Source organism: Rhinopithecus roxellana, chromosome 12 (genome assembly GCF_007565055.1).
Source record: "Rhinopithecus roxellana isolate Shanxi Qingling chromosome 12, ASM756505v1, whole genome shotgun sequence".
Lineage (NCBI taxonomy): Eukaryota > Metazoa > Chordata > Mammalia > Primates > Cercopithecidae > Rhinopithecus > Rhinopithecus roxellana.
In genome coordinates this window covers 24,433,613-24,570,911 of record NC_044560.1, presented here as the reverse complement: position 1 = coordinate 24,570,911, position 137,299 = coordinate 24,433,613, and the positions used below count along the sequence as shown (strand labels likewise).

Below are 137,299 nucleotides of genomic sequence, written 5' to 3'. Positions count from 1 at the left end.
CCAGCCTGGGCGGCAGAGCAAGACTCCGTCTCAAAAAAAAAAAAAAAAAAAAAAAAAAAAGAATCCGCCTCCTCCTCCCTTCCCTCCCTCTGGGAAAACACAAGGGCTGCCCTCCATGGTCTGGTTGTCAGTGAGGGACACTGGGCTGGACCCAGACACTAGAATAAATTATTTGGGGAATACATGGGGTTTGATGAGGGGCAAGGGGAGTCCGTGGGGGCGGGGCAGCCATGGTCAGGGCGGATCGTGGTCCAAGGCCAGCCCCCACTGCTGCAGGGCCTCAGCCCCCATTCTCACGTCCTGTGTCCTTGTCACGATCCCAAAGTGCAGGAGCCCCCATTTGGTCATCTCTAAAATGGGATCATGTCGCTCTGCCTCCCAGGCTATTGGGAGGTGACTGGCGGACACTCCCACAGGTGGCTGACACACAGCAGGGTTCACGGGGGCACTGGGCAAACCTGGGGCTCCCCCAGATTGCTGTGGGCAGGAAGGAGCTGTCCCGGGCTCAGAGCAGCCCTGAGGGGCTTTCCAGCAGGGGCCAGGGGAGAAGCCAGAGGGGCAGGGCCCCAGCCCGGGGAGCCCCAAGCTCCCTGCCCATGTCCTGAGCAGAGGCCTCTAATCTCAGGGGCTGCAGTCGACCAAGCCGTGGGCCAGAAACTCAGGCAGAAATTGCAGGGCCAGTGCCTTTATTAAAGCTCCACGGAGGGGCAGCTCCAAGGCTTGCACGCCACAGTTGGCCGCCATTGCCCAAATGACACACCGCATACCCCCCAGTGCCGCCACAGCCCCAAACCTGGGGCAGTCAGCACAGGACCATGCTCTTCCATTGCGCAGCGTTCACCCACCCCACCACCACTTCAGCATAAACCGTGGAGTCCTTTCCCAAGCTGAAGAGAGCCGCGGTACAGCTGCAGGGCCTGCCTGGGGAGGCGCTACCCAGGCCCTCCCCACACACCTGCCCCTCCCCACCTCCCGCTGCCTCCAACCGCCTTCCTAACAACACCCCTCCTCCAATACGTAGACTGGCCGCTCCGTCCATGGGAGGGGCTGCTCAGCCCCCGCCCCACCCTGGCGCTGGGCACCAAGCAGGAGGGGAACGGAAACCCCTCTGGTTCTCTGGGAGATGAGGGGTCTGGCAAAGTGGCCATCAAGGCGTCCACTGGTCCCCTGTAGGCAGGGTTGCTGGGCGCTGCTCCTGGGCAGAGGCCGAGGTCTCTCCGGCCCGTCGCTCTTCATTCATCGTGGTCTGAGGCTCCCCAGTACTCGCTGCAGGGGGAGGCCGGAAGGCTTCCCGGAGGCGGCGCGCCAGGCCTTCCCTGAGGTCCACCCGCGGCGCTCTCGGAGGCCTGGGCTGCGGAGTGAGGCGGCTGGTGAGGCCTGCGAGGCGGGAGGCCGGTGGGACGCGCGTCCTGCCCAGCGCAGGCGACAGACACCCCTGCCGCCACCCCCGCCAGGCTCGCCGGGGACGTTTCCTGCTCTGTCCCCAGCTGGGGGCTGGGCTGGCACCGCAGGAACTTCTCGGACAGCAGGGAAAGCAGAAAGGTGGCAAGGAGCGCCCTAACCCCTGCCCGGCCCCGCACGAGCGCCTTGCGCTGCCGCCGCGCTCCTCACTCTGGAGCACCGGCCTCACCGAGCGCGCGGAGCGGAGGACGGCCGGGAGGCGGCGGCGGCGGCGGCGCAGGTGGTGGAGGCGCCTTTATGGGCGCCAGGCGGTGGTACACGCTTTCCCACGCCCGGCAGCCAATTGGCGGCCGGGGCCGGAAGACGCATGGCCCCCGCCCCCTAGCTCCGGGTTGGGCTGGGATAGGGACGCGCCCCGTCTCCAACCCGCCTCCAGCAGCCGGGTGTGGGCAGGCGTGGCCGGGGGACACGTGGGGCCTGACCCGGAGGAGGCGCCTGCCCCTAAGTCCCTCCCTCAAACCTGCTCCCTCCCTGTTCCCAGCTTTCCGGCCACCTGACCTGTCCTCCGTCTGACAGTCTTCCCGCCTGGCCAGGAGCAGCCCCAGCCCAGGCGTCTGCCCAGGCTTGGCCCCCTTAGGGGTGAGGACAGAGGCCGCAGAAGCAGCTCCAGCTGTGGAAGCAACAGGGAGACAGAAAGGCCAGGGAAGAGGCTGAGCAGCAGTCACTGCACAGGGAGGCCAGCGGCCACCTCCCCCAGGAAGCCCCCTGACTCCTCCTCCCTCCCCTGGGCTGGCTCTCATATTAAAAGGTCATCCCGGTGGCTCAAGCCTGTAATCCCAGCACTTTGGGAGGCCGAGCCGGGCGGATCAGGAGGTCAGGAGATGGAGACCATCCTGGCTAACACCGTGAAACCCCGTCTCTACAAAAAAAAAAAAATACAAAAAACTAGCCGGGCGAGGTGGCGGGCGCCTGTAGTCCCAGCTACTCGGGAGGCTGAGGCAGGAGAATGGTGTGAACCCGGGAGGCAGAGCTTGCAGTGAGCTGAGATCCGGCCACTGCACTCCAGCCTGGGTGACAGAGCGAGACTCCATCTCAAAAAAAAAAAGGTCATCCTTGGAGGTGCTCTGGGCAGTTGATTCCGGGGAGCAGCCCCCATCCCAGCTTCTCCAAACCTGGTATTTGTTAACCAGCCGCCCTCAGGGTCTTTCCATCAGCCTTGGGAGGCGGCAGTGCTGTCCCAACCTCAGATGAGGAGACAGGTCCAGGGAGGAGGCCTTGCCCAGCTCACTGCCCCACCACGTCCCTCTCCTGCCCCCTGCACTGAGTGACAGGGTGGGCTGCTGAGTGGGCAAAAGGATGGATGCAAAGGGTGTGAGAGCCATGCAGGCCAGACTTGGAAGCAAGGAAGGTGCCAGCCCCAGGGACTCACGGCCAGAGTGTGGGGGCGAGTGATGGGTGGTCTGACGGTGGAGGCACAACGTCAGGCACGGCAGTGGGTGCCTGCAGGGCCCTCCTAAGCCATCCTTTACCCAGGCACCCATGATAAATGACGGGCCCAGGAAGGGTGCCAATCTCAGGCCAAAAGAGAGGGGGTGGCAGCTGGCCTGGGTGGTTGCACAAGACTGCCCCTACGCCCCCAGCCCTGCAGACCTCCCACCCCCATGGCCAGCAGGGAAGTGCCTCCCCGTCACGAAAGTCCTGCTGGGGGTGGCCAGGTAGGCTGTGGCTGCCTCTCTGCCAGCCCCGCCTGCCTGAGGCCATGAATGGCCGGGAGCCTTTTGTGGGTGAGCAGCTGGCTGCCGGCCTTTTCTGTGGGGCTGTGGGAAAGTCCTCAGGCCAGCGTCTCACAGCCTCTCAAAGCCCGGATTATCTCCGGGTCTGCAGGACACCCTCTCAAGGACGCCCCCAGCATGGCTGGGGGCAGGGGCGCCTCTGCAGAGGCCCTGTCTGCTGAGCTCTGGCCCCAGAAGTCTCTTGGCCAGGAAGGGTCTCCTGAGTGGAAAAACCCCTCGGACACCTGGCTCCATGCCCCCTACCCCATCCGACTGCCCAGACTCAGAAATGCTCACCACGCCAGGCAGGCTGTCCTGGAGCCCTGGTCCACTGTTGTCCTGGCCTCTGGCCCTCTGGGGGAGGATGTGCTCAGCAGAAGAGCTTGCTGGGGGCTGCCAGTCCCCCGCCGACCCCAGGCCACGTGGCTGCACCCACAGCTGGGCAGACCCAAGCCAGGTCCAGGGCTGAGATCAGACTTGGAGATGCTCAGGGCTGAAGGCCTCAAGGCAACTGCTCACTTACTCAGCACCTACTGCATACAGGCCATACCTACTGCATACAGGCCAGGCAGAAGCTGCTCAGAGTCCTGAGAGGGGGGCAGGACCACAGCTGCCCCATCCCCACCGAGCAGGGGTGGGCCCAGCTCTAAGCGTAGCTGCCGGCGGCCAGCTGGCCTTTGCCTGACCCCCAGCCAGCTCCCAGGAAGCCTGGAACATGGGCAGGGGTCGCCCACCCAGGAAACTGAATGAAGAAGGTGAGCAGAAGCAGAGCCTGGCAGTGCCTGGGGTGGGAGTCTGCCTGCTGAGGCCACTGTGCATGCCTCATCCACTCTCCGTCCTCAGCACAGGCCTTGGGTGGGACCGTTATCAGCTCCATTGCACAGTGAGGAAACAGCCCCAGAGGGCCCACCCACTGAGGGGCACTCCCTGGATTTGAACCCTGTGCCCACAGCTCTCCCCACTGGGCCGTGTGCACATAGCCTGCATCAGGGGTAGGGCAGGGAGGCAGGTGCCTGCCTTGGTACCCTCCTGGCACCTAGTGCCATGCCAGGACCAGAGCGTGCAGGGGACAGCCAGGAGGCTGTGGGAACTGGAAGGTTCTGAACATGCCAGATGTGTGCGGTTTCCAGCGCGGTTGCTCAGGGAGCCTCGGCTGCTTCCTGGGCCTCAAAGGCAGCCTGGAGGGGGCCCTGCCGCCCGCTGGGACGACTGCTCCCCAGATGGCCTCTGAGGCCCGAGCTCAGCACACAAAGCCCAGGCAGCCCGTGGCGAATGAGTTTGTTGCCGCGCACGCGCCTTTTGTGCAGGATGAATGTCTGCGGAGGGGGGTGGGGTGTGGGAACCCACCCAGAGCGGGCTCCAGCCCAAATGCCCCTCCAGGCAGGGGAGGTAGGCGGATGCCTGGGGCAGCACACAGACTCGGTGCCAGCCCCAAGCCCTGACACAGGCAACCAGTGCCGGGCTCCCCTCCCTCCCCCACACCTCACGTAGGAGCCACAGGTGAGGGAGGGCTGAGGGTGGCTCCAGGACAGGGGAGCTGCTGATGGGACTGGAGCCCAGTGGGCTGAGGGCTGCTGAGCAGGAGACTGGACACAGCCCCAGGGGCTCCAGGGGCTGGGTCGGGAGGTTGGGGGGAAGCAAGACCTTCTGGAACCTGCCCTGGACACCTTCAAGTCCAGAGCGTGGCTGCCCTCCAGAAGCCAGAGGCTCCCCTGGTTGAAGCCAGGATGCATCTCAGTCCGGGGGTGGGGACAAGAGGCTGAAGGTCTCTGCCAGACCTGGGGGTCAACCAGAGGATGAAGCCCAGACTCCCAGAGCCCCTCCCATTCCTCTCCCCCACCGCGGGACCAGCAGAACTCTCAGCCCTGTACCCAGCACGCAGAGGCCACTTAATGAAAAAGGGTGTTTCCTGCCCTGCTGGGCTGGCAGCCTGACCTCTCCTCTGCCTAAGCTGGCCAGACCTTCCCCTCCCTTCCCTCCATCTGTGACAGTGGTGCTGTGTCCACTGTGCTGCAGCAGGTCCCGGGAGGCCCCCATCCGTGGCTGTTGGGGTGCCCCAGGCCTGGGTCCTCCCTGCTGGTCACTGCCGAGGGTCCCAACGCTGGGCTGGAAGCCCCTGCCTGAGACAGCTGGCCCACCATAATGGGGGTGGTAGGGGGGATGGGAGGCCCACTCGGCACCACACCCCAAAGAGAGTGCTGATAAAGGCCAGCATCCCCTGTAAGAGTTAGGGTAGGGGTTGGGGGCATGTCAAGGGAAGGGCTGGGATCCAAGGCTCAGAGAGAAATGATCACTGGGGCCTGGGACCCAAGCCCACATCTGTGATCTCCCTGGCCCCCACATGCGGATGACAGAGGCTGATAGACGGAGGGTCCCCCCACCCTGGCCAGTGCTTACAGAGCTAGGGCACCAGATGGGGGGGTGCTGGCACAGGGGCAGTGCAACAAGGCCAGGGCCACAGTAAGGGCCAAGCATCTGCAGGCCAGTGGGACAAGAGAATGGACTTCTAGACCCAGAGTCCCAGAGCTGCTGGCCCCCACCCAGGGCTTCCTAGGTAACTGACAACCAGCAGCCCCCTCCCACCCCCCACCACCCCCGGCGGTGTGGCCCAGACTCCAGCCCCCAACAGGGCCTAATCTGCTTCAGGAGCAAGCAAGCTGCCATCCCACAAAGCCTCCAGCACTGCCCCAGGCTGCTGCTCCCCCTGGACTCTGCTCTCCGCAGAAGGCATATTGACCCCACTCTGTGTCTGTTTGGGGAGCCCCAAAGATCAACCAGGCCACCCCCTCAATAACCAGATGGGGAAAAAGGCAAAAAGGCAGCCCACGACCCCAGCGAGTTATGTGGAGCTGCCAGTCTAGCCGGGAGGGGAGCTGGGACGCTTTTCGGTACAAAGTGGGTCTTTCCCAGCAGTGGAAGAGCAGATCCGCGTGCATGCTCTGTGGCAGGGACCCGAGGAAGTGCTTGTGGCCAGCGTGAGGGCCAGATGAGCAAAGCAGGTGCCCGACCTGGGTGGGTGAGGCTGCCCACCTGCCCTAGCCCAGGGTTCTCTCCAGACTCGGCCTCCACCTGGCAGCATGGGCCCTCGGTTTCCATGGGCCTCAGTTTGCCTCCCTGTCCAATGGGCACAATGATGAAGCCTCAGGATGGTGTGGCCACACCCGAGTGCACACTCACTCAGTCCCCTCCTGAGGCTCCCACATCAGCCCCAGAAGTGAGAGAAATGGGGCACACCCCCGGGGGCAGTGAGGACAGCGATTGTGGAAGGCTCTGCCTGGTACAGGTGGTCCTTCACTGCGGGTGGGGCCAGTGCTTATGAAGAGAGCCAAGCAGTCATCACTGCAGGCCACGTGGCCAGGCGTCTGTCCTCCCACGCCACTGGTGTTGCACCAGGAGGTGGCCCTCCTGGACAGCAGCGGGTGTGGTGCCCGGCTGTGTCTCTGTACAATGTTATTTATGGATGCCGGCTGTGTCTCTGTACAATGTTATGTATGGATGCCGGCTGTGTCTCTGTACAGTGTTATGTATGGATGCCGGCTGTGTCTCTGTGCAGTGTTATGTATGGATGCCGGCTGTGCCTCTGTGCAGTGTTATGTATGGATGCCGGCTGTGCCTCTGTGCAGTGTTATGTATGGATGCCGGCTGTGCCTCTGTGCAGTGTTAGGTATGGATGCCGGCTGTGCCTCTGTGCAGTGTTAGGTATGGATGCCGGCTGTGCCTCTGTGCAGTGTTAGGTATGGATGCCGGCGGTGCCTCTGTGCAGTGTTAGGTATGGATGCCGGCGGTGCCTCTGTGCAGTGTTAGGTATGGATGCCGGCGGTGCCTCTGTGCAGTGTTAGGTATGGATGCCGGCGGTGCCTCTGTGCAGTGTTAGGTATGGATGCCGGCGGTGCCTCTGTGCAGTGTTAGGTATGGATGCCGGCGGTGCCTCTGTGCAGTGTTAGGTATGGATGCCGGCGGTGTCTCTGTGCAGTGTTAGGTATGGATGCCGGCGGTGTCTCTGTGCAGTGTTAGGTATGGATGCCGGCGGTGTCTCTGTGCAGTGTTAGGTATGGATGCCGGCGGTGTCTCTGTGCAGTGTTAGGTATGGATGCCGGCGGTGTCTCTGTGCAGTGTTAGGTATGGATGCCGGCGGTGTCTCTGTGCAGTGTTAGGTATGGATGCCGGCTGTGTCTCTGTGCAGTGTTATGTATGGATGCCGGCTGTGTCTCTGTGCAGTGTTATGTATGGATGCCGGCTGTGTCTCTGTGCAGTGTTATGTATGGATGCCGGCTGTGTCTCTGTGCAGTGTTATGTATGGATGCCGGCTGTGCCTCTGTGCAGTGTTATGTATGGATGCCGGCTGTGCCTCTGTGCAGTGTTATGTATGGATGCCGGCGGTGCCTCTGTGCAGTGTTATGTATGGATGCCGGCGGTGCCTCTGTGCAGTGTTAGGTATGGATGCCGGCGGTGCCTCTGTGCAGTGTTAGGTATGGATGCCGGCGGTGCCTCTGTGCAGTGTTAGGTATGGATGCCGGCGGTGCCTCTGTGCAGTGTTAGGTATGGATGCCGGCGGTGCCTCTGTGCAGTGTTAGGTATGGATGCCGGCGGTGCCTCTGTGCAGTGTTAGGTATGGATGCCGGCGGTGCCTCTGTGCAGTGTTAGGTATGGATGCCGGCGGTGCCTCTGTGCAGTGTTAGGTATGGATGCCGGCGGTGTCTCTGTGCAGTGTTAGGTATGGATGCCGGCGGTGTCTCTGTGCAGTGTTAGGTATGGATGCCGGCGGTGTCTCTGTGCAGTGTTAGGTATGGATGCCGGCGGTGTCTCTGTGCAGTGTTAGGTATGGATGCCGGCGGTGTCTCTGTGCAGTGTTAGGTATGGATGCCGGCGGTGTCTCTGTGCAGTGTTAGGTATGGATGCCGGCGGTGTCTCTGTGCAGTGTTAGGTATGGATGCCGGCTGTGTCTCTGTGCAGTGTTAGGTATGGATGCCGGCTGTGTCTCTGTGCAGTGTTATGTATGGATGCCGGCTGTGTCTCTGTGCAGTGTTATGTATGGATGCCGGCTGTGTCTCTGTGCAGTGTTATGTATGGATGCCGGCTGTGTCTCTGTGCAGTGTTATGTATGGATGCCGGCTGTGTCTCTGTACAGTGTTATGTATGGATGCCGGCTGTGCCTCTGTACAGTGTTATGTATGGATGCCGGCTGTGTCTCTGTACAGTGTTATGTATGGATGCCGGCTGTGCCTCTGTACAGTGTTATGTATGGATGCCGGCTGTGTCTCTGTGCAGTGTTATGTATGGATGCCGGCTGTGTCTCTGTGCAGTGTTATGTATGGATGCCGGCTGTGCCTCTGTGCAGTGTTATGTATGGATGCCGGCTGTGCCTCTGTACAGTGTTATGTATGGATGCCGGCGGTGTCTCTGTGCAGTGTTATGTATGGATGCCGGCTGTGTCTCTGTGCAGTGTTATGTATGGATGCCGGCTGTGTCTCTGTGCAGTGTTATGTATGGATGCCGGCTGTGTCTCTGTGCAGTGTTATGTATGGATGCCGGCTGTGCCTCTGTGCAGTGTTATGTATGGATGCCGGCTGTGTCTCTGTACAGTGTTATGTATGGATGCCGGCTGTGCCTCTGTACAGTGTTATGTATGGATGCCGGCTGTGCCTCTGTACAGTGTTATGTATGGATGCCGGCTGTGTCTCTGTACAGTGTTATGTATGGATGCCGGCTGTGCCTCTGTACAGTGTTATGTATGGATGCCGGCTGTGTCTCTGTACAGTGTTATGTATGGATGCCGGCTGTGCCTCTGTACAGTGTTATGTATGGATGCCGGCTGTGCCTCTGTACAGTGTTATGTATGGATGCCGGCTGTGTCTCTGTACAGTGTTATGTATGGATGCCGGCTGTGCCTCTGTACAGTGTTATGTATGGATGCCGGCTGTGCCTCTGTACAGTGTTATGTATGGATGCCGGCTGTGTCTCTGTACAGTGTTATGTATGGATGCCGGCTGTGTCTCTGTACAGTGTTATGTATGGATGCCGGCTGTGCCTCTGTACAGTGTTATGTATGGATGCCGGCTGTGTCTCTGTACAGTGTTATGTATGGATGCCGGCTGTGCCTCTGTACAGTGTTATGTATGGATGCCGGCTGTGTCTCTGTACAGTGTTATGTATGGATGCCGGCTGTGCCTCTGTGCAGTGTTATGTATGGATGCCGGCTGTGCCTCTGTGCAGTGTTATGTATGGATGCCGGCTGTGCCTCTGTGCAGTGTTATGTATGGATGCCGGCTGTGCCTCTGTGCAGTGTTATGTATGGATGCCGGCTGTGCCTCTGTACAGTGTTATGTATGGATGCCGGCTGTGTCTCTGTGCAGTGTTATGTATGGATGCCGGCTGTGCCTCTGTGCAGTGTTATGTATGGATGCCGGCTGTGTCTCTGTGCAGTGTTATGTATGGATGCCGGCTGTGTCTCTGTACAGTGTTATGTATGGATGCCGGCTGTGCCTCTGTACAGTGTTATGTATGGATGCCGGCTGTGTCTCTGTGCAGTGTTATGTATGGATGCCGGCTGTGTCTCTGTGCAGTGTTATGTATGGATGCCGGCTGTGCCTCTGTGCAGTGTTATGTATGGATGCCGGCTGTGTCTCTGTACAGTGTTATGTATGGATGCCGGCTGTGCCTCTGTGCAGTGTTATGTATGGATGCCGGCTGTGTCTCTGTGCAGTGTTATGTATGGATGCCGGCTGTGTCTCTGTGCAGTGTTATGTATGGATGCCGGCTGTGCCTCTGTGCAGTGTTATGTATGGATGCCGGCTGTGCCTCTGTACAGTGTTATGTATGGATGCCGGCTGTGCCTCTGTGCAGTGTTATGTATGGATGCCGGCTGTGCCTCTGTGCAGTGTTATGTATGGATGCCGGCTGTGCCTCTGTGCAGTGTTATGTATGGATGCCGGCTGTGTCTCTGTACAGTGTTATGTATGGATGCCGGCTGTGCCTCTGTGCAGTGTTATGTATGGATGCTGAAACTTGAATTTCATCTTTTTCACATGTAGTGAAATATCCTTCTCTATTCATTTGTTTCAGCCGGCGCAGAGACCCGCTGACCTATAATCCCAGCGAGTCAGGAGGCCAAGACAGGAGGATCGCTTGAGCTCTGGAGTTCAAGACCAGCCTGGGCAACATAGGGAGACCCTGTCTCAAAAAAAAAAAAAAATTTAGAAACACTCTTGGGTGGGGGTGGGGGGTGGTACAAAATCAGTGAGAGGCCCCGACGCTCACTCCTTTTCTAAAAACTTTACAAATATTAACACGTCTGATCCTCCCAAAACCTAGTGAGGGGGCCTATCACTGTCTCCATTTAACAGATGAGGAAACTGAGGCACGGGTAGGGTTAAGTGCCCTGCCCGAGGTCCCACAGCTAGGGGACACCCTGGGAGTCCTCCCCGCTCCGGCCTCCCCAGCCTCTAAGAACCAGGGATTTGGGGGCTGGGGACGAGCCTCCTGAGCGTTTCCTCAGCCCCTAAATCCAGAGCCCTCCGGACCCGGGCGAGCTGGGACGCAGCCCTCCCCAGCCCTCCCCAGCCCTCCCCAGCCCTCCGATGCGCGGGTTTCCGAGCCCCTCCCTCCGCGGGGCTGTGGGTTCGCGCTCGCCGGCAGTTCCCACACTGCGCGGGCGGGCGGCGAGGGAAGCGTGCCTGGGCCCCCCCGCGGCATTAGTGCCGGGGTCTGACTCTGAATGAATGAGGGCGGCGGCGGGGGGCGCGGGGGGGCAACTCCCAAAAGACCATCTGGCTCCGCGTTATAATAGAGCAATAAAGGGCTTGTCTGCCTTTCAGAGGTTGGGAACGAGCTGCTCTCTGACACCGCGGGGTTTTTAACCAGCTTGGGACGGCGACCCGGCCCTGCCCCGGGGCGCACGGGGGGTGGGGGGAGACAGGCAGGGCGGGGCGCGCGGCCACGTGGGCCCGGGCGGCCCCTAATCCCCGCGCCCGTGAGACCGAGGGCCGCGGGCTTTCCCACCGCCCACCCCTGCGCGCCGGGGGAGCCCACCCTGCAGGTGTCCCCATGGCCTCCACAGCAGCCTGGCTTTACACTAGGGAAACCGAGGCCCAGAAGGCTGGGCAGGGGGAGCCTGAGGTTGTGCCCGTGCCCTCTGGGGTGTGGACTCCAGCGCCTTGGAGAAGGTGGGGCCTGGAATGGTGCACAAAGCTGGGGTCTCAAGCCTGGCCTGGGACTTGGGAAGGCTGCAGTCTGTCCGGGGTGCCCTCATGGGCTACAGGAGCCCCCTCGGCTTCAGGAACACACCCCATCTCTACAGATGCCCAGGTGCCCTAGGAGCAGCTGGTGTACCCTGCCCAGGGGTGTGGGCTACTGTCTGGGCCCCAGCGGCCTGTCAGGTGTCAGCCCCACGAGAATGGGGTCCTAGAGAACCCAGGCCCAAGCCAGGGCACCAAAGGGCTTCAGCTCAGTGGGCCTGGTGCACCCCCAATTCTCCAGCAAGGGCCTTTCCCCCCAAGGTTCTTGGGCCAGGGAGCCCAGCCACAGGTCCCGGTGGACAGATGGAGCCTTACCTTAGTCAGATGAGAAAAGGAACCCTGGGCCCAGCACACTCACCAGGCTCTCACCACAGCCTGGAGAGGAACCCTCACCGCCCCCACTCTTTCCTGAGTAAACTGGAATTCAAAGTTGAGCAGCTGGCAGGGAGAAGGATCTGCGTCCCTGAACCACTTAATCTGAGTCTGTGGGTTTGAGACCCGCAGCCTCCACAGAGAGTCAGACCCTAGCCAAGATGGGCCTTGGAAGTGGTACCTCCACGGGCCAGCCCAGCCCACCCGTAGTGCTCTCACACAAGGCTTTAGGCCTGCCTTCCCTGTTCAGACCCCACAGGTCCCCGTGTCTTGGGCCAGGTTGGTGTGAGATCAGGAGGTGGGTAGAGGGCCCTGCCCCCTGACTTGGTGCCCCTGGCCAGGTGCGGTGTGCCGTGCAGGGACTGGGACACCTGTTTGGGCCCATAGGCCAAATTTCAGGTGAGAATCAGACAACAGGTGACCTGCCCCAGCACAGAGACTCCTTCTGGGCTGGGGCTACCTGGGTGTGGAGGGGGTGGGCGCCACTCTGCAGTGCCCCAGCTCTTTCCCAGCCATCTTCAGGGTTTGTCTCACCTCCAGCAACCTGGAGCCAGGCCTCCTGAGGCCAAGATGAGCCTTGGCAGGGAAAGCCCATTTTACAGACCCATAAGCTGAGGCTCAGAGAGGAGTGGGGTGTGTCCAACAGTCTCTGAGTGAGAAAGACAAGCGCGGAGCCCAGCCTTGGCCTGGACCTGCCGCTTCCACCAAGCCACTCAGTGCCTGCCCCGGGGCCTCTCGGAAGGAAACACACTCCTGGGGGACCCCTGCAGGTTCAAGCTGCTCCCAGACTCTGCACCCCAGCTCTGCACCCCAGCACACCACTGAAATGCCGCAGGAGACTGGGCAGTCTGTCTCCACAGGCACAGGAAGAGCAGACCTGAGGAACAGTGGGACCCTGCTGCAGGGCCTGGCCCGCTGGCAGAACCATTCCACACAGCCACTGTCCTGGGCATTGTCAGTGGCTGTCAGTGGTGCCGCTGGAGATGACAAGCAGGTCTGGAAGGCACCCAGCTCACAGCAGGGGATGTGGAGGCCCCACAAAGGTGGTTTAAGCAGGTGTCTGTGTTCCCAGCCTCAATAACCCAGAGCCTGGGGAGTTGCTGCAGAGTAGGAAGTGAGAGGCTGACCCCCGTGAGGGCCCCAGGAGCACACCTAGACAGGCCGGTCCCCTCACTTTGTGAAGCCTCAGTTTCCTCATCTGTACAATGAACTTGATCATCATAATCCAAAATCACAGAGTTGCTGTGCAGATGCGAAGCCCTTCTGGGCTCTGCACATGGGATGCTCATTTGGAGGTCAGACTGCAGAGGCTGCGAGCCCTGTCCCACCATAACCCAGCTTCTCAGCTGAGTCTCTTGCCGGTTGTGACACCCCTGGGTGCTGCCAACAGGTGTTACTCAAGGCAGACTCTCTAACCCGCTTGGGATGCTTAGGCCCCCAGGTAGAATTCAGGCCCAAGGGGTGATTGGGAAGGGGGGTCTGATGTCCTGACCTCAGCAAATGGGAGTGCTTCACATCCAGGGGAGGCGCCACATACTGGGGGGCTCAGCACACAGCAGCGGCTCAGCACACAGAGGACGATCTGCACACAAGAAGGGCTCTGCACATAAGAGGTAACGACACACAGGCGTGCTTTCTACACAGTGAGGGCTCTGCACACAGGAGATGCTCTGCACACAGGAGGGGTTCTGCACACAGGAGATGCTCTGCACACAGGAGGGGTTCTGCACACAGGAGATGCTCTGCACACAGGAGGGGCTCTGCACACAGGAGATGCTCTGCACACAGAGGGGACTGCACACAGGAGGGACTCTGCATACAGGAAGGGCTCTGTACACAGAGGGGACTCTGCACTCAGGAGCGGCTCTGCACACAGGAGGGACTCTGCGCACAGGAGGGATTCTGCATACAGAGGAAACTGCACACAGGAGGGACTCTGCGCACAGGAGGGATTCTGCATACAGAGGAAACTCTGCACACAGGAGGGACTCTGCGCACAGGAGGGATTCTGCATACAGAGGAAACTCTGCACACAGGAGGGACTCTGCGCACAGGAGGGATTCTGCATACAGAGGAAACTCTGCACACAGGAGGGACTCTGCGCACAGGAGGGATTCTGCATACAGAGGAAACTCTGCACACAGGAGGGACTCTGCGCACAGGAGGGATTCTGCATACAGAGGAAACTCTGCACACAGGAGGGGACTCTGCGCACAGGAGGGATTCTGCATACAGAGGAAACTCTGCACACAGGAGGGGACTCTGCACACAGGAAGGGCTCTGTACACAGAGGGGACTCTGCACTCAGGAGCGGCTCTGCGCACAGGAGGGACTCTGCGCACAGAAGGGACTCTGCGCACAGGAGGGACTCTGCACACAGGAGGGACTCTGCGCACAGGAGGGACTCTGCGCACAGGAGGGACTCTGCGCACAGGAGGGACTCTGCGCACAGGAGGGATTCTGCGCACAGGAGGGACTCTGCGTACAGGAGGGATTCTGCGCACAGGAGGGGCTCAGGAACTGCTATTTACTTTAGCACAGTGTGAACAGGGAGACCTATCCAGCCTCCACCTTGGATGATGACAGAGCTCTCAGCCCACCCTCTGACCAAGGTCACTCCATGTCAGGGGTGCAGAGACAGGCCCAGCAGCTCCCAAGGACATTAGACCCCCCTTCCCCAATCACCCCTTGGGCCTGGATTCTACCCTGGGGCTTGAGCATCCCAAGCGGGTTACAGAGTCTGCCTCAAGTAACACCTCTCGACACCACCCAGGGGTGTCACAGCCGGTGGGGGAGACCCAACTGAGAAGCCAGGCTGTGGTGGGACAGGGCTGGCAGCATCTGCAGCCTGACCTCCACCCCAGGAGAAGGCGCTGGCCCCTGCCCACCTTTCCTTGGGCCTCGGCTTCCCCACTGGACTCTGCACGCCCTGACCCCCCTCCTGGGTCTGAGCGGCACACAGCAGCACCTCCTGTGGGAAGCCAGTGTCACCCTGGGGAGGAGTGGCTGATCCTAAGCACTGAGGGCCGCACCCTGAGCTCTGTCCCTTCTTGGTTCTGCCGCCAACTGACTGGCAGCATGCCCCTCGCCAAGACCCGCCCCCGGGTGTGGTGGGGGGAGCATGACCGTGAGATGTGGGCAAGTTACTTTGCCCCTCACCACCTCTGTCCCTCACCTGCAGATAGGGATGCACTTACCTGCCTCGGAGGGCTGCCAGGGCCCTGGCTGAGCACGGTTCCTGCTGGGCAGGGCAGGGTGGGGGCACTCCTGTCAGAGTTTTTCCCCACAGTCACCCCAGGGCCCAGGGCTCACGTGGCACAGAGCAGTGCTCGGCCAATGCGGGCACTCTGGGAGTGAGGGCAGTGGGGCAGGGTGGGGACGGGTGGCCCAGCTGAGGACATCTGAGCAGGCGTGAGCATTCCTGGGCACATGCACACAGATGCATGCATAGACACACATGGGCACACACGCACACCCACACCGGTACACACAGACACATGGGCACACACACACACAAGTACACAAGTGCACACACTGGTACACAGACACACACACTTGTACAGACACATGGGCACACACACACGTACACAAGGACACACGTTGGTACACAAACACATGGGCGCACACACACTGGGACACACAGGCACATGCACACACACATGTACACACAGACATGGGCACAAACACCCACAGGGACGCAACACATGAACACAAGTGCACACACACACTGGTACACACATACAGGCACACACAGACATACACATGCACAGGTGCACTCACACAGGTGTATACACAGGAGCCTCCTGGGACGGGCGCGGTGGCTCACACCTGTAATCCCAGCATTTTGGGAGGCTTAGGCGGGTGGATCACCTAGGGTCAGGAGTTCAAGACCAGCCTGGCCAACATGATGAAACCCTGTCTCTACTAAAAGTACAAAATTAGCTGAGTGTGGTGGCACATGCCTGTAATCCCAGCTACTCAGGAGGCTGAGGCAGGAGAATTGCTTGAACTCAGTAGGCAGAGCTTACAGTGAGCCCAGATCATACCACTGCACTCTAGCCTGGGCAACAAGAGTGAGACTGTCTCAAAAAAACAAACTAAAAAAAAAAAAAAAAAAAAAACAGGAGCCTCCTTCCAGACTTGGAGACGTGTGTCCTGATCACCTGGTCTCTCCTGCCCCAAGCTGGTGTCCCTGTAGTGCCTTCTGCCTGGAAGGTGCTTCCCAGAACTCCTCACCCAGAACTCCTCAACCAGAACTTGCCAACACCCTCCTCAGTTACCGTCCCCTCTGGAAGCCCCTCTTGGTCACCCACTTTCCCCTTCGTCCTCATCTCAGGGATTCTTTCTCGCCCTTCTGAAGATGCAACGACTTCCTCCCAGGGACCCCTGCAGGAACCTATGCGGGTGGATGCACGTATGTGTCTGTGTGTGTGCGTGTCTCTGTGTGTCTGTGTGTTCGTGTCTGTGTGTGCGTGTCTGTGTGTGCGTGTCTGTGTGTGCGTGTGTGCGTGTCTCTGTGTGTGTCTGTGCGTGTGTCTGTGTGTGTGTGCGCATGCGCATGTCTGTGTGTGTGCGTCTGTGTGGATGCGTGTCTGTGTGTGCGTGTCCGTCTGTGTGTGCGTGTCTGTGTGGATGCGCGTCTGTGTGTGCGTGTCTGTGTGTGCGTGTGTGCGTGTCTGTGTGGATGCGTGTCTGTGTGTGCGTGTCTCTGTGTGTGCGTGTGTGCGTGTCTGTGTGTGTGTGTGTCTGTGTGTGTGCGCACGCGCATGTCTGTGTGTGTGCGTGTCTGTGTGGATGCGCGTCTGTGTGTGCGTGTCTCTGTGTGTGCGTGTGTGCGTGTCTGTGTGTGTGTCTGTGTGTGTGTCTGTGTGTGTGCGCACGCGCATGTCTGTGTGTGTGCGTGTCTGTGTGGATGCGCGTCTGTGTGTGCGTGTCTGTGTCTGTGTGTATGCGTGTCTGTGTGGATGCGCGTCTGTGTGTGCGTGTCTGTGTGTGCAGTGTGTGCATGTCTGTGTGGATGCGCGTCTGTGTGTGCGTGTCTCTGTGTGTGCGTGTCTCTGTGTGTGCGTGTGTCTCTATGTGGGGGAGCCCTTTCAAAAACTGCACAAGTAATAAACGCTCATTCAAGAAAACACAGACATGAAAAATTAACCAAATCTATGCCCCCAAAACCGTGTTGGCTCTGCTGAGGGCATGTTGCTGCCCGATTCTGCCCCTAGTGTCAGGCGGGCTCCAGCCCAGCTGCTGTGCCTGGCTTCACCACAGGTCCATGCCGGGCCCAGTCTGCACCCCCAAGGCATCTCAACAGGTAAGAGTGTCCCCCACCCCCAGTGCAGGAGCCGAGCCTCAGTCCCTGCTCAGCGTGTGTGCCCAAGCACCTGCCGACCAAGGAAAGAGAAGCTGCCCACCGATGGGGGATGGCTGTGGGGAGGAGCTGGAACCAGCTCCATTTCTGTACCCAGGTCTTTGGTCCAGTTCTTCATTTAGGAGGGGAGGGGTGCAAGGAACTGACGCCACAGGGAGGCCACTCCTGGCCTAGCAGAGGGACCAGGGCGTGGAAAGGGCCGAGGACTTCCTCTTGGCCTCATGGTGGTGCCACCACCCCCACAGAGCACCCCCAAACATGAGAGCCAAGCGGAGCCGTGCAGCCGGCAGTTCCCACACTCTGTGCTCCTGGCAGCCTTCCCTGGCGACAAAGGGCATCGCGCGTGCCTCGCTGGCCGCCTTCATGCTGCAGCCTCCCTTTGTCCGCGCGTCCGTGCAGGCCACCCGCCATCTGGAGCTCCAGCTCCCAGCGCTGATCGGATCGATGCGCTGCTCTGCCAACGCCAGAGGGTGGAGGGCTGCAGGGAGCGGGGGAGGCCACACCATCCCTCAATAATGCCCCCTCCCCGCCAGAGGGCTCCGTGCATGTGAGCGCCCCAGACTCCCTTCCCCAGCTCCACACACCCCTCCCTTCCCACCACCCCACCTCCCTCAGCTCCTCAGGAAGAAGAGGGGGCGCACCACTGCAGGTTCCCGTCTCACATCAGACCCTCACCAGTTGTGCGGTGTGAGCACCTCTCTGCGCTGCAGACTCGGTGTAAACAGAAAATAACCCGTGCTTACCTCCCGGCTTCGTAGTCAAGTCTAAACTGGCAAGCACACGTGAGGTGCATAATAAATACTCGAGTGTTGACTCCTCCTGTTAGCTGACCCAGAATACATGTGACCTTGGGCACGTCACTTAACCTCTGTGACGCTCTCGCCCCCAGCCCCCCAGCGGTAGAGTGAGCAAAGGACGTGCAGGAAGTCAGATTTCCACATTCCATACCTGCCCGGTGCTTCACAGGTAGATGCTCAGCGCCTGGGACTCTTTCTCCCTCCCCTGCTGCAGCTTCTGCCTGGAGCCTCAAAGAGAGATCTCAACCCCCTCCCAGCCACTCCTCCTCCTGTGAACAGGTGTCCTCCCTGGCTGCGGGTGGAGACTCGGAGTCACACCTGGTCCAGCTGCATCTGTTCACACCTGGGGAAACAAGCCGTGTGCCTCCTTGCAGCAGATGGACTGGCTGCTGATGGAGGGGGGTGGCCTGGCCCCAGGGCCACCGTGTGTGGATGGGCCCAGGGCAATGGCAGGCAGTGCCGGCCACCGTTCAGGCAGGGGTCCTGGATGTGGGGGAGGCCACTGTCTCTGAAATCCGGAATAGGGCCATCTCCCTGAACTCGCTTCTCAGGCAGCAGGGCGTTTTGCAGACTTCAAGTAGAGTTTCCACCCAGAGGCCCCCAAGCAAGGGCTTCAGGGGCTGGAAGAGGGAAAAGCTGGGAGCTATAGTTACCCCAACCCTCCTTCCCCAGGTCAGCCTGGCTCCTGGATCCCGCCAGCCTGCCTGCTCCCCACACCCCAAACTGGAAACCCTTGGGGACAGGAACACCAGGTTGGGGGTGCCCGGCATCACACCTAGCTCCTCTGCTGGAGGCAGGAGTATGGCCATAAGGAGGCGGGGCCTGAGAGGGATTGGGAGCTATGACTGCCTGGGTGGGGAGGGGGCAGCAGAAGGGAGTTCATGGTTCTTCTCCAAAAAAGATCCTCCTCCTTGTTTTCTCCAATTGTGGCTATATATATATATATAACATAAAACAACCATCTTAGCCAGTTTTCAATGTAGAGTTCCGGGCCACGAAGAGTATTCGTGATGTTGTGCCACTGTCACCACCATCCACCTCCAGAAAATGTCCATCTCCCAAGCCGAACCTCTGTCCCCAGGAACGAAGGTTCTGCCTAATCCCTCCCCAGCCCCTGGCACCCACCATTCCACTTTCTGTCTGTGAATCTGACGACTCTAGGGGCCTCGTACTATGCCGTCACCTGGGATGGACCCTTTTGTGACTGCTTTATGTCACGGAGCACAGTGTCCTCAAGGTGCAGGCCTGCTGTGGCCTGCGTCACAAGCTCCTTCTCTTCTGAGGCTGAAGAACGGTCCACTATGTGGATGGATCACATTTGTCTGTTCACGGACACTGGGGCGGGGCCGCCTCTTGGGTTAGGGAACCGCGCTGCTCTGAAGACAGGGCCTAATATCTCCCTGAGGTCCTGCTTTCCATTCTCTAGTGCATGGACCTAGAAGAGGAGCTGCTGGGTCCTATGGTTGCCCTGTGCTTCATGTCTTGGAGAACTGCCAGGCTGTTTTCTAATGTCTGCGCTGTTTGACCTTCCCAGCTTCACGTTCTGCTTTGGAGCTGGGAGCAAATGCCCCTGGAGCTTCCCACCGCCCCCCAGCCCCACGGGTCCCTCCTCTCCAAGGAGCTCTTCACTTTACTGTCAGCCCTGAAGGGGAGTGGTGCTGGGCGTGTGGATTATTTAGAAACGGGGCATGGTTCTAGACGCACGCATTCTAACTTACTCATGCCCAACTTGTAGGTTTTGCCTGAAGGCCCCCAGCAAAGTGCCCTGCCTCAACAGCTGCTGAGCTGCAGAGGGGAAGAGGGAGTCCTTGTTTCGTGGGGACAGAGGTTAAGCCTGGGGAGAAGGACATTTTCTGGAGATGGACAGTGGTGATGGTGGCACAGCATCGTGAATTGAGGCAGCAAAGTGCCCTGCCTCGATGGTTGTGTGTGTGGAGGCGTGAGGAGTATTACCAACTCTAGATGTACCAACCCCACCCCAACTATCAAGCCCCTCAGACTTACTGAGCCCTCCAGGGTGGGGGGCTCAGACAGGTCCAGGCAGGACAAACTCCCTCCCTCCTCAAAGGCCGGCTAGGGAAAGAACTCCCCCACCACACACTGAACTGCTAGAGGCAGCCAAGGTGGAGGCTCCCAGCCCCCAACCCTCCACAGCGCTGCTACGTGGCAGAGCCTGCCAGCCTAGAGCAGCCTCCAGCCCTCCCTCCTCCAGCCCCCTCCGCAGCCCACCGTGGATGGTGTGAGCCGGGAGCCTAGTGAGTTTCCCACACTTTGGCCCCATTCACAGTGTTAAACGGCCCACAAAGGCCAGGCGTGTGCCTCGGAGGCCGCCAGAGCCGCCATCTGGCCCGAACTCAGGGAGGGAACCAGCCTTTCATCCGGCCAGGATTCAACACCATTCATTTCATATTTCCCACAACTGAAAATTGGATCAAAGCTGCTCCAGTCCAGGGGGAGGGAGGAGGAGGCGGGAGGCAGCAGCCCCCACACGGCCCACCCACCACCCTCACCGCCGGCAGGCCGCCGTCCTGGCCCACTGCGGGTGGGCAGGCCGTGGGGGTGAGGGGGATTGGACCACATCTCCCGGCGGCACGTGTCTCCTGTGGGCCAAAGAGCTGGTTCAGGGGAAGGGACCAGGACACAAGCCCCAGCCACCTGCCTCTCCAAAGCCTGTGGGAACAGGGCCTGGCCTGGGTGCCACCCCCATATCTGGGCACAGGCCAGGATCCTCGCTGCCAGCAGCCGGGTGGTCAAGGCACATGTGGCTCAGGTTCTGTTTCCTGCCGGCAGAGGTGGTGGCCAGGGCCTGCTTGGGCTGGAGCCACCTGCCCATGCTCCTGCATCCCCTAGCCCCTGGCTGAGCACCTCCTTGGTGTGGGCACTGGACCAGCAGGGTGTAGGTCATGGGCACACAGGTGACTACCTCATCCTGCCCTCCCCATCCCCAGTCCAACCCCAGGGAGCCCATAGCCAGGCAACGGACATGCCACAATGTCACTGCCGCCAGTATGAACCCCACTTTGGCTGCAAAATGGCTCCACTGAACACTACCAGATCCCCTGTGTAGCTAGGAGTCCACCACTCATAGCCAGTGCCAGCCGCCATCAGTGCCCAGAGCTGTGGGAGCCATGGCATGAGCGTGTGGCCTGGACACCCCCACACAGGTTTGCTCTCCTGCACCCATCAAGGGCCAGAGCGTTGTGGTGGGACCCCACCGGCTCAGAGAAGAGCCCCCAGCTCGGGGTGCAACAGTCCCAGCCCCCAGTGTCACCGCCTCCCTCTGACAGGCTGGGACATGAGTCCCCTTCAAGGGAGGTGTTGTGGGAGTCCCGAGGGGGTATGACAGTGAATAGGGGTTCCCTTCCTGCCACCTCCAAAGTCACCTGATGTTTCTGCCTGGGAGCCTCCCAGCCTAACTCTTCACAATGGCGTCCAGCTGGCCTGTGGGAGGGCCACCCTGCACTGGCTTGAAGTCCTGCCTTCCCCTGCTGTCTCAGCACTGTCCTGGTTGCCCCCTGGACCATCCATCCTTGTGCTGAGGGCCTCCTGGAGCTAGGCCCACCAAGTGGGTCACTCAGAGCCGGGGGTCACTGCCAAGAGCCTCAGGGGAAGGCTCCTCATTGGACCCTGCCAGCTGGCCAGGGAACCCCACTCCTGGATTCAGACTCTGCCTAACCAGCCCTGATGCCAGCCCCAGCTCTGGGGGCTGAGGCCCTTCCGCTAGGACCTGGCAGGGTCCCAACCTGTCCCTAGGAGGCAGCCCAGGCCCCGAATCCTCTCCTAGTCTCTGCTGCAGAGCATCAGAGGAACTGTGGCCACAGGCTAGGGGGTGGGGGTCTCCCAAGGGACCCTCCCCTAAGGACCCAGGGTGGGATTCATTGCCCCAAAGTGGCTGCGGGCACTCGGCTCAGTTGGCCAGGTACCCGGGTTATTAGCTCATCCCGTGGACTGGTGGGGGGGAGGGGAGTCTAGGGCTGGCATGGCCTCTGATCCTCAAGTCTGCCACCTGGCACCCACTCCCCTCCCACTGGCAAAATGCAGGATGAAAGCAAGCCCTACAAGTGCCCTGGCTGCCAGAGGGATGAGGTGGGGCTGTGGCATGCAGGAACAGTGGCCACAGCAAGTATGTCAAGAGCCGAGGCCTCCCAAGCTGCGTGGACACCGAGGTCAGATCCCTGGCCAGATAGGGCTGGGGAGAGGCCCCTGAGGGACATCTGCCAGCTCGTGGAGCAGCCCCACTGCTGCTGTGGATTACAGTGCTCCTGGGAGGACAGGGTGCAGGAAGCGGAAAGAGCTGCCGGGTGCCGGGCTCCACGTGGAGCACAGGCCCCAGCTTCGTGGAGCTGCCGGGAGCCCAGCCAGGAAGGCGTGAGGCCCATTTTCTAGGTCTGGAGATGTCAGGAGTCCCAGGTGACAGTCAGGGGACTTGTAACATAGGCACGTAGGGCTGATCCTAAGAGCGTAGACCCCTTTGTCCCCCTCCCCTGGAAGGGCAGCAGGTCCCAGTCAGGGAAGACGCCCATCCCCCAGGAAGCCGTGGCACTTGTTCATTCTACAGCTTTTCCCTTATCTGTGCCTGCGGCCTCTGCCAGCCAGCAGTGGGGAGCCGCTGGGGAGAGGCAGGGGACGGGAGGGGAGCTGAGGGGAGGGCGGGAGAGGGGCCTCCTTCCTGCCCCCCTCCCGCTTGGCGGCCTGGGAAAAGGCAGCATATTGAGGCGCAGGGCTGCCGGCATCAGGCCCCGGGATGCTAATGAGGGCGAGCGCGTTCCCACAGCCCGGACATTGTGCCGCGCGGCCCACCTGCTCCTTGGGGAGCGCCCATTGTGCCCGCGCCAATTCACAGGCAATTTAGCGTGCGCTAATGGGCCGGCGCCTTTGTGCGGCCCGCGCAGCCATTGGCCGCGGAGTGTGGGAACGGCGGCGGCGCCCGGGCCCCAGGCGCCAGGCCCTCGCCCGCGCCTATATAGGGCGCCGGCGCGCGGGGCCGGTGTCCGCTCCAGCCCGGGACGCGCTTGGCCCTGCCCGCGCCCGCTCGCTTAGTCTTGCCCGGCCTCCCCGCGTTGCCTCCTCGCCTGTTCCGCGCCAGGCATGGCCCCCAGCACCGTGGCCGTAGAGCTGCTAAGCCCTAAAGAGAAAAACCGAGTAAGTACCAGGCTCGCCCAGCGCGCTGTCCCTGCGGCGTCTGGTCCCCGGGTGTCTCCGCGCCGGGCCGGGCCAGCCTGACCCCCCTCCTCCCGCAGCTGCGGAAGCCAGTGGTGGAGAAGATGCGTCGCGACCGCATCAACAGCAGCATCGAGCAGCTGAAGCTGCTGCTGGAGCAGGAGTTCGCGCGGCACCAGCCCAACTCCAAGCTGGAGAAGGCCGACATCCTGGAGATGGCTGTCAGCTACCTGAAGCACAGCAAAGGTGAGCGCACCCGGCCCCCCGGGCTCCGAGTTCCCACCGCGCCCCGGCTCCCCGCGCCCCGCCGTCCGCTCACCGCCGCCGCGTCTCCCCGCAGCCTTCGTCGCCGCCGCCGGCCCCAAGAGCCTGCACCAGGACTACAGCGAAGGCTACTCGTGGTGCCTGCAGGAGGCCGTGCAGTTCCTGACGCTCCACGCCGCCAGCGACACGCAGATGAAGCTGCTGTACCACTTCCAGCGGCCCCCGGCCGCGCCCGCCGCGCCCGCCAAGGAGCCCAAGACGCCGGGCGCCGCGACCCCACCCGCGCTCTCCGCCAAGGCCGCCGCCGCCGCCGCCGCCGCGCGCCAGCCCGCCTGCGGCCTCTGGCGGCCCTGGTGACCCGGCGGGACCTGAGGGCGCGCGGCCCCTCCCGAGGACCAGAGGGCGAGCCTGCTCCTCTCGCCTGTAGGGAAGCGCCTTCCCGCCGTCGTCCGCCCAGGGCTTGGACGCGTCCTTCTCCGGAAGGCTCCAGCCCCAGGCTGGCCGGCCTGCAGGAGCCCCATTCTCAGAGAATGTGTGTGCAGAGTCCCTGCCGTTTTAGGACAATCAGGGCCCATCTTCTGCCAAGTGTCTGACCCCATGGGGTTGTTCTGTGTTTGCATTTAAGCAAGTGACTTCTGGGAAGTCCCCGGCCGCCCGGGGTTCTATGATATTTGTAGTGCCGGGTTCGCACGCCGGTGCCCCCAGCCTGTAGAGGACTTTCTTCAGGGCCCGTAGCTGCTGGGCGCACCCCTGGCAGGCGGGCTGTGCCGCGGGCACATTTGCCTTTTGTGAAGGCCGAACTTGAGCTGTATCCTCATAGGAAGCAGTGATCACCCCGGACGGGCGCCCAGGACCCTGCCGGCTGTGGCCAAAAGGCTCCGAGTGTGCCTGGTGGTCTGGCTGGAGCTCACACTGGGCTGTCTGGGGAGGGTGGGTGCCTCCACTATGATCCTTAAAGGATTCCTCTGTGTGGGTGGATGCGTGTGGGCACGACTTTGTACTCAGAAATTGAACTCTCGGTCACGTGGAAACCAGGGGACTGCTCTGAAGCCGCTAATAAAATCTGACTGTTCAGCCCCCCCCCCCACCCTCCGCCCATGGTCTATCTTCTGCTGTGCCTCACACCTTTCCTTGGCAGCCACGGGGTGGGTCTGCAGGGGGTGAAGGTGAATGGGCAGGGCCATGGTAGCAGTTAAGCAGGGAGGGACCCCTGCCAGTGGCCCCCTGGACCCAGGAAGAAGGGTGGGGTCCTTGCTCCTGAAGAACAGCGGGAGGGAGGGAGGAAGGGAGGGAAAGCAGGTGAGGAGCAGGGGCAGGGGAAGGTGGGCTGGGGGGTGGACGTGGTCAGAGCCCTGGGTGGGTCTCCCTCCCAGGCCTTTCACTAGCTCCCGGAAGGTAGGGGTGAGGCAAGATGACAATGCAGGACCTTAGGCTCTGTTCACTGAGAGGGGACCCAGGGCCACAGCCCACAGTAGACCTCTCGCTACAGTCAAAGGGGGCTTGACAGGGCCAAACAGGAGAAAACATTTGCCCCTAGTTGCTGCCGCACTCCCACGGCCTGCAGCGCCAGTCCTGGCATGGGCTCCAGGGACACCTGCCCACTGGCCACTGTGACAGAGGGGAATCCGGCAGTCCTGGCAGGAGCCTGCGCGGGGCCATCCCTTGCCTCAGAAAGGGCATGTATTTTTAGGCAGGCCACAGGGTGTTGGCTGAGTCTGCAAGAACTGAGGCCACCAGCTCCCAGGGGACAAAATCCATCCAGCAAGGATTGGGCCGGAGTGGGCCGCATTCCCATCCCCGCTAAGTGGCAGCCACGGGTGTGGGCCTGCCCTGCCTGCTCCTTCCTGCTCAGCCCTTCTCACCCCGCTCAGCCTTCAGCCCCTTTCTGGCTACTCCGCAGGCAATGTCTAGACAGGGTCCCCCCCGCCAGGCCAACCCAGTGTCTGCCAGTGGCCTCCTGAAGTCCCTACCAAGCCGCCAGGAATGGTGGGCAGAGCACAAGGAGGGCCCCCATTCGCCTGCATTTTTCCCGCATGTTCAGTGGGTACACAGGTGGGCGCCCCCCGTGGAGGGCACCTCCTGCCAGGCTGGCCCATGGCACACCATGCTGCCAGGGGTCTGAGCTGCCAGAGGTCTGAGCTGCCTGGGGTGTGCTCCACTCTTCCACTCAGGCCTCCCTGGGGCAGGCTCCGCGTCCAGAGCCACACAGCCACAGCCTTGGAAGACACAGGCAAGGATGCCTCCTCTCCAAAGCCTTGCCCCGTGCACACAGATGCATTATCCCTGGAGTTTGTGCTGCCCCCCAGGCCTGTGCTCCCAGGAGCCCTGCCAGGCAGCTGGTGGCATTCTCCACGTGCAGATAGAGGCTGAGGGCCAGAGACGTGCAGTAATGACCCCGGGTTACCCGGGAGGGGCTGATCTGTCTGCTTCCAACACTGGACTCTTTCCCAAGGTGCCCAGAGACTCTAGAGAAGATGCATCTCTTCATGCCAGCAGGGCTTCCGAGCCACTCGCCCTGGAATCCTGGCCTGCCCCACCTACACCCCTCTCCTGGCTCCAGCTGCTTCCGAGGCTTGTTCCTGCAGCCTCCCAGGCACCTGTCTCGCCCACAGGCAGCCTGCCTGGCTTCCCCCGACCACAGCACTTTCCACAGATCGCCATTACAGCACACATCTTCCCTACCCGCAGGTGCTATGCCAGGCTGGGCTCCTCCCAGGCGGGGCACGGTTCCCTGCTCCTCTAGTTTGCATGGGACTTTTAACATTGAAAATCCCACGCCCCTGGGAAGCCAGGATTGAGTCACCCTAGCAAAGACCGCATCACATTCGCCCTGGTGTGCAAGGCCAAGCTTACAGCAGGCACTCGCTGAAGGGCAGGGCTCTCTGACGGTCTGCAGACCCACGTGCCACCTTAGAAGCAGGTGGGCGGCCTCCGAGGCCTCCCTCAGCAAGGCTCAGAGCATCTGAGCTAAACCTGTGGATAGCGCGGTAAAAGAACATCAGATGTTCTGCGCTGATGTGCGATCTCTGGAGGATAACCGCCCGCCTGCCCGCCGCCCCAGGCCTCTCGGACCCCTGTCCAGGACTGGGCCTAGTCAGCGGCCGAGACTTCAGAGGCCGGGGGGCGGGCCCGGCGCCTCATTAACATAATCTATGCGAGGGGCGTTTAGTAGTCAAATATATGCGCATATATCTCCATGGCTGATGAGCTGGCCGGGCACTTTCAAAATGGCGGAGTGTGGAGCAAGCGGCAGCGGGAGCAGCGGGGACAGCCTGGACAAGAGCATCACGCTGCCCCCCGACGAGATCTTCCGCAACCTGGAGAATGCCAAGCGCTTCGCCATCGACATAGGTAGCCGCGGGCCGGGAGCTGGGTGCGGACGGCGGGGGCGGGCGGGGCGCCGGAGGTGGGCCGGCGAGCGGGGGCGGCGGGAAGGACGAAGGGCGGGGGCGCGGGCCTCGCGCACAGCCTCACGGGCCTTGTAGTCCGCGGACCGCCGCGCACAGCCTCACGGGCCTTGTAGTCCGCGGTGGCGCCGATACGCAGGCTCGGGGCGACGGCCGCACTACAGCTCCCGGCAGGCGCCGCAGGGACCAGAGCGGGGCCTGCCGGGCCTGGTAGTTCGCGCGGTCGTCCTGGGAGGCTGGGGTCCGGGGTCCAGCGTTACCCGCCGCGAGGTGGGAGGGTTGGCGGCCAGCCTGGCCCTGGAGCAGACGGAATTTTATGTCTTTGGCCGCATGGGCACCTGGGCGCCCCGGCTCCGCCGCTTGGCCGGTGGCTGGCCTGAGAATTGGGGTCCTTAGTTCTGGTCTAGATGAGGACGAGCTCGGCAGGAAGCCCTTGGCAGAGTGGCCCCGAAAAGGCCGCGTGTTCCCGAGGCCTGGGCAGCCGTGGCCCGCGGGCCGGACAGTCCGTGCATAGGCCCCGCTCTCTGGAGGGTGGACACCGGGCGTGAGTTCAGGCGGCTGTGGACGTAGGTCCTGGGAACTCTTGCCTCTGGTTTAAAAGTCACCCGTGCCTTCCGTGGCCTTCAAGGCGGCCTACATTTCTGCTCTGGCCTCTCCAGGGTCCGCTGCAGACCCTCCTGCCTGATGGCAGTGCTCTTAGTAATGACGGCTGGCCAGGCTCTGTTCTAGACCCTTTTCCCACGCTCCTGACTTCCTGGACACCTCCCAGCCAGCCACCTCCAGAGGAGGAAAGCAAATTACTCCCATTTCCTAGATGAGGATATTAAGACCCAGAAAGGTGAACTAATTTGCCCAGGGTCATCCGGCTAGAAAGTGGCAGAACCAGGATTTGAACCTGCCACTCCCTGTTCTCCTACTCTTCCCCTGTTTCAGACATGAGGGCTTCCTGGGGGCAGCTTCACCAGGAAAAACCCCCTTGAATAGCCAGTGCCGCTTCACATATCTCTCCCTCTTAGCACACGTTTCTGCTGTAGGCTGAGTCCGCTTATGTGTGAATCCCACAAAGGCGGGGGTGTGTTTTGTAGCCCCAGCCCCAAAAGGATGCCCGACCTGTCTTTGCCGCCCGGTAAATACTGGGATGAATGGGCCTGCCGCTGTGCTGACTGCTTCCCACCTCCCTGGAAAAGTTGGGACTCAGACCCAAGCCATTCCCTCTGAACTGTATGCTCCTGGTGCATCCAGCATGTTTGCTGCTGTGGTGTCCTTGGGGTCGTTGGTGTCACCATCTCTGTGAGATGCCCAGCCAGGGAAGGGTGTCCTCTAGGGAAGTGGGGGCATGAGAATGGAAGCAGCTGTAGGTCCTGGCTCCTACCTTGCAGTGAGCTTATGAGAGGCAGTGCGTCTTAGGGGGTGTGGCCTGGTGCCAGGTATGAGGATGTATGAGTAGCATCTTTAGGGAACCCTGATAGGACTTGGAACCGCCTGGCTATTGGGCTGCAGGTGCTGAGCTTGCAGCCCCAGCCTAGGGGATGGTCTACTGCAGGCCTCGCCAGAGGCTCCCCAGCCTTCTGAGACCTTCGGGCTCGGCAGAGCGTGTGCTCTGAAAGGTTCTGCTGCCTTCACACTGGGGGATTCTGTTACTGGGAACAAGTCGGGATTAAATATTTGTGAAATGCAATTGCAGTTGACCTGCATAAGTCACCTGGGGAATGGCCAGGAGAACAGGGCTCACCATGGATGTTCTGTGTGGCCACCAGAGGCCAGGGAAACCGCAGAGCTGGAACCATCCAGGAAGGGCTGTCGCAGCCCTGGAGGGCCCTGGAGCACCAGCCTCTTCTCCGGGCTGAGCCCAGGGGGTTTCTTGGTAGAAGGACACTCTAAGAGGTCTGTTTAGTGCTGGTATTTATCTCCTCTCTTCAGAGTTCCTCCCTGTGTCTGGATCCTGTGTCTCTGGTTCTTAGGAGGACCTATTGACTGACGCTGAGAGAAGACCTTTTGTTTGTTACTCCTGACTGAGCTGCTAGGAGGCCACGGCTGAGGGTGGGGTGTCTTCAACCCAGGAACCCTCAAAGACAATGTGCTTGTCAACAGTATTGTTTTTTGTTGTTGTGTGTTTTTTTTTTTTTTTTTTGAGACGGAGCCTTCTCGCTCTGTCGCCCAGGCTGGAGTGCAGCGGCCGGATCTCAGCTCGCTGCAAGCTCCGCCTCCCGGGTTCATGCCATTCTGCCTCAGCCTCCCGAGTAGCTGGGACTACAGGCGCCCGCCACCTCACCTGGCCAGTTTTTTGTATTTTTTAGTAGGGACGGGGTTTCACCGTGTTAGCCAGGATGGTCTTGATCTCCTGACCTCGTGATCCGCCCGTCTCGGCCTCCCAAAGTGCTGGGATTACAGGCTTGAGCCACTGCGCCCAGCCAACAGTATTGTTTAAAAGCAGGCTTCTCCCATTTCCTCTTCCCTTGCCCATGTTTCCCGATCCAGGAAAGCTCACCTGCCCTGGGTTTTGGCAAGCTGTTTTCCCCTCGACGGGACGCTGATATCTGCTGAGCAGATTCACCTCTTTGAAAGCAGCAGGGACATTGTGTTTCTCAAAACATACCTGCAGCTTTGATCTGATTTTAGGTTTCTGTGGGCCGTGGAGAGGGTTTCTCAGAGGCATGTGGGACAGGAAGGGGCCACAGTGCCATGGTGTCTGCTGGGCTGTCCTGCCCTCCATTGGTGCCCAAAGAGGAAAGACAGGACCAGAGAGAGTGGAAGAAGGGATGGGGGCCTGTGGGACAGGGAGAACTAGAAGACCTTGGCTCAGGTGTGAAGAGCACAGGTGACCAAACCTCTGGAAAGCCCCCTTCCCCACCAGCCAGGCGATGCTGTTGGCCTCGGAGCGGAGCGCAGGCAGCCTGGGGAGCCCAGGGGGCAAGCCTGTCACTGCCTTGCCAGGCGGTGTGTTGTGATTCCAAGGGGCCCCTGAGCTCAGCCCGGAAGGATCCCCGCCCACAGGCTCCCTCTGCTCCAACAGACCTCCTGCTCTGGGTGCCCTCCTTGCGCCTCAGGCCCCCTTTTGTTCCCCCCCGGGTGTGGGGAGTAGGAAGACGGAACACTGGCTTTGCTAGGCTTCTCAGTGCAGGGGAGGGAGGATGCGTACCTTGCAGAAGCCAACCCACCCCCACCGCAGTCCCAACCCCAGTACATCCTGTTTGGGCGTGTATGTAACACAAAGAACCCAGGTCCTGAAATTGGATTTCTGTGACCTGAGAGTTTGTTTATAGTGACTTTTGATGAGTCTCTTAAAATAGATCTTCATCCTCTTGCATCATCTGTCGTTTTAGAAAACGGTTTATTTGCCGAGGGGAGTCGACAACATGGTGTGTTTTAGTGAGACTCTCCAGGCCTGGCCAGGTCTGGGGGTGGGGGAGGGATAAGGAGGCTTAAAGCCACAGGCCAGGGGATCGGATTGAACCTGTGACGCATCCACTGGACTGTACGCCGGCCGTCGGGAAGCCCACGCTCACCGCCAGGCAGGCAGTGCCGTGAGGCGGCTGCTGTGGGGCCTGGCCACGATGGGTTTTGTTACAGGAACGACACTGGCTGTTTCCTTGGGGTTTCCAGATCTCTTTACCGACGAGTGTTTGTTCTCCACCTTACAGTATTTTGTCAAAACACAACCATTTGAACATAGCTTTAGCCTCCTTACTCTCGTGATGCGGGATTTTTGCCTCTTTTTTTCAGGCCCCGTAAAAAGTGTACTCTGTTCAGTCGCTGTACACCACACAGTGAACTTAAAGTCACACGCTTTGTTTCTTTTTCTATTTGTCATTCATGGAGCTTCAAATCTATGAACACACCTGTAGCCTCAAAAATGTCCTTTTTTTTTTTTTTAAACTTAGAAGAATTTATCCTTGAAAAGGCCTTTCCAAGAATCTTTTCACCTTTCCCTGAAACATGGTTCAGGTGCGTAAAGCCCCTTCCAGCCTTTGATCACAGCATCATCCTGGGAGCCGCAGGGCTTCTCTGGAACCGCAGAGAGACTTTGGCCCACGGGGAAAGAGACTTTGGTGGCCTCTGACTTCTTCTGGCTACTTTTGGGGCTGGGGCTGCATTTTCTGCCCAGAGCCTCTAAAGAGTAGCTAGCGGCACTGTTTGCCTCTCCAGGGTAGGGGAGCTGCTCAGGCCGGGTTACTGCCCTAGCCTGTGAAAAGAGCCTCCTTTGTGTCAAGGGTGTACTTCTGAAAACGCCTGGATTTGTCAGCTTTTCGCTTTGGGTCATTAGCAAGATCACTTGAAACTGAATTTTCTTAAAGCAATGAGGATAACCAAGGTTACCCAAAGCAAGACAGCTCTCCCTTTCGTCTGCAGGACTTGGTGCCGTGGGGAAGTGGGACCTCTTGAACTCAGTTTGGCCAGGGAGCTGAGGAGGAGCAGAATTTGGAAAAGAAAAGTGTAGATTTGATTGTTCATTTTCCCGTCCTCTCTTTTGCGCCCACAGGGTTTTTAAGTTCCAGTAGCCCCAAACCCCTCATCCACAGAGATTTTAGTCTCCAAGACACCCAGAGAGCGTGGGGGATGGACCCCAGCCCCGCGCTGTCCTGGTCCTGAATTCTGCCGGGTGTATGTCTCCCCTGCAGGCGGGTCGTTAACCAAGCTGGCCTACTATTCAACGGTACAGCACAAAGTCGCCAAGGTGCGGTCTTTCGACCACTCGGGAAAGGTGAGCCTGCGCTGTAACCTCCCGGGGCGGGACAGCCGCTCCTCTGTCATCTTGAACCTGGCCCTTGTCACTCAAGTCACCCCTCTGCTGCTGCAGACCTCGGCTTCCATGTCCTAGGAGTTTCTAGCATGGACAGCCTCCCCTGCCTTCCACCATGTCCCTTTAAGACCCTTTTCAGGAACCTGTGCCCACCCGTGCTCCCGCTGGGGGAGGCTTCTGCTCCTGCTGGGTGGCCCTGAGGTCGCCACGGTCCTGGGCTCCTCCCTCTTGCCCAGGATTCTGCCTCAGAGCCCTGCCTGGTTGAAGGCTGGTGTGAACGGCCCGCTCCACTAGGGCAGGGTGTGCCTGGCCCAGCCCAGCACGGTGCCCCACACTCATGCGGCCTCCCCTGCTCTGTTTTCCAGGACACAGAACGTGACCACGAGCCACCCTACGAGATCTCAGTTCAAGAAGAGATCACTGCTCGACTGCACTTCATTAAGTTTGAGAATACCTACATCGAAGCCTGCCTGGACTTCATCAAAGACCATCTCGTCAACACAGAGACCAAGGTCATCCAGGCGACCGGGGGCGGGGCCTACAAGTTCAAGGACCTCATCGAAGAGAAGCTGCGGCTGAAGTGAGTGGGGACCTCGAGGGCGAGGAAGGAACATGTGGCTGCCCCTGAGTCCCTGGTGCTCGTGCGTCCGATCATGCGTTGGATTGTTCACGGGCCCGGCTGCCCCTCTGGGCCGGGCAGGCCTGCGTGCTGCACCCGTCTGTGGCCTGTACTCTTTTTTTTTTTTTTTTTTTGAGACGGAGTCTCGCTCTGTCGCCCAGGCTGGAGTGCAGTGGCTGGATCTCAGCTCACTGCAAGCTCCGCCTCCCGGGTTCACGCCATTCTCCTGCCTCAGCTTCCCGAGTAGCTGGGACTACAGGTGCCGCCACCTCACCCGGCTAATTTTCTGTATTTTTAGTAGAGACGGGGTTTCACCGTGTTAGCCAGGATGGTCTCGATCTCCTGACCTTGTGATCCGCCCGTCTCGGCCTCCCAAAGTGCTGGGATTACAGGCTTGAGCCACCGCACCCGGCCTGTCGCCTGTACTCTTTAAGGGGTTGGCACTTTCTTTTCAGAGTCGACAAGGAGGACGTGATGACATGCCTGATTAAGGGGTGCAACTTCGTGCTCAAGAACATCCCCCACGAGGCCTTCGTGTACCAGAAGGATTCCGACCCTGAGTTCCGGTTCCAGACCAACCACCCCCACATTTTCCCCTATCTTCTTGTCAATATTGGCTCTGGAGTCTCCATTGTGAAGGTGAGACCCGGCTTCGTGAATGAATGAGTGGATGGTTCAGCCACAGTTTGTTAAGCTGTGTGCAGGAGTAGGAGCCAGGACTGGGCACGTGGACGGGGCCCAGTGGGTGGGGGGGCAAAGCCATGAGCTCAGAGCCGCTGTGGGAGGGGCATCAGCGCCCCCAGGCTCGGCCATCAAGAGAGTCTGCCCACGGGCGGGGGGGCGGGGCTCGCCCCAGTGCAGCACACGGTGCGGGGATGGCGGGGGGGGGGGGGTGGGCGACCTGTGTGGCTGAGGGCCTGCCGTGCACGCACCTGCCCTGGCTCTGCTGCAGGTGGAGACGGAGGACAGGTTCGAGTGGGTCGGCGGCAGCTCCATCGGAGGCGGCACCTTCTGGGGGCTCGGGGCTCTGCTCACCAAAACGAAGGTATGCGGCGGCTGCCAGAGGCCCTCCAGGGTCTGCAGAGATGTCTGCTTCCTGTCCTCCGGAGGCCTGTGGCTGGGAGGTGCAAAAGCTGCTTCCGGGCCTCCCTCCTGACGCGCTTCGGCGGGTCTCTGGCCTCTGCGGCTCGACTCTGCGCCCTGAAGGACGGGCGTCCCAGCAGCCAGAGCTGCTCCTGACTGGGTGGCCTGAGGTCCCGATTGCTGCCTCCTGCCTTTGGTCCCGCATGACGAGGGCCCATTCACCCCCTGCCACGCGTGCCTCCTCCCGTGGGCTTGGTTTCTGGGGCCGTGGGGATATTCCAGCAGCTCGCAGTGCCTCACCCGCCCCCTCGCCGTGTCCCGCAGAAGTTTGACGAACTCCTGCACCTGGCCTCGAGGGGCCAGCACAGCAACGTGGACATGCTGGTGCGGGACGTCTACGGTGGTGCCCACCAGACACTTGGGCTGAGCGGGAACCTCATCGCCAGCAGCTTCGGGAAGTCAGCCACCGCCGACCAAGGTGCCGGCCCTGGCCTCTGCCGCCAGAAAGAAGGGGGTGGGGACACTTGGGGTCTTGGGGACAGGAGCTTCCCCCACTGTTAACTTTCCCACACCCGCTCCCTGGAGAGTCGGGGTCTTGGGTGTCAGCCCTGCAACCTCTTCCTGCCAAGTCACCATGGCGCAGGCCGAGTGCTCAGAAGGTTGGCGAATAAACACCGTGGTCTTGGTTTTAGAGGAAGAAACAGTTCCTCTGAGTTAGGAAAAGCGGTTCGGTTTTTTTTCTCCTTGAAAACAAAGCCTAATCTGTCCAGGAATGATTCACGCATCACACACAGCCTCCCACGCTCGGGCTCTGGTTCCCCGACTCATCTCTCTCCCCCGCTCCCCTCCCGTGCTCGGACTCAGGTTCCCCCACTCAGCTCTCTCTCCCCTCCCCTCCAGCGCTCGGGCTCTGGTTCCCCCACTCAACTCTGTCTCCCCTCCCCTTCCACGCATCATACGCAGCCTCCCACGCATCATACGCAGCCGCCCACGCTGGGGCTCTGATTCCCCCACTCAGCTCTCTCTCCCCTCCCCTCCCACGCTCGGGCTCCAGTTCCCCCACTCAGCTCTCTCTCCCACTCCGTTCCCGCGCTAGGGCTCCGGTTCCCCCACTCAGCTCTCTCTCGCCTCCCCTCCTACGCATCATACATAGCCTCCCACGCTGGGGCTCCGGTTCCCCCACTCAGCTCTCTCTCCCCTCCCCTCCCACTCAGCTCTCTCTCCCCTTCCGCTCCCGCTCGCTGTCACACCAGGCACTTGCTGTGCTTGGACGCGCGCGCTTTTCCTTCCCTTCTCCAGAGTTCTCCAAGGAAGACATGGCCAAGAGCCTGCTGCACATGATCAGCAACGACATCGGGCAGCTGGCCTGTCTCCACGCGCGGCTGCACAGCCTGGACCGCGTGTACTTCGGAGGCTTCTTCATCCGGGGCCACCCCGTGACCATGCGCACCATCACCTACAGCATCAACTTCTTCTCCAAGGTACCAGGCGCGCCCGCCCCAGCCTCTAACGCAGACCCCCAGGGTTTCAAAATCAGAGTCATGCTGGTCAGACACCGCAGCAGCCCCAGGGAGGTTGAGAGGCCGCGGGGCCGAGAAGCCCAGCACCCCTCTCTTCTGGCTGGTTCTGGGGAGCCTACATTTTGTGGCACCGTGGCCGCCTGAGTCTGAGCAAATCACCAGTGATGAGCATTCTAGAGAGTTCTGGGGGAGTCTGCCGATCTGCACTGGGGTCAGGGTGCCCGTGCCCCTGCAGAGGCGTGCCCACCCGCGTCCCTGACGCAGAGACTTGTGGGCTAGGGACTCGCCGCATGGGAGAAGCTATCTCACCCTTAGCTTTCTTCAAACAGCAGCCCACCTCTGGCGCCTGGCGCGATTTCACTGGCAAGTATGCCGTGGATGCCTCTTGGAGGGTTTGGGCTGCGCAGTGCGAGGCCCGCCCGTGTTGAGTTGGTTTGCGGAGGCATCGGGTGTTGTGTGGGGCCGACAGCAGCACGTGTGCTTTGGCCATGGCAGGGGGAAGTGCAAGCGCTGTTTCTGAGGCACGAAGGCTACCTGGGAGCCATCGGAGCGTTCCTGAAAGGAGCCGAGCAGGACAGTGAGTCGCAGTGCTGGTGCCCCTGAGCAGCGTTGGGCCTCAGCTGTGGTCTGGGCCTGTGCTCTGGGCCAGAGCGGCCCAGGGTGGAGGTGGGGTGGGGAGCGTGAGTACTCCCAAAGTGACAGCAGCAGGCATGTCTGACGTTTTAACAATTTAGTTAATCGGTTTTTATACCCTTTCCTCCTCCACTCTCTTGCTTTTGAATCAAGGGCAAAGTTAACACAGGTGACCTGGCTCTCTGCTTTCCAGATCCCAACCAGTACAGCTGGGGAGAGAACTATGCAGGCAGCTCCGGGTTGATGAGCACGTCACCGGAGCTCGGCCCAGCACAGCGGGCACGGAGTGGCACCGTGAGTAGCGGGCTCTGGCCGTCCTGGGCCCCGAGGGAGCGACCTGTGCCGCGCTCCCCTCTCCTGTCCCTGAGAGAAGCCTCTTGTGGCTGTCGCGGCTGAAAGGCGCCTCTACCTGTGGCGAATCCTTCCAAGGACCTGGGCAATAACTAGAGGCGGGAGGAGGACACTGTGGCTTGCTTTCCTCTCTCTCTTGTTGGGTGCTCTCGTGTTTTGGAAACATTCAGCAGGAATTACGGAGTCTGTGATCCGGCCTTCTTGTTTGCAGAGAGATTGCTAAAGTTCAGGGGTGATGGGGGCCTCCCCCACACCAGGGGGCCTCTCCACACCGGGGGGCCTTCCCCACACCAGGGGGCCCATCCACTTTGCAGCTGAAACCTGAAAGCTCAGGAGCCACCCAGGGTCCTGCCCTAGGACTGCGCACTCTGGCTGACGGTCTCTGCCGGTTATTGTCGGTCTCTGTCGGTGACGGTCTCTGTCAGTGACGGTCTCTGTAGGTGTCGGTCTCTGTCAGTGTCGGTCTCTGTTGGTCTCTGTAGGTGTCGGTCTCTGTCGGTGTCGGTCTCTGTTGGTCTCTGTCGGTGTCGGTCTCTGTCAGTGTCGGTCTCTGTTGGTCTCTGTAGATGTCGGTCTCTGTCGGTGTCGGTCTCTGTTGGTCTCTGTAGGTGTCGGTCTCTGTCGGTGTCGGTCTCTGTTGGTCTCTGTCAGTGTCGGTCTCTGTCGGTGTCGGTCTCTGTTGGTCTCTGTCAGTGTCGGTCTCTGTTGGTCTCTGTCAGTGATGGTCTCTGTTGGTCTCTGTCAGTGACGGTCTCTGTTGGTCTCTGTAGGTGTCGGTCTCTGTCAGTGTCGGTCTCTGTTGGTCTCTGTAGGTGTCGGTCTCTGTCGGTGTCGGTCTCTGTTGGTCTCTGTAGGTGTCGGTCTCTGTCGGTGTCGGTCTCTGTTGGTCTCTGTAGGTGTCGGTCTCTGTCGGTGTCGGTCTCTGTTGGTCTCTGTCAGTGTCGGTCTCTGTCGGTGTCGGTCTCTTTTGGTCTCTGTCGGTGTCGGTCTCTGTTGGTCTCTGTCAGTGACGGTCTCTGTTGGTCTCTGTCAGTGACGGTCTCTGTTGGTCTCTGTCAGTGACGGTCTCTGTTGGTCTCTGTAGGTGACGGTCTCTGTCGGTGTCGGTCTCTGTCGGTGACGGTCTCTGTCGGGCGTCTGCTCTCCTCGGCGTGTCCAGGCTCATTCCTCGGATGCCCGGTGGATTTGCCCTGGCCCGAGCTGGGTGGCACTGGCGGGCTGGGAGATGCACCCATGTCTGCCGAGTTAGAGCTGCTTCGGAAGGGTTCCCCGCCAGGACCTGTGTCAGCCACACGGAATGCCCCCAGCACAGCCCCACGTGGCGGAAACCGCCCCCGTGTCACGGGCTGTCAGGGTCCTCGACCGTGTCTCCCCGGGGGGCTCGTGCCTTCTGTAGCTGTGAACAGTTACCCACGGTCTCGTACAAAGCTAGTCGGACCCCTCAGGACAGGCCACTGGCATTGTTGGCAGGAAGTTGCTTGTCATTTGTAGACACGGGGTTCCTCACAAATCCGTGTCAGTATTTTCAAGACCGCGCCGGGTTGAGTTCTGGCTTCTCAGAAGGGCACCTCCCTTTTGTGTGGGTCCTGCGGTTCACCCTGGGCCACGGCCCTGCACAGATGCGCCACACTGCCCACAGCCCTGGCCTGCCTTTCCCTCCGCCCATACTAGGCCCGGGGCCTGGCAGAGCCCCAGCCTCTTGCTTTTGCCCTGGTGTTGGGCAGAGGGGCTTGGTGTCTCCCAGCCTCCGTTTCTGCCACGTGTGTATAATTTGCCAAATGTCCTGTACTGTAACCTGGAGTGACTGCACGGGCGGCCACAGCGCCTCGGGGGCCCCGTTCAGGAGGCGCTTGTTACCTGTTTGGTGCCCACCAGCGGCACAGCCCTGCCAGGCAGGAGTGCCCCACCTTACTGAGGATCAAACTGATGTGTGGAGAGATGGAGTCGTTTCTTTGAGTTTATATTCTCCAAAAAAGGCAAAGCAAAGATTTGAACCCGTTTGTCAGGATAGAAGGAGCCTGCGACCCGGCAAGGTGGCACCGGGCAGTCCCGGCTGTGGTCCGTGGTAGTTAACGTGGGGCTCCTGCCGCCTTCTGCGCTGGCTTTGGGAAGTCACTGGCTTTTTCCTTGTGGAGCGTCTGCCTGGCGTGGGCCTCCCACCTGGAAGGCATCCCCCTTGCTGTGAAGTTCCTTGCCTAGAGGTCCCTGCCCACCCGGAGGCTGCTTCTCTAGCCCCAGCAGTTGCCGGCAGGGGTGCCCTGGTGGAGAAGGGCAGAGGGCCGGCATGTGACCTGTGGGGTAGTCACCGGAGGGTGGGAAGAGGCGGCCAGCTGCACAGTTCCCCCGACAGCCCCTCTGGTCGCAGAGCAGCGGCTGCTGCAGTTCGCGTGCAGAGAACTGAGTACTGGTGTGTGCGTTGGCTCAGCTCAGTTCAGTTCCTCCTGGAATAAGGTAGAAGGAGCCAGCAGGGCCCATGAGCACGCCTGTGCCGGGTATAGGTGGCCCCGGGGTGCCCTGGGCCCATAGTGGCCTGGCCTTGCCATAGCCCTTCGTGGAGAAAGGAAGGTGCATGGGGGCTGCCTGCCTGGCGCGGGGTGGAGCACTGCCCGGCGCTTAGTGAGGACAGCACCCCAAACCTCTGTGTGCAGACGTGGCCACCTGGAGGACCAGAGGTGGGAACAGCGTGACTGCAGGGGTGACGGGGAGGAGGTGAAACTGTAGGGGTGACAGGGAGGGGTGATTGCAGGGAGGTGGTGATGGGGAGAGGGATGGTGGGGGAGGGGTGATGGTAGGGTGACTGCAGCAGTGATTGGGGAGGGATGGCTGCAGCGGGGAGGTGATGGGGGCAGGAGGCGTGTGGTGAGCAGACGCAACCCCAGTGTCAAACCAGGGGGTAAGTCAAGGTATCCGGCTCAGGCCGCTGGGCAGCTGTGGGGGCCCGGTGGGGGTCTTCTCTGTGGCCCAGAGGCATGGCGGAAGAAGGCGTTACATCTCCTCCTTTATTAGAGTGGAAGATTCTGAGCGTGGCTTAGGTTATTCTGAACTGGGGTGACGTTTCCACCCTGCCACTGCCTGTCTTCCAGTTTGACTTGCTGGAAATGGACCGGCTGGAGAGGCCACTGGTCAGCCTGCCACTCCTCCTGGACCCGCCCTCCTATGTGCCCGACACGGTGGACCTCACTGACGACGCTCTGGCCCGAAAATACTGGCTCACCTGCTTCGAGGAGGCCCTGGACGGGGTGAGGACTCTGGGTACCGATTAGAGGATTCCGAGGCCGCGGCCTGGGTTAACCTTCCAAGGCTCCCGGGGGCAAAGACAAGGTGGCGAAGTGGGACAGGCCAGTATTTTCCAGAAACCCCTTCATCTACGTCTGAGTGTGAGAGGGGTGATTTCTGTTTCTCAGGCAAAAATATCGCTCTTGGTCACTTGGTGGGTCAGTTAGGACGTGACGTCATCGAGGCACGTTTCTTCTCAGGGCAGCCAGTACTTTTGTTAGCTATTACATTTCTTCAGAAAACAATTTAGTAGACTTTTCTGCTCTTTGGAAGTGTGCCTGAGGTGCAGGAGGCCCTGCGGGACTCTGACTCTGAGGTGGGGTGAGGCTCAGCCCCAACAAGCTCCCACTGAGGCCACCTGGGGGCTCCTGCGTCCCACCTCCAAGGCCGGGGTGGTCCTGTGGAGCACATGCCAGGCCCTGGGCCATGCTGTCTCTCGGGAGCTCAGCTCGCGGCCAGGGAGCCCCAGTAGCAACATGCATTCTTCCTGAGGCCCTCGGAGAGGCCGGGTGCTGCCGGGGTTTGTCCTGAGGGAAGAGTCGCAGCCCTGCCCGGACCCAGAGTGAGCTCTGGGCATCCAGAGCCCCGTGTCCCCGGCACAGGGTGGGGCTGGAGTCCAAGGACATGGGTCTCAGCCTCGGATTTCCTGAGTGGTGGGGGGCAAGGGTCACTCCTGCTCCTGCCTCCCAGGGCAGCTGGGAGGGGCGGATGGCAAAGGGAAGCCTCAGGGGACCGTGAACTGTCACCGCCAGCCTTTCCTGTTCCAGTAGGAGCTGCCCTGACCACAGCCCAGGCAGCCCCCACCCTGCCCCACGTCCCGCACAGCAGGCCCTAACCCTGCCCTGGGCAGCCCCCTACAGCGAGCTCCTACCCTGCCCCAAGCAGCCCCCGACAGCCGGCTCCCACCCTGCTCTAGGCCCCTTTCAGCCGCCCCAACCCTGCCCTGGGCAGCCCCCCACGGCCAGCCCCCACCCTGCCTCAGGCCCCCTATAGCTGTCCCCAACCATGCCCTGGGCACCCCCCAACAGCCAGCCCCCACTCTGCCCAGAGCCCCCGCTGTCACATGGGGAATTCCCAAGCAGCAGGGCCATGCTTGGCTGACCCCCTCCTGTCGCTGGCAGGTAGTGAAGCGCGCAGTGGCGAGCCAGCCAGACTCCGTGGATGCAGCTGAGAGGGCGGAGAAGTTCCGGCAGAAGTACTGGAACAAGCTTCAGACCCTGAGACAGCAGCCCTTGTAAGTGCCCAGCATCCTGGTGCGTGACTGCCTCTTCTGCCCAGAGGGCCCCTGCACCTCTGAGAAAGTGGCTGCGATGCTGGCATTCGGACCCCAGCTGGCTGGGGGTGGGGGTGGGCCCCGGTGGCACAGTCCCCCCGGGCCCCGCCTCACGCGGCGTTTGCACTGCCGGGCTCCCGGGGGCGTTTGCACTGCCAGGCTCCCGGGGACATCCGTGGCGCGGCCCAGGATGTGCAGATGGGCGGGTGTTTGGCCTGCCCTGCTCAGCGCCCTCTGCCATGTCTGTCCCCAGCGCCTATGGGACCCTGACCGTGCGCAGCCTGCTGGACACCAGGGAGCACTGTCTGAACGAGTTCAACTTCCCGGACCCCTACTCCAAAGTAAGTGCAGTGTGCCCTGGCCTTCCGCTCGCTCCTGTCCCCGTCCCGCTGGCGCTGTGGGTCCTGTCTCTCTCCCGCTGACTTGGGGCGTCCTGTCCTCTCTGAGGCCATGCAGGTTTGGTAGCGGCCCCACCTCCGGCACTGGCACCACCCTAGCCAGGGTCTCTGTTGGCAGCATCTGCTGAGGAGCTGTGTTACCCCCACAGATGCTGGTGCCAGTTAGGGGTGGGGACCGCTGTGACTGGAGAAGAGGGGTGTGAGCCCCCGTTTGGGTATGTGTTCCTGAGAGACACAGGCTGCCTGCTTGCAGGAGCCAAGGGCCTCCCAGCTTCTGCAAGGGTGGGCGATTGTGGTTGGGGACTGCCTGCCTGCCTCTCATGGGGCACCCTTGCTGCCTCCTAGGAGGCTGGGCAGTGACCAGAGACCTTTTACCCCGGCGATGCGCAGGCCACGGGAGCCCTCTGAGATGGGCCTTTCTGGGCGTCCATCTTACTTCCCAGGTCTGGCGGCCAGAGCCCTCCTTGGCCCCTTCTGCCAGGAGGCAGCGGGCAGCAGCGGAGGCATGGACTTCTCCCACCCCTTCTGGGAATGGCCAGCGCCACGCCTCCCCCACCCCCTCACACGCCAAGCCTTGTGACAGGGAAAGTCTGGGTGTGGAGGGTTTTGAGGCCAGGGCTGTGGCTACCTGTGGGGGCCTTGTCCTCCAACCGCGTCCTCCCCTTCACCCACTGCTGTCACGTGGGGGCTGAAGCTGTCCTGGGCCTCATCTTCAGAGCCCCGTGCAGCTGCACACTGGCTGCTGTCCCGGGGCCGATAGGCTTGTGCCTGGTGGGCTTCCGGTTGGGCCTGAGTCTGTGCTCCTGAGGGGTGTGGTGTGGAACAGGCTGGGCCTGGCAGGTGTCCGGGATGGTGCCCTGCCGAGGGCCTGTAGAGACGCGGCCTGACGGAAAGCCAGGAGCAGCCCTGTGGGCTGAGGCGGTCTCCACTCAGGCCTGGCGTCTGGCATTTTCCACAGGTGAAGCAGCGGGAGAATGGCGTGGCACTGAGGTGCTTCCCCGGGGTCGTGCGCTCCCTGGACACGCTGGGCTGGGAGGAGCGGCAGCTGGCGCTGGTGAAAGGCCTCCTGGCGGGGAACGTCTTCGACTGGGGGGCCAAAGCCGTGTCTGAGTAGGTGTCTGCGGGCTCGGGGCAGGCTCTGCAGCCTGCAGGTCCTTGTCCTGCCCCAGGCTTGCGTGCAAGGAGGTGGAGCGGGTCCCTCCGGGGTTGTGTGGCACTTGGTGGCTCGGTGGCTCAGGGCTTTGGGGCCCAGGGTGTGCACATGGCAGCAGCCCCAGGGGCTGTGCAGGGCCCAGCGCCCTTGTCTGTCCCCTCAGGCTCTGAGGATGCCCCTTCCTTAAGCACAGGTGCTGAGGAGCCCTAGGGCTGTGGCTCCCGAAATACGGGGCTGACGTTTTCTGTTGTCAGAATCCAAATTCATGTTTCCTACGTGTGGTAGGAATTAAACATTTCTGCTGTGATGATCAAAGGGTGCTTTGCAAAGGAGTTCCCTAGTCTGGCCTGTGGGAAAGGCAGGTGTCTAAAGCCCGGGGCTCTGAATCTTGAAAACGAACCATTCCCACCGTAATTTACCTTCACTCCTGAAGAAGCTGCTTCCAGTCTCTGAGCCTCCCCAGGCGGCCACACCGTGTCTTGTGGTCCCTGCTTGTTTTACATGTGGGGCTGGAGGGAGATGCCTGGGTTCCCGGCCCTCCCTGGGTTCCCGGCCCTCCCTGGGTTCCACTCGTGTCTCTAGACATAGACAAGAATGCTGCCCCCAGCCGTGGCTGCCCTTCTGGGACACAGGTCCCTCCCGCAGCCTGTCGGGAGCATTGGAGGGTCCTGACCCATGGGCTTGGCCTTGTGGCTGGGGGCTCCCACACCGCCTGCGTGGGCACCGAGCACGGGGACAGACTGCAGCTGCCAGTCACCGGGGGCTCCCACACCGCCTGCGTGGGGGCCGAGCACGGGGACAGACTGCAGCTGCCAGTCACTGATGGGCTTCCCTGGTCCCGTGGCTCCGAGTCCACCTTAACAAACAGCCTGCGCTCTCTCAAACCTTTGCTCGGTGGCACTCTGAGCCTTCTGCTGATCACCGCGTATCAAGAACGCTGCATCTGTTCTGCCTGGGAGCGATTGGGGTCTTCACGTTGAGCCGCTGCCTCTGTCCCGCCTGGGAGGGATTTGGGGTCTTCACGTTGAGCCGCTGCCTCTGTCCCGCCTGGGAGGGATTTGGGGTCTTCACGTTGAGCAGCTGCCTCTGTCCCGCCTGGGAGCGATTGGGGTCTTCACGTTGAGCCGGTGCCTCTGTCCCGCCTGGGAGGGATTTGGGGTCTTCACGTTGAGCAGCTGCCTCTGTCCCGCCTGGGAGCGATTGGGGTCTTCACGTTGAGCCGCTGCCTCTGTCCCGCCTGGGAGGGATTTGGGGTCTTCACGTTGAGCAGCTGCCTCTGTCCCGCCTGGGAGCGATTGGGGTCTTCACGTTGAGCCGCTGCCTCTGTCCCGCCTGGGAGGGATTTGGGGTCTTCACGTTGAGCAGTCTGGCCGAAGGTTTTCGTTCTGTTTTTTCTTGACTTTCTTTTCTCCTCTTGTGTGCAGCGTCCTTGAATCCGACCCCTGCTTTGGGTTTGAAGAAGCAAAGAGGAAGTTACAAGGTGCGGATGGCCAAGTAACCCGCGTCTTGTGCTGGGGCCTTGCCTGGGCGTTCTCTGCAACAGCGAAAGCAGTCGCGGTCAGGGCCCAGGCACCTCCCCTGCTCGAGGCTGTTAGCCAGGCTCAGGGGCGGGGAGAACTTGCTTCCTGGAGAGACGAACACCTGAAGACACGTCTCCCTAAGCCCTGACCTGGAGCACTGAGCTGACCGTGTGTCCCTCCCTCTCTCTCAGAAAGACCCTGGCTTGTGGACTCCTACAGCGAGTGGCTTCAGAGATTAAAGGTATGTGGAGGGGTTTCCCGCCTCTGCCCCTGGGGACACAGTGTGGGGCCCAGGGGGCGGGTGGTCACTGGAGGGAGGTAGGCACGGGCTGCCTCCGGAGGCCCTCCCCTCCTGTTAGAGTCACAGTCCTGCGAGCCGAGGGCCTCAGCATCCCCTGCTCCATACTTGCCCTCCTGTCATGACCACTTCTTAGGTCACCTGCTCTAGGCACAAAGCCTTGCCAGAAGAGACAGTCACTGGCCCCTGCAGGCTGATCCATCCCTGGCACCTCTGGGGCCCTGAAGTCCTGGTCTCAGCCCCTGCAGGGGAGCCCATCCCCAGTGCTTCTGCGGCCCTGAAGCCCCCAGTCTCGGCCCCTGCAGGGCAGCGGGGCGGGTGGCAGGGGTGGGGTCTGACTCGCTTGGATGCATCTGTTCCCAACTGAACGTCCTGGTTTTGTCTTACAGGGGCCCCCTCATAAATGTGCCTTAATTTTCGCAGATAACAGTGGAATAGACATCATTTTGGGAGTCTTCCCCTTTGTCAGGGAGCTACTCCTTAGAGGGACGGAGGTGAGTGGCGAGGTGGTGGGTGGGGCCCTTCCCCTGGGCTTCTCTGCTCTTGGTGGGGTTGGCGCCGCCCTGGGCCTCTGGCGGTGGTCGGGCTCCTCCGGACGCAGCAGGTAGGTGCAGGTGGCAGCGTGTGGGAGGTGGCCCAGAGCCCTCATATGCTGGGGTGGAGGCTCCCAGCCCCCCGGGCTCAGGCTGAGGGTCCATGTGCTGAAGCCCAGGGCTGATGCTAGGCTTCTGGAAGGGTGATCCCAGCAAGGAGGCTTTGGGACTGTGACTTCATGCCGATTGGAGACAGGCAGGTCCCAAGGGCAGGCTGTGAACTTGGCTCTGCCCCTCAGCTTGGTTCCCTCCCAGGGGCCACAGAGTGGCAAGGTCAGACAAGGTCCCTGCTCCTCAGCAGCAGGTGGCTGGCCAGGCCCGCTGGGCACAGCACCCTCACCCAGGCCTGCTGGGCACAGCACCCTCACCCAGGCCCACTGGGCACAGCACCCTCACCCAGGCCAGCCACTCGAAGGCTGGGGTGCACACAGGCACCACGCTGGGCCAGCACAGGTTCCTAAAGAGCCTGGGCCCTCCTCCTGCAGGTCATCCTGGCGTGCAACTCAGGCCCCGCCCTGAACGACGTGACCCACAGTGAGTCTCTGATCGTGGCAGAGCGCATCGCAGGCATGGACCCTGTCGTGCAGTGAGTGTTGGCAGGTGGTGCTGGGGGGCCTTGATCGGGAGGGACACCAGCTGGGCAGAGTGGGCCACGAGGATTGTCTCTGAACTGGGAGCTCCCGGGGGCTACCCTCCTGGGGGCGCTGACCACCTTGTGTCTGGCAGCTCCGCGCTCCGGGAAGAGAGGCTGCTGCTGGTGCAGACGGGCTCCAGCTCCCCGTGCCTCGACCTCAGGTAACCCCGCACCCTGCACCTGCTCTCTCCTCCTGGGCTCCATGCCCTCTGTGCCGTGCACCTGCACCCAGGCGCACGCGGGACACCGACCTCAGGACAGGCCCTTAGGGCCTCTCCTGACCCCAGGCCTGGACTGACCTCAGGAGGCGACAGAGATGCCATCCCCCAAGGTGGCCTGGAGAGAGTGAACGGATTCAGGGTCTGAGGTGGCTACACCTGGGCTGGGTTGGGGAACTTGGGGCAGGAGGGGCTGATGTCCCTGTGGCCACTCAGCTGAGGCTGAGGGCGATCTGGGCAGCTGCCCGGTGTCTGTCACCTCCGCATCCCGCAGAGACAGCAGGCTCTGCTTCTGTGCTTCTGGAGGTCCTTAGTCGATTGTATGTGGTGCTCTCTGTCCTGTTGATTGCAGAGAAAGGAACCCCTTAAGTGAGCGGGTTCTGAGTGCTGGGGCCACTGGTCGTCTCTGCTTGGTGGGATTCTCCAGTGCTGGCTTCATCTGTGCTCCAGTCCCCCCTCACCAACAGGGAGGGCGTGAAAATGACAAGGAGTCAGTCCCTAGAGTTTGAGGGAGATCTCGGGCAGTTTCCAGGCTGCAGCTGCTCTGGCCCTGCAGGAGCTGCTGCTCTGAGGAGGCCCGGGCTGAGGCTGGGTTTGGAGGCCCCCACAGCAGGGAATTGAGGGGTGGAGGTTTCGGCCTTCACGTTGGTCGCTGCACTGTATGGGAAGTGGGGTCTGGGGTCTGCTCGTCCAGTCTCTCTTTCTTCCTCCCCAAAGCCGCCTGGATAAGGGGCTGGCCGCACTGGTGCGGGAGCGTGGCGCGGACCTGGTGGTCATCGAGGGCATGGGCCGTGCTGTCCACACCAACTACCACGCGGCCCTGTGCTGTGAGAGCCTCAAGCTGGCCGTCATCAAGAACGCATGGCTGGCCGAGCGGCTGGGCGGCCGACTCTTCAGCGTCATCTTCAAGTATGAGGTCCCGGCCGAGTGAGCCACCGCGGCCGCCGGATGGTTCCGCTTGTCACTTGTCAGGAATGTGATTTTGCCACCACAGGGAAACTGCGTTCAAATCAACGTATTTATATCGTACTACTGTGACACGGCACATACGCCCCAGCCCGCACAGATGCGTGTGCTCGAGAGGCGAGACGCAGCTTTGTCCTGGGAGACATCCGTATTGGAATCTATTTAACTGCTAAAGAACCTTTTATATATATGTATAAATAGAGAGATCTATACAGGTATGTCTGACGGGACGCAGCGCCCTGGGCATGCACCAAATAGAGTTTTTAAAAGAGGCCGGAGCCGCCTGTGCTGTTTTATTTTGGAGCAGGAGCCTCTCCCGACTCTTCCTGTGTGGGGAGCCCCGAGCGGGAGCCCTTCCCTGCACTGCTTCTAGACCTCGTGGGCACCGAGTGCCAGCTGCCCCACAGACCCGGGCCCCTGTGTCTCTCACTGCTCCCTCTGGGCCAGAAGAGCTGCCTGCGTCCCTCCAGTGCCCTCCCGCTGCGCCTGCAGGACGTGTGGGTGCTGAGCAGCACTCCTGACTCAAGTGCCTGGGAAAGGAGCCCTCGGCATCGATCGCCCTCAAGGGTTCTCAGGCAGCCAGGCGCTGACGCGGACCCTGCTAGGAACTGTGCGGACCGTGTGGGTTTTGTTGCTATGGCCTTGGGATCAGGCTCCCCGGGTCCCTGTTCTGTGGCTAGGGTGGGCATGGCTGGGGGGAGCTGGCAGCAGGGAGGCCTGCTGGTCCTGGCCCCTGGGAGCTCCAAGGCGCCTGGGGGTCCCTCCCGTCTCAGCCCAGGTGTGGGATTGAGACCACACAGCCTTGTGTAGAGGACAGGAGGGCGCAGAGCTTGCAGAGGCCCTGCTGAGGTGGGCTGGCTGCAGGCCCCGGCTTTGACTTCATGTGGCGGGAACTGTTCCTGGTGCTGAGCTGCTGGGCAGGCCCTGAGCAGGCTGAGCTGCTACCTTGCCTCCCCACTAGGGTCCCCCAGATCTGGAAGCTTCACTGAGACCCCCAAGCACAGGCTGTCCTAGGCCAAGGAGGTGGGGTGGCATGGACCACCTTCCAGACAGCTTTGCTTGGTGGTCTGGAACCTGCAGAGGCTAAGACCCCTGCCTCATGGAGACCTGGCCTGCCCAGAGGTGCCCAGTGGCCACTTCTGGACCCCAAGGTGGTGTCTCTTCATGGCCTACCCTTGGAGTCTGCGTGGAGCCTGAGGCCCAGCCCTCATGCAGCAGCCACCAAGGCAGCTCCTGTCCTGTCCTGAGGTTGACTGTCCACCTGGCTCCAGCTTCTCCCTCCTGTGGGTCCCCAGGGCAGAGGCCCAGCCTCCAGGATCCCATCGGCCCTCACCACTTTCCGGCCGTCTCCTCAGGCCCTTCTCTCTGATGGGGAAGCCCTCCCAGCCTGCATCTCTGGCCTTCCCTGGCACTCCTCAGCCCCTCCAGCTCTTACTACCGTCCTGGCCCCTCCTCACTGGTGGCGGATGGCAGCAGTGGCCTGGCTGCTTTGGGCACCCAGGTATGTGACTGCCCGGCCTGACGTCCACAGAACTTGGCCCCAGGGTTGGAGAGTCCATCTGTGCTGGGGGACGCACCCACTGCAGAGGTTTGGTCAGAGCCTGGCCTAGACAGGATCCCCAGGAGGAGGTGGGGGATGCACAGAGGCCTGGGAGGACAGAGCCAGGACAAGGACGCCAGGGCCCAGCCCAGGCTAGTGAGCCCTGCACACCCCCTGCTGGTCTGCCTGTGGCCCTGGCCTCAGCTCCCCTCCTGCACAAGAAGCCACCCAGCCTATGAGCCAGGCACCCTGTTCCTGCGGGTAACCCTAGCCTCTGTGAACCCAGCCCTTCCCCAGCCGGAGCAGGAGGGCTCTGGCCCCAGACTCTCAGCCCCTCCTTGACTCCTGCAGACCCCCAGCTGGCTCCTCAAGCCCTGCTCTGCCCACGGCACCACTCGGGCTCACTGGGAGGCCTCGGTCATCAGGCTGCTGTCAATGTCACCGCCACGGGCTCTGAGAGTCCACTGTCCCAGAACTGAGACTCCTCAGGCTCAGGTGCCGCCCTGGGCCCCAGGCAACCAGCTCACCACACCCCTGCTCAGTGGGGCCACAGCTGCCCACACGCAAACGTCCCAGGGCTCGAGGATGACGACGTCTTGCCAGGCTCTCAGGGGCCTGCTGGGGCTCAGGGGAGGGTAGCACCAGTGGCCCCTCTGCCTGGCTGAGTTGGGGAAGTGATGACAGCGGTTCCTGTGGCCGCCCATGATCCCTGCCAGTGCAGGAACATGATGAGGGCAGAGCAACCCCCTAGAACTTCCCCAGCACCTCAGGATTCTGGCCTCTGAACCTCATGCCCACCTTCCCAAGGGCCCTGCCTAGGTGCAACGCAGCCAGGGATGAGACGGAACACCCCGACGGCAGCACTCATCCGGGTGGTGGGCTGGGCAGGCCCCTTGGGCAGCAGCAGGTGGTAGACTCACTCCCACTGTTGGGGCAGCAGAGGACGGGCTGCAGCACAGGCTTCTAGAGGCCCAAGCAGCGCCCCAGCTTCTCCAGGGTAGGGGCCTTTCTGGTACCACCATCCTCCAAGGCTGCAGGCAGAGCAGCCCCCATGGGTCGGGGGGCCTGTGGCCTGGGGTTAGGGTCTGCGCCCTGAGCAGCAGGCTTTGCAGCCCCTGCTGGGAGCCCATCCAGCTCAGCCCTCTGAGGACGGGCCAGGTCTTTTCTTGGGGTGTCCTTTGGGCCTGGCACAGGCTCTGACGGACACCTGGTGAGTGGCACAGGAGGCTGAGCGAGCAGGAAGCCCGTGCGTGCTGGTGAGCACATTTATTGGAACCACGTTTGGGAGTTTCCAGAGGCTTAGGCCTGGTGCAGAGGGCAGCATGGTCGGAGCAAGGCAGATGCAGCCTTCAGGGCGAGGCCCAGATAGCATCCTGAGCAGCCCTGGTGCCTCACAAGCACCCCAGCCTGTGCCGTGGCCAGGCCAGCTGCATCTCCCAGGGCAGGCTCAGGACAGGTGTGCACAGATGCACACCACACACACCCGGGGCAAAAAGCCAGGTAAAAATGGAAAGGGATTTGGTATCATTTTAATGTTGTATTAGTTTTGCTTCTAAAAATTTAAATATTTCTGTATGGATCGATCCTAAAACACCGGAAAAACTGCCTGGCGGGGCCAGCCTCGAACCCCTCCTGTGGGCCCCAGGCCGGCAGCTTGAGCCTTTCCTCCCCGGGAGCAGGGGCAGGAGGGAGGCAGGGGCCGAGGGGACACAGGGCAGCCAGGGACACAGTTTTGGGGGCCTGGCTGCCCTGTTTCCTGAGCAAACACAACACGCCCACCCCTGTCCTGGGCCTCCACAGCCGCCCAGGTTCCCACCACTGAGAAGGTCAGAGGCGGAGCAGGACCAGGTTTTCAGCGACCGCGGATGCTGACCCAGGGGCTCCCTTGGAGGGTGCTGGCACATCCACACTGCCCTCATGGCCCACGGAGCAGGCTCCCTCGGGGGTGCCCCGCTCCTCCTCTGGGGGTCCCTGCCGGCCCAGGTCCTGCAGTCTCTGCTGCCGCTCCTGGGCCTGACGGGCCCGACTGGCAATGGCACGCACACGGCTCTGGCTGCGGGAGGAGGAGCGCCGCAGAAAACCGGGGCCCCCCGCCACCTCCTCCCCAGCCGGGCCCAGGCTGGTGGGTGACGTGATGTCTCCCGCCTGCTGGAAGACTGTGAGCCAGCGCAGCTGCTCTGTCAGGGCATCCCGTCTCACCCCCGGCCCCGACACCTGCCGTGTCCCTCCCGGGAGGCCCAGGCTGTGGCTCAGGCTGCGGGAGCCGCCCTCAAAGCTAGGGGCAAAGTCATCAGCAGTGAGGTCCCCCAGGCTCTTGGACTTGGCAGCCACAGGGCAGTCCTGCAGGCCCACCAGGGAGAGGCAGCCCCAGGGCGGCCGGAGTGGGAGGCCAGGCATCCGTGGGGCCAGGGGCCTGGGCCGCAGTGCCTCAGGCGTGGGAGGTTGCTGGCCCGCAGCCCGCAGGTTGGGGTTGGATTTGCTCTTGGTCACAGGTGGCAGGTCTGGGCGGGCAGCTGAAGCTGAGTGGGGCCTGGGGGGCAGGCGTCCCACGTGGGCTCCGGGGAGGCTTTCACGGCTGCGGCCCAGGCCCAGGCTGGGCAGGGAGAGGTCAATGACAGTGTCGCTGGACGACATGCTGGAGGAGGAGGAAACGCTGTCTCGGTGGCCACATGGCTCCAGCCGCTGCCACAGCCGGTCACTGCCAGTGGCATCGAAGTACACGGCAGGGGCTGGAAAGGGACCAGCCAGGGGCCGCCATCCTCCCAGGGGCTCTGTGGGCACCTGCCCCTCACTCTTCACCCTTCTAATCACGGGCAGGTGGCCTGGGGTCCGGGGCTGGCTCCTGCCGTCCGACTGGCTGCCGGGGGCCCCCTCGTAGGCCCCGCCGGGACGCTTGCCATTGCACGGCCGAGGCCTGCTGTCTTGGTGTTCCTCAGTGTCCTCTGGGGGGCTTGCCACATTGGCTCCGGGTCCTGTGGGGTATGGGGGCCGTTCCTGAGAAGAGCTGGTGGGGACGGCCGCTGGTGGTGTGGGGCCAGGGCCTGGGGCGGGCTCCTCGGCAATGGTTTCCAGGCTGCACGGTGGAGGGAGCGGCCGCTGCGTGGAGAGGGGGCGGGTGTCTGTGGGGAGGTAGGGGAGCGAGAGAGAGAGAGCCAGAGGAAGCAGAAGAGAGAAAGAGAGGAAGACAGGGAGAGAGGTGGAGAAGAGTTGGATCAGGGCGGTGTCCCCAATACCCTGTGCCGAGGGTCGCCGGGCCCAGCTCCCACCCCGAGGCATCCCCCAGGCGCGGCACACTCAGTGTCCCCACCCTGCTGCTGGTGAGGCCCAGTCTATGCCCTGTGCCACACATGGGGCCCTCCTGGGGCTGGGACAGCACAGGACACCAGGGCTGGGCCCCGTTACCTGTCACTCGCCGCTCTCAGTTCCTAACTATGGAGGCAGCGTGGGTGGGGGCAGAAAGGAAAGCTCGGTCAGGGGGGTCTGGAGGGGCAGGGTGGTGTGGGGTGGGCTCCGTGTATGTCCCTCCCTCCAGGCTAAGGAGACACCCTCCTAGTGGGGTGCTTCAGCCCAAAGCAGCGAAGCCCCAGGGCCCAGGGAATCCACTCCCCACAGCACTCGGCAAACTCCAGGTGTCCCAGGGGCGCAGGAGACACCCAGCAGCTACACTACCGGACCACATCAGACTTCCCAGGAGGGACCCCTGGAGCCTGCCCTGGAGGGAGGTGGGAATGGGATGGGACGTGGCCCCCAGTCCCAGGAAGGGCTTCAGTCACCAGCCGCCCGGGAGGTGAGTTTGAGGAAGTGCCCAGTCAGGGCCACGCTCCTGGCCCCGGACCCTCAGCAAGAGCAGCTGGTTCTTTCCAGCCTGTCGGGCCTCAAACCAGCTCCACCCCAAGTCCCAGGGCCTCAAGGTCAGACAGGAGGGCTGGGGCTACTGGCCATAGGCAAGCCAAGGGAGCAGAGTGCCACGGAGACAGTGCCACGGAGACAGAGCCACGAGAACACGAGACTATGCCGTCTACACAGAAGCAGCAGCAGGTGACCCAGGCCCAGCCATGCCAGGGGCATGCGGGAGGACCACGCAGGGCAGGAGGGGCTTACCGGTGGAGAACATGGGGGATTTACTCCTGATCTCCTCCAGCTTTTGAGCAAACAAGGCACTCATCTCTCCCTGCAGGGCCCCCGGTTGCCTGCAGGCACCCTCAGGCCAGTGGGGGGACCTTTCAGGGATGCCCGGGCTGTCTGGGCTGCTGGAGTCCGAGGACACGGAGCCGCTACCGCCTGGACCCTGCCTCCAGGCCCCGGGACCCTTGGGGGCCTCTCTGCTTCTCCCTGCGATAGCTTGAGGGTCCAGGCCGCAGCAGGGGGCCCCCAGTGAGTCAGCCCGGGCCCAGGGCTGCTGGCGAATGGCTGCCTGCCTGCTCGCAAGCCCCGGGCTGGGCGGCCGCTCCCTCTGCAGGCCCTCGGTGTTCACGCCAGTGCAGGATCCCACCACACACTTCATGCATGTGGCAGCCATCCCAGCAGCCCCGGGGCCGTCCAGGGCACGTGGGAGCTGCACTCGCACAGGGCTCTTCTCTGTCACTGCAGCTGGTGCCTTACCTCGGGGGCTGCCGCTGCCGGGCCCCTCCTGGGCTGGGGCTTCCAGAGCAGGTCTGGGGCTGGGGGGCACCATGTCGTCTGCCACCCCCTTGGAGCCTGTGTCCTGAGTGCCCAGGACCAGCTCCTGGAAGCCCTTGCGGCCCGGCTTCTGGCTCTTGGTTGGGGCGCTGGCTGTGCGCCGCAGGAGCCTCTGGCTAACGGAGGGCCGGGCCAGGGGCCGCCCAGCAGCATGACTGTCCAGTGAGCCGGGCTTTGGGCCTCGGAGGAAGAGGCCTTTTAGGCCCAGAGCCTGCTTGACCTGCAAGAGAAGGAGCCTGCATAGCTGTTGCCAGGGGTCCCAGCCCAGCTACAGCTGCACCCCCAGGGCCAGCTCTCCAGACCGTGCCACAGACGTGCCGTGCATGTCTCAGTCCAAGGGGCCGGGCCACCTCTGGCTGGGGGCGTGTGGACACACCTGGGCCTTCAGGAGCAGGGTCCCTAGGGCACTTCTGCCCGGGACAGTGGCTGCTACAGATCTAAGTACAGATGGCCCACCCCACCCTCCTGGGCAGGTGGGGCCTGTGAGGGGCATGGAGAGAAGGTCCTTCCCTCCGGAGGAAAGACCTCCAGTCCCAGCCTGGCCCACCACAGCCTGCACCTGCTCAGAGACCCGCAGCCCCATCGCTGGCAGGGGACACTGGTGTGGCACTCCCTGGTTGCGTGTGCCCCACCGACAGGCAGGAGTATCTGGTCTACAGCAGGAGTAACCAGGTGCAGTGGGAGGCCTGCTCGCCCAGCCCGTCCTGCTCACTCTCATGGTGACACTCCTGCCCTGGGAAGTACCACCTCTTCCAGGAAGCCTTCCTGAGTTCCCCCAGGCAGCCTTTTCTGGTCTTGCCCTGCCCTCTGCTCATGTGAACCCCCAAGGCCCACAACTGGCTTGCTGACCCCTGAACCCTGCCAAGATGGGCTCAGGCTCCTGGCCCACCAGTACCTGGCCACAGCCAATCTTCCCGGACAGCTAGGTCCAGGAGGTCCCTGCCTGAGCAGAACAGCTGCTGAGAGGGAGGCAGCTGCATCTCCAGGGTGCAGAGGCCAGAGGGGCCCTCACATGCCAGATGCCCCCGAGACTGGCAGCACCCACTGTGCCCCCATGACGTGCCGTGCTTGTGCACAGAGCGGCCCAGGCCCAACAGGTGGGTCACCTCCCTGCAGGCGCGCCTCTGGCAGATGCGTTCAGATGGCCAGCACTTGGATCAGCTTCCTGATCCAAGATTCCAAATCCACGCATTTGGTCACAGTGACTGGGAAGCCATTTAGAAGCAGATCCGGGATTCCAGCTCGGAGCACCAGCCTCAGGGGTGCCCTCATCCCAGGCACTGGGCATGGTTGGCAAGGACAGGGAAGGAGCGGGAGGGGAACTCAGAACCAGCAGCCTGAGGGTCCGAGATGGGAGCAGGAGAGAGAAGGAGGGGGATAGGAGGGGCACAGTGGGGGCTCCAGTGGGCTCCCCACCAGGGAAGGGGCTGAGGGAGGGGAGGGAGGATTGAGGGAGAGGAAGAGAGGGGAGGCCAGTGAGAAGGCGGCCACCCAGCTGAACCCTGGATCTGCCTCATAAATGCCACTCTGGCTGGGGATGGCCAGGGCCCCCAGAGCCATGTCATGATCCATGTCACAAGAGCGACAGTCCCCAAATGCTACCAGGAATCACGGATGCTAATGGGGCATGGCCTGGGCATGCAGGAGTGGCGGGCCGCACTGTCCCGCGCACCGGGTACCTTCAAGGCTCCTAACAGAGCTGGGCTTCTAAAGGTAGAGACTGAGGCCATAGAGAAGCCGACTGCAAGACCAAAGAGACAGAGGGAGCAGGTGAGGCGGCCACAGCAGCGGCGTGGGGAGCCCTGCGGCCTGGGGGACGAGGAACAGATGAGTGGATAGACGGCAGAGGCCGGATGGCACTTCTGGGCCCAAGAGCATGGCAGCAGAGTCAGCACTGGGCTTGGGCAGGCCCCTCATGCTGTGTGGGCAGGGTCCTCTGAGGGCCAACTGCAACCAGCAGGACCCAGAGGGCACTGGGCCTCAGCTGAGAACCAGGGCAGCCAGCTCTGCAGGGCGGCAGGGCCGGCACCAGGACCCCTTCCTGCGGAAGCCGAGGCCGCACCCTGACCTGGGGCAGAGGACAGACATGCTGGGTGTGGAGTGACAGGAAAACCCGGGCAGCTGCCTTCCATGTGACAGCAGGAAGTAGAGGGGTAGGGGGTGAGAGAGGGGAGGGGGCACCACTCAGTCCCTGCTGAGAAGCCAGATGGCAGCACTGTGGGGGTGGAGCCTGCGAGGCCGGTGGGGCAAGGCCCAGAGCACTCGGGACCCGCCCTGCCAGAGATGCCCACAGCCAGCCCTGGGGTCAGAGGTGGGTAGTGGTGGCTCAGGATCCAGACCCCCACAGCACCCCCTCTTGCAGGTAGAGGAGCAGAGGCCCAGGGAGGGGACCCTAGGCCTCACTGCCTGAGTTCAGGACCCAGCCCTGGGGACACATGGGGGTGCATAGGACAAGGGGCTGGTGCAGGCCCCTCCCCATGATGGCTGGTGGCAGGGGGTGACACTCACCTTACCGCTGATGTCGCTGACAGCCACGTGCACAAAGATGGAGGCCTCTTCCATCCCCTCCAGGTACACGTGCCTGTAGCCTGGAGCAGTGTGAGTCAGCAGGGTCATGAGGTCACAGCCTCCTGAGGCCTCCACCTGCTCTGGCCCCGACTCTACTCAAAGGTCCCAAGACCCCAAATACAGCCGACAAACCCAGGCCTGGGACCTCTGCCTCCCGTGGGCCCAGCACTTCCCCCACCTCCTCCAGGAAGCCCACTGGCATTGCACCAGCCTGCAGGGACCTCTTCCTGGGGGTGGCACCTCCCCCACAGACCATGCCCCCCCTGACCCGCAGGTCCCCAGGCTGGCTCTTGTCCTGTCCTCAGCCCTCTTCCTGGGGGTGACCTCTCCTGCACAGGCTGTGTCCCCATCTGACCCACAGAGCCCCAGGCCACCTCTCCTCCTGTCCTCAGCTCCTGTCTCTGGTGCCAGGTGCAGGCCCACCCACACAGGCACTGACTCACAGGGGAAAGAGTGCCTGCCCTACCCGGGGCCCTCGGCCAGTGTGGGGGCCACCGTGTCCACACCTGCCCACCTGGCATCATGCTGCTGAAGGCCAGCGTCCTCTGGCCAATGAAGTCACGCCCGATGGGGTCATGGTCCCAGACGAGGAAGCGGACCAGTGCGATCTCCGGCATGTGCACTGTGAACACCAGGGTCTCCTCCCAGGTGGGGTTGAACCCTGGGGAAGCAGCGCCAGGAGGAATGTCCCGTGGGCAGGGCCCGGCCCACACCACTCCGGCCTGGAGCCCCCCGGCCCGCACCACTCCGGCCTGGGGCCCCCCGGCCCGCACCACTCCGGCCTGGGGCCCCCCGGCCCCGCACCACTCCGGCCTGGGGCCCCCCGGCCCGCACCACTCCGGCCTGGGGCCCCCGGCCCGCACCACTCCGGCCTGGGGTCCCCCGGCCCGTACCACTCCGGCCTGGAGCCCCCTGGCCCGCACCACTCCGGCCTGGAGCCCCAGCCCAGCACTACTCCCAATGCCGCTCCCGGTGCTGCTTCCGGGACTGCCCACCTAGAGGGGAGCGGCATCCAGGACTGTCACCGAGGGAGGCCTGGGCAGAGCACCCGGGCACACCAGGTAGCCCCAACCCTCCCCCTCAGACTTCCATCACCAGCAAGACAGAGCCACGGCCGAGCCTCACCATTGTCGTCCACCACGCGGGTCTGCTCCCTGCTGCAGTCCACAGGGAGCCCGATGATCTCCACTTCCACAAAGGGGTCGATGATCTGGGACACAGGAGTGGGGCTAGCTTTGGGGCCCATCACGATGCCCGGCCCGCCCCCCACTCCCACCCCACCCACTGTGCAGGGCTGGCCCCCACCTCCCCGCGGTCCCCCAGCATGGAGTCGCGTGGCTTGGGGAGCTGCTGGCCACTGATGATCCGGAGCACCAGCTGCTTCTTGAGCTGCCCGGGCAGGGGGTCCTCCGAGTTGGGGTTGAACACGCCTAGGGGGTTGCCGGGCAGGTGGTCAGTGGCCCAGCCCTCAGCAAGCCCCCTACTCGCTGGGGCACGGCTGCCCCTCCCCGGCCCCCACATAGGAGACTGGAGCCAGTGCCAGGTGGAGGGAGGGAGGCAGCGGTCTAGGGGGGCACCTCGGGGGGGCAGGTGCGCCTGGCCCAGTATGGATCACCTTTGTGGCCACCGCAGCACATGGGACAGAGCCCATGCCTCCCACAGCTGAGCCGAGGAGGTCACACAGCTTCTGGGGTTGGGTCTGGGTTCCTGGGGGTTTGAGGGGTGGGGTCTCTGGTGACAGTGCCCTGGGGCCCGCTCAGGCTGAGAACTCCGAGGAGGGCAAGCCAAGGGCAGAGTGGAAGTGGCCGGTCCACAGCAGGAGTAGCCAGGTCCAGCAGAAGGTCCACTTGCCCGGCCCCTGTCCTGCCCACTCCCATGGTGATACTCCTGCCAGGGCCACAGGGGGACCAAGCTGGAAGTCATCCACAGCAGACAAAACAGAGGTGTCTGAGAGCTGGGAGGAGGTTCCCTCCAACACCCAGCCCAGACCCAGGTCCTGAGACCCACAGCGGGGCCAGGCACAGGGGGCTGGGTCGCTGGCACTGGGCTCCTCTCAGACAAATCCTGCCATGAATCTCACATGGGGCCCAGGCTCCCCAATTCTCCATCCCCGGATTCCTGGCAGAGCTGGGCCCTTCTTTGCAACCCTAACAAGGAGGGTTTCCCCACCCACCTCCCCAGCATCCTGGGAGCTTCATCCCAACCTGACCCTCCAGGGGACTCTGCCAAAGCCGACCCCACCCCCTTGCTAGCCCGTGGGGCTCCAATCTCCGTTCTGGGGACACCCAGGAGGCCCATCCGAGCCCTGAGCATCCGAGCGCCTCACCCTGGCACATGCACTCGGGCTTGAGTACGTAGCCGCAGCCACCGTTGGCGCTGAACTTGGCTCGGTTCAGCTGCAGCATCCGCCCCTCTGACTGGTAGTTCAGGGCAACTGTGAGGGGGACACAAGGCTGCCCTGGTCAGCACCCGACCTTCCAGGTGTGTCCCGCACCCACCTGCCACCACACGCTGGCCTCCCCTGCACAGCTGCCGTGGATCTGCTGTCTGCTGCTCCTTCACCAATATGAATGGGACGCTGAGGCTCGCACCTGTGCAGGACTGAGGCCAGCACATCCTGGAGGAATGCTTCTGGAGCTGGCGCAGCCAGCCTCACAGGCAGGTGACCCTGGGAGTATGTGGACAGGCCTGCATCATCGCTCCCACATCCCCCTGAGGCCTGAAGGACCCTGCCCCAGTGCTAGCCTGGTGTCAGTGGCAGCCTGGTGTCGGCAGCATGCCGCGGAGGTGTGGAGGCTCCAAGGGCAAGAGAGCTCGGACAGAACCAAGGCCCCAGCAGGTCCCCTGCTCACCCCTTGGGCTCCAGGGATCATCTGAGCCGAGGCCTCCCCACCACAGCTAGTGCGCCTCGCCCGCACCCACCCATCTGGCAGCCGGCATTCCAGAAGGGTTGCGGGTTGTAGTTGCTGGAGTCCACGCGGTAGGAGGAGGGGTAGATGCGGGAGAGCTGGTGCTGGTTGAAGCGCAGGTACTGCGCCGGCTTCTGCTGCAGAATCTGGTGGGCCTTGGTCTCGCTGAAGGACGACACCTGCCAGCTGGACACCGCTGTGGCACCGGTGACCGGTCGTCAGACTGCGAGTCCTCGACCTCACCCAGCGCCCAGCAGCATAGCAGGGATTGGGGACAGGGAGGCCTCCGCCCGTGCCCAGGCCCCTGAGCCACTCACCCTCCGTCTCTATGTCGTGGGCGCCCACGGACTTGGTATACTTCACCAGGTCAGAGAGGGCCCGGGACAGCTTCATGGTCTTCTTCTGCCGGGTTGTCCTGTGGCAGGTACAGGGTGTCAGAACCCCTCCCATCCAGGGCCAGCCTGGCACCCAGCTCCGTGAGATGGGCTCCAGGACTCAGGCAGGTTCATTAATTCACGCAGTGGGCCCTGAACCCTGAGAGACAGACCCCAGACTGGGCTGCAGGCTGCGGAAACCCGAGTGCCAGGCAGAATGTGGGCTGGCTCGGAGCTACCAGCAGAGGCAGAGGCCCCAGCCACTGTGTGCAGTGGAGGATGATGTGGTCTGCCCAGCGCGGCAGGTGTGGGGGCTTCTGGAAGGTTCTGAGCAGGGGAGAGCTGGGGTCAGGGCCTGGGTCTGGACTAGAATCACTCTGTGGAGAGGAGGCCGGGGTCCAAGGGGGCCTCCGTGTCACCCAGGTGGCAGCAGCGCGTGTGGATCAGATGTGTGCTGAGGGCAGAGCCCGGCTGGCACGTGGGACGGGACTGGACAGGAGGGGGCTGTACCAGGCGAGGGGCACAGAGGAACCGTTGGGGGATGGAAGTGAGGGGAGATGGCAATAGGAGGGAGTGGGCAGCACGGGGGAGCCCAGGGTTGGGGAGGGGTGGAAGCTCCTTCTGGGCTTGTAGGTTTGAGATCCCAAAGGGACCCCAGACAGTGCTGAGGGAAGCCTCAGACACAGGGGCCTGGGCCTTGAATTCAGCCTGACTGGACGGGAAGTGGGGAGTCACTTCATGGCAGGCATTTCATGCCCCCTGGGGAGGGCATGAGGCTGGGGGCCTCATAGGAGGAGGTGAGGACCAAGGGCCGACAGCCCAGCAGCATCCAGACCTGTGGGGACCTGGGCCCTCCAGCCACCTGCTCGGCCACCCCTGCCCCCACTGCTCGCAGCCACCAGCCTGCCCTGCATACCACACTCCCCACCACTTCCCACTGCTTCCAGGGGCCAAGGAGGGGGTGGGTCATGCCTGGCTCAGGGTTGGCCCTGGTGGGGTCACCGCAGAGAAGGGGCTGGCTGGGCCAGGCTCCCAGGAGTGTACAGGGCCTCCCCATGGGGCAGGGCACCTACCCTCGGCTCTGACCTCCCGGGGAGTCCTGGCCCTCATCTCCCTCCTCCATGCTGGCCGCCTTCTTCAGCTTGCTGCCCTTCTTCTGTGCAGGGGGCAGAGGCATGAGCTGTAGGGCACCTGGCCCAGGTCAGGCCTTGGTGAAGCTGGGGGTTGGGGAGGGCCTGTCCTCCAGGGTCCCCAGTGGCCCACGCAGCCTCCCATGTCCATCCCACCTGGCTGGGCCTGCCAAAGCCGCCTCGGTGCCCTCTCGATCTGGGCTCTGGCAGACACCCAGGGCAGCCACAGGGCACCTGAGCTTGGGACAAGGGCCAGCATGGGCCAGAGAAGGGATGTGAGCCAGCGAGGCACCTGCTCCCACCAGCTTCGAGCCCAGGCTCCTGGCCCAGTCCCTGGCACTTGCAGCCGATAGCTCAGCCTGACTCAGAAGGGATCCTGCAAGCCAGGCTGGGAACCCTGGGGGCTGGGGCAGGGCCCACTGGGGCACTGGGAGCAGGGAGAACACTGGGCCCAGACGGGGACCCTGGCCTGGGAGCTGCGCCGGACCTTGCGCCTGGAGAAGCTTCCCACGACAAGGCGGCCATTGCGTCTGCTGGCCCCGGCATCCTCCCCAGACTCCACGTCCTCTTCAGCCTTGCTCTGAGTCCAAGGGAGAGACAGGGACAAGGTGAGCCCAGCCTTGAACCAGGCAGGGAGGCCGGGAAGCTCCCTGGTGGCCACAGAAGGCCTTCCTGGAAGAGGTAGGCTTGAGCCAGGTCTGAAGTAAGGCAGACAGGGGAGGAGAGAGCAGGGCGGGGACAGGTTGGGGAGCCCCATGGCCACCGTTCCCAGTCTGCCCTGGGGCAGAGCCAGCTGCTGAGGAGCAGCAGCCTGGAAGGCAGGCCCCGGTGGAAACATCTGCTCACACCTGCCTCAGCGTCTCTCCTGTGTTATTTTAAACTCATTAAGTTCTGAATCTTTTTTCACCACCAGTGGTGACTACATAATACTGTATTTGTGTGTCTGGAATATTCCTCGGCCAGGCCTGCTTGCGTAACCCTTTTACGAGCGTTCCGTGGCCCTGCCGCCCTGACCTGTTCCCGTAACACGCAGGTACCGCGTAATCAGACAAACAGCTCCAGGTGGGCGCTCCCTGAGGCGGGCCGTGAACCAGGAAACCCCAGGAAGCCACGGTGAGCCTTCCTACCGCTGTATAAGCAGCAGGCACATCCGGGGCTCCCTTACTTGCCCCCCGCTGAACCTCGGGCCACATCGCAAACGGCTCATTCATCCCAAAGCTCATTCCCAATGGAACCAGCAGAGCCTGTGCTGCCCCGTGACCCCGGCAGCCCCTTCCACAGACACCCCAAAACACGGCCCGTCTGTGCTCAGGAGGGGCTCCCATACACATCCTGTCCCCCACCAAGGGCGGGGGCTGCTTTCTTTGAAACACAGCAAAGCCGTGGCTTGCAGCAGGGGTCCCTGTTAGAGAGGAACTTCCGCCGGAAGCGGACACAGCACCCACCTGTGGCCATGCCCCTGTCGACGCCCACCCCTCTGGACACACCCCTGCAACACCCACAACACGCCCCTGCACACACGCCCTCCTACACCCACGGATACTCCCACACTGCTGCAAAGAGGCCACTGCAGCTCTCACGACCACAGACTCGGCGCTCAGCCACGCTGCAGCAAACTGCTCCTACTGCTCCCCGCTCTCACCAGCCTGGACCTGTGTGGACACTCCCTCACCAGACGCATCGGAAATCAGGACACATTGCATCCGCAGGCCCCATGCCAGGCGGGCCTCTCAGTCCTGTTGACACGGCCGGGGAGCTCCCACCAGCCTCCCTGTGCTCTGGTACCATGGCCCGGAGGTGTGCCCTGCCCCTCCTTCACCCTCACAGGGAGCGAGGATGGGATCAGACGGCCCTTCCCACAGCCCAGAGTGGCCGCGGGGCTCTCCCGTCACTAGGCTGCACTGGCCGGAGCCCGAGGCCCCGCGTGCACCCAGCAGGAGGCTTCCGGGTTGTCCAGGTCCACATGGCTCTCAGACATGCTCGTCTCTCTCCACCTCCAGAAAAGCCAGCCCCGGTTTCCTCTTAATTTATTGACACCACAGCTGCCGGGAGAGGTGCCAGGAGCCGGATTCACAGTGCGCCTGGAGCCAGTCGGGACCACCACACTTCACAGCTCCTTAAACATCCCCAAAAGGCCGCAGTGACCCAGAACCATGAGTGACTGTAAATCCAGGCATGACCAAGGAGAGGCACGCACAGACCCAGGAGACGGACGGCCAGACACAGCCCGTACTGCATGGCCAGACCCGCTGTCACCCCTGGGACTCCCAGAGGAGATAGCAAGACCCGACCATGCTCCAAGGGGCTGTGGGCAGCGGAAGGCCCAGGAGGCGAGGGGGCCTGGATGGTGGTGGAGGGTCTCAGCCGACCCCAGCCCTGCCTCTGTCGAGGAGGCTGGGTGCTGGGCCCCAAGGGAGTGCTCAGGGAAGGGCCCCTGCCGGGCGAGGCTGTTGGCAGTACAAGCACTCACTGGGTTGTGCCCAGCTGTCTGGGGGTGGGTGCCCTCCTTACCCATCCAGCTTCTCTCCCCAAGATACCCATTCCTGCCCCCGGGCCTCAGGGATGCATGAGTAGAACCCTCACGTCCTCACGGTTCATGGGCAGAGGGGACACTGGCCGGCCCAGGGGGACAGAGAGGAACAGGTGTCCCTCCGTGGGATTTGCCATTCCCACAACCCCCAATGCACAGACACCCCCTTTAGCTGGGCCACGCCCCCAGTGAGCTCCAGGGCTGAACGCATCCCGGCCTGGCCTTGGGACCAGCTCCACCCCCTCCTGTGCCAAAGGCTCTGGGACCTTTCTGGGGTGTGTGTCCACACCGAGCAGGGAGTGTCTCTCATCAGAGCGGGATTCCCGCTCCTCCCGCAACCTTCGTGGCTGTGCCTGAGCCCCTCCTCCTCCTGCAGGAAGCCTTCCCTGAGCACAGAACCCCCAGCAGCAGCTCAGACGTGAGGTCTGCAGGGGACCACTCTCCTGGACCTGCAGACGCATCTCCAGGTTTTGCATAGGCCCAGCTGGCTGCCCAGAAGAGCCACAGATGGCCACTCTCCCCCACCTAGACACCTTGGGATAAAAATAAAGGAACGCCTGTCAGCTCGGGCCCGGCAAGAGCCACCTGCACAGGGCATGTTCCTCGAGCTCTCCTGCGGTGTCAGCTGTGCCGAGTGCTCCGAGGCCCGTGGGCGGTAACACAAACACCTGAGTCCAAAAATACTGATCCTGGAAGGGGACACAGCACCCCCACTTGGCCAGGGAGAAGTCACCTTCCCACCCTCTCCAAGGGTTAGGAAAACAGCAAGGTCCCTGCAGGGACAGGACAGAACGAGCCAGTGCCACAGGGCACGGCAGGGCTCTCCAGGCACCAGGAGACTGTCCCCAGCACAGGCGCCCACCAGCACTGTCACCTGCGGAGGGTCTGTAGGGCCCACCCACGCTCCCCACTCGGTCCCACCCACAGCAGGACTGTAGAATCTGCCAGCCACAGCTCCTGGCTCCTTTGAGGTCTGCAAGGAGGCTCTGTGACCACAGGACCCGGCCCACCCTGCCTGTCACCTCACCCCACACACACTCCACTGTGACTGCTGTGACAGCCCCCGAGGGCCATTTGCTCCATGTGGAAGCTTGCCCACATGGCCACAGGCAGCTCCAGGCGGGTGTGGCGGGCTGGGCAGGGAAGGCCGTCAATTCCCCACAGCTGGGCAGCTCCCACGACTGACTGGGTTTTGAGACCCTGCTGGTAGGTGGGTGTGGATCATGCAGGTGTATGTGCAGAGGTGTGTACAGAGGTGTGCTTATGTGCAGATTTGTGTGTGCACAGGTGTGAGTGCATACCTGGAGGTGTATGCGCACAGACCCATATGTTCGGGGACCCTGGCTGGCCCACAGGCTGGCTGTAAGGGAGACCTGTCGGCATCAGGGGTGTCACCTTTTTGGCCTCTACCTTGCATCCAAGCTTTCCAGATGGGGACAGTGTGGAGACGGAGAAATCGTTGGGGTCCTCACAGTCCCGAATCTTCGACTCCTTGATGAGGGAATCCAGTTTCCTCTTAGCAATGTTTTCTACACGCTTTCTATTGGTGGATGCCTGCAGGAGCCAGAGGCCGGCCTGTTGGCATCTGTCCCCAGCCCTGTGAGCAGTGGCAGTGACAACCTGCACTCTGCCCACCCCAGGCTCACGGAAGGCGTGAGTCACTTCGGGGCCTGCAGGCAGCCACAGGCAGGACAGGAACCCAGGCCCAGCTGACTCCTCCAGCAGCACAAGGCTGCCCTCAGCAGAATGTGTGTGTGACCCTGTGGCCTGAGAGGTCAGTGCGCCAGCAGGCAGCACAGGGTCTGGAGTCCCACCACTGGCCGCCATGTGCCTCAGAAGATGGCAGGGCCAGGGGCAAACTTCAGGGTGGCCTCTGAGCTGGGCTGGATGCCCTTCCCTGCCAGTGCAGCCCCTCGGGTGCCCCTGATGAACTTGGAATCCTTGAGGGCAGGGCCCGGGCCTTGGGTGTCATCTGCCCCTGGTGCCAGGTTGGAGTGGGCACAGAGCCAGGAGCACCGTGGAGCTGGCTTTGCCATCACACAGGCCACACAGAGGCGTGCGCTGCACATCCCAGGCAGGAAGAGTGCTGCTGCCTCAGGACTTTCTAAAATGGTTGGCCGCGTGACCAGGAGCACGCCACACAATCATCTTCCCATGCGTGGCCCCTCTGGGGGCAACGGCCTTCACTGCCTCGCAGCGGCAGCCCCAGAGCAGTGTCCAGAGGAGAGGAAATCGGTGCCCCCGAGCCCAGCACCTCACAGTCAGGGGCTCCTGACTCCGCAGCCCCCTGCCCGGGCCCTGGTGGGGACACGGTGACAGCACTTTGTGGAGGTGCTGCTGGTGGGAACCCCACATCAGAGTTGACCTTAGAGATGGCACTGCTTGGAGATGAGGCCAGCACTGGCCACGGGGGTGGCTGGGCAGGACTACCAGCCACTCAGCGTCCGGCCAGGACTACCAGCCACTCAGCGTCCGGCCAGACTTGGTGGGAAAAAGGGTAGGAAGCTGGGAAATCCGGTGCCAGGGCCTGGGTGGGCCAGGTACCCATGGGAATGGGGTGGAGTCTGGCGTGGGACACAGCCCCCAGTGCTGCCCCCACTTACTGAGGGGCCAAGAGGACAGGGCAGAGGGAGTAGATGGCACCCCAAGAGTCAGCTCAAATGTGGGAGCTGAAACGGAACAGGCAGGCCTGCAGCTCTCATGCAGAGGGGTGGGTGGGCAGGGAGGACCCCCCCAGGCTCTGGGCCACTGTGCACTTCTGTCCCAATGTCCCTCTGTCCGGGACACCTCCCTTTCTAATTCGCCCCAGTAGCAAGGACGGACAGCTGTTCTTGAGAACTAACTGCAGGCTCCACCCACCCCCACACCCCCAGCCCGACTCACATCCCCATTGAGGAGCTTGCAGTCATCGTCAATCTCATCAGCGCTGTCCTCATCAGACACCTCGCCTTCCTCCGCATCCTCACTGATGTTGGCTGGGAGCTTCTTCCCCTGAGGGAGGAGGTGCACGATGGGAGGGGCCCTGGACAAAAGGCTGGGAAGCCAGTACCTGGCACCCACAAAGAGCCGCCGACCAAGGAGAGGGGCCTTTTCCCAAGCTCAGTTTTGGAATCTCAGCCATGGGGCAGGGGCCAGACTGGCCAGTTCCTTGTGGCTGCAGCAGTGTGGAGGGAAAGGCCTGGATGTGCATGAGGAGGTCCTGAGCCAGAGTGACCACCATGGGGAGATGGAGCCAGGTCAGGAGGGTGGCCAGCCCTCAGCCCCCCAGATCTGCCCACAGATGGCATGATGCCCCTGCCTGTCTGGAGCAGGGCACTGCCCCAGGCCCAAGACTCTATGTGAGCTTGTCCCAGGAGGGCAGGGGCTCACTCACCTTCACGAGGATCTTGCCCTTGAGCATCTGTGGAGAGGGGAGCATGGTGGCATCCTCACTGCTCACTGATGACAGGTCCAGCTTGTCCCCAAGGATGTCAGTCAGATACTGGGCCATTTTCTTCTGCTGGATGACACTGCAGTGGTTCTCGATGGACAGGATCACTGGGTACCTGTGGCCCCAAAGCAGAAGGAGCAGGATGAGGCCAGGGCCTCAGAGAATGGGTAGGCCCCACCTCTGCAAGGGCCCACCCCAACCATTGAATGAGGAGGTGTCTTCACCAGGAACCCAGGATAGCTGGGACTACCAGCAGCTCTGGGAGGTGGCCCACCCATCAACAGCTTTGAAAAGCAACTGAGTGGGTGGGAAAGGAGCTGGAAGAATCTTAGGGACTGGTAAAGACAGCATGAGTTTCTTTCCCCAATAAGGAAAAAAACAAAGGCAACTAGAAACTCCAGGAAAATAAAAGGAACGTTTGAAAAAGTCATGGTTTTAAAATGATGTGGAGAAAACCAAGGTACAGTGTGAAGCAATAGATAGGCTGGGAAATAGAATCCCTTTGACCTAGATACTGGGGACACTGTCCTCTGAATGGCCCTGGGGTCCTGACATTGGTCCCATAAAGAAGGAGACATAAGCCTGGCACACACCATCTGGTGGAACATGGTTATTACCTGCACAGTGCAGAATGGGGAGTGTAGCAGGGACTTTTAATTGGAAGCTTTTCAGCTTCATTTTCAACCATGTATACATTTTACTTGGATTTTTACCAAAAGGCAGCCATGATTATTTTAGAAAATGTAAGTGACCCAGAACAAGAGGTTAACCAGGGCAAGAGATGAGCAAGTCCTGTGATGTGGAGCAGGCAGGCAGGGCACCGGGGTGCAGGGGCTCATCTCCCCACTTCTCAGGCAAGAAACTGAGGCCTGAAGCCCAGGGCCTACAGGAAAACATTGTGCCTGCACAAATTACACTGGTCACAGGTGCAACCCTGTCCTGAGATCCCAGCAGGCCCCTGGCTCCTCCCAGCTCATCCCTCCTCCCCCCATCCCCACCCCTGTGCCCTGTAATGCCCTCCCCACCTACAGTCCCAGGGATGGGGCCGGCTTGAGACAGTGAAAGCAAGGGCCAGCTCTTCCAGGGGAGGCCCATCTATTTCTGTCTCCTAAATCAATCTTGCTTCTCCTCTCTTCCTTCATGCAATTAGCTCCTTCCCCACCTGCGAGCCTCGCATAGCCAAGATTCGAAGGTAACTCAAACCACATGGGGAGGCGGTCTTCCAATTCCAGAAATTGGATTTTTTTCAACAGTGTCTACAGCCACAGCTGAGTGACAGCAATTTGAGTCTGGACATAGAGTGGCTTCTCAGGGGTGATGAGTGTGGGAGCCACGGCTACTGTGGGCACTGACACTGGGAGGTGCCACCAGGCGTGTAGACGAGCTGCTCCTGCGAGGCCCCTGCCTAGACCTGCAGCCACAATCTCTCCCTGCCCTCTCTCCTCAACCAGAGATGCCAGAATGAAACCAGCCCCCTGGTCACCACAGTCACTGCTCCCAAAGAAAGGACATGTGGGTGTGGCAGGAAAAGCTAGAGCCTGGAGACCCTACGCTGCCCACCTCTGGGGCCAGCCGCCCAGGCCCAGCCACTCACTCATTCTTGATGAAGGCGTATTTGTTGATGGTTTCGATGACATCTTTGAAGAGGATCTTGGAGGTCAGAGTGTAGCCATGGTGCACAATGGGCTCCCCATCGGGCCCATCCCAGCAGTCCACTGTAGGCAGGCAGACCTTGGTCAGCCCAGGCAGGCTGAGCTTTGACCCAAAGAGGGCCTGTCCCATTGCTCAGTGAGGGACACAGAAGAGGCCCTCCCAGCCTCTGCCCAGAGATGCCCCTAGGGGGCTCCTCAGGGCAGCCCATCTCCCACAGCAGATGCCAGCCCATGGCCGCTGCCTGAGGTCCAGGGCTTACCCTCCACGCAGCGGCAGCCAGCCTGCAGGACCCAGGCGTACATGTCCACCCGCGACTGGGACATGAGCTGGTCACCCACGAGGTAGGTGTTGTGGGACGAGGTGATGAAATAGTGGCTCAGTGGCTGCGTCATGTCCTGGTGCACGTGGTGGTGGTCAGGATTGAAGATGTCACCAGCAGGGCTCCTCGTGTAGTTGGTGAAGCCTGCAGGATGGCGTGGCATAGGGGCCATGTCAGCCCACCACCAGCCTCATCTCATGACCCCCTGCCCCCATGCCACACAGAACACAGAGCACCTGTCCCGGCCCACAGGCTGGGCCCTCGTTGCCCCTTCAGCATCCCAGGACAGCTGGGCTGAGGGCAGCGCCCCACTCACCATCAATGCCCAGCAGCCCCTTACTCTTGTTTTCTGGGCATGGCTCAAACTGCTCGATGATGTCCTGGCAGCTCTCGAGGGTCACCCCCGTCATCTAGGCCAGAGCAGGGGCATGAGCCCAGGTAGCCCATCCATGGCCTGGGATAGCCTCAGGCAGCTCCCCCATCACCACCGTCCCCTGCCTGTCTCTGATTACACCAGGGATGACCATGGTGCCCAGGGCCACTGGCCAGCCAGCCCCAGTGTCACCTGACTTGGGACTACCACGGATCACGTGGCTTTTGGATGACTTACTCTGACTGTGAACTCTGACAGCACAGGAGGGGCCTCTGACCTCATCAGCTGGGCCACCCTCAACCAGTGCAAGAGCTGTGGCCCAGAGTGGGCCTGGCGTGGAGCAGAGGCCATGTATGGGTGGGCACAGGAGAGCGAGAATCTTCATGCCCCCTTGGCAGAGCCAGGCAGACACAGGCAGCTCCCTTATGCAGCCCCTCCCACTGTCTGCCCAAGTCCCCACACACAAACCCTCCCAAGAGATCTGAACACCACAGTCCAGCCCAGGCCGCCCCAGGCATCGCAGGCTGAGGAATCTCCAGGGCGCTATGGTGCAGCTGGGCCAGGAGCTACCCAGCCCACCGACGGGGCTTCTCCGAGTTCCCTGGGAACATGGTGAGGTAACAGGTGGGGGATCCCAGAGCCAGCTGTGGGACCCTGGGGAGGCCCAGCAACCAGGAGGCCAGGAAAGGGCACCAGTAGCCGGCTGGAGGACTCTGGCTCCTGATTGCAGGGAGGGTTCCAGAAGGCTTGGGGCAAAGGTCAGGGAAGGAAGGGTCACTTCTGCCTGCCAATCCCCCATCCAGGCCCCGTTCCCACCTCTGCCTTTACTGGGACAAAGGACCTACTGTCTGCAGCCAGGTCACCCACAGACACAAGCCGGTGCCACCCCGGTGGCCAGGGCACAGGGCATCTGAGACAGTGGGGTCCACCCAGCTGATGCTAGCCTCCCCAGCCTGGGCCATGCCTCCCAGGCATTGTGCCTGCAGGATTGGAGAAGCAGCTGCCACGGGATGGAGCCTGGCAAGCTGCGCCGGCCAGGTGGGGGCATCCCGGGAGCTCAGGCCCAGGGGCAGCCCCAAAGGCCAGCTCTGGGTTTGTGGTAAGCTCAGGGGTGGGGTACTGCTGGGAGATCCTGGGTAAAACCCACCCAGACCCTACCTGGGATTCCCAAGGTTCCTCCTGCAATTCCCATCCTCCCCCTCAGACCATCACTGAGAGGCTGATGCAGCACAGGTGGCCAGTAGAGTGGAGGTCCCTGAGCAGCACCCCCAAGCCGAGCCATCTTGGTCCCCTGAGGCTTGCCCTGTCCCTGCTGTCCTCCCTGAGGAGGGTCCAGGGTCCTCACCTGCACTCCTACAAGGCCGGAGGGTGGCCACACAGAGTCTGAGCCCCTCCCACGGAGCCCTGTCCCCACTGGGGCTCTGGCCTTCCCCTCCACTGCCTGGCTGGACCTGCAACTCCTGCCACCAGGGCATGCGGTACCCAGTCTCTGCCTAGGCCTGGTACAAGATGGCCAGAGCCCTGAACCTCTGGACATGAGGTCCCCGGTCAGTGGGGCAGCGTCCAGGGAGCACGTGGCCTTTGCATTGGTCTCTAAGGATGGCCAGGACTTCTTGGGGTCTAGATAAAGGGGTGAACATGCCCCTCTGGACTCCACGAGGCATCTGAGTATCTGCTGGACAAACGTGAGTGGACATTGTGGCGGGCCTGGCACCCCAGGGGAGCGAGTCAGCCAGACCCATGTGGCTGGAACACAGGGGCAGATCTGAAAGGCTGGGCCACAGAACGCTAGTTCACAACATGCTCAACACCAAGGCAGGAGGTGTGGTCAAGCTGTGGGAGGCACAGGGTGTCCACAGTCAGGACCAAGCCATTCAGAGGCCCCTGGAGGAGAAACCACAAACCTTCCCTACCTGCTTGACTGCCCCATAGGGTGCACCCTGTAGTATCAAAACTAAAGCCAACTTGGGGGGCTCTCAAATGCCAGGCTGTGACCTGCCCCACCCTAATCTCTCCATCTCAGAGCAGAGGCATGAGCCCAGGTAGCCCAGGGATGGCCTGGGATAGCCTCAGGCAGCTCCCCCGTCACCACTGTCCCCCGACTGTGAAGCTCAAAGCTCAGAACAGAAGGCGAGGCCTGATGGCTGGCCCCCCAACACCTGCCCGGGCAGCGCACCTTCTGCTCCACCTGCAGGAAACGCTGCAGGCCGGCGGCATCCAGGTGGTCCTTGTGGTTGCTGTAGGTCAGCATGAGCAGGTAGAGGTCCCGGCGGGTGGACATCATCTTGTAGAAGGCACAGAACTCTTCAAAACCCAGCGTCCCTTGGTGGTCGTCCGTGTCTGCTTCCTGCAGTGCAAGGCCTTGGGTCCCCATTGGCACCTCGACCAGGGCTACATGCACAGGGGTCCTTCAGGGCCACCCCGCTCCCCAATCAAGACCAACACGCAAGCCCACCCTCCTCTACTCCACTGCCCTCGTCACAGCCTCCCGTCACTCCCCAGGGCACGGGCCCACCTACCATGAGGACAGCCCCATGAAAATGCAGAACTGACGCACCTGCCCGACACCATATGCCTTTCACCTTCGACCCACAGCCAACTCCATATACTCACTGCACACAGCAGTTAACACCACCCACACGGAAGCCACCACCACCCACATGGGAGCCACCACCACCCACACGGGAGTCAAAAACGCCCACCTGGGAGTCTACCCCCCCCCCCCACAGCAGTCAACACCACCCACACGGGAGCCACCACCACCCAGACAGGAGTCAACACCACCCACCTGGGAGTCTACACCCCCCCACACAGCAGTCAACACCCCCCACACGGGAGCCAACACCCCCCTACACGGGAGCCAACACCCCCCTACACGGGAGCCAACACCCCACACACACGGGAATCAACGCCCCCCACACAGGAGCCAACATCCCCACACACACGGGAGCCAACATCCCCCACATACACAGGAATCAACACCTCCCACACGGGAGCCAACACCCCCTACATGGGGGTCAACAACATCCCCTGGGCTGGCGGCCAGGCAGCCCAGCAGAAGCCCAAGGTGATACAGGGGCCGTGGGAATCCCATGGCGGCAATAAAGTCCCCATGGAAGGGGATGCTTGAAATCCTTGAGCCCTAAGGATTGAGGCCTTTGCCTCACAAGGTATGGGAGCCCAGGGCTGGGCAGGGCAGAGTGAGAGCATGACCTGCTTGGAGATGACACGGCCCCAGTGTGACACCCCAGCTCAGTCAACACTCACGAGGAACACCAGGCCCGAAGGGACGCAGTGCCTCGCCCTGCTCTTCAACGAGTTCCAGAGCTCAACATTTCAGGCAGGGGCAGCCCCGACAGCTCGTTTCACACATGCCCAGCTGCTCAACATCTTGAGGGGGCCTAGACTCCCAGTGAGCCGCCTGCTGTTGCTTCGGCCCCCGCCCCCCACTGAGGATGTGGCCAGTGATGGGATGGACTGATCAGATGTACCTTGAAGGCAGGGTTCTGCCCTGTGCCTGCTCACCCCAGGCCTGGCCACACCAACACCCAGCCGGCAGGTGTCCACCTACACTGGCTGAGTCCTCGGGCCTCCACGGAAGCCCCAGACTGGGTACCCCGAGATCAGGAAATGCCTCCAAAAGTCGAGGAGGTGCCACATCCGCCACAGTGGTAGCCTAGAGGCTTCGTGACTCAGGCTTTCAGACAAGCCCCACCGGGTCCTCTTCCCAGAGCCCACACAGGCTCAGGACGGCGTGCTCTCAGCATCCCACCCAGGGGCTCCAAGGGGGCCTGCGAGGAGCCTGGAGTGGGGTCGAGGGAGCAGGCCACAAAGGGCTACCTGCACCCTGGCCACGCTTCTCAGGACAGCTCAATGTCCTGGTCCACAGGAGAGTGCCCAGGGCCCCGCCTCGGCCTGCAGATGTGCCTCAGCTGAACAGGGACCAGGGCCGGCTCAGCACCATGGACAGCAGCAGCCACCAGCCTGCCACTGGGGAACAGCCTTGCCTCCTCCTGGGGCCACGATCTGGGGTGGCCAGGGGTGGTGGTGCCAGGGGAGTCACTAGTCGGGTGGCCCCATCACCCCCTTTGTCCCTGTCCCCAGGGCAAAGCCCTGGCTGCTGCACGCCCTACACCCATGGCTTAGCATGAAGGTCAGGACCCCAGGGACAGGCTGTGTGCCCACACGAAGGCTGGGATGAGGCCAGCATGGCATGCAGGGCCCAGCTAAAGCCACATGCACTGGGACCCAGCGACACCAGATGAAGCCCCGGGTTGCCTGGTACGAGGTGTGAGGGTAGCCCCAAGTCTGGGGGTGCCCACTCACTGTACCCAGGACAGCCGTGAGGGGCACAGGCTGCAGCTCAAAGGACCCCCGTGGGACAGAGTCTGGGCTGGTGGCCCTCCCAGGGCCTGTGGCTAAGCTGGACAGAGATGCAGCCCTTCCACAGAGTGGCTGTGTGCCAGGGTGAGCCACTCACCACTGAGCAGGAACAAAAATGCTCGGACAGTGAGGCCCTCAGGGGGCCTGAGCCCAACCCTAGAACACCCCTGACAATCACGTGGTATCTTCTTTCCACAAAGGGAAGCCACCACTGTTGAACATGTACCTCGGCCGAGCCTGCCTCGGTGCCCACCCAGCACACTCTTTGGCAATTAGGCCCCACTGGGTCCAGCCCACTTCCAGCCTTATCTTAGGCTTGATGAAATTGGCCTCAAGCCACGTGTTTATCCACCATGCACGTCTCTCTGATTCGGTCGTGCCAGGCAATGGGAGCTGTTTCCAGATTTCTCTACAGTGAAGCTGATGCCACTTCTCAGAGCCCCTCCAGCCTGGCTGCAGGCTCCTTCTCTCGGCTCTGCAGGCCCCACAGAGGATGCAGCACAGATGGGCGGGGAGGCCCAGCACTCTGAAACTGGGGCCATCTCCACCTGGCTTGACCACCAAAGGCCAGGGCCACTGGGCCTCCACCGCATAGGGCTGGAGTGCCAGGCCTGTGACGTGACAGCAACAATTGCCCTGCCATTCCTCTCCAGAGCCAGCCCTGCAGCCTGGTCCTGCCTCTGCCTGCCTGGGGTTCCCTTAGGGAGGTCTGGTTGGACCTTCAGGCCCCAGAAGCCGTGCACACTCTTGCTGGATTCAGTGAGGGGCATCTGTCTCCTCCCACTCAGAGGCCACTCTGGAGCCCGCACCCTAAGCCAGCCTGCTGCCCGGGCCCTAGCACAGTCTCAACCCTGTGGAGGGGCCTGCTGGCCCCAGAGCTGCCCCTGAGCCCAGAATGTGGCTGGGGATGGCCCTAGGCAGGCAGGGAGAGGGGGTGCAGACGTGCAGACTCAGTCACCTGCCAGCCACCACAGCCCAGGCAGACTGTCTCCCCACCGGGGCCTTCACGAGCCCCAGACAGTCCCCAGAGTGTCTGCGAGCACCCAGCCCCTAACTCACGCACAAATTCAGTGCTGTGAACAGTCCAGCCTCCCTTGCTCCAGCCAGGCATGACCAGCCATCTACAGCGAGAACAGGCAGGAGCAGGCAGGAGCTGACAGGCTGGACACGGCGGAGCTGTCAGACTGTGAGCATGTGTGTGTCTGTGCACGTGTGCATGTGCGTGCCTGTGTGCATATGTGTATGTGCCCATGTGTGTGCACATATGTATGCACATGCATGTATGTGTGTGCACCTGTGTGCGTGTCAGAGACCCTGGGGCCTGGCGCTTGCACCCACAGAACCCACTTTCCAAGCTGCAGCAAAGCAGCAAGGCCCTAGGGCCTGGTTTGCTGGCTCAGCCAGCGCCGCCCGGAACCAGAACCTGCTGACGGGCAGTTTCTCTCCCCCGGCCCAGCAGGCTTTCCGGAAACAGAAACTAATTACAGACAATAAAGGCCGCAGCTCAGCTGAAGGCTGCATTTTCATAACTCCTAACATCAGGGTGGCTGGGCGAGGGCCGCATGGGGAAAGTAACAAGAAACTGGGCTGGGTGTTCCCCTCGAGGCTCGCCTTACCCTGAACATCTGCTTCACCCTCTGCCGGGGCAGGTTCACGTTGAGCTTGTGCAGCAACTGCAGGACCTCGCCGATGCTCAGGCTGCCGTCCCCGTTCTTGTCGGCCTCATCAAATGTCTGCTTCAGCCACTTTGGTGCCGAGTTAGGGGCCAACAGGGATCCACGGGTCCAGCTTCACCGCCCCCACCCTCTGGCCTAGGGAGGAAGGAATAGGGGACCCCAGCCTACCGGCCGCTTCCCCAACATGTGACCCGGCAAAGGGTAGGGGCCCTCCCAGGGTGGGCAGCCAAGGGGCCAGTCCCTGGGTCTGCCCTCTCTGCTCAGCGCCCAAGGATATTGGTCCCTGGTGCGTTGGCGGCGAGCCAGGCTGTCCTCGTCGCTGATGCCGGCCATGAGGTAGCGCAGGCCAGTGACCCAGGTTCGTGCCACCTCGCTGCTGGTGGAGACCAGGTCCAGCGACTCGCGGTGGCTGCCGTGGTAGATACTGAAGCAGCAGTTGGGGTCAAAGCTGCCGTCGGGGTAGCGCTGGAAGACCTCCGACTGCCGCCCCTCACTCACCTCCTGGATGGAGTCGATGGAGACTGCAGGGTGGGGAGGGAGCACAGGTCAGGCCAGCCGGGGCCCAGCGTCCCCCTGCTGGCAGCCCCAACACAGCAGTGACCAAGCAGCTGGGAGCTCCTTGCCCACCTATGCGGGACCCTCGGCAGGGCCCAGGGTGCAGGGTTCAAGAACAAAGGGTGAAGATCTGCGAGACTGCACAGCCCCCCACTGCTGACCCGTGTCCCTCCCCCTTTCCCTTTCCTGTGGAAAAGACACAGCCCCCACGAAGGAAAGCACCCACCTCCCCCCACCTGCAGTCCCCGGTGCCCGGCTGGCCCAGGGCTCCACGTTTAACCAGCACGTCTCCACATTCCAAGAAAGCCCCGGGCCACCTCCAGGGGTCCAGTGCCACAGGGGAGGACAGCGGCTCCAGGGACCCCCAGCTCTGTGCTCAGGTGCATCAAGGCTGTCATGGCCTCAGGACCCCCGGGGGCTCCACAGCGCAGCTCTCTCCAGGGGCCCGAAGTGGCTACATGCTTGGCAATTGCTGGGCTGAGGCCTTGCCAGGCATGCCTGGGTCCTGCCCATCAGCAAAGCCCGCGGAGACCCTGGCCGCACCCTTATCCCAGCCTTTGAGGACTGTCATGTCTCTCCCCAAACCATGGGACCCCACCCCATTCCCTGTGTGCCTCAACCCTGCCCGCGTACCCCCTGCACAGAGCCTCCATCTCGGGTGGCCCCTGCTCCCCCCTCCAGCGGCCCTGCCCAGTGGCTGCCTGGGCCACCCATCAGCACACCCCTGTGGGGTTCGTTTGTTATGGGGAGCTGTAACCTCCCCAGCTAGACGGACAATGCTGTGCCCCTTCTCCCAGCCCAGCACTCAGCACAGGGCTGGGCGCAGCGCTACGTGCTCCTCACTGAGTCCCAGGGAGCTCTGCCAGGCGGGCAGGGGACCTGGATCCCTCCCACCCCACAGCCCAGAGGTCACTGCGGATCCCCAAGGTCACTGCGGATCCCCAAGGTCACTGAGCCCAGAGGTGTCCAGGCCTAGGGTCTCGCTGCTCCTCAGCCATCAGTGGCTGCCCTGGGAAGGTCCCTACCCTTGTGTTGCCCCGGGGACTCTGACTTGCCCCCCGCCCAGGGCTCCCACTCACTCTTGGCCTTCTCGTTCTTGCGTGAGGGCCTCCAGCGGATGCAGGAGCGGTGCTCGTCCAGGTAGTAGAAGCGGACCAGGCCCTTGGAGCTGCCACGCAGCTTCACCATCTGCATCCCCTCCTGCATGGCACCCATGCACCGCTCCACTGGACATGAGAGAGACACGGCCGTCAGCAGAGACACGACCACTCCTCACGGGAGAGACACGGCCATCAGCAGAGGCACAGCCACTCCTCACAGGAGAGACACGGCCATCAGCGGAGGCACAGCCACACCTCACAGGAGAGACACGGCCATCAGCGGAGGCACAGCCACACCTCACCTCGCCCGGCCCCACCCACACCGCCCTGCCAGCAACAAGGCAAAGGCCAGAGCCCAGGGCCACCTCCACCCCAGGTGCTGGCTTGCCTGGGTCACACAGCCCAGCTGGGCGCTGCCACTCCTCCCCAGATGGTCCTGGGGACTGAGGACGCTGCTCCCCACCCTGCTCAGCCACCTGCCGCTCCCAACACCTCCTGGACCAGTCCCAGCAGCCCTGGGAACCGGTGCTGGGCCTGGGGCCCCCAGAGCCACCACTCAGACGGAGCCAGCACTGAACTCAACAGTGGGAAGGCCGGGCGTGAGGCAAGACAGACGAGGTGGCTGGGCCTGCTGTCTGGGGCCACAGTGCGGTGGAGGCCCCTTGCCAGGCACAGGGTGCGCCTAACAGGCAGCAACCCCATGCCCCCGCCCCCGCCCCTGCCCCCAGTCACAGGCCACTCCTGGGAGCAAAGTCGCATTCCTGAGTGTCTATGCCCCTGTCTGGGGTATCTCCAGGAAAGCCCTCACCCCTCATGTGCAACAAGGGCCACGAATGGTGCCACAAATGTGCATGTCCCAGGCCCCGCACAGCAGTATGGACTTGAGAGGCTGTGGTGCTGGATCCGAGCTTCACAACCCCTCCCCTCCCTCAGGCCGCCTGCCTCGTTCGTTCTCTCCCCTCCTCTGCCCATTCAGCCTCCTGCTGTATCTTGTCCCAGGGGAGGGGGCTGCGGGCTCCAGGGAGTCCAGGCCAGAGTCAGCTATCCCAGCCCAGGAACAGACTGGCCCACCCCCTCGGTTCCTGTGCACCTGCACACAGAAATCCCGGGTCCCAGAGGTACCATCTGCTAAAGCACAGAGACGTTAATCCCCACCCCAGGTCTGCACACTGAGGGACACTGGCGGGGCGTTGTGGAGGACCAAGGGCAGTACTGGCCAGGCCTTCCTGGGGAAGCTATACATGATCACAAGCAGAGGGGCACTGAAGGGATGGAAGGCATGACATACGGGGCTGGGCTCTCCGGGGCACATGGCAGGTGAAGACACAGGTGTGGCTGCAGGGATTCAGGAGACAGATGAGGCAGGACACGGGGGCAGGGGGTGGGCAGAGGCCTGCAACAGGGCAGCCTGGATGGGACCCCGTCTGCCGCTGGAGCAGAGAGCTGGCAGGCCAGCGTGGACCAGGGCCCTCCACAGGCCACCACAAGACACACACTCCCCCCTCCCAGCCATGCCCAGCCAGTCTCCTCTGCAGAGTCTCCTAATAGCAAGGGCCCCTATGTCCAGCACCAGCCGCCTGGGCTGCAAGCACCAGTGACCCCCAGAGTGCAAGGGACCCCATTAATGAGAGCATTGGAGCCACCTGAGATCTCCCCCTGCCCCCTTGGGTTCAGCCCCCAGGCTCTGCAGGTGCCTGGGAGACCAAGGTGTGCTGAGCGTGCCTCTGAGCGGCCGAAGGGCAGGGCCGGCCGATGCTGCTGGACCCACATGAGCCCTAGAGCACCCAGTGGGACGGGAGAGGCGAGTGCAGGGATGGGATGGAGGCCCAGGCTTCCCCCACCTCCAGGAGCAGCCCCCACCCACCAGGCACCTGGACAGGGCCAGCACTCATTCCGGGTCACTCCCCTGCCCCTTCTTACCCAGGGGGCCGAGCTGCCACTGTGGAGACAGCACCACACTCCCTCCAACCCAGAGGAGTACCTCCGCCAGCCAGGCCACCGTTCCCTTGGTCCGGCTCTCGGGGGAGGGCCAGGGGCCAGACATGTCCTGACGACGGCCGGGCAGTTCACAGAGGCCTCCCCCGGCCCTCAGGCAGCAGAGGTCAGGCAGTGGCAGTGCTGGCGGCAGGACCTCTGTGGGGCCTTCTCTCCTCCGCCTCTTCCTCCTCCTCCTCCTCAGGGCCCTCTGAAGCCCGCACAGGGCTGTGCCTGGGCCCGGCTGGCATTGGCCTGACCGTCACCTACTGGCCTGATGGCCCCCAGGCCAGCCTACCCACCCTCCAGGGCCACCAAGGAGTCCCTGACGCAGCCGCCTCTCAAGGCTGGGGGAGCGAAGGACCTCAGCCCCGCCCAGCCCCGGGCCAAATCCCTATGCTAATCCCAGCTCCAGCCCAGCTGGCAGAGGATTTAGGCCGAGGGGACTCCCAGCTGGGGACAGGAGGGCACTGGGGAGGCAACAGTGTTTCCCAAGGCCCAGACCCACATCTGAGCTGCGGGACAAGAGCAGGACCAGCGGGGGCCGTCCTGGGACCCAGAGGGTGCAACTGGAAGGCCTGCAGGGCACCGCCCTCAGAGGACCCTGTGTGGGGTGGGCCTCCCCGCTGTGTGCCCACCATGGATGCCGAGGCTGGGCCTGGAGAGGTCCCCATAAGTAGGGTCCCTCACCCCGCATCCCTACTTATGGGGACCTCTGAGTGGATCCCCAAAGTCCAGAGGCAGGTGGCCCGGAGCAGGGGCAGAAGCTCACCTCATCCCCACAGCGCCCAGCCCGGTGGCTGGAGAGGGGAGCCAAGCCGGGGCCCTTTCAGCAACAACTCCCAGCCCAGGCCCAGGATGTGGGTCCCTGAGCCTGGGTTGGGGTCTCCATGTCTCCCTCATGCAGCTGCAGCCCCAGCCTGACCTTTCTCCACGGTCACCGAGCCGTGGCGGAGGAGGTGGCCCCATGCCCAGGGCACGTTTGTCCCCACGTTCCGCCCTACAGGGATGACAAGTCGCCTGACCTGGAGAAGGGCCGCACCCAAGGAGGACCCACCCCACCGTCTCAGCTCCCACTGAGGTGAGGACTCGGGTCCCACTGCCACTAGGACCACACAGCCCACCCTGTTTACTGGCCCAGCACTGCAGGACAGCACAGGCTGTCCCATCCCTGAGTCCAGGCCGGGACACCAGGGGCAGCTGTGGGAATGGGAGGTGGTGGACCCTGCCTGAACACCAGCCACCTGTGTCCTGGCCATGCCCGTGCTTTGTGACTATGCTGGGGGGAACCCCGCCCTTCTTCCCACCCACTGCCTGGGCTCTATTGGCTCCAGCAACAGGGACTGCAAGGTCCCGGGCAGCTGCCCTCCTCCCCTGACACGAGGGGAGGAGTTTGGCCTGCAGAACCCAGGACAGGGAGGTGCCAGGGCTGGGCATCTTGGCAGAGCTCCGGGGCCAAGGTCGGGCGTGGGAGGTGGCAGTCCCTGAGGAGATGGCCATGCATCTCTGGCTGACCACTGACGACCGGGGCCACACCCAGCCAGATCAGATGCAATCAGCACAGAGTCAACCCAGGCCCCACCGGGGCCCCGTCACAGGCTCTGCTGCTCTTGGCGGAAGCAGGTCAGCAGGCGTTTCTAAGCTCTGCCGTGGAATTAGATTAGGGAGTCATGAGCCGTGGAGAGAGGAGAGGGGCTGGAGTCCCGGGCGTCCTCAGGAAGACAGGGCCTCGGGGCGTGACCACCGTGTAAGGGGCAACACAGGGGCCAGGAGGTGGCCCGAGGGCCTGGAGACAGACCAAACGGCCACAGCCCTGGCCCAGGGGCCCTGCCCACCCCACACTGGGCTGCTGCGGGCTTCCACTCTGACACAGGGGTCCAGTTCTCCTTCCTGCACCTCAGAGGCCTCCTGGCCTGCGACACACCTGCTCTTCCCTCATCCTGGGCCTGGCCCCAGCTGGGGGTGCTCCCACCTCTCACCCGTCCCTCCTGGAAGCTCCCCAAGGCTGGGCCTCTGCCCCCACCCTCCCTCCCTCCCTTGAGCTGTCAGCCACTAGCTGATCCCCCATCAGCTGGGGTTAGGGCTCGGAGGCCCCCATCTGCCTGGGCAGGGGTTCTGAGAGGGACCACACATAGAGTGCCTGGCCCCAGCCCCTCAATGTGGGGCCCAGGCTCCTGCACCCCAGGACCCCTGACTTCCTCAGCAGCCAAGCCGGGCTCCTCCACTGACCAGGCAGGTGGAGGCCCGGCTAATCCTTCCTGACGCAGGCCTCTGCCAGGGGCTGCCCTGCCTGCCCTGAGGACCAAAGGGACCGACCACTCCCCTCCAAAACTCAGGCAGACACAAAACGGCAGCTGCAGAGTGAAGCCAGGGGTGCCCCAGGCCAAGAGATGTGGCAGGGGCCCAGGCCCAGGGACTTGAGAACCCCTCCCCACGTGCTGCCTATGAACCAGCCCAGGGCCCAGCCCAGCCCCCACACAAGGTCACGGAGGGGCTGCCCCACCCCCATGCCGGCAGGCGAGCCCAGCCCCACAGCCTGCACTGGCCGGCCCCCATGCTCACCCTGCCTGCCCTGAGCCAGGGGCCGGCCATCCCGAAAGCCCACGGGGAAGTCGAGGAAGCTATGCTCGGCTCTGCAGTTCCACACAGGGGCCCAGCCCTCAGCCATGGTCCACACCCACCCCAGGCCGCCTCAGCCCCTCTCGTCAGCCTGAGCCAGGACACCTGATGTGGGAGCTCAGGTGGGATTGAAGCAATGCACCTGGCTGTGGGCCCGTGCCGGGGACCAGACTGGGAGGGGCCGGCAGTCCTGGTCAGCGGCAGATACAGGCTCCGTTGGGTAGAGGCGGGCCCTGGCTCACCCACTGCTCCCCCAGGTCCCTGCACACCACAGTGGGGCTCCCCAGTCCTCAGAGCACTGCCTGACCCCGAGACATCCCTGGGGCAGGGACCTCAAAGTCCTTCTCCCTGCTCTGCCCCTGTGAGGCCATGACCCGGCACACAGCAGGCACTGGCTGGACACAGGTGGACAGGGAGGGACGGGCAAGACAGAGGAGGCTAAGGCCACCAGGCCTGCTCTGAGGAGGTAACGGGAGCCAGCGTCCACACTGGTGTCCTGGGTCCAGCTCTCCAGGGTCCAGCTCTCCAGGGCCTGGAGAAGCCTCCCACACAGATGCACCCAGACAGGCGGATGGACGGGCAGACGGGGCCGCACCCCAGGTGGGGAGAGTGCACGGGAGGGCTGTGCGGGCCCCACGGTGACACCCAGAGGAAGGCGCCCGTTATCCCCTGGGCTCGGCCCCCGAACCTGGGCTGCACCGGCTCGCCCTGACTGCCTGGCTCTGGCGGCTGCTGGGAAGCGGGGGTCCTGGACCTGGGCTGCACTGGCTTGCCCTGACTGCCTGGCTCTGGCGGCTGCTGGGAAGTGGGGGTCCTGGACCTGCCCCTGACCTTGGGTTATCCTCCCTGTCTCAGTGCCTCAGTTTCCCCACTTTGAGAAGTTTGCTCCTGCAGCCCCTTCCTTTCTTCCCAAGGCTGGAACCGGGCGGGTGGCAGCTGATTAGAGGACGAGCATGTGCTGTCAGAAGCCAGAGCGGTGTTGGCTTAATTTTGTTTTTATGGCGGAGATCGATCTTGTCCTAACACAGCAGGCAGCACGGGCCTCGCGGCTGTCATCGACAGGGGGCCAGCGGGGGCTCAGCGTCTCCACCTCTCCCCGGGGAAGGCTGGAAAATCAATGGAACCTTCCAACAAAACCCACAAATCACACCCACAGGCCTCCCGGCGTGTACACACACCTGGGGCACCTTTGGGTGCCGCAGCCCCTCCCACGACGGGGGTACGGGGACTGCACATGCCCCTCCACCAACCTCTTCCCTTCGCAAGCACGTGTGGGGCGGGCAGGGGCCCCACCTCTTCCAGGCCTGTCCAGAGGTGGCCCTGGCTGCCTCTAAGCCCCTCCTCTCCCGACGCTTGCTGCCTTTCAGCAGGACCTTGCAAAGGTCCTCCCCAGGCCCACCCGTGTCTCCCTCTGAAGCCCCCACAGGGCTGTGCCTGGGCCCGGCCGGCATTGGCCTGACTGTCACCTGCTGTCCCAATGGGACCCAGGCCAGGCTACCCACCCTCCAGGGCCACCAGGAGTCCCCGAGGCAGCCGCATCCCAGGGCTGGGAGAGCGTGGACCTCAGCAGCAGTGAGGCATAAGGGCCGGACGCTCCTGCAGCCCTTCCTCCCCCTGCCCCTTCTGCAGCCCCCGCCTGCCCCTCACAGCCCTGGCGTCCCCCTCCTGTGCAGCCCCCAAGGGCTGGCCCAGCATGCAGGAGGGGCTGAGCCTGTGCTTGGGTGGATGGGAGGGAGGAGGAAGTGGCCGCCTTGCCCCAGCCACAGTACCCACTGGAGATCAGCCGGGCCCCTGGACTGGCGCCGCACAGGAGGGAGGGCCAGGCCCACACACATATGGCGGAGATTATTTAAACGTCTGAGAGAAGCAACTTGTCCCCCCGCACGTCTGGGAGCCTCGTCCCCAACTATTTTTATTTTATCAGGAGTGTGAGTTGGTGCCTGGAGCCCTCCCCGCAGCAGGACCCCAGGGTGGTCATGCTAGGAGCCCAGGGATCCCAGAACCAGGCTGGGCCTAAGGGGAACCAAGGGCAAGTGCCTGGGGTCCCTGGGGCTGGGGCCGCTCCAGACACGCCTGGAGGGCACTGCAGGGACAGACGCTCTGCCCTCTCCTCTGGCAGCGCCCTCTGCGTGGCGGCCACGCCAGCTCTCAGCAGGAGGTGGGGGCATTGTGGAGGGGAGGGCCTGACCCCATGGCAGTACCCAGCTGGGCAGGGGAGCAGGCTGGAAGGGGCCCTGGGGCCTGACTTTGTTCTGCCCCCTTGGGTGGCTCCTGGTCAGTATGCACAGAGTCCTGGGGGAGCTGGAACTGCCAGCGCCCCAGAGGGTGGGGACAGATTCTCGATGATCAGCCGTACTCCATTGGCTGCGCCACCTGACCTGCCCACCACCTTCCACCGCTGCAGAGCAGGGGGAGGACGGCAGCCAAGCTCATGCTCCCCTGGTGGCCCAGCTGCTGCTAGAAAGATCCAGCTCCCACGGGGCCCAGAGGGAGGGCCAGTAGACACCTTTCTTCTGTCATCCGGCCACCCAGTGTGGAGGGATGGACAGGAGGACTTATGATGGTCACAGGTGTCCAAAGCGGTCCCAGTTGCACAGAAAGGTGCCCCTCATCAGGAACTTGAGGCCATTGGACCCTCCAAGCAGCCGGTAGTGGCAAGTGGGCAGGATGGCCTCTGAGGCCAGGGGACCCATGCCCTGTACCTTCCCCCACAGCAGCCCATTCTTACGCAGGTGGGCACCTGCCCAGTGCAGGCCCAGGCCTCCACACTCTCCAGCCAGCCCGCTATGGCCAAGGAGGCCCCAGCATCTGGCCTTTCTCTAGCCGCTTCAGGACAGCCAGGTTCAGGTCCCCATCTCAGTGAGGGTCCCTCCCAGAGTGGGCTCCCCTTCCTGCCCCCTCGCCGTCCCCAGTTGGTGGCAGCCCAGCTCACAGCAGCGGTATTAATCGTACTTGACAGCCCCGCCAGGAAGGGGACCCTATTAGCCCACTTCACAGTTCCCCCCACCACAAGTGCCACCCGCTGTGTGTCCCTGGAGGCTCCTGTCCCTGCCACCAGCCACTGGCTTGTCTGAGGCCCTGGCTGCCTCTCTGTCCTCACTGAGCAGGGCATGGCCAGCCGGGGCATCGCACCCACCTGGCCTGGGGCTCTCTGAAGGCAGGTGTACAGCCTTGCCCCCAGCCACTGTCCAGGACACCCCAGAGGAGCTGCAGAGGGAGCCAGGGTCATGGCAGCCACAGTGTGGGGGGGCTTTCCTGAAAAGTCACCAGATGGAGCCTGGCCTGCCAGCTGGGAGAGAGGGAGCGCCTGCTGAGTGAGGGGAGGGGGCTGCAGCTCCAAGGGGAGGGTCCTCGGGGCGGAGCCAGCCCTGCCCCCAGCCCAGAGCCAGGCACGGGAGGGAGGGTGGCAGCTGGGCCGCTGCCAGGCCAAGCAGGCACAGAGCCACGGAGGAGGCGAGGAAACAGAAGGAGGCTGAGCCCACCACGTCCGTCCCGGCACGGGGCTGCTCTTCCCGGCCAGAGCACCCCAGGTCACTGCCAGGCTGGAGAGCAGCTTCCTCGAGCAGCCTCATGAATGTTCTGCCAGAGAGCCTTGGACAGAGAAGGTGTCCTGGAGATGAAGCTGGCCCTCCGAGCTTCCCTGCCTGAAGTTTTTGGCGTCTTGTACAGTCATTCCGTCCCTGTCTGGACCTCCTTGCTCAAGCTGGCCCTGGGGCTGGGCTGGCTGCCCTGTCTCCCACTCCTGCCTTTTGGGAGCCAGTGAGGTGCTCCCTGGGTTGGCTCCCCACCCACACACCAGCTGACCCAGGAAGGGCACAGGGCTGCCCCTGAGAACTGGGCCACCCAAAACCCAGCCCTTGGTCAACTCCACAGCAGGGGCCTGAAAGTCGGAGCAGCCAAGGGTCTGATCAACGTGAAACCAAAACCACTCAAGTCCCTCAGAGGTGTGTTCCTGGGTGGCCAGGTCTGAGCAGGTGGAAGGAACCTACACCCAGGACAGTGTGGCCACCATCCCCAAGTCAGGGCTGCATCCTGGTGCCTAGGACCTTGCCTGCTGAAACAGGCCCCTGTGGCCCCCGCCCAGGTGCTGCTCTCTGGGGCAGAGCTGGAGGGGGCCCCACAGCCCCACCAGAGTGGCTCACTTGTATCTCCAGTGACCGTAAGCCACAAGGCTCCCTCTTGGGGTCTTCACCCAGCTGGCATGGAGGCCTCCATGCCTGGGGCCACCCCGGTGAGTGACTTCTCAGGAACCAGAGGAAACGTCCTGTCCTGGGAATGGTGTCCACCAACTCCACCCTGCCCCCACGCAGGAGGCCCGCGCCCACTCGCCTTGCCCACACAGGAAGTCTGTCCAGCCGGCGGGAGCCCACGTACACAGTGCTGGGAGCAAAATCCCGGGAAGAAACAGGCACGTTGGATTACTCATCCCCTTCCCCAACCCCTCCCCCAGCCCACCCTCAATGAAGGTGGAGCCGCTGGGCCTGGGTCCCTGAGAGGGCCCCAGGCATCCCCCACAAAACTGCCCCAGCAAAGGGCACTACCCGGGCAGGGCCAGCCCATGGCTTCTCCAGGAGAAGGTGCCAGGAACTGGGACGCCATCGTCATCAGCTCATTAGTTGTGCAGATGGAGGGCTGGACCCAGGACACCGGCCCATCTGCTCCGTCCTCGGCGGCACGTGGAGTCTGTAAGGACCGTGCTGCTGGCTCCCCTCCCTCTGCCCAGAGGACGCAGGCATGGAGGGTGAGCTCAGAGCCACTCCCACCACTGCCTCCTCCTAAGACTAGGCCCTTCCCTGGCTGGCTGCAGACCCCAGGTGTGCTGGGTCTCCTGGAACCTGGGGCTTTGGGGCCACCTGGCAGCAGCCAGCCCCTGTCCACAGCAGGCAGGCATTCTGAGCCCAGTGGCCAACACAGGGCAGTGACTCCAGGGAGCTCTCTGCAGGCCAGACAGGCAGGAACCAGGGACAATGTGCTCAGGAGAGCCTGGGATGGGGGCTGCGGTCAGCGAGTGGGTGCACTTGGAGTGACCTGAATATGCAGCCCATCCTACAGAGTGTCTGCCCCAGCAGTCCCTGGTTACACCTGCCACACTAACCTCCATTTAGAGACCCCAGCAGCCCTGGTTACACCTGCCACACTGACCTCCATTTAGAGACCCCAGCAGCCCTGGTTACACCTGCCACACTGACCTCCATTTAGAGACCCCAGCAGCCCTGGTTACACCTGCCACACTGACCTCCATTTAGAGACCCCAGCAGCCCTGGTTACACCTGCCACACTGACCTCCATTTAGAGACCCCAGCAACCCTGGTTACACCTGCCACACTGGCCTCCATTTAGAGAGGGCACCTCCGACAGGGGTGGGGCAGAGGAGGGGATGGGCACCCTGGAGCAGCGGCACGGGCCAGGCACGGCACAACCACTTTGCAGACACACTTGCTCTGAACGCTCCCAGCCACCCTGTGAAAGCACCCCATGCTATTCCTCTCACCCGTGGAGGCTCAGAGAGGCTCAGTCTTTTGTGTGAGGTCACAAGGTTCATCAGAGGCAAAAACCAGCAACCCATCCCCAGTCTGCCCCACAGCGATGCCATGTCCCACCCCACGTGTCCACGTCAATCAGAGGACAGAACAACCAGGTTCCAAACCACCAGGAGGCAAGCTCCTACTGTCCCTGGAACCTACTGTCCCTGGAAGCCCAGGAATTTCCTCCCGGTGTCCGGCCTGAGCCACTCCTTCTGCAGCTGTGGCCACTGTCCCCCTTCACCTTTTCCTCTCCCTGCCCCTGGCCCAGAGCTAGCACTGTGTTTGGGGAGCTGGAGACCCTGCCCCAGCCAGTGCTGAAGGTGCCTGCCCAGGACGCCCTTCGGAAGCTCCTGCTGTGAACAGCCCGGGGCCACCCCTGCCACTCTCCTCTGTCTGCACAGGGCAATGTCCGGCTCCTAGGTCAGGAAAGCGTGACAGATCACAGCAAGAAATCTCCAACCCGGAGCGGAGCGGGCTGGACCGGGCCAGCATGTGACTCCAGGGAACCCTGAGGATGCACAGCAACTGCAGGTCCCCAGAGAAAGCGGCAGCTGTTCTGTCCATGGTGCTGACTGCAGCTCAGGGCCACCTCTGCCGACCTGGATGAGGGGCTGGGGTGGGGTTGGGCCAGGAGAGCCCCCAGAGCCCCAAAGGCCAGAGCCTACCAGCCCCTGGCACCCCCAGACCTGCCCCCCATTGGGCAGTGTGCATCCGCTGGGGTCAGGCTGGAGGTCAGGACCTGTGTTAGCATGGCTGAGGGCGCCTCCCCCACTGCCCAGCTGGACTGTGTTGGGCCCCTTGCAGGGAGCAGACCCTCTCGCTGCCAGGTGTCAGAACAGGGGCAGATGAGGCAAGGTGCAGGCGCCAAGGGGTGGGGGCTGCATCCCTCCTCTGGGACCACGTCTGAGGGATGTGCAGGTAAAGGGGTCGTTGGGCCGTGCTCCCGGAGACCCTGCTGGGAGGGGCCCTGCGCTGCCCTCGAGGGGTCAGTGGGTCACCAGTGAACAGCTCCTGTCCTGGGCTCCCCACGGGGACCATCACAGCCCCCTTCTGGGACCCCACCTGCCTCCCTTACCTTGGTCCTGGCTGAGCCCACCTGGGGGCCCAGGCTCTTCCATGGCCGACGGGCGCCAATCCCAGTTACCGGCACGGCCCGAGGGACACCGGGCCCTGTGCTGGCCCCCGGCGTCCCCTGAGCCCCAGCCTGAGCAGGGGCACCCCGCGCGCAGTGCCCATGCCGATTGCAGCCCCACACACTGCTGCGCCCGCGAGGAAGGCGAGGGGAGGGCGGGACGGGGCCGCTGCTGGGACCGCCCCTCCCGTGGGAGCCCCTCCCACTTAACCCTTGGCTGCCCAGCCTGGGCTCAGCAGCATCTGCTGGGGTGGCGGGGGAGGGCACCTGGGCCGGTGTCTCTGGTGGGAGCTGAGCTGGCTCCACTGAGAGGCCAGAAGGGGAGGCGGGTTGCCTGCTGGCTCTTCCCATAGCAGCATGAGCGACCATCCGCCGTCCATCCTGCCCTCCCTCCCTCCCGGCAGGGCTTCTCCTACTGAGGGGTGGCTGTACCCCCAGGACCAGAGCCAAATGCTCCCTGGCTGGCTGCCCCTCCACCACAGGGACCCTCTGGTCATTACACCCCAGGCCCCGCAGGCTGCAGCCAAGAAGAGCCACTCACCCCAGGAGGGTCTCTGGGAAGGGTTAAGCACTGCCAAGGGTCACTGAGGTGACATTTCACTGGCTGCCCTGGGGGGCGTCCAGGGCTGGGGGAGGCCGAGCCCCAGCAGTAGCTCCTGGTGATAGCGATGGTGATGGCTGCAGCCCCGCGTGCTGCTACACGCCTTCCTGCACTCTCTCAGCCCCTCGCCTCCCAATCCTGTCTGTCCAGTGCTGAGCTGCCTGCCCTGGGGTCCTCGCCCTTGCCAAGCCAGCATTCTGCCTCCCCATGCACGCACTGCTCCCAGCATCTGAGAGACGTAACATTTTCCAGACAAAAGAGACATCCATCCATGAGGGGTGTTCTCAAAGGAGCCACCTCTGCCCCAAGGGGCCTCGAGCCCCCATTGCAGAGCGCGGCCTGGGAAGCTTGTGTGGATGCTGAGTCCTGGATGTGGGCAGGGCAGGCAGGCACGCAGGCCCAAGCAGGAGGATGTGGGGCCACCTCTGGGCTCTCTGAGCTGCTGCCACCTCAAGGTGTGACCACCTACTGCCAGGCGGGGCCCCAGTGTGGAGGCGGAGGGGAGCCACCAGCAACTGCAGTCACCACCCAGGTCCTGCCAGGGAAGGCCCTTGGGCCCAGCTGCCTGGCACCCTTAAAGGAGCTGCCTCCTGCCTTCACCACCACTCAGGGTGACCTGGGACCCTCGGCTGGACCAGCCTATGCCCTGGGCTCTTGGGACCTGCCCTCGCGAATGAACAGTCTCGCGGCCCGTTCGGCACAGCCAGGGCCCCAGGGCCTGAGTCCACCTGGCTGGCCACAGCTGTGAGAAGGGAGGGGTGGTCCCTCCCTGTGGGCCCCTTGTCTCAGTGGGTCCCGGCGCTGAGCTGAGTGGCAGGGCTGAGGGGAGGCCAGGCCACAATGGGGGCTGTCCGGGCAACGACACTGCAGTGCGCGTGTGCCAGAGGCAGCCAGTGACCCAGGAGCAACAGGCATCCCAGCATCGCCCACACCTGGGCTCTGCGTGTCCCCTGGGACAGCCCACTCAGGAAAGGGCCAGCAGCCCCAAGTCTCAGAAGGGAGAAACTGAGGTGGGGAGAGGAGACAGAAGGCGAAGCCACAGACACGCCCGAGGGTGGGAAGGAGGGAGAGAGGTGTGCGGACTGCAGGTCCCGACCCAGCCACACCTCCCTGGAGTGGACAGAGGCCCCTGAGCCCCCCTCCAGAGGTCGGTGAAACCCAGGTTCAGGTTCTAATGAATAATCCATCCTCAGGGCCAGCCCCGCCCACCACTCAGCCAGGAGATGATTTCCATCACCACGGCCTGCGATTAAAGGCGGTGATTAAAAGCCGCCCACTGCACATGTTAATTTGCTTAAGATTCTGATCTCCTAAATCTCTTTTCTGGGCATTTAAGCAGAATTCTGTCTTTGAGAGCATTTGGCCCGGCGGGTGGCCGGCGGCAGGCGGCGGGTGGCAGGCAGGGAGGTGCCATGGTGGCAGGGGAACCAGGCCCCCGGGAGTTTAATTTTCTCCTCATTTGAAGAAGGCGACTGGAAGGAACAAACGTGCCCAGGGACGCAGAGCCAGCCGGGAGCCTGCCAGAGCCCCTGCCCCTGCCCATGGACCAGCACAGCTGGGAGGACCATACCTAGCTCCTGCCTTGGCCGCAGGGTGGATGGCAGAGGGCAGAGGGTCCCCACCCTGTGAGCCCAGAGCTGTGTCTCCTCAGCCCCGCTTGCTGGGATTGGTCCTTGCCTTCTGGGTCTGAGAGGCTACCCCTGTCCCCACAGTCTAAGGCTGGATCTGGCTGTGAGCCCTGGCTGGATCTGTCCTTGGGTTCACAGGCATTGCCAGGACAGAGGCCAGAGGACACCACGCCCTGAGACAGGGCGAGCTTAGACCTTGGACCTGCAGCCCTGGGTTCTCAGCTAGGCCTGTAGGCGGACAGAGCTGATCTCCCTTCCCCTGTGCCTCAGTTTCCTCGATGTGCATTGGAAATACTGCACACCTGCTCCCCGGGCCCAGACTCTGCACACAAAAGCAACCGCTCCCCTTGCCCTCCTGGGCTGCAGTGACACCAGACCCAGCCTCAGGGCCTGCTGAGGCCCTAATGCCTCCTGCAGAGCCAAGCCTGAGGGTCCCATCTTTAGTCTGTGTGAGTTGACCGAGAGCCAGCCGTGAGCCCGAGGCCACCTGCACCAGGTGCTTCCCTGACATCCACGCTGCCCACCCCAGACTCCGCAGTGTCTCCATCCTCTCTCTCTCAGCTGGAGGGGCTTTCTTGCCCTGCAGGTTGGACAGAGGCCCCAAGTGGGCAGGGCACTGCCCAGCATCTCACAGGGGTAGGGGCGGGAGGCAGCAGAGTCCAGACAGAGCCCAGGCCCTGGCTTCCCTGCAGTGCACCTTCCATTCCTGCTTTCTCCATTGGCCTGGGGAAGCAGGAGGTGACCCCTCTCCTCAGCCATCCTGCAACAAAAGTCCCTTTACCTCTCATCTCCAAAGAAAACCATTTAGGTGGTCCCTGCCCCAGGGCACAGGCTCAGGAAGACACGGCCAGCTCACAGACGGGGGCCACGACAGGCCAGGGTTGCTCCAGTCTCCTGGGCACCCCGAGGGCCTGTGTGTACTCGTGTGCATGCCCAGGGGCCAGACAAGCGCTCCATGCACCAGTCTGCGTCAGGATCGCCAATTCTGGGCCCGCAGGTGACTCAGAGTTTGAGCAGAAACAGCCCCAGAGAAAGCCAGGGATGGAAGATGGAGACGCACATCAGGGGAGGACCAGAGTGAGGGCAGAGTGGGGAGGTAAGAAGCTCGTGAAGCCCCCCTGCCCACACTCAAACCCCACGAAAAGAGACCCCACCCCCAGGACTTCCCACAGGCCAGCTGCTCCAGAGCCCCAGAGCCCTCTCCTGGACAGTGGGCCGTACCCTGTGCAGCTGGGGAGGCCAGTGGCCTGGTCACACCCACAACCAGCTGCCAAGCGATCCCACTGTGCAGGAGCCTAGCACCATGTCCTCTGGGGCTGCTGGCGAGCGAGGGGTGCCCTGAGTGTGTTCCAGAAAATGCCACTGTAGACAGGAGCCAGGAAGGGCAGTGCTTCGGCAGGCTCAGGAGACCCCAGTCCACACCCTGGCTCTGCCTGACTCTGCATACCCCATGGGAGTTTACTGTCCCTCTGGCTTCAGTTTCCCCGTGTTAAACCAGGGAGGACCAGCAGTTCTCCAAGGGCCTGGCCAGCTGGTGCCTTGGCCCAGGCCATGGAGGAGGAGGGTTCCCGGAGGAGGGCAGTGGACACCTTCAGTGGAGTCTGGCGGGAGACATTCTTGCACCAAAGTCCAAGTGCGATATCCCCCTGGGTGGCCACTGCTGTGAGGAGGGGCTAGGAGTCCTGTTCTCGGGTCACGGGCTCTCACCAGTCCCCAGGCAGCAGCTGTGTCCCAGCAGCCTCCAGGAGCAGAGCCCTGAGAACCGCCTCCCGCCAGCGGTGTGGGGCCTTCGTGGGGCGCCTCGGTTTCAGCTTCCAAGTTCTGTCCTACATATGTCTCCAAGGAAACGCTTCCTGATGACCTGCTGCAGTAAACAGATTCTCAGCTGCAGCACCGTTCAGCAAACTTCAGCAGGCAGGGCTCTGCAGCCTGCCTACCAGCACCAGGGCGACCCGGGGACACAGCGAGGTCCCCCATGTGTTCCTGGTTCTGCTCCTCCACCACCTTGGAATGCCTGAGTTAGACGGGCCCCCAGAGGTCCCTGGATCCAACCTCTTCACTTTTCAGATAGGGAAACTGAGGCAGGGGAATCTTGCTCGGGGTCTCACAGCCCAGCTGACCCTGCAGCTCCCCCTCCAGGGTGGGCTGGTCCCCAACAGTCGCACTGGCCCTGCAGCCCCCTGGAGGTGAGCACCCCAGCCTCCTCATCGTGCACAGAATGTCCTAATTACCTCTCAGAGGTGCCAAGCGCATGTTTAAAGACAGAAATGCAGGCCCCTCCAATGACGAGACGGTGCTGACAGCTCTGCGGCTGGGAGAGACACAGCCCAGAAGCCGGTACCTCAGACATTGCATTAATTATTCAACATCAAAGCGAACTCCGTGTTGCTTCCTCGCCTGGTTTAAGAGTCCTGTGGATGTTATGGCTTCGGTTAGGAAACTAAGCCCACTGTGGGGGCCTTGAAGGGCCAGACGCACCCCCACCACCCCGACACACATCTCGGCACCAGGACGGGCTGAGCGACCTCCTGTCCTGGGCAGTGGCTGGGGGGTGGGAGCACAGGGTAAGGCAAGGGATGCCCCTCTAAGGCCCTGGTGTGTCCCCAACACAAAGATCCCCCTACTGCCTCAGCCCCCAGGGCCCCACGTGGAACCACCCCAGCGGTGCCCAGCGGTGCCCAGAGCTTGGTTCTGGGGTTCTAAGGTCACAGAGGAGCCCGTAGCCTCTGGCTGAGGAGGAAGACAGACCAGTGAGGACCTGGCCAGACTGACCACAGGCCACCCAAACTGACCGCAGTTGCCCCAGATGGACCAAGATGCCTTGGGACGACCACCTGACAGCAGGCCATGGGGACAAGACCACACATCAGGCAGAGGGGGTGTCAAGCGGAGGGAGTGTCATGGGGGTGTCAGGCGGTGGGGGTGTCATGGGGGTGTCAGGCGGAGGGAGTGTCATGGGGGTATCAGGTGGAGGGGGTGTCAGGCGGAGGGGGTGTCATGGGGGTGTCAGGCGGAGGGGGTGTGAGGCAGAAGGGTGTCAGGTGGAGGAGGTGTCAGGCAGAGGGGGTGTCAGGCAGAGGGGGTGTCAGGTGGAAGGAGTGTCATAGGGGGTGTCAGGCGGAAGGGGTGTCAGGCGGAGGGGCTGCCAAGTGGCACAGCCAGTGCAGGCAGAGTTCCAGAGAGGGGGCTCCAGAGGAGGCAGCCCCAAGAAAGTGGGACTCAAGCAAACACAAGCTGACAGGACAGGGCGTCCCGGGTCGATGGCCAGGGAGGGCCAGATGCAGAGGCCCTGGGTGTGGATGAGTCTGACATCCCCAGTTGCCCTGCCCACCTTCCACAGTGCCATTCCCCAAACAAAGGCCCCAGCCCTGTCCTGGTCCCCCCGAGCCTGGGGGAGTTGGCAGACAGGTTCAAAGGGAACACTGTTAATGCCAAGGCAGAGGCGCAGAAGAAACACAGAAGACAGAGCAAGAAACAGCTGGATTTGAGGCCCACAGAGGCGGGAGACATGGGGATGGGGTGTCCAGTGGGTGTCACTGTCCCCACAGTGTTCCCTATTGCAGGCAGGAGGGGAGCCGAGGCCCCGAGGCCCTGAGGCTAGGTAACGCAGCAGGGAGTGAAAGCTGGGGCAGCCTCAGGGACCGGAGCTTCGGCAAGGCTCTGGCCTGAATCATCTCAGCAGGGCCCACACATCCTGGCCTCCCGGTGCCCAGGGGCTGGGTCTCACATGGACCGAGCTCAGCCTGCCCTGCTAGCAGCATCCACAGTCACAGCAGGTGCCCACATGCCTCCCTCCTCCCTGCCGCAGGACAGCCTTGCCAGGGAGTTCAGGCATCGCCAGAAGGGACCTGGCCAAGGCTGGTGGGTCAGGTGCCCAGCCCCGGGCTATAGAGCCCCACTGGACCTTGAGGGAGCAGGCACTGCCCTGGCTGCCCAGCCCTACCCCCCTGCACAAGCCTGACCTAGATTTTGTGCCCGCGTGCAACAGCCATGCAGAGCCTTGGCCAGCCCGGCACGGAGTCCAGTGAGCAGGATTCCAGGACGAACACTGCCACATGACCACCAATGCAGTCATGTCCCAGGACACACACCCTCAGCCGGGTCTGTCAGGAGCTGCTGGCCACCTGGCCCCACCCAGACCCTTCCCATGTGGGGTGTGAGATCCAGCCCCAGAGAGGAGCACTGGGCAGACTTCTGAACCCCTGCCCCACCAGGCTGGCCCCCAGCCTCAAGGGCCTGCTGAAGGAAGGGCAGAGAGAAAAAAGGCAAACCGGTGGCTGCTGCCCTGCTGGTGGGGAGTGTCACCCCTGCACTGAGAGGTCGAAGGCTCAGAGAAGCTGTGAGACCTGCTAAGGCCACACAGCCAGTCACTGTGAAACCTGAGCTTGAGTCAGCGCCATCAGCCCCTGGCTGCTGCTCAAAGGCCCCCACAGCCTTGTTCCCATAGGCAGGCCAGTCCCCATCCCCAGGACCAGGCGCCCCTCAGCCTCACCAGCCTCCACCAGGGTCATCAGGCCAGAGCAGCCCAGCTGACACCTGGGTGCTGCCCCAGGCCTCCCAGCTGCTCGCACCATTAAAAATATGAAAATCCTCGAAAAAGAAGCAGTGTCCCTTTTATGCCACTAAACCCCTGCCTTTGGCTCCCACAATCCCAGTCCTCAGATTCGGTTCTCAGGCCAGAGGGTGCCCACATGGTCCCTGCCCCAGGGCCAAGACTGGCCACCCCCTGCGTCCTTCCTTGCCTGTCTCCAGCCCACCTGTTCCGTACCCCCAGCCATCAGCCAGGGTTTATTAAGCACCTGCCGTGTGCCGGGCATGGCTTAGAACTGGGGAGGAAGTAAGGAAACCAGAAGTAGGCCCCGCACCCAGAGGGCTTCTGGTATGGGAGACACAGAGCAGTGGTCAGTGGTCCTAGCTCTTGGGGGAATCTGGCCTGGGACCCCAGGGCAGCATGGCCTTAGAAAAGACATGGAGAGAACGGGCTGATTTCCTGGACAGCAGGGCCCCAGGGGCATGAAGGGCCAGTCCCATGGGGGCGCGGGCCCCTCCCTCAGGCTAGGCTAGAGCAGCAAGGCGAGGAAGCGGAGGGCAGAAAGGGCCTGGGTAGGGCTGGGCGGCGCCAGCTGGGCCCAGTCACTGCCGGAGCAGAAGAGCACTTGGCCCAGGTCCCAGCTCAGGGTGCTTCCTTGGAGCCAAACAGGCCAGAGGGGAGCCAGCAGAGTGGTGAGGGGCCGATGGACCCTCCCCTGGCCGTCTGGACCTGCCCCGCACTGTGCCAAGGAAAACAGCCCCACCATGAGGCGCTGAGCGGAAACTGGCCTCCAAACGCTGCCTGCCCCAGGCCTCCCACAGCCGTCCTGTCCCGCGTGTGAATGACTCAGGAGCATATTCCCCAGGTACCAGCATTGCATTCGGATGAGTGCTGGCTCAGTGTCGGCCCAAGGACTGGCAAGGAAGACCACCGGCAAGGAAGAACACTGGAAAGCTTGCAAGGGGGCACATGCATCTCCAACAAAACAAAATAAGCCAGAGAGGACCTGTCACCAGCGTGGCATTTGTTACCATGTCCCACGCAGGGCCAACAGGAGGCCCTGGGTGGATGCTGAGGGTGCATGGTTTTAGCCCCAGTGAGGCTCCTGATGGGTGGCAAGAACCCACTGACCTCCTGGCATCACCAGAGCCCCTCCTGAGCCCCACCTCCAGATGGAGACAACCCGGCCCCAGAGAGCAGGACTCAGGGCTGAGTCTGCAATGAGGGAGCCAGGTCACCATGAGGCAGTGGCTCGAGAGTGCCCAGGAGCAGCCCCACTGCAAGACCAGTGTGGCCCAGGCTGCTGTGAAGACCCCTTGGAGCAGACAGCAGAGACCCTGGAGCAGGGCGCTAGCAGGGGGCGGGGCACCTGCAGCAGGGGCCATCAGCCGGGACCCATGACGCGGGAAGGGCTGGAGGCTGGGCTGGACAGGCCCCCGTGGGCACTGGCCTGGCCTGACCTGGACATGCCAAGTGGCTGGAGAATGGGCACGGCCCGAGTGGCCTTCCTGCTTTCACAGGAACTGGCAGGTGGGGTGGACCCAGTGGGACCAGCAAGGTCGGTGTGACCCCTCGGGCCCCCGTCTGCAGAGATGGTCAAGCACACATCACAGTGCACAGGGACATCCCAGATGTAGTCACTTTTTACCATGGTTGCATAAGTGCAGATTAAAAGTCAGTGAGAATCGGGAGTACAGGAGGCTGATGAAGGAATGAAACGTGACCTCGAGACCGTCCCTGTGCAGATGGGTCTTTGGGGCGCTGCCCGTATCGGGGGTGGGCTGCCTGTATGGGTGTGGTCTGGGCAGGAGCTTCCCTGAGGGCAGAGCCAGAGCCTCCTCCGGCATCTCCCCCTGGCCACCCAGCCACTGGCCACTCCGGGGACACAGATGGAGCCCAGCTTCTCCCCAGGCCCAGGAAGTGGGGGTCACACTGACCTTGCTGGTCCCACTGGGTCCACCCTGCCTGCCACCCTGCCTGCCTGGTGCAGGGATGCACCAGGAAGCCCAGCGCCCACCAGCCCTGTGCCTGTGTGGCCCCGTTGGTGCCTGAAGCCCACTCCTCGTTCTCTGCGACCCCCCACCACGTGCCCGGTGGACAGCATGGGCCGGGTGGCCATCAGTGCTATGCAGGCAAATGTTCTTTTTCTTTTTCTTTTTTTTCAGGTCAAAAACAGAAAAGAAGGCAGGCTGCCTATTAGGCACGAGGAGAGACCATCCAAGGGCTGGGAGCCGCCCCCAGCACGCGCCTCCTGGGACCGGGATGGTTCATGTTCTGCGCCAGGCTGTGGGTGCCAGGGTGCAGCCAGGACTCGGGGTGAGCCACCCTTCACCTTTGGGGAACTTGTGACTACCCTGTGGTCAGACACTGAGGAAACTGCTTCCTTCAGGGAGTCCTCCCTGACTGCCTGCAGGTCACTCTTGGGCCCCTCAGAGGCAGGAGGCCATCCAGCGGCTCAGCCACTCCCCCAGGGTAGGTGCAGCCCCGTCCCGCCACACACAGCCCCCATCTCAGCAGATCTAGAACCCAAGGAGCGTCCTGGGAAGGAGGCCAGGAGACACTGGGGAGCAGGCGACTTGGGAACCCTGGCGAGAAGCTGCAGTGGCAGGAAACTGAGGCAGAGGGCACTCAGCCCCTTGTGATCACAGCAACAAGGCTGCTGGGAGCATGGGGCCCCCAGCGCCTGGCCACTCACAGGTTCCAGCCATGGAAAGTCCCCTGAAGCCCAGCGGGGAGGGGAGGAGGGGTCCCCACTGAGTGGAGGACAGGCTAGCCCAGCGTGGCCAGGCAGGCCCAGGTCTCATTCCTGTCCTTGCTGATGGACGGAGCTACCAGCCGGTCAGTTCACATCTCAGCCCACCCGAAAGAGCTCTGGGTCCCCCCCACCCCAGACCATCCTGTACAAGGGCTGGCCAGTGTGAGATGACCACCAGGGCAGGACCCAAAGCCACCACCGCCACACCAGGCGCCTGAAGACTGGAGCCCTGGGGGTTCTGGAGGTAGGTGACCTTTGCCCCTTAGAAAACGGAGACAACAGGCGGGGGCCCTGGCTGGACAGAGAGGACCTGCCCAAGGCCTAGGGGAGGTGCGGATCACCCCTCACAGTGCCGGAGTCATGGTGTGAACCTGGGATCCCTTCCCGCCTGGGAGCCCCTTGTGGCTGTGAGACCTGCTCTCCTCAGACCCAGCACGGGCCCCTCCACTGGACCTAGAAGGGGCAGAAAAGGGTCCTACCAAGTGGGCCCCTGCTCTCAGGAAGGGTGGGCTCCTCCCACCAAGACCCCTGGACAAATGAAGGCCAGAGGAAGGCCCAGCTCCCTGGCTCCAGAGGGCGGAACTGAGCCCCAGGGAGGGAGGCTCCCTCAAGTTACAGCCATGACAGGAAGCCAACAGAGGCCGAGTCTCACCAGCTCCAGCACCTCCCCCATGTCCCCCAACCCCAAAGGGTCAAAGGGTCTGCTGGGTGGGGGTTGCACAGGACAAGCCACCCCAGTGACCTCAGGTGTCCCCAGAAGCAGCGGCAGCAGTGACTCTGATGGTGACAACTGAGTCACCACCCGCAGCTTTTTAAGGCACAGCTGAGAGCAAGGGGCAATTTAAGTCTTTTTGACAAACGCCAGAGTGCGTGGCTAGAGCGCCACCCACCCCCCAGCGCCGCCCCTGCCTCCCAAGCCGGGCTGCAGCCCTTCCAATACAATACCCTGCAGGGCTCAGAGGCCACAGGTCAGGTGGGAGCCAACGCCCAGGGGACGAACTGTGGGGGCTGCGCTCGGAAGCCAGGGGAGGCCTAAATCTGACAAAGGCCGAGGGGAAACTGCCCGCCGGGTGATCCGGTGCTGGCGGCTTGGTGACCCTGATGACCCCGTGACAGGCCCAAGGGATACACTAGAGCCTTCCCTCAGGGCTCCACGTCCCACATGGCACCAACACCCCCGCCCACAGCCAATGCTGCCCCAGGCGACGCCGTTTCCTTACAAACGTGGAATCTAATAATTCCAGTATTGCCAAGCCCAAAATAACCCACAAAGCGCCTCTTGCCGAGCTCCTACCAGAGAATGCAATGAAGTCAAACACAGCTGCAAAGTCGCTTTAAAAATACACTCAAACACATGAGCACACAGCACGCACACGCACACAGCCCGCCCGCAGGACGCTCGCCTCCACCCACGGCACGGCTCAACAGGTACAGAGGGTGAAGACGGGGGCACGGCCGGGGAGGGAGGCCCTGCAGTGGGGTGGAGGGGCTGAGGGGCTCCTGGGGGCCATACTCTCTAAGCTGGGCCCTCTCACACCTGCAGCAGGTGCGCTTTGCCCCCTGGGAGCCTCCCACCTCCATTCGCAGCAAAGGCCCTGGGGCCACTCCTCTGAAGGTTCTGACTGCTCCTGCCCCCGCCTGCCCCCCAGGACCCCAGGGAACAAGCGTTGGCACCCCCACAGGCAACTGCTCCAGCTATGGTGGCCACAGAGCATCCTTCACACTCACTGAGTCTAACTCCACCTGCAGGAAGGCGGGCTGCCAGCCTCCCTATGCCCCCGGCAGGCCCTTCTCTGGGGACCCCGTGCCCCTACGTGCTCTCCCTGGGGGGTGTCTCACAACCTAGCACAGGCCCTGGGAACAGCAGGTGAACCGTCTAACGTGGGGACCCGCACCAAGGGATTCAGAGGGGGCCTGGCAGGGCCGAGGGTCCTCCTGCCCTGACACCTTGGCGCTCAAGCCAGGCCAGGGAACAGGGACCTGCTGAGCCTCTGGGCAGCGCCCAGCCTAGACTGGCCATCACACAGCCAATGTCCAGTTTCAGGTGCCCACCCGTCCCAGCTCCCACAGCCAAGGGTCCCATGCCTGGGCTAAGCCTGCAGACGGGTCAACTGGGTTCCTATCTCAGAAAAGAGCATGGTCTCAAGGGTGAGGGGAGAGCCAGGTCCCAGCCCCACTGGGGGCTGAGCATCATGGGGGTCCAGCCTGTAGAGGCTGCAGGGAGGAGCAGAGCCTCCTGGAGCAGGTGGGGGTCAGGACCCAGCTGGGCATGCGTGCTCAGGCTGTACGGGGGCGCTGAGGCCCGGCTGCCCCCAGGCAGGGAGGCCCCAGCCTGGACAACAGGTTTCTGGGGGAGACGCACACTCCGCTGGTGACAGTAAGAGGACTCCAAGGGGCTCTTGAGCCATGAGCCACCTGCTCTGTCCCACCCACGCTGCCACAGTGCCCCAAACTTGGCCAAGGACGTAGTGCACAGACCTTCGGAAACAGGCCCTGTCCCAACAGCCCCGCAAGGGCCGCAACACCAAGGGGCCGAGCCAGGGCTGCTCTCAGGGAAGCCGCCATTCCCGGTTTATCCCAGACCCTGGGAGGCCCTGGGGAAGCCACTGGGGCCCACGTCCTGGCCCTTCCCCACTCGGAGGCCTCACCTAAGAGGGAGCTCCAGAGGCCCTGCAGCGTCCCAGACAGGAAGGCCTGGGGTCCGCCGTCAGGCCACCCCTTCCCAGTAAAAGGACATGGTCCACTCAGGGCATTGCTGGTTCAGCCCCTGGGGAGTAGAAGGTCCATGGCCTTGAGCCTCCACAGACCATCCTCCCGGAGGGGGCCACACCACATCGTGTCACATCAAGCCTGCCACGTGGTGCCGCCTCCTGCCATACCACGCCATCAACCCCTCCCTGAGCAAGTGCCTGCGCTTCCAAGGGTCCTGCAGAGGCAGCCCTAAGACTCTGTCTCGGGGCTGCCTGGGGATCCCCACGTGTCAGGGTGAGTCGGGCATGGTGGGCGGGGCACTGGCCTGCAGGGAACTGGAGGGCCCAGGCCCGCGCCACCTCCAATGCTGCAGGGCAAGAAGGGAACAGGTAGTGCCTGCCCTAGGAGCTCAGCCAGGCAAGCCAGGACATGCCCCAGAGAGGCCGAGCACTAGCCTGGACTGCTGGAGAGGCCAGGTGGCCCTTACGGCTCTGCCCACAGTGGGCACCTATAGGTGGGTGACAGACTGGGGGCGGGGCTGGCTTGCAGCACCCCCAGAACCCACTACCAGCAAGCCTCAGCTCTCAGAGGCTCCTCCACACAGGCTGGGGCCTGCCCTCTTTCCCCTACCCAACTCGGGAGACACAGGCCAGGCCTCTCCAGCAGCCCCCACCACCATTGCCCGAAATCCTGGGGACCCCGGAAGCCATAGCAGCCCTCCCGACCAGGAGACGGGGACACGCACCGGGTTGGACCCAGGACTGGCGTCTGCTGGAGTCAGGAGAGGGTGTCCAGGGGCTACACGCAGGGAACAAGGACCCCAGAAAGGCACTGAGGTGCACTTTTCTCCGCTGGGAGGATGGAGCTCTGCCCCACAAGGCGTGGAAGGAAGGGGTGGTGGAGGGTCCTGCCCCTGCCAGAGCGGGTGGCCCTGGGCAGCATGGAGGGCAAAGGGCACAGGGCCCCGTGAGGACGCTGGCCTCGGAACACGTGAAGGAGGTGCTGTGAGCCCCGTGTCTCAGCCCAGACCACCATCAGCGTGCCAGGGCCAGCAGCCCCCTCTTCCAGGCTGGGGAGGGCCTGTGGTGTGCAGAGACGCTTCCAGTGAGCCCTCCAAATAGTACAAGGGCCTCCCCTGCACCGCCTGCCATCCCCAGCCTCAATGTCCTCATCTTTGCAATGGGCGATAACAGGGCAGACCGCAAACATACACCTCAGGGGTCTTCACCTCCCAAGCAGCACCACACGGGGAAGGGCCCCAGGGAGCATGGTGCCCGCAGGCCACATCCCAAGCACAATGGGGGCACTGGTGCCGTCGGGGGGTGGACTTGCGTTTTGGCAAATTGTCCCAGCTGCCCCACTGGAAGATCGGGGGACAGGCAGGAGGCTTGTGCCACAGTGCGGGATGGGCGGCCCAGGCCTGGGTGGAGGTGGCGAAGGGTCCCAGCTCTGAGAGCACTGAGGGGGCGCCCCCACTGGGAATGGATCCATGGGAAGCAGTGGGGTGAGCCGCGACTTCCCTCCTGAGAAGCCAGGACCAGGTGCCAGCAGGCATCCCTTCCTCCAGGCTGTCCTCCAGGTTGTCCTCCTCTAGGCTCTGCTGAGCTCCGGGCAGCAAAGGCGCAGCCCTGATTGTGTACTTGCTGCACTCAGGGCCAGGCCCAGGGGCAGTCAGCTGAGGACAGTGACTGGCCAGGCTTCAGGCCCTCCCAGGACCAAGTCTGACCGGGTGGCCAGGCGTCCCAGAGGGGAGGTTCATGCCCAGCCTCTGGCTAGGGAGCCCTAGGCCGGCATCCCCAGTCCCCGGGGTCTGGGGATTATTTAAGCCCCTCCCTGGGCCCATCTGCTGCTCTCTGGGGAGGCTTGGAGTCGAGTGAATGATGCATTTGCTCTCCTCATGCCTGCAAGGGGGCCGCTGGAGGGAGGTGGACCCACCCCAGTCCCAGCCTCGCCTCCTGCTGCTCACGGTGGCCGCTCCCAAAGGCCAGAGGGGCTGAGGCAGGAAGGGCCAGGGCAGGAGGGAGAAGAGGAGGCAGGATCAAGGGCTCCCGTCCCCACCACAGAGGCCGCCCTCCATGGGGCTCACTCCAGGACGGCAGCTGTTGCCTTTGGGCCGAGATGAAATACTTCCGCGGGGCTGCTACCCGCCAGGCAGGGCCGGGGCATAGCAAGTGGCAGGGGGACCCAGGCCTCAGCAGCTCCTGGAGAACCTCCGGATTGCTCCCTGAAGCTCCACCGTCCTGGGTCGTGCGGCCTGGCTGCACTCAGCCTCCACCGTCCTTCTGCACACCTGGATGCACCTGCTAAGCTCCAGGCTTAGCAGTGTAGTGGGGGCTGCCCGCTACCCCTACCAGCAAGGGAGCCTCGGGCCGGAGGGAGGGGCGCCTTTCCGTGCACTGCCGAAACTCAGGGCCCAGACGGACGCCTCTGCTCAGCCTCCTCCGACAGGCCTGCAGCGCAGCAGACCTCACTTCACAGGGTTGGCATTTCTGAAGGATGACAAAGATCCCGGGGCTCAGAACATATTTTCTGTGTGAACAGACACTTCCCCATCAGCGTGCCGATGACAGGCGTCCGTGACAGCTCAGCCTGAATCACAGTCCCCCACCACCACCCACCGTCCCCCGGCAGCCCAGATGCAGTGGGGGCAGGGCTGGGGCCAAGAGCACGTTAGGGTCCCAGGCCAGTGGGGCCAACTCACCCAGGCCCCTGTGATGCTGCCCAGCCCCCAGGGAGGGGTCCCATTGGCCTGGCCTGCCCCTGTTACCGGGGCTGCGGTCTGGGGGAAGGGCTCCCTGCTGCCAACGGCGGCTGACCCTCTGAGGGATCAGAGCCCCCGAGCCCACCCATGGCACAGACCCCCACACGGCTGCCCCCTCCACGGTGAGAGGACGTGTTGGTGGGTGGCGGCTCTCTGGCCTCACAGTGGGCCTTGGAGCCAGTTCCCGTGGCTGGAGTAAAGGGGCTTCCTCCAGAAGTGGGGATGTGTGGTGGTGGCCCCACTGGGGCTACCAGGGGTTAGCCGGGCAGCACTGATCAGTCCAGAGGGCTGGCACTGATCTGTACAGCCCGGAAGCACGCCTCCATCAGCCACGTTCTCCACAACAATCTCTGCCTGTCACTGCTGGTGGCGTCCCTCGGAGACACAACTTCGTATGATCGTGGGAGGCCGGGGAGGCACACACGTCTCTGGCCCCAGACCCCACAATCAGGACGCGAGGCAGGCCCACCACCGCCTGCCTTGGCTGGGACACAGAGGGCCCTGGGGAGTGGAGAGGCACCCGGCACCTTGTTGACGGGGACACCAGCAACAGGCCTCCCTCCTGGAGTGCACCTGGCCCAGCTGCTGGACTGGACCCCGGGCTCTGTCCCAAATTGCACCTTGAGTCCTGTTTCCAGACAGTGTGTGCTAGGTGGCCAAGCAACAGCCCCTGAGGCAGGGCCAGGGCCAGGGCCGTGTCCTGGGAGCTGACGTCCGTAGCATGGGCAGGGGTCCCCCTGACGGGCTGTCCTTCCTTCTCTACAAGTCACCTGCTCACCCTCACAACCACTGTCACCCCCTTTTCAGAGATGAGGAAACTGAGGCCCAGAGACACAGATATCTCCCCAAGATCCATAGTCCATGAACTAGTAGGGTGGGGATTTGAGCCCAGGCTGGGGGCCCACATGCTTGGCCTTAAATGCGCCTGGTACAAGGGTCTGGAGCCTGGGATGCAACAGTCAGCAGGCAGGGAGTAGGGGGACAGGCGGGGAGTGGGGAGCAGGTGGGGAGTTGGGGGCCAGGGGGGGAGTTGGGGGGCAGGTGGGGAGTGGAGGGCAGGCAGGGAGTCGGGGGACAGATGGAGAGTGGGGGGCAGGCGGGGAGTGGGACACAGGCAGGGAGTAGGGGGCAGGCTATGTAGGGGGCAGGCTGAATAGGGAGGCAGGCTGAGTTGGGGGCACTTGGTAACGCCCAACTGTATTCTGAAGGCTGCCGGGAAACATCCCAGAAGGCCTGGCCCATCTTCACTTCATGTGCAAGTCTCGGGGAGCAGAGGCTCTGAAAAGCAGGGCACATCCTGGTGAGCTAAAGAGGAGCCCAGAGGACTGGCCGCCTGTGCTGGAGGCCCCCAAGGAGGGAGGGAATGGCTGGGCGTTTGAATCAGTTCTCGAAGGATCACATGTTGCAGACAAAAACCAAACTCCCTCCTGGGAGGAGGTGCCCAATATCTGCCTCCTGCCGAGGCCCAGCCAGGAAGGGGGCAGCGACACATGAAGCCACCTCTGCCCAGGGCGCCTGTTCCTGGACAAGCCTCAGGGGACGGGCCTAGCTGGGAGGAGCTGGGGCTCCTTGAGGTGGCTCAGGAGACCTCAGGGGAACCAGGGAGACACTGTGTGCAGAGAAACAGCCTCATCCACCCACTTCCCAGGGTTGAGCTTGGCGGCGGCAGCAGCACAGTCCGAGGCCGGCCTTCCACTTACGCATCAAAGATGGCTGCAGCCACAGCTACAGCTCAGTTCTGAGGGCTGCTAGTTCTCCAGAGAATGGATAAGTTCCAGGGAGCGTCAGGGAGCAGGGGCAGGAGGGGGCCAGAATGGGGCAGCCACTGTCCCTCAGAGGTGGCTAGGCAGAGCTTACAAGCAGCCTTACAGTTCTGTCCACAACACAGTACTGCTGACCCATCTTAGCAGTGAGTCCCACTGCCCAAGGCCACACAGTTGCAGATTTGGGATCCATGTCTGCCCATCTCCGGAGCCATGTCCTCCACCCTAGTGATGCCACCTGGGCAGAGCTGCCCCACCCAGGCCAGGCAGAGGCTGCTGCAGACCTGGACCCCCACCTCACCTGACACCACTCCCTCGAATGTGGGCCTTGACACCCTGGTTTGTTTGTGTATTTTTTTATGTTGAGACGGAGTCTCACTCTGTCACCGGGCTGGAGTGCAGTGGCACCATCTTGGCTTACTGCAACCTCTGCCACCTCCCGGGTTCAAGCGATTCTCCTGCCTCAGCCTCCTAAGTAGCTGGGATTGCAGGTGCTTGCCACCACACACACATACATTTTTGTATTTTTAGTAGAGACACGGTTTCACCATGTTGTCCAGGCTGGTCTCGAACTCCTGATCTCAGGTGATCCACGCGCCTCAGCCTCCCAAAGTGCTGGGAATACAGGCGTGAGCCACCGTGGCTGGCCAGACACACCAGTTTAAAACGTCCTTTTCTACTGAAATAGCTCCAGTCTCTGGGGGTGAGGGGTGGGGGTGGTGAATCTGCATTTTCCCCTGCGCAGGGGGACGTGAAGCTGCTACAGCTCCGACCAGGACTCCTCAGAGCAGCTGGTGGGCCCTGGAGCCTACAGAGCCACTGATCCTGGGATGTGCTCCAGGGCCCAAGACCACGGCCCTTTCCCAACACCCGCAAAGGAGCCACGTGCAATGGTTTGACGAAACGAGCCTTCTGGAGGCCCCAGCTGCCTTCTGGGGCAGCAGTGATGTGATGAGTGGTTGGGAACCAGGAGCAGCTGCTTCCTGAGACTGCAGTGAGGCCCGTCCAGGCCTCCAGCACCTCTCTTGGTCACCTGTGGAGCCAGGGCCCCACCCAGGGAGAGACTGGGATGGTGGGGAGCCAGGAGGCTGGGCTAGGGGACCTGTGGGACCCCAGCAGCATGAGGTCCAGGGCCTGCCTCGGGTGGGGGTGCTGGGGTGGAGCACATGGCCACAGTAGGAGGCTGAAGGGCGACCACCCCCGACATAAAACACACCCACATCCCAGAACCTGTGAATTTGGCCTTATTTGGAAAAAAAGTCTCTGAGGACGTGCTTCAGTGAAGGGCCCTGCACCGAGGAGATCGTCCTGAATGACCCAGGCAGGTCCTAAATCCTTACAGGAGAAAGCAGAAGACGCGAGGTTCAAGAGAAGACGGAGAGAAGGGCGAGGGACGACAGGCAGAAGCAGGAGGCGGCCACAACCCAAGGGATGCTGGAGGCACCAGAGGCTGGAGGAGGCCAGAAAGGTCCTCCCTGGGAGCCTGCAGGTGAGCACGGCCCCACCTACACCCTGACCTCAGACTTCTGGCCTCCAGGACTGCGAGAGAATGAGCGTGTGGCAGTTTCACTGGCCAGTGCACGGCAGCCGGCCCCAGCAGCCACAGGAAACACACTCCACCGTCATGGTGCGCCAGACACCTGGGGCACCTGGCGCTCCAGGAGGGTGAGGGCAGCTCAGCTGTCAGCAAAGCCTTCCTGACAAGGAGTCACCTTTGCCTGGGTTTGGCTGCCCGGGGGCCACTACCAGGGAAAAGGGACCACAGCAGCCAGGGGCACCATGCATTCCGCCCACAGGCACTGTGCCACAGCCTGATCTCAAAGATCTCACTGGCTCTCCTGGTGCTGCAGGGGAAGGAGGGACATGCCCTGCCAAGGTCCTGCAGCCAGGGAGGGACGGAAAGACCTCAGGCCTTGCCTTGGGGCACATGCATCCTCGGGGAATACATCCTCCATATTCCTCGGTTTCCGGTCGGCTGGTCCCCGGTGGGAAAGACCCCAGACTCAGGGCAGCTGCCCTGAAGTGGGCAGACCGGGTCACGTCAGGGAGGAGTGAGGCCAGGTTACCACGGCTGAAGCTCTGGTCAGACGTCTCCCTGGGCCCGAGGGACCAAGCTGGGGACATTTCAGCAACTTGCCCCCACCCCCCAAGCCCTTCCTCCCTTCCAGTCTCTCCAGGGCCAGCAGCTCAGTCACAGCCAAAGGTCACAATGGAGCCCCAGGTCAGCAGCTCCTCCCTGGAGCTGCAGGCCCCCAACATGGCCGGCTATCTCTGGAATCTCCACCCACTATGCATGTCTGCCTTGCTCCCCAGTGGGAGGGCACCCTGTGAGCACAGCAGAACCTGGGGGAGGGGGAGCGGGAGCCCTGAGAAGCCTGGCTTAGCCCCTTCCGCCGTCTTGGGAGTGATTGTCTGCAGGTGTGTGCGGAACACAGATCCAGCGATCGGGGAGAAGGAGCTGAAGGCAGAGTAGTCCTGGAGGATGCAGTTGAGGTGAGCAAATGGGCCTCCCCACACAGACTTGGGGCCCCAGCTCGCAGCCACCCTAGCCCTGGAACCCCCCAGGATCCCTGGTTTCTGCCATCAAGCCTGGCTCCTCCTGGAGCCTCACCCACAGGGTCTGATCTGCACTGGGAGCTCAGAAGGCAGGTGTGAGAAGCCTGCTCCCATCTGCGGGGGTGGAGACCCCAGAATCCACACCCAAAGGCTGCTGGGAGCACATAAGGGGGTGGGAGAGGAAGGCAGGAAGAGGAATCCTGAGGGCAGCTCTGAGGCTGGGGTGGGTACCCTCTGCCACCTCCGCCAGGCCACTGTACTGCCCTGAAGCTGGCCCCAGAGAGGTGCTGGTGCATGGGTACACAGGTGTGCGCGTGCACACACATGGGGCTGCAGGAGCAGGAGGAGGAAGGAGCCCCAGCCCAGACTCGGCCCAGCTCTGGGGAGTATGAGGCAGTGAAGGGATGCCTGCATTCCTGCCGGCTCTGACCCCTCTGCAGGCCCTGACTCCTCTGCCAGCTCTGACCTCCCTGCTGGCCCGACCCCTCTGCATGGGCCCAGGCTAGCCAGCTCTCGGCTGGGCTGGGCAGGGCAGCTGAGGCAGCCTCCTTTGTCCCTTTGTGCTGGGCAAGTGGAAAGGACAAAAGCTGTTCTCCCGGCTGGCTAGCTGCTGCCGCCGGAGATGTCTCCAGGAGCCCTTCCTCCCTCTGCCTCCAATGTGCGCCTGTTACACAACAGACCTAAGAATAATCCGGAGGGCGGTCGGAGTGGAGCTGCCCCGCCTCCTGGGACCCCTGAAGCTGGGGGGAGGGAGGGGCTCAAGGCACACAGCTCCTGCTTCTGACTGGGGCCCCAGTCTGTCAAGGGCCACCCCACCCCCAGCCCCGAGAGACCTGGCTGCAGGGTCCTAGCTCCAGCCTAAATCCCCCAACTCGCAGGCAGGGCTAAGCCACAAGCTGTGAATAGGGGGGTGAGTGGCAGTGGGACCCCAGAATCCAGGGCCACTTGTGCCCAGGGACCCTTGGAGAAAAGAGTCCCAGCTGGGTCTGTGACAGCCCCAGAGCAGGCAGCAGCAGGGAAGCTGGGCCTTCAGTAGGTGTGCTGATGTCCAAGCCCCCAGTGGCCACCCCTTCCTGGCAGCCAGGGGCAGCACCCAGGCTAGGTCTGAGGCAGACAGGGAGCAGGACGGGGGTGGGAAGGCCGGCCAGGCAGCGGGAGGGACCCACTGGGCTGGTCCTCAGCCCCCCTCCCGTTGGCGTGCCCATCACTGGAGCAGGTGGCTGGCAGCTCGTGGGGCTCTGGCATGGGGCTCGGGCCAGGCTCCCTCCGTTCCCGGACAGACGGCACTGTGGGTGCGACAGTTAGCAGCTAATGAAGTGGTCCTATTAGGTGCAGAGTAACAGAAGATACGCAAATGGGTCCGAAGCTCTTCGTGTGTTGTGGACATTAAAAATTAAAATCCAATTACAACTTGTATTGTCAGACCTGGCTGCTGCGGCTTCCGGCAATCCGTGTGTGCAGTGCGGATTATGTAACCTGAACTCCAGCAGTGGGAGTGAGGGCCTCGGGAACCGGGCTGCCGGGCCCCCACCACCACCTAGGAGGGTCTGTAGGGGGTTTCTCCTGCCCACCAGCTCCTCTGCCCCCCCCCCCCGGGCGGGCTCCCTACCTGGTCACCCATAGGAGGGGCCGCTGCCAACCTGTCCCCACCCTCCCCCGTTCCCCCAGCTGTTCCCCACTCACAGCCAGCTCTGCCAGAGGCTGGACATCAGGCCTCACACCAGCCTCAGGCTCAGGGATCTGAGGCCAAGACCACCAGACAGAGCCCCGAGCCCCATGTCTTCCACACACTGTCCAGCTGACACTCCCACCAGTTCCCCGGCCACTGCCCAGGCCGGTTCCAGCCTCTTCTCTCACTGCCCTGGGTTCCCTGGGGACATGTCAAGCAGGCACCAGTCTCCCTCCCTGCCTCATCCAGACGAGGCTGAAAGCTCAGCTCTCTCACCTCCCAGAGGGCAGGGCCATCAGGCGGTCAGCCTCCGGGAAGGGGCCTGTGGGGACCCTCAGCACAACCACAGGCACCCACTTGCCCAGTGCACACCTGCCTCCCTCATCCTTTCCAGACCCCAGACCCTCCCCTAGGGCGGTGCAGAGAATGTGGCCCTGGCTTAAGCGCAGAGGGAACGTTGTGGGGGCCAATTTAGAGCCGACTTCTCCCATCAGCCCAGGGTCCTAGGGGAGACCAACAGGCTGGCTCTGTCCCCACCAACCAAGCAGGAGGTAGGACAGCGGCCTCTCCCTCTGACTTGCCCCCTCCCTGGCCTCCCATGGTGCCTGAATCCTTTCTGAGGCTTCACCTTGCTGAAGGAGTCTCTGGGATCAGACACCCAGGCAGGCAGACACCATGGGCTCCCCAAGACAGGGGTGTTGGGCACCGTGACCCCACCTCAGCAGACCAAGGTGTCAGGGGAGGAAGAGGACGCGGATCGGGTCCATTCTCATGGAGGGAGAAGGCCATGGGGGAAGGGCAGTTCCAGCGGTCTCAGGGGTCACATGGGGATCAGTGGCCACCTTGGCTGCCTCCAGTGTCACCAGTGTGGGAGGCAGGGAGTGGAGGGGAGGGGAAGCCGCCTATCTCCTTGGCATCTTCCTCCACCAGCTCCAGCAGAGCCCATCTCCCCTAAAGAACACCCTGTAGCTCTCTGCGGCAGGTCCAGAGTCCAGGAGGCCCCTCAGCAGTGGAGGCTCAGACACTTCCCCCTCCCGTGTCCTACAGACCACCCCGCAGGGCCGCCCCAGGGCCTCCTGAGCTCCCGCCTGCCTGGGCAGTGCCTGCTGCACCCCACCTGCTAGTGCGGGGAGAGGCCGGCTCCCCCCAGATGCGCACCTGCAGCCCAGGCGGATGTGCCCACGCGGCAAGTCCACGCAGCACCTCCCGGACCGACACAGGGTGCCCCGCGGCACCCTCCGGCAGGGGTCAGGGGTGTCCGGCCTGGGCTCAGCACGGATCATTCTCAGCATGGTCACAACCCCGGTGCGACCTCCGCGGAAGCCCGGCGAGGAAAGTTGTTAGAGGGGCGGCCCCCAGATCCCTCACCCGTCACCTCAGGCCGCCCGAAAGCTCAAGACGGGTCCGCCCGTCCCGCCCACAGCCCGCACCCGTGCCCGTGCCACCGCGATCCGAGCCTCCGCTCCCGGGTCTGAAGCCCAAGCAGCTCAGCCCGGACCCGCACCCGGGCTGCGGCGCCCCCGCGCGTCCACCCGCGCATCCCGGTCGGCGGCGGCGCAGCGGCAGGAGCGGCACCTACTGTGCTTCTGCGGGGCGGCTCCCGCGTCCATTGTCTCCGCGGCGGCGGCGGCGAGGGCGGCGGGGGCGGGGGCTGCGGGCCGGGGGGCGCCGTCAGCGGCCGGGCTCTGACTCGGCCTGGGGCTCGGGCTCCCGCGGCATCGCCCCGCCGACTCGGGCGGCCCGCGGCGGGCTGTGCGCGGTGACACTGCGCCCCGTGGAGGCGCCGCGCGAGGAGCGCGCTGTCACTCGTGCCGCCCGCACCACACCCCCTGCCCGCCCCGCGCCGGGAGGGGGCCGGGGGCGCGGGCTCCGCCACGTGCACCGGGCGGGGGGCAGATCAGGCGCAACCGGGAGAGCGCGGCGCGCAGAACAGCTGGGGCGCTGGGCGCACGGCGGGGCCAGCCCGCCCGCCCCGCGCCCGCCGCAGCCAAAGTACTTTCTCCGCAAAGATGCTCCCTCGGCCTTCGGCTTCCCCCACCTCCCCCTCCGCCTCCCCCTCCGCCTCCCTCCGGCTCCCCGTGACCCCAGCCGGCGGGACCGGGAAGGGGGCGGGGCCGAGAGCGCTGCCCATCTCCAGGCTGGGCGTTTGCCCAGGCGCTGGGAGAAGCCAAGACAGGGGCCTCGGCGACATTACTCCCCACCCCCCACCCCCATCACCTTGGCGTTCGAGGACTGGTGCTTGGGCCACCCCTCCCCCAACTAAGATGTCAGGGGCACGTGCAGACCCTTGCAGAAAAGCCTAGAACTGCTGAGGAGGGGGTACAGCCCAGCCCCAAGAGGGTGGCAGGGCACCCTTAGCTCCCATCGGGCGGCCATCCCACCCACCTCTGGGGGAAGGGAGCTTGGTGCTGCGTCCTGTGCCCCTGGGGAAAACCGGGATGACCCTTCCCCTGGTCAGGTCCCTAGCCCCACACCAGCCACCCTTTTCACTGTTCCAGACCCTGGAGGCCCAAAGTAGCCACGCAGACAGGACCTAGACCCTGAGGACCCTCCCTGCCCATCAGGTTTCTCTGCTTCCGGGCACTTCCTCCTTTCCCCACTCTGCTGCAGGCAGCCATGAAGGAGGAGGGGGCAGACAAGTCAAGAGAGACTGCCCAGCTCTCGCCTGTGTCCAGAGAGGCCTCAGCTCCCCCAGGCCTGCCTTGGCCACAGAGCGGAGAGGCAGAACTTGGCAGACTCTGGAATAAGAAGGGCTCCTGCGCTCAGCCCCCCAGTTTACCCACGAGGCCAGCCTCTGGCCTTAGAGGGAAGCCACAGCGTTCACCCTAAGGCAGCCCGGTGCACCACGCCATGCTGCTTCTGCACCCAGGGGTCCCTGGACTTTGTTCTCTGGGTCTGATACAAGTGGTTCAGACCGGGAGGGGGTCCTTGCCAGAGCTGAAAAGGGGGCACAGGCCACTAAGGACGCACACATCCCTGGGCCCGTCAGCTCCGCCTGCCAGGGAGAGGAAAGGCTGAGTCTGAGATGAGGCCCAAGATAGGCGCCAAGCTGGGAACCAGGGAGGAGGCCAGGGGCGGGGTAGGGGTGCGTGAGAGCATGTCACTCCGGACCCGTGTTGCCAGAGTTTCTATTTTGCTCTCCAAAGCAGACCCTGCCCACCATCTGGCTCTGACATAGTGACTGAAGAGGAGACAGAAGACACAGGTGCACGTCCTGGTTCCCCACAGATTCACGAGGGACCTCAGTCTCCCCTCCAGGCCTCAGTTTCCCCAGGAATAGACTTGCTGGTGTCTATGGTTCTTTCCCAATTGCTGCAGCCCAGGTGGTTTCTGACTTCCCCAAGCAGTTTATTGCTTGGCTGTTCCCCAGAGCCTGGGGCGTGGTCAGGATTCCTCCTGGTGCAAAGCTCACCACGGAGAGACTGCATCCTGCCGCCTGCAGGGACAGCTCCGCTCCCGAGGCTTTCTGCTTTCCAGGAGCACCAGGCAGTGCCATCTCCACACAGCCCTGGAGACTGTGCTGGGTGTGTGTTCCCGGATGTTTCATCTGGCTGAGGCTGGGCGGGCTCCAGTGGCCTCTGCCCAGGGCCATGAGCCTGCAGTGAAGCCTCCATCACTACCGTGAGGGGCTGACAGAACCCTGCGCCCTGAGGTGTGGCTGCCTTAATGAGGGCTGTGGATGGAAGGCGAAGAGAGCCGCTCCTCCCCCGGCAAACCCTGCTGCAGCTCCAGAGCTTCCTCTCAAAGGAAAGGCTAGTTCCTGGCTCCCCTGGCCACACCAGCACACAGGACTCCCAGACTCCACCCTGGCTTTCTCTCCCGGGGTGCTGGCTCCTGCAGCTCTTCTGTTTACCCCTACACCAGGGGCCCAATGCCCAGGCCAGGGCAGAGCTGCTGCTCCTCCCTCTCCTCCCCAGGAGGAAACCCCGCCGTGACAGCACCAGCTGGTCTGGGATCCCAAAGTGAGAGTGGACTCAGCAGATGAGTGGAGGATGGACGTGCCAGTCGACGCTCAGAAACGTGCAGGAGGAATAAATGAGGTGTGGGTGAATGAGTGAGTACCCACGGAGCTCTGTGCTGTGAATGAACGTGCCCAGGCTCCTGCCCACCCCCATGCCCCCACGCTCAGCCCCTCCCAGCGCAGGCCCAGGAGCTGGCAGAAGCCAAGCCCAGGCCGGATGGGATGCCTGCATGGAGCTGGGAGTTGCTCTGGGACCACATCTGTGGTGCCAGCGCCTCTTGGCTTCTGAGGCTTCACAGCAGGGGCCGGGCAGCAGGGGCTGGCAGCGGGGCTGTCCCCGACACTTTTCCCATTCCCTGGCCCTCTAAGGGTTTTTCTCAGACTAAAGCCTGAGCACCCTCTTCACTGCCTGGCTTAGAGATCCCCGGGAGCTGGGTGCAGTCAGGATGGGAAGCCACCCCCTCCACTTCCTGGGCACCTGGAGCGGGCAGTGCCCTCGGAATCATGCCCAACTGCACCCCCTTTCCCGGACAGCATGGGCGGTTTCCTGGGGGCAGGACCACCCAGGCACAGCCAGCTCTCAGCAGTTGTGGAGCTCAGTGGCCTCAGATGAGGCCCCAGGAGGAAAGACCCACAGCCTTCGGTCCCCAGGGGGATGTGGCCAAGCACCAGGGACCCAGGGACAGAGGCAGAGAAATGAAACCAACAGTAATGAGACAGAAGCCTGGCCTCCTGCACGAAGCCAAAACTGAAATGCAAATTGGAAACCATGAAAGAAATCTCCATCCTGAGCCAGAGGCTCCAAGAATCCCTGGTCGAAGCACACAAGATCCCTGGGCAGGTTGGGCAGGGCCAGTGACAGACGTGGAGAGAGGTCGCCTGCTCACGGCAGGCTGTGTGGAGGCTCCACCACCACGCTGGGTGCTCCTGGGGCCAACTCCAGCAGCCAGGGCACACCGCCTGCCCCCCACCCGAGAGCCTCCCCAGCTCCAGCCCTCCCAGCCAGTCTTCCTTCCCAGGCACTCCAGATGGGCCACTTCCTGGGCCATACCCACAGACCCCATCTGGCCTGCAGGCCTCACTCCAATACACCCACCCCTGCGGCTGGACCACAGGCTACATCAGCCCACTCAGCCTGGCACCCAGGGCCCTGTGGACAGGCTGCAGCTGCCTTCTCTATCCTGTTTGCCTTCCCTCACACACTCCCCCAGGTCTGACTCCCCCTGCTCCACAGGCTCCCTGCTCACTCACGCCTGCCTGGTTTCCAAGGTCAGGAACAAGGCACCTCCTCTGGGAAGCCTCCCTGGTTGCCTTGTCCCCCACAGTGTCCCGACGACCTTGCCCTGATTTTGAGTCTGCCCTTCACATTAAGATCGTGAGGCCCCTGCAGGCAGGGAGCTGTGTGCCCACTGCCCTCGAACACTCCGGCCAGGCCTGGTGTCTCTGAGGCAATGCCTTTCCTCAGTCGAGAAGAATCCAGCCTGACTCTACGGCCTCTCCCCACAGACCCCAGGACTCTCCCCCGCGGGCAGCAGTATCAGCCCCAGGTGAACAGATGGCTCCGGGCCAGAGACCTGGGCGGGAGGTCTCAGAGTTCTTTCTGCAGCCTGAGGTCACCAGGCCAGAGAGGCACAGCTGAGCACTGCAGAGAGAGCAAGTGCACGTAACCCAATCAATGGGCCTAATTGGGTAAACGTGCGATCCTCAGCGGCTAAATTTAGAAAGTATGTGTTTCATTTTCCACCAGCATCTGGTCTGAAGACGTCCGGTTCTCAATCAGAACTCAAGACAACGAACGGGTAATATCGGATCAGCTGGCCCTGGTTTGGCTTCCCATGAACAAGGCCCAGAGCTGGGGGGCAGCCCTGGGGTCAGGGACCAGGTCTGGCCTGCACTGGGGTGGGTGGGAGCCCACAGGGCATGCCCAGGCCCTGACAGGGAAGGACTGAGCCTCCTGCCCTGAGACCCCCAGGCACTTTGCTGCAGGGGCTGATGCCAGCAAGAAGGGTGAGGACACCTTCTGGGGGCCAAAGGTCTTTAGAGGCACTGCCTGCCCTTAGGAATCATCGAGGCCTGGCACATCTTTTCTCTGAGGGGAAACTGAGGCACAAAGCGAGAAAGGCACCTGCCCAGGGTCCCCAGAGACTTGGTGCCCTGCCTTGAAACAGCCTCTCTCATTGGCAAGGAAGATATTTCCATCCAGGTCTAGCAAGACAGGGACCCTGGGAGCTGGGTCAGGGCTGGGAGGGCACAGTCAAAGCCACTTCTACCGGGCGCCACCCATATGGCCAGAGCCGGGCTCCATCGGCCCGCCCAGATCCTGGGCAGGGCAGCCCACGCCGGCGGAGGCAGGCAAAACACTCAATGCTGCCGTGAACTGCCTGGGTTCCCCCTGCACACGCTGCGCCCCCAGAGGCCCCCAGGTCTGCAGGGAAGGTGTCCATGGGACCAGAGGCCCCTCTGGCACACAGGGAGGGTGGCAGACTGGTGGGCAGACAGCGTGACGGGGGTGCTCCCAGCCGGAATGATTCAAGCCAATCTGGAAGAAAATAGACCTCCAGGCTATGGGGAGCAGGTGTTGGGAGAAGGGGGCGAGACGGGGCCTTCACCTGCACCAGCCACGGTGGCCGGGGCACCCCCTCCTGGGCAGTCAACGAGGACGATGTGGAGAAGCACAGGCCCCTCCCCTTCCTGTGGGCACCCACACCCAGAGCCCTCACGCTGCCCTCTCTGACGGAGCCCAGGGCCACGTGTGCACACCCTTGCTGGGGGTAAGTTGGAGGGGACATGGCAGGGGGATGGGAGATGGCACAGGAGGGACTGCCTCCTGGACAGAGACTGGGGGCAGAGACCGGTGGGACCCAGGGACACTGGGCCGTGCCCTTTCTTCTTACCCCATGCCAGCCGGGCCCACTGCGCGCTTCTTTATAAACCAACTGTCGCCTGCACGGGGCCGGGCGCCAGCGCATGCCGTCTGCTGAGTGCCGTTCATCTCCGCGCTTGCTCATTTCCACGGCTGCTGACAGGCACGCTCTGAGCGTCCCCAGGCTCTGAGCCAGGTGGCCGGGAGTGCAGTGTGACCCTGCCCTGGGGAAGGCCTCAGGCCAGGGACCTGCAAAGCCAGCACCCAACCAAGTTGCCTAGAGCTTTACTAACGCTGAGGCAGCAGGTGCCAGGCGGGTCTGGAGGGACCTTGGCGGCCGCTCAGTGGGGGTGGGGTGGCAAAGGCAGGCAGGGGCCAGATTGTGGAAGGCCTTCGAGGCCAGAGGAGGCAGTGACAGGCGAGTTCCAGAAGACCACTGAGATGGATGGCCATGTGTGTGGGTGCGTGTATTGTGTGTGTGTGGTTTGAGTGCGTGTGAACATGTGCTGTGTATACGTGCACGTGTTTCCCCATGTGTGTGTGGGGGCATGGGTATACATATGTGTGTGCACATATGTGTGTGGTGTGCACACGTGTATGTGCATGTCTGCACAAATGTGTGTGCATGTGCATGTGTGTGTTGCCTGTCCCTAGAGGGAGAGGCAGGGAGCAGGCGATCCGGCTATGGCCCCTGCTTAGCCAGGTGTGACTTGAGGTGGTTCTGAAGGGGTGGGGGCTGCAGGGGTGGAGCAAAGGGGGACACAAGACAGGAGAGCAACCCCCGGGGTGAGTTGGATGGTGGGCGGGAGTGTGTTCCCAGGATCTGGACCCCTCATTTGCGGTGGGTGCTATTTGTCTAGCAGGGAGGCCTGGGCGGGAGTGTGTTCCCAGGATCTGGACCCCCCATTTGCGGTGGGTGCTATTTGTCCAGCAGGGAGGCCTGGAGTCAGGGTCTGAGGTTGAGTTTTCAGGGATGATGAGTTTGAGATTTGGGCAGAGCCGTCCAGCCAGGCCAGGGGAGGTCTGTCCGTCCTGGGCAGGAGTAGGGGCTGAGCACTGCATGGAGCAACCCTAGAGAATGTGGGGGGCTCTGGAACAGGAGTCTGCGCTCAGAGAGGAGGGGCTTGCAGCCCACCAAGGCGCTGAAATTGGCAGAGCAACCCTAGGCCATAGCCCAAGCCCGCTCCCTTCCAGCCAAGCCCTCCATGACCCGGGGACCTGCCCTGGCCTTGCTGCTCCCTCATCTGCCCGCTGGGCCCGGGGCAACACTGAGCACCTGACCCATGGGGGCTGCCCTGCCCCACAGAAGGCAAGAGGCCCGGCGGCCCTGCCTGGGCTGGGGACTGTGGGAGGGTCTTGGGAGCAAAGCCCCCGGGAGGGGCCCCAGCAGGACCTCAGCTCCCCATGCTTGCTCCCACCCAAGGTGCACCCTGGCACCAGAGCTCCCCACGAGGCCTCAGCTGGGTGGTCTCTTGGGACGCTCTAAACAGATGGGCCATGCTGCCCACACCCTCCTCTGCCTGCAGGTCGCTACCCACCCTGGCCTGGAAAGACCAGCCCTGCTCGCTTCACCAGACTCCAGGAGCCACTGTGCCCGGGACAAGGCTGCATGTACCCACTCAGTGCCAATTTCCAGGGCACTAGGAGAAGGGACTAGCCTAGCCCTCGGGCACAGCCTGCAGAGCCACCCACCCCTGCCTCTCCAGGCCTCCCAGGAGACAGCCACAGGGACAGCTCCACCCTGGGGAGCTGCCACTGACCTTGGAGGGAGGAACGGAGGAGGGAGGAAGGGAGGAGGAGGGAGGAGGGGAGAAAGGAGGAGGAAGGAAGTAGGAAGGGAGGAGGGGAGGACAGGAGGAGGGAGGATGGGAGGAGGGAAGAGGGAGGAGGAAAGAGGGAGGAGGGAAGAACAGAAGAGGGAGGAGAGAGGAAAGGAGGAGGGAGGGAGGAGGGAGGAACGAAGGAGGACAGGAGGAGGGAAGAGGAGGAAGAGGGAGGAAGGGAGGATGGGAGGAGGGAAGAGACGAGGATGGGAGGAGGGAAGAGACGAGGATGGGAGGAGGGAAGAGAGGAGGAGGGAGGAGAGAAGAGGGAGAAAGGAGGAAGGAAAGAGGGAGGAAGGGAGGAGGGAGGAGAGAGGAAGGGAGAAAGGAGGAGGGAAGGAGGGAGGGAAGAGGGAGGAAGGGAGGAGGGAGGAAGGGAGGAGGGAGGAAGGGAGGAGGGAGGAAGGGAGGAGGGAGGAAGGGAGGAGGGAGGAAGGGAGGAGGGGAGGAGGGAGGGAAGACAGAGGAGGGAGGAGGGAGGAAGGGAGGAGGGAGGAAAGGCCCTCACTCTTTTCCTGGTCAGAGGGAGAGAGATGATGAAAGCTGAAGTCTTAGCAGCAAATTCAGCCCTACACTGGGCAGAGCAGGTGTCCCCAGGTGAGCCCCGCAGGTGTGGGGCCACTCACTCCAGGCTGAGCTGAGCCTCCCGTCGCAGGGGCTCTGTACCCCAGCTGCCCACAGTTCATCATCTTCTCCACCCCAGCTGTATTCCACAGCCAGCAAAGGACCCTGAAAACCCAGTCTCCCCTCCTGGAGATTACAGCTGGCCAGGCGTGCTGTGGGCTCTGAGAGCCGTGTCACGCTGCACTCGGGCCCTGCTGGCCAGCAACTATTCCCACCTCTGTCCTCCCCAGGGACCCCATGGAGGCCCCCGGCCCCTTCCCCAGTCCCTGCAAAGAGAGGCCCCATGCCTGCTATCCCCACCTCACTAACACATGCCTCCAGCCTCTAGCCATTCAGAAGCTAAAACAGATTTGCTGGAGCCCTCTGACTACCCAGGGTGGTGTGAGAGCACCCATCAGCCCAGAGCCCAGGGACCCTGGGCATGAGCGTGACTCCCCTGTCCTCTCTAAGGAAACATCTCGAGCCCAGGTGCCCTCCCTGCAAGAGGCAGCACCCAGGCCCCCACCCACAGCCCCTGCCTGGCCTCTCGCCTGTTCACTGTCCCCAGGTGACAGGGGTTCCTGGAAGAAAGGTCCTCACCCCCGGGACCATCTTCCACATGCTCTCCCTCATCCTGGTGAGCTCCACCCCTCCTCCCAGCAGAGCTCCTGGACTGCCCACTTCTCTGCGGCCCGGGCAGGACCGTCCAGGTCAGTGTACCTACATCCTGCTGCTGGCAAAGCCAGGTCCCTGCGCCCCGGTGTTCTGCCCGGCCTGCTGCCTGCTGAGGCTTGCAGGCCATGAACTTCTTAGAACAAATCCCCCCTGTGAAGCCAGCTATACGCCACGAGGACACAACTCTAGGGGCCTGCCTTCCCGTGTGGGCTCAGGTCTCCCGGACAGCCTGGGCACAGCATGGGCGCCCGAGGACATACCCAACCCACAGCTGATTCTGCTCGGAGGTGGTTTCCACAGGGAGCCTCGGTTTCCAGGTGAAGCACATCATTAGTGCGCATGGCACCAGGGAGTGGAGACACAACCGGCTCTCCCCACCTCTTGTGCGGCTGGCAGCCCGGGCAGCCTGGGGCTCCTCTACCAGCTGGGGGAAAGGGGGTTGCTGGAAGCCAGGCCCTTGCCACACTTGGCCCTTCCAGGACTGGAGGGTCCCACGGCCCAGTGTCCAGGCTTCCACAACTCAAAGTAAAGTCAAGGCCCCCGAGGCCAGTGACGGAGCTTGTGCCGCCCGGACCTGGCAGCAGCTGCTTTGTCTACAGAGGCAGCGTTTCATTTTGCTTTCCACAACCAGACTGCATTCTGGATACAGTTGTGGAGACAGATAAGGAACCTATGCATGGGGGAAATACGCCCCTGCCAGAGCCCCCATGGGTGCCCAGGAGAGAAGGGGCCCCACGCAGCCACTGCACAAGGAGCCGGGGCCACTTCCCCAGGTCGCAGACGGCTCTGAAGGTGAGTCCGTGTGTCCTGCCTCCTTCTAGAAAAGCCTCTGACCCGACTTCAGGCAGGGACTAACCCAGGGAAGGCGCAGTGCCCCCTGCACAGGCACCCAGGCAAAGGCCCCACCAGCCCCTAGCACACCCAGCCACCTCTCTTGGTTGCTCAGTAAGAAGCTGAAGGTGGGAGCTTCAAAGAGCTCGGTGCACATAACAAACGCCACCGAGGAAGACCCGCCACGAAGTGGGACGTGTGATGCCTGCGCGGGAACCTCCTGCAACATTGATGACAGCAGTGCATCGAGTTTCCTGGGTGCCAGGGGAGACCGCACTGCTGCACCCTCGGAGCACGAGGCAGACACTCAAAGCCGGGCTCCAGGGGAAAAGTCGAAGGTTCGAAGGGACCAAGCAGCCAGCATCATCCAGGGCCCCGGCGTGGGCGTGGGCGCGTCTAGGGAGGGAGTCAGTGGCTCTGAGGGGGTTGGGGAGCAGGCAGGGGCTCTGCCTAACCCAGGCACACAAAGGCACAAAGAAGCAGGGAGAGGCGGACAGCAATGCCTGGTCTGATTTTCTCCCTTGTCCTTTTCTGTATTTTCCAAAGTATCTCCTCTGAGTGAGTCTTGCTTTCATGATCAGGGAAAAAAGAAACATGCAAGAGCCGCCAACATAAGAGCCGGCGTCGAGTCAGAGGGAAAACGTAGATCTGAATGCACTTTGAGGTAGGAAAGCCCCCGGGGAGGCTCCTATCGTGCGGACACACCGTTCCCACCTGTGCCAGACTCAAGGCGCCAAGGCTGAGCCGCTCCAGCTCCAGCTCAGTGAGAATGGGGGGACACATACTCCAGCAGCCCTGAGCCCCAAGGGCCACAGCCTCCCGCTGGAGCACTCCAGGGGACAGGATCACACCAGCCCGGATAGGCCTCAGCAGCCCCCGGTCAAGTAGGGTCGTGCTGCCAGTCTCATCCACATGGAGATGCCAGGGAGGGCCCACCAGCCCTCAGAGGCCAGGTGCACACGCGGTCAGCCCTACAAACCTGCCTGCCTCTGCTCCCAGCACCACCACCCACACCACAGCACACTGGTCCTCCCCGGACACCTGAGCATGTACACAGCAGGGGCCGGGAGCTGAGCTGGGAGGGGAACAGGGGAAGGAGGACTCCCTTTACCCCCCTTTACCCTCACTGGCTCAGTATCAGGGGGCAGCCCGAAGAAGGCTCTCACCTCTGAGTTCAATAAGCGGCCCGATCCTCCCAGAGGGGAACATGGTCCCAACCTCAGGGACAGGACGGGGCGAGGGCAGGCACTTGAAGCCCAGCCATGGGCACTGGCGGGTCACAGGCAGGCAGGTTCCCCAGGTTCTTCCACCCAGCCCATGTGTGCACTGGGAAGAGAAGGGGGCACCGCCACAGACCCTTCCCCACCTGACCGACAGGAAAGACCGCCAGGCACCTCCCGGGGCAGCTCCTGTGACAGCCCCTCCAGAGGGGCAGCCGGGGACCCTCCCTGCTGTGGGAGGGCAGTGGTGTGCATCCATGCAAGCCTGCACAGTGGGCTCTGACCCTCCACCTCTGGCATCTGGCCCCAGGCACTGAGAGGCTCAGGGATCAGGAGTGGGGGTTCCCAGAGCCTGGAGGGTGCACTGTCCGGGCAGCTCAGACCCTCGACATGCCCAGCAGGGGTTCCCAGGCCCAGGGCACTGAGTGTGGGGGCCAGGTGCACACTCCAGGCTGTGCCATGGGCCCAGCCACGTGCCCAGCAGTTATCTGCATTCTTCCCCACCCGTTAGCCCTGGGAGCTGGATCAAGCTGCTCTAAATGAAAGCCCGTTACCACGGATACACGGGAACTGGGGTAAGGCAAATTGCACAGGGGATGGGGGGTGCCGTCAGCCATGAGGGGCCAGCAGCACACGGAGCTGGCCCCAATGCTGTCCCATGGCCCCCAGCCTGGGCCCTCTGCTGTCCACCTGCCCCCGTTCCAGCCAGAGTGCTCAGTTCTTCACACCCAAGCTGTACTCCCAAGCAGAGTCGACCCCCGTCCCTATCACTGCCCACAGCTTCAGGGCTGAGGGTGTGAGCCAGGAAGATGGGAGAGTCGCCAGCCAGGCACCAGCCCCAGCATCCTGGGGTCCTCGCTGCCTCATCTGCAGAGTCGGGCCTGGCCTCACTGTAGGTGGCCATGGCCGTGAGTCCCAGAGGAGGTAGCACAAAGCTGACGCCTGGTAAATGCGCAAGGTTCCATGCAAACCTCCCTACCCGGGACCCCGAAACCCAGTAGGCCAGGGCCGAGCCTGCCCTGGAGCAGGCTGGAGGCCCACACCACCTGAGGCACCTTGCCAACCGCCGCCCTAATGTGCATAGCTAACTGAGCTGGCATCAGTGGGGGCAGGCACCGACTCAAGGGGATGGGACACGATTCAGGCTCAACCAAGAAGGAGGCTCCCAGAAAGACCCCCAGGATGAGGGTAGGCCAGCACCCAGCACAAGACTGCCCTCCCTCAGCAGCCACCAACCAGGCGTGGGGTGGGGACAGTGACAAGTGGTAGGGACAGAGAGTCAGGGACTGTGATGAGGGGCAGGGCCAGCAGCAGAAGGGGATGCTGCAGGAGTCCCCTGTCCTGGGATCTGTTGCCCCAGGACTCGACACTGTTTCTGTACACAGGACTGCTGGCTCCTCCCCTCTCCAAGCTCCTTCCCCCTCCAGGCCCTGCCAGAGTTGGAAGCTGGAAGCTCTGGAGGGAGGGGCGCAGCTTGCCCCCCTCCCCCTATCCAGTCTCCCCTTTCCCTGGCAGTCCATTCCAGACAACTGCTGAAAGCCAGGGCCCCAAGCCCGGCAGGGGCTGTGTGCAGCTACACAGGCGCAGTTCCACCCTCAGATGGCGGAGACCTGTCTGGGCACATCTGGAGAATGTGAGCTTAACAAGCCGGAGCCACCTTTGTGAGGCACAGGCATGCACAGAGCATGAGCACACACACACGCACTTGGGCACACACCACGTAGGCACAGGTGCAGACCCTCATCAGTGCAGGCACACACATGCACACACGCAAGCGCTCACCGCTGCCATGGTTCTTGCCTGGGAGCAGCTGCCCAGAGAGCAGCAAGGGCCCCCAGGGGGAGCAGAAGTGGCAGGTACTGGTGTGCACACACAAACACACGCACACGCAGGGCAGCCAGCCGCAGGCCTGCTGCTTCAGGGCACCCCAGCAGAAGCTCAGGAGCTCAGGGGACCAGCTCCATGCCCCAAAGTCTCCACACTAGACCCCAGAGCTATCTGCCACATCGGGAGACCTTCGCACTTCTGACAGTGACACCACCACCAAGAAGGAAGCATCGTGAGCTGCAGGGGCACCTCTCCCAGACCCTGCAGTGCAGCAGGTGGGCAGAGAGCTATCTCCCAAGAATGAACCCACGCCCTCTCTGCCCACATGAAGGAACACACACTGAGAGCTCTTGAATTGCACACCGGGCTCCTCTGCACGTGGTGACCCCACCTGTCCTGGGGTGCTAGCAGAGCTCCCATTCTCCCCAGGTGACATCATGGAACATCAGGGTCACTGAACTGAACCCTGAATCATATTGTCCCTGGGCTCCAGGAAACAGAGATGCATTCAGCAGGAAAAGAACAATGTTCTCTGGCTTGGTGTGGGCAGCCAGGGCCTCACTCACCCACAGGCAGAATGTTGGTGCTCAAGAAAAGCCACCTGCTCTCCAGATCTGGCCCTGGGTCTTTAGGCGGAAAAGCTGGGCCAGGAAGGGGGCCGGCTGTCGGGGGAGCCATCATGGAGGGACTGAGGACTGTCGGTGGGGACAGCAGCTGAAAGCTGCGACTGGCTGGGATCACCAGCTGGGGCCAGCCGTCCACAGGAGGCAGGAGGAGGCCTCTCTGAAGTCCCTCCACTCCCAGGGCCCTCGGTGTCCCTTGTCAGGGTGTAGCCTGGGCCGGCAGCTCATCACACACCTAGAGAGAGCAAGAAGGCCAGAGGGAGTCAGCAGGTGAGGTCTGTCCAGGCAGGTGCATAACTAGAGAGAGAGAGAGCACAGTGTGTGCCCAGCGACCCCTGCTGGCAGGCTCTGCATTGCAGCCCAGCTTCACTGCACCTTATAGGTAAATAGGCCACCAGAGCGGGTGTAGGCCAAGGCAGTGAGGCCGGGTAGCTGCGTCTGAACAGTCAGGTGGGAAGGACCAAAGGGCAGGGGAGGAAAGCCACAGGACCCCTTCCTGAAACCTCAAGTCTCTGGGGGAGTCACAGAGGAAGCCAGAGGACCAGGGACCTGAGGCCACAGCTTCCTCGATGCTCCAGCTGTTTCTCTGTGCTGACACTTTCCCCACAGCTTGATGAAATTCAAAGGCAAAATGGGAGTCGCTTTACAGAAACCAGCCACTCTCCCAGGAGCACATTTGCAAAGCAAGAGGTGCCTGGGGGCCAGGCACAGTGGCTCACACCTGTAATCCCAGCACTTTGGGAGGCCGAGGCGGGCAGATCACGAGGTCAGAAGATCGAGACCATCCTGGCTAACATGGTGAAACCCCGTCTCTACTAAAAATACAAAAAAAAATTAGCTGGGCGTGGTGGCAGGTGCCTGTAGTCCCAGCTACTCGGGAGGCTGAGGCAGGAGAATGGCGTGAACCCGGGAGGCGGAGCTTGCAGTGAGCTGAGATCTGGCCACTGCACTCCAGCCTGGGTGGCAGAGCGAGACTCCGCCTCAAAAAAAAAAAAAAAAAGGCCGGGCGCAGTGGCTCAAGCCTGTAATCCCAGCACTTTGGGAGGCCGAGGCGGGTGGATCACGAGGTCAGGAGATCGAGACCTTCCTGGCTAACACGGTGAAACCCCGTCTCTACTAAAAATACAAAAAACTAGCCGGGCGCGGTGGCGGGCGCCTGTAGTCCCAGCTACTCGGAGGCTGAGGCGGGAGAATGGCGGAAACCCGGGAGGCGGAGCTTGCAGTGAGCCGAGATCGCGCCACTGCACTCCAGCCTGGGCTGACACAGCGAGACTCCGTCTCAAAAAAAAAAAAAAAAGACTCCGTCTCAAAAGAAAAAAAAAAGAGGTGCCTGGGGTGTCTCTGAGCGGGGGCCCCCCAGCCCCTACTGCTGTGCTGGGTGCAGGAGGTGCTTGCCAGTCCTCAGGGCACACTGGAGCCCCACGGACGCAAGGAGGAGCCCCAGGCATGGCAGGCAGCCCTTTCTCCCTTCTCCAGCCCTATGGTCTCACTGGTGTCACTCCTGGGGCCAGGGTCTCAGGCTTTTTTAGTCACCACTCAGCCCATGCAGTGAATCAAAGCCCCTTTGGTCTCCCTGGTAACATCTGCCAAGGGCAGCCCTGCTTGGCTGAGCTCCAGACCCCTAACTCTCACTGCTCCCCTAGAAGGGGCCCCAGGCTCCAAGTAGCCTCCATGTCCTGGCCCAGGGGTTCCGTCCCACTAGCCTCTGCTCAGACTCCCTGCCCAGAACCTGCCTTTCCACCACACCAATTTGCCAACTTCTCACTCTCGGGCCAGCTCCTTTCAGAGTCTTTCTGGCCACCTTTTCCTTGGTGCCTGCCCCTCAGGGAAATGAGTGTCCTCCCTGGGGAGGGGATTAACAGGGGCCAGGCGGGAGGCCTTAGCTGTTGGGCCTGGATGCTTTCCTGCCTGCCCAGTACAGATGCACGTCAGGAGCCCTGGGCCCTCAGACACCCAGAGCCATGCTCTACCAGGTGGGAAGAACAGCCAGGCCGGGAGGGCCAGGCTTCTGGCAGCATGTCTGTCTCCCTGGGGCCCTAGAAGCAGCCCTGGCAGGTGGGATCCCCACCCTTGACCTCGCCTCCCTCCTCACACCCAATTCCCAGGAAGGAGGACCCCTCGGCCACCTGTCCCCTCACCCTGCACACCTCAGGCCCCGGCCCTCCAGCCTCTCCCACCCCCTCCAACCGGCACAGACCTGGACTTGGCTGGCCCGGTGCCTCTGGCAGCCCTGGCCCCAGAAGATGGCAAGGAGACAGCGTCAGGCCACCCACCCCAGGGCCCCCAAGACTCTCGGCTCGCTCTCGACCAGAGGCCTCCCTCCTTGCCCAAGCCTAGTGGTGCCCAGCCCTCTCTCCAGCGCCCCTCACCGCACTGCCCTGGCTCCTGGCTCACCCCCAGACGTGGGGTCTCCCAGCCCAGGTTCCCTGAGGCGGCTGGAATGAGGAGTCCCTCAGCCGCAGGGCCCTGGAGGCTTGAGCTGATCCAGCCACGGTCCCGGCCGGCAACCAGCAGGTTCCTGAGCAGTTCCTGCGGCAGCGGGAGTGCAGGAGCTGTGCCCCGACACGTCTGCCAGTGCAAGGGCCGGGCGTGGGCTCCGCTGGGGCTGGCACAGTCCAACCTAATTAGGCAACAATGCCACGTCGGCTGCCGCAAGCCTAGACGAGGCCATGGAAGACCATGAGGTCAGCCATTGGCATAGGCCCCACAGCACGGCACCGGGCGAGCCAGAGTCCCCGCGAAGGACAGCCACACTCCATGCTTGCCCACCCAGTCCTGCCCTGAGAGCCACCATGGCCCCAGAGTGGCGCCCTTGCTTTCAGCCACACTGGTCTCTGCAGCTCCTGGAGACCTGCAAAGGGCCTGCAGGTCAGAGGAGCACCGGCTGGTCTTGTCATGGGGCCCTCCCCAGTGAGGCCTGCTGCTCCCCACCCTGGCCATGGGGTACTGGCCTATCCCTCGGAGCCCAGACCCTGGCCTGAGAAGGGGACATTGCCGGTGCCAGGCCTTCAGCCTCTGCTCAGACCCTGGCCCTGCTGCCATGGGCAACTCTCACTGACATCACTCGGGGACAGGCTGGACCGGGTCATGCTGGGGACAGGGTGGAGAGGTCCCCTGGACCCTGTCCCCACTGAATCAGGAAGCACAGCCCAGGCCCAGGCCCAGCTCCAGGCCAAGTGCCCAGGGTGCAAAGACCACACACAGACCAGCAGATCGTCCTCTAGGCAGGGACCTCTGCCTTCAAAGTCCTGGGAGGATGAAGTGGCACCCACTCAGCAGGCCCTGCAGCCCTAAGTTCCCAGCCTGCCAACCCGCTGCTCTCACCCACAGGGAGAACCCAGGTACCTGTTCAGGGCCAGCGAGTCCAAGCCAGCTCCCACCTCTGGAGGGCTCCCACTTCTGGAGGGCTCCCACCCCCAGAGGGCTCACCAGCTGCTTCCGTTTCAACACCTGCAGTGCCCCCTCCCGCTGTGTCCCTTGGATTGCGAGCTCCCAGCAGAGGTACTAGAGGCCCCCACAAGCCCCGGCCTGCTCCTTGATATCCTCCCATCCTCCCTCCCACCTTCTGCGGCAGTGCCCAGGAAGTGGAGTGCCACACCCTTGGCTGGCATCCCCTGGCTCAGGAAGCCCCCTGAGGGCAGGTAGAAGTGGGAGCCTCAGCCTCTCCAGGAAGGATGTCTCAGAGGGGCACCCTCTCCCTCCTGGTCTGACGCCCCGCTGGCCACCCAGCCCACGACAGAGTCCACTCTCGGGAGAGAGAGATTGAGGCCCAGAGAGGGCAGGACCCTATCCCGGAGAAACCACCAGCAGGGGCGGCTGAACTGGGGCGGGTCCAGCTGCCCTCAGCACCTGACTCCTCCTAGACCTGCTGCCCCAGGCCCCCACGAGAGACCCAGAGGGTGAGGGGACAGCCCAGCTGCCCTCCTGGCCCCAGGGCACCCCACTGCAGCCCACTGCCCAGCTCCTCAATGCCCCCAGAAGCTCCACCCGGTGGGCCCCTCGCCACCAGCACCTGCTGTCACACAGAGACCACCTCCTGCTACATCCCTGCTACCCTGACTTCCGTCTCCAGGCTGAGCGTGGGTCCCAGGCATGGAGACCCCTGGCCAAGATGTCGCGGGCATAGGAGGCAGGCCAGGCCCGTGCCAGTGAGCCTACGGCTGGGCCTCTGCCAGGTGCCACTGGCTGCCCACAGTCCTCCCCACTCTCCCAGCCCAAGGCCCCTCTGTGAGGCCCTGCTGCAACCCCTGGACTTAGCAGATGCAGGGAACACAGAGCTAAGGTCCTGGAGAATCCACAGTCCCCAGCAAGCGCAACTGCTGCCCCCAAGCTGGTGGGGCTGCTAGAGCCTGCCTGGCTATGCCCACCTGCCAGCCTGGCCGCACATGGAGACAATGAACCCAGCAGCCCCGACCCCACAACCGTGTCAGGAAGTGTGGGGCTGAGGCCAGGCCCCTCCATGCTCACAGTGGCAGGAATGCCAGCCTGCACACCTGCGCAGGGGCCGGCTTCATGGAGGGAGCGGAGCCCGCCTGGCTCGCCAGCGCTCTGGAAACAGAGGGAGCGGTGTTTGACAAGGAAGGGAAGACCATGAAGGGCCAGCCCTAGATCAGCGTGGGGGCATCGGGCCGAGCTTGCGTGTGTAGGCCGGGGACTCAGCCACTCTGACCCAGACAGAAAGGCCCCCAGGACCCCACGGAGGATGCTCATGGCTGCCCGGAATCAGGGACTTTAGGAGCCCATGGGGTGGGGGACACCCCAGAGCCCCACTCAGTGTTAAAAGCAAGAAGAGAAAGCCTAGTGGCGGGTGAGGAAAGTAAAGATCAGAACGGGGTGCTTGGCCAAACACCATGCCATAGACACACCAGAGTGTGGCCCACGGAACCCTGGGGTCCTCAGAACCTTCCGGGATCCTGCAAGGTCTAAGCTGTTTTTAGATAAAGGAGGTGTCCCCTCCCCGCGCTGACGTCTGCACAGATGGTGAAAGGCTCTGATGGGTGACACCCTGGGCCTCGGCTCAGATACAGTGTCCTTCACCAGTGCGTGCTCAGAACTAAAGCAGAGGAAGAGGCCGTTTCCCTAAGAAGGTCTCTGCTGAAGCAGTACAAATGATGAACTGTACTGAAGCTCAGTTCCACGCAGGGAGGTGGGGAGAACAGAAAGCTGCCACAGCAAAGGGCGTTTTCCTGGGAGGAGGCTCTCGAGCGACGGGGACTCCAGCTGAACTAGCCAGCGGACCTGCTATATAGTGAGGAGCAGGATTTTCCTGGAAAGACAGCTGACAAACTGTGGTGCTGCTGGCTGTGTGCTGTGTAGGTGTTTCCTCAAAAACGCATGAGGCCAGGCCCAGCACAGGGGCTCACTCCTGTCATCCCAGAACATTGGGAGGCCGAGGCAGGCGGATTGCTCGACTGAGGAGTTTGAGACCAGCCTGAGCAACATGGTGAAACTCCATTTCTACAAAAAAAAAAAAAAAAAAAAAGCACCAAAATTAGCCAGGCGTGGTGGTGCGTGCCTGTAATCCAGGCTACTTGGGCGTCTGAGGCAGGAGAATCACTTGAGCACAGAAGGCAAAGATTGCAGTCGGCCAATATCATGCCACTGTACTCCAGCCTTGGCAAGACAGCCAGACCCTATCTAAAGGCTGCCACCTAAAAACCAACAGAACAGATCCAGCAACCCCACTCCTGGGTATATTTCCAAAGGAAAGGAAATCAGCGTGTTGAAGAGAAACCTGCATTTTCATATTCATCGCCACACTGTTCACAACAGCCGAGTTACGGAACCAACCTGAGTGTCCACCAGTGGGTGAGTGGGCACAGAAAATGTGGGGGGTGTGTGTGTATATGTGTGTGTGTATATGTGTGTGTGTATATGTGTGTGTGTGTATATGTGTGTGTGTATATGTGTGTATGTATATTATGTGTGTGTGTATATGGTGTGTGTGTATGTGTGTGTATATGTGTGTATATGTGTGTATATGTGTGTGTGTATATGATGTGTGTGTGTATATGTGTGTGTATATGTGTGTGTATATGTGTGTGTATATGATGTGTGTGTATATGTGTGTATGTGTGTGTATACGTGTGTGTATATGATGTGTGTGTATATGTGTGTATGTGTGTATACGTGTGTGTATATGATGTGTGTGTATATGTGTGTGTATATGTGTGTATATGTGTGTATGATGTGTGTGATGTGTGTATGTGTGTATATGATGTGTGTGTATATGTGTGTGTATGTGTGTGTATATGTGTGTGTGTATATGTGTGTGTGTATATGATGTGTGTATGTATACGTATGTGTGTGCGTATATGGGTGTATGTGTCTATATATGTGTATGTGTATATATGTGTGTGTATATGTGTGTGTCCATATATGTGTGTGTTACATATGTGTGTATATATGTGTATGTGTGTATATGTGTGTGTAAATGTGTGTGTGTGTGTGTGCGCCCAATGAAATACTATTCAGCTTTTTTTTGAGATGGAATCTCACGCTCTGTCGCCCAGGCTGGAGTGCAGTGGCGTGATCTCAGCTCACTGCAATCTCCGCCTCCTGGGTTCAAGTGATTCTCCTGCCTCAGCCTCCTGAGTAGCTGGGATTACAGGTGCCCACCACCACGCATGGCTAATTTTGTGGTTTTTGTTTTTGTTTTTGTTTTTGTTTTGAGATGGAGTCTCGCTCTGTCGCCCAGGCTGGAGGGCAGTGGCACAATCTCGGCTCACTGCAAGCTCCGCCTCCCGGGTTCACGCCATTCTCCTGCCTCAGCCTCCCAAGTAGCCGGGACTACAGGCGCCCACCACCACACCCAGCTAATTTTTTGTATTTTTAGTAGAGACAGGGTTTCACTGTGTTAGCCAGGATGGTCTGGATATCCTGACCTCATGATCCGCCTGCCTTGGCCTCCCAAAGTGCTGGGATTACAGGCGTGAACCACCGCACCCAGCCTAATTTTGTATATTTTTAGTAGCGATAAGGTTTTGCCATGTTGGACAGGTTGGTCTCAAATTCCTGACCTCAAGTGACCTGCCTGACTCGGCCTCCCAAAGTGCTGGGATCACAGCCATGAGCCACTGCACCCGGCCTCAGCCTTTAAAAAGGAAAAAATTCTGGCCAGGCACAGTGGCTCACACCTGTAATCTCAGCACTTTGGGAGGCCAAGGCGGGTGGATCACGAGGTCAGGAGATTGAGACCATCCTGGCTAACACGGTGAAACCCCATCTCTACTAAAAATGCAAAAAACTAGCCGGGCGAGGTGGCGGGCGCCTGTAGTCCCAGCTACTCAGGAGGCTGAGGCAGGAGAATGCTGTGAACCCGGGAGGCGGAGCTTGCAGCGAGCCGAGATCGCGCCACTGCACTCCAGCCTGAGCGACAGAGCGAGACTCCGTCTCAAAAAATAAATAAATAAATAAAAGGAGAAATTCTATCATTTTCAACAACACGGATGGAACTGGAGAACATCACACTAAGTGATATAAGCCAAACCACAGAAGACAAAGACCACGTTCTCACTGACAGGTAGAATCTAAAACCGAGCTCATAGAAGCCGAGTAGAAAGCTGGTCCCTCGAGGCCAGGGTTTGGGGAACAGGGAGATGATGGCCAAAGAGTGCCAGGCCTCAGTTAGACAGGAAGGGTATGTTTTGTGGTTTGGGGGGATTTTTTAGTTCCATTGTGCAGTGTGGTGAATATAATGAATAATAGAGTTTTGTGCATTTCAAAACTGCTAAGACTACATGTCAAATGTTCTCACCACAAAAGATGTTAAATATCTGAGGTGATGGTTATGTACATTAGCTTGATTTAAACTGAAATGATTGTACTTAAAAAACATACCACCACTATCAACCTCATAAATATATACAACTATAATCTGTCAAATATATACTTTTAAAAATAAACAGGCCGGGCACAGAGGCTCATGCTGGGGGGCCAGGGTGGGAGCAGCACTTAAAGACAGGGTTTGAGGTTGGAATCATCTCTGTAAACTTTATACAATTATCCAGGGGAGAAGGGAGGGGAGAATGGAAAATGAACCAAGCTGGCGGTGCAGGCAGCGTCACGGTCATGACGAGGTGGGCTTTGCTCTCTGACCTGTCCTCATAACTGTCGCTGCCTACCGCCCCAGAATCATGCAGACCCTGTCCCAAGATCACAGTTCCCCTAACTACCGTAGAGAGAATGACTTAAGCATTGTAAACGGTTGTTTTCCATCTGAGATACTCTTTCAGGTCCTGCATAACAGTAAAATGACTGATGTCAGCTGGTCAGAAGGACCTCACAGGAGCTGACTCACCAGCAAATGCAATTTCCACCTCCTGATTTCATCCCTCTTACCCCAACCAATCAATGACCCCAGTTTCTCCAGCCCCTCACCCTCCATGATCCCCTTTAGAGCCCCAGCCCAGAACTCCAGGAGAGGTGGATTTGAGGGTCGCCTCCCATCTCCTTGCTTGGCACCTGTAATCATTAAACTTTCTCTGCTGCAAACCCTGCTGTCTCCATGTATTGGTTGGTTACTGTGCAGAGGGCACACCAACCTAGTGGCCTTAGAACAAGAACAACCAGGACAACATAGCAAGATCCCATCTCTTTAAAAAAATAGCTGGGTGTGGGGGAATGTGTCTGTGGTCCCAGCTACTCAGGAAGCTGAAGCAAGAGGACCATTTCAACCCAGGAGTTCAAGGTTACATTGAGCTGTGATGCTGCCACTGCCTTTCAGCCTGGGGGACAGAGCAAGACCTTGTCTCTAAAACAAACAAACAACAAACAAACAAAAAACTAAATAAAACCCTTTCCAAAACAACACAAAACAAAACAGCAAATTGCAGGATCTGCTGTCAATAATAAAATTCAAGCATAAGTAAAAATCAGCATTTTAGAAAACTTGTATTCATCACTGTGAGTCTATCAGCTTCCAAATGTTTAAAGGTTTTTATCATGAGATCGGGGTGATAGTAATGTGATTTTGGGGTAATATTTAATAAAATATGTCAAGATTTGAAAAATCTGCATAACTCAGTAAACCAATATATTTCAAATTACTAATACCAAAACATGGTCTTCCAAAATTATGCATAGGCAAATTCCCACTCAAAGTGAAAAACAGGGCCAGGTGCAGTGGCTCATGCCTGTAATCCCAACACTTTAGGAGGCCAAGGTGGGAGGATCACTTGAGGCCAGGAGTTTGAGGCTACAATGAGCTATGATGGTGCCACTGCACTCCAGCCTGAGCAACAGAGCAAGACCCTGTCTCAAAACATAACAAAAAAAAAAAAAAAAGTAAAAACAGACCCACAGATGATAATGTTAACAATACAAAAAGTCCATTGGCACAGTTTCAGATTCTGTTATCCCAACAACCTGTAAGAAACTCCACCATTCATCAGCTGGGCATGGTGGCTCACACCTGTAATCCCAGAACTTCAGGAGGCCGAGGCGGGTGGATCACAAGGTCAGGAGATCAAGACCATCCTGGCTAACACGGTGAAACCCCGTCTCTACTGAAAATACAAAAAAAAAAAAAATTAGCCGGGCGAGGTGGCGGGCGCCTGTAGTCCCAGCTACTCGGGAGGCTGAAGCAGGAGAATGGCGTGAACCCCGGAGGCAGAGCTTGCAGTGAGCCGAGATTGTGCCACTGCACTCCAGCCTGGGCAATAAAGCGAGACTCTGTTTCAAAAAAAAAAAAAAAAAATTAGAAACTCTGCCATTCCTCCAGTCCGGGTGCACCATCAGAGAAGAGTGTCCATGATTACCTGAAAAGGTGGCTCAGCCCTGTGAGGTCAGATCTCTTCACCGATTTCAACCAAAACACACTCCAACAGATGCCATGCAGATACAAACATTCAAGAGACTGCAAAACTCCAAAACCACGTCCCTCTGCTCACTGATTTTTTTGTTTTGAAAAGTATTTTCATAAAATGTTAACATGTTATTTCTGTTAACATGTCATTAGTTTATGGGTTTTTTTGGTTTGTTTGTTTGTTTGTTGAGATGGAGTCTCACTCTGTCGCCCAGGCTGGAGTGCAGTGGCGCGATCTCGGCTCACTGCAAGCTCCGCCTCCCGGATTCACGCCATTCTCCTGCCTCAGCTTCCCAAGTAGCTAAGATTACAGGCACCTGCCACCACGCCTGGCTAATTTTTGTATTTTTAGTAGAGACATGGTTTCCATGTTGGCCAGGATGGTCTCAAACTCCTGGCCTCAGGTGATCCTCCTGCCTCAGCCTTCCAAAGTGCTAGGATTACAGGCGTGAGCCACTGTGTCCAGCCTTTTCTTTTCTTCTTTTTTGGAGACGAAGTCTTACTTCATCACCCAGGCTGGAGTGTAGTGGCGCGATCTCGGCTCACTGCAGCCTCTGCTTCCCAGGTTCAAGCAATTCTCTTGCCTCAGCCTCCTGAGTGGCTGAGATTACAGGCATGTGCCACCATGCCCAGCTCATTTTTGTATTTTTAGTAGAGACGGGGTTTCACCATGTTGGCCAGGCTGGTCTTGAACTCCTGACCTCAGGTGATCCTCCTGCCTCGACCTCCCAAAGTGCTGGGATTACAGGTGTGAACCACCATGCCTGGCCTGTTGTTATTTTCAGTAAGACTTCATGAAAAAAATATTTTTAGATGATCACTTTGAATTTCTATCATGGAAAATATTAAATGATGTAACTAGTGATGTGCTGGTCAAGGTTAAACAGCAGCTCTCTGCTGCTTTCCGCTGTGTAAACATTCCCACGCGAGCCACAGAACACAGAGTGGGGAGGAGATGGACAGTATCGTACAGCATTTCCAGCAGACAGACACACACAGACTGCACCCAGCTAGCAGTGTGGGTCACAGTAAGCTAGAAATAATTAGTAAGCTATACATTTTGAGTGTTTATTTCCTTTGCTTTTTATAGTATTTCTGTGTTTTACACAATTTAATTAGTTTAATTTGATTTGAATAATGGTTGTGTCCAACAACCAGCTGATGAGATTACTGGAGATGCTACTGTGGGCTCTGTTGAGCAGGTGCAAGCCTGCTTCAGCACACACTGGAGACAGCACCCCAAAACCAAAGCTCCTTGGGTTTCTCAACAGCTGCTAACAGTGTTGGGGCCGGATGCAGTGGCTCACACCTGTAATCTCAGTACTTTGGGAGGCCAAGGAGGGTGGATCACCTGAGGTCAGGAGTTCGAGACCAGCCTGGCCAACATGGTGAAACCCCGTCTCTACTAAAAATACAAAAATTAGCCGGGCGTGGTGGCGCATGCCTGTAATCTCAGCTACTCAGGAGGCTGAGGCAGGAGAATCGATTGAACCCGGGAGGCAGAGGTTGCAGTGAGCCAAGATCGCGCCACTGCACTCCAGCTTGGGCGACAGAGTGAGACTCTGTCTCAAAAAAAAAAAAAAAAAAGTGTGAAGGGGTCCTGAGGCCAAAACATTTGCACCCCACTAACAGTGATTAAAGTACTCGCACCAGAACAACACACTGCTTTCTGGAAAATACAAAAAACAAGAGATACACACTCAGTGCTCCTCAGAAGGAGTCCCAAGGGGGAAGCGATACTGATGGGGGTAAAGGCAATGAATGCACCGAGCAATCACTCCACTCTCCAGTCGAGAGAGGAGCCGCTCCCACAGCTCTCCAGGCCTGAGGCCTGAAGAAGAGATTCTTCAAAATGGGGGGTCTCTGGGCCAGAGGTCGGCTTGAAACTTGCCCTTAAACTCTTCCTCTCTGTGACTCAGTTTCCTCGTCTGTAAAGCAGGGTACAAAGAGGGTGTCCCAGCCCTGGGGTCCTGAGAAGCTGGGCCTGGCAGGCAGACTTGAGGCCCTTCCTGTGGTCCAGCTCTAGGACTCCCGGGACTCAGGGCTCTTTCTGCAGCCCCCACTGGGACATAACCATTCAGCCCCACATCCCACTGCAGATCTGCAGCCCCGCCCCTGCCTGGACCCCACCCTCTCCCCTCGCCAGCATCACTGGGCCCCAGGCAGCCCCGCGCCTGCCTCTCGCAGGAGCTAGAAGCTTCCAGACCTGCACTTAGGGAGCTTTGTCCTGAAATCACGGGACAGGGGGAGCTGAAAGTGGAATCGAGCAGCAGGAGGAGGGACAAGAGGTGGGCGCTGCCTGGATGCCCCCCAGACACTGGTTCCTTAGGTATCCCAAGTCTTGGGGAGGAGGTGGAGTCAGCTGAGAGGGATGTGAGGTAGGGGCTGGGGTGGAGGCCTGAGTCCTTAACTCAGCACTGATGAGCTCCTGACCAATAACCAGAGATGGCAGGGAGTGGGGAGGCAGGTTATGGTTGCTGTGCCTGCCCCCACCCCCATAGCTGCACCCGGGCTACTGGGGGGCAGCACAGGAGGGGGTAGTGGGGAGAGGACACAAAGGGGCTGGGTCGAGGGGGGACCTGGTCTGCTGTGCTTGAGCTTTGAGCTGGCAAGAGCCATCTGGGGGTGGCAGGTGCAGTGGTTCTGAGGCAGGAAGGGCCTGGCTGGCCCCAGCCCAGGGCTGGCTTCAGGGTCCCAGTCCAGCTTCCACAGACAGCTTCAGATGAGTCTCCCAAGGATGAATATGGTGGAGCCCACAGGAAGAAGGATGAACGACCCCCAAGTCTCCAGAGCCCCACGTCACCACCCCCACCAGAGCTGGCAACACCTCCTCAAAGCTGGCCCCCCGGCCTGTGGATGCCAGGGTCAGGTACGGGGATCCCTGCATTGAGCTCTGGGCAAGGAGAGCCAGCAGGGTGGTGGGATGACAGGGCTGGAGAGCCCCGGGCCCCCTGCCTGCTCCCCTTCCTCCCTCACCGGCCTCATATCCCCAGGAGAGACCCTGCACCTCAGGAGGGCAGTGGGTGGGGCCCAGTGCCAGCTATGGCCCCGGGGCCCCTCCTTCTAGCATGTGGTGGGGCAGAACGACCAGAGCCCTGCCCCTCCACTGAGACACCCAGAGCTCACTGCAGGAGCCCTCATGCCTGACCCTGGCATCCAGACCCGGGAGCCAGCTTTGGAAACTAAAACGTCCCCACTCCTCTCTCTCTCTCAGTCTAACTGAAGGTGCCCAGAGGATTGCTGGACGCTGTTACTGTCGGCAGTTGCTCAACGGTGTGAATCAGTTCTGTGCAGTTTCCGAAAAACAAAATTCAGAAACCAACTAGCTATGGGGCTGAAGACACAGTAACATGGGCTTTGCCTGGAATTCTCGGGGGCACCTGCCGTGAAGGGTATCTGCCTCGCACCAGTCACACATCTTCACTGCGGTAGCTCCGCAGCTCCTGCAAGTTCCTGAGCGCCTGTATGTTCGAGTTTTGGGGCAGGACACAGGGATGCCCTGGGCCTAGCCTCTTCTCACCAGAGTCTAAATGCCTGCAAAGCCCTGAGCTGGAGGACCAGGGCAGGCCCCGGAGGGCACCCTACACACATGCCATCCTCAGTCCTCTCATAACCCAGAAGGCAGGGGCCTCTATTCTCCCACTTGACAGGTGAGGAAGCTGAGGCCAGGGGAGGCCAGGAGCTCCTCAAGGTCAAGGGGGCCGCAGCCCCCGCCCATCCCCTCTTTCAGGGCTGCCTGGCTCCTGGCCCCAACTGTGCCTTAGGGGAGGCTGTGTGGGGAAGATGGCACCTCAGGAGGTGGCTCCAGGGTGTCCTCCAGCCAGCACACAGCCCCTCACCGGCTGGCCATATTCAGCACAGCCCAGGCTATGCAGTACTTGCAAGACAGGGCCGGACTCTCCACGGCCCATCCAGATGCCCGCATCCAGAGTGGACGCCACTCTGGCTTGGGCCTCCCTCGTGGGTCCTCTCTGCCCTTGCCTAGACCCATAGGTCCTGGGCTCACTCTCCTGGGCACCCAACCCTGTGTGGTCCCAGATTCACCAGCCCCCCCTCCCTCCAGCCTCACAGGGGAGGCTGGGAGGCTGGCCAGGGCCCACCCTTAGCGTCCCCCAACTCAACACCCCCAGCCTCCACTTGTCGGAAAAGGCCATGCCTCTCACATGGACAGAGCCCTCCCTCACTCTTACCAGTGCAAAGTCTCTTCCTCCAGGAAGTCTTCCCAGATCTCCTCTTTTGGGGGCCCTTGGTTTCCAGCCCCCAGTTATCAGCCAGTTCAGCCCAGATGACAGCTGCACGCCAGGACCCTTCATTTCCTGTCAGCGAGGTCACGGTGCCCAGCATCCCTCCCCAAGTCCACCGACAGGTAGATTGGGACACAGTTGTGGGCAGACTGACCTGGGATTCACCCTGTGCCTGCCTTGGACCAGGCATGGCCTCTCTGGCTATCGGTTTCTCAGCTCTGCCACAGGCCCATGCCCCTCTCTCCACAGATGCTGCCCCATTTCTCATTTCCTGTCCCAGCTCCCTCAAAGTTCTAAGAGCAGCCCAGGCCCCAGAGCCCCAGGGCCCCCCCAGGCTGGCTCTGCTCTGTCAGACCCACAGTTCTGCCAGGAATTCGTTCTTGCTGGTCCCCGGCCAGCACAGGGACACAGGGAGAGCCCCCGACCACCTACCCGAGCCCCAAAATCGTCCAACATCACTTCCCAGGCCAGCCCACGCCCAGACCAACCCTCTGCACTCTGGCCCCGTCCTAACCTCACCTGCTAAACCCCAGCCCAGGCACTGTTTCCCGCAGAGGCTCCAGGAGGCCTTCATCCACTAGCATTTCCTGCCTCTGCCTGCTGGGCCCTGCCCTCCCCATCTTGGCTCCGGGGCCTCTACCTGACTGTGCCCACCCAGGGCTCACTTCCCCTCCCTGGGCCCAGTGCTGCCCGCCGCCCACCCTCCCTAGCTCACACTCTGCAGGTACCTCCAGGGCGTGGGTCTGCCACAGCCAGGTGGAGTGTGGCTCCAGGGCCTCCAGCCAGGAGGACGAACCTGTTCTCCTGGTTTGTGGCTGGCGCTGCGAGGGGCTTCCTGAGGGCCGCACCCTAACAGTCTTGTACCTGTACTCAGGGCCAGTATGTGGGTGGCCCTTCCTCAATCCCCAAACTGATTTATAGCTAAAGAGAAGGGAGGGGGACACGGCCACACCCCTGAAGCCTGAACTGCCACCCTGGGCAGGAGGCACTCCCCTCAAGCGGCACCAGCGCCCACCCCTGCTCTGCGCTCTGGGCACCTGCCCACCCAGGGAACCCGACCTGCTGTGTCCAGCTCCTGGGCCCACCCTGCCCTCCTCCAGGTCCTGAGTGGCTGCTGGGTGCCAGGCGGCATCCCAGGCACAGCAGTCCCCCGTTCTGGTGCAGCCCACACCCCACCACAGAGGGCACAGGGGCAGCACCTGCTGATGCACCAGATCACCTGCTGGGCTGCCCACCACACTGGGTGTTGGGGGGGAAATGGGGATACGAATGGTGGGGCTGCGCCCCGAGCTCCCTCTCCTCCCCGGCCTCCGAGCTCCCCAGAGCACTGGAACTGGGTTCAGCGGAGCAG

The 137,299-nt window shown here is 62.0% G+C and overlaps 3 protein-coding genes across 9 annotated transcripts; 2 read left to right on the top strand and 1 right to left on the bottom strand.

Annotated features, from left to right (window-relative positions):
* The first annotated feature begins 22,930 nt into the window (after positions 1 to 22,930).
* Positions 22,931 to 24,445, top strand: HES5 (hes family bHLH transcription factor 5). Its single transcript, XM_030913202.1, has 3 exons — positions 22,931 to 23,083; positions 23,182 to 23,347; positions 23,442 to 24,445. Exons 1-3 carry the CDS (start codon positions 23,030 to 23,032, stop codon positions 23,720 to 23,722), a joined length of 501 nt encoding a protein of 166 aa, XP_030769062.1. The 5' UTR covers positions 22,931 to 23,029; the 3' UTR covers positions 23,723 to 24,445.
* Positions 24,446 to 26,557: 2,112 nt separating this feature from the next.
* On the top strand, positions 26,558 to 46,321 carry PANK4 (pantothenate kinase 4 (inactive)). 2 transcript variants are annotated; one of them, XM_030942734.1, is made up of 19 exons: positions 26,558 to 26,716; positions 31,392 to 31,474; positions 31,879 to 32,093; positions 32,588 to 32,771; positions 33,085 to 33,177; positions 33,540 to 33,693; positions 34,515 to 34,696; positions 35,231 to 35,312; positions 35,562 to 35,662; positions 38,803 to 38,958; positions 40,117 to 40,229; positions 40,522 to 40,609; positions 41,625 to 41,776; positions 43,244 to 43,299; positions 43,531 to 43,580; positions 44,027 to 44,131; positions 44,716 to 44,816; positions 44,957 to 45,025; positions 45,800 to 46,321. In XM_030942734.1, the coding sequence occupies exons 1-19, from the start codon at positions 26,569 to 26,571 to the stop codon at positions 46,011 to 46,013; spliced, it is 2,346 nt and encodes a 781-aa protein (XP_030798594.1). In that variant the 5' UTR covers positions 26,558 to 26,568; the 3' UTR covers positions 46,014 to 46,321. The 2 variants fall into 2 exon arrangements, with proteins under 2 accessions (XP_030798594.1, XP_030798596.1); XM_030942736.1 differs by lacking the exon at positions 43,531 to 43,580 and having other exon boundaries at positions 44,061 to 44,131.
* Positions 46,322 to 49,097: 2,776 nt separating this feature from the next.
* PLCH2 (phospholipase C eta 2) lies at positions 49,098 to 124,454 on the bottom strand. 6 transcript variants are annotated; one of them, XM_030942729.1, is made up of 23 exons: positions 124,269 to 124,454; positions 121,843 to 122,134; positions 75,248 to 75,394; positions 73,891 to 74,134; positions 73,554 to 73,683; positions 69,731 to 69,901; positions 67,498 to 67,591; positions 67,122 to 67,325; positions 66,804 to 66,924; positions 65,153 to 65,324; positions 64,663 to 64,770; positions 63,190 to 63,333; positions 59,737 to 59,829; positions 59,193 to 59,275; positions 58,063 to 58,160; positions 57,759 to 57,941; positions 57,163 to 57,270; positions 56,142 to 56,266; positions 55,962 to 56,046; positions 55,343 to 55,497; positions 54,782 to 54,856; positions 51,690 to 52,488; positions 49,098 to 50,707 (listed from the first exon to the last, which is right to left on the bottom strand). In XM_030942729.1, the coding sequence occupies exons 2-23, from the start codon at positions 121,955 to 121,957 to the stop codon at positions 49,416 to 49,418; spliced, it is 4,746 nt and encodes a 1,581-aa protein (XP_030798589.1). In that variant the 5' UTR covers positions 121,958 to 122,134; positions 124,269 to 124,454; the 3' UTR covers positions 49,098 to 49,415. The 6 variants fall into 6 exon arrangements, with proteins under 6 accessions (XP_030798589.1, XP_030798588.1, XP_030798591.1 ...); XM_030942728.1 differs by having other exon boundaries at positions 124,294 to 124,454; XM_030942731.1 differs by having other exon boundaries at positions 52,191 to 52,488; positions 124,294 to 124,454.
* Between the last annotated feature and the right edge of the window lie 12,845 nt (positions 124,455 to 137,299).

What these genes read in the sequence shown, in the direction of transcription:
- PANK4 (XM_030942734.1), top strand. Translation starts at nt 26,569, where the DNA reads ATGAGCTGGCCGGGCACTTTCAAAATGGCGGAGTGTGGAGCAAGCGGC. An exon ending in GCGCTTCGCCATCGACATAG is followed by an intron (nt 26,717 to 31,391) that starts GTAGCCGCGGGC and finishes TCTCCCCTGCAG; the next exon opens with GCGGGTCGTTAACCAAGCTG. An exon ending in CTTTCGACCACTCGGGAAAG is followed by an intron (nt 31,475 to 31,878) that starts GTGAGCCTGCGC and finishes TCTGTTTTCCAG; the next exon opens with GACACAGAACGTGACCACGA.
- HES5 (XM_030913202.1), top strand. Translation starts at nt 23,030, where the DNA reads ATGGCCCCCAGCACCGTGGCCGTAGAGCTGCTAAGCCCTAAAGAGAAA. An exon ending in GCCCTAAAGAGAAAAACCGA is followed by an intron (nt 23,084 to 23,181) that starts GTAAGTACCAGG and finishes CTCCTCCCGCAG; the next exon opens with CTGCGGAAGCCAGTGGTGGA. An exon ending in CTACCTGAAGCACAGCAAAG is followed by an intron (nt 23,348 to 23,441) that starts GTGAGCGCACCC and finishes GTCTCCCCGCAG; the next exon opens with CCTTCGTCGCCGCCGCCGGC.
- PLCH2 (XM_030942729.1), bottom strand. Translation starts at nt 121,957, where the DNA reads ATGATGGCTCCCCCGACAGCCGGCCCCCTTCCTGGCCCAGCTTTTCCG. An exon ending in GGGTGAAGCAGATGTTCAGG is followed by an intron (nt 69,902 to 73,553) that starts GTAAGGCGAGCC and finishes CTTGCACTGCAG; the next exon opens with GAAGCAGACACGGACGACCA. An exon ending in GCCCGAGTGCATGTGCCAGG is followed by an intron (nt 56,267 to 57,162) that starts GTGAGGCGCTCG and finishes GCAACCCCCTAG; the next exon opens with GCGTGTTCAACCCCAACTCG.